This window comes from Schistocerca cancellata, chromosome 1, assembly GCF_023864275.1.
Source record: "Schistocerca cancellata isolate TAMUIC-IGC-003103 chromosome 1, iqSchCanc2.1, whole genome shotgun sequence".
Taxonomy (NCBI): Eukaryota; Metazoa; Arthropoda; class Insecta; order Orthoptera; family Acrididae; genus Schistocerca; species Schistocerca cancellata.
In genome coordinates this window covers 572,726,767-572,870,945 of record NC_064626.1, presented here as the reverse complement: position 1 = coordinate 572,870,945, position 144,179 = coordinate 572,726,767, and the positions used below count along the sequence as shown (strand labels likewise).

The window sequence follows — 144,179 nt, the reverse complement described above, 5'->3', positions numbered from 1 at the left end:
ATTCTAAGTATTATTTATTTCATTTGCTATTTTCCACCATCATTCATCCATGTGTTCTGTGGTGGATATGATTCTTCATTCCAAAAATTTTGCTCAGCTTTCAAAGACTACGTTCTTCATGAAACCAAGGGGTGGATTTTAACTTAACGTATTGGACTAAGAAGTTTTTTTTATTTTAAAGAGAGTTATCGGATTTTACAAAGGTATATCTTTTACATCCGTGTACGTAAATCCCTGGGGCACTTTTTACGATTATGTTTAGGATGCAAGTTTCCAATTACCTTTGACAAACGTTAATGTTGTCCCCAGTAGACACACGACAGACATCCAGACGATAGCCAGACGCTCCCTGTGACATTGCTGTTGTTACGAAGCGTCGTAATTCGCGCCAAGTTATTGAAAGTGGAGGTGCATATAAAGACTCTCCCCCACCCAGAAGAAACTAATTTCGTGACATTAAGCGACTTTGGAGGCCAATGGCGCAATACGAGATCCGTACGTTCCTTACGGCCCACTCTATGTGCCCTAGCTCATTGTTAGAGATACCTTTACATGACGGAGCCAGAGCTTAATTGCTCCGCCCTCTTAACAATGAAATTTGCGGCATCTTCTCACAATTGTGGGAAAAGCCTGATCTACTACACATCCAGGTACGTGTTTCTGCAAAAACAATATCGGGCCGTCCCTCTCGTGGTCGACTAAGACTTGTGGCAAGTGTGTTCCCCATATCCTTCGGTTCATGTGGTTTATTTTTCTGCGTAAATGAAAGGTAGCGTCATCACTGATCACTCAGACAGACATATGAAGAATGGCTGGCTGTCGGTTGGCCGAGGAGTAGACTTCTATCGTCGCTCTACGTTTTGGACGAGCACCGCAGCGCAATGTATCCGTTAGACACGACTCTCAGGACGCATCAGGCGATGTAAGGAGAGCGCAAAGCTGGCCTTAGGCTCTGGCTTTACTGTAGTCCAATATTAGCTTAGTGGGGTACCAAGGCCTTTGATTTTTACGAAGTAATGGCGCATTAGTGGTATTAACGGCAGACTACGCTAGCTAATGTTTCTCAAATGGCTCTGAGCACTATGGGACTTAACATCTGACGTCACCAGTCACCTAGACTTAGAGCTACTTAAACCTAACTAACCTAAGGACATCACAAACATCCATGCCCGAGGCAGGATTCGAACCTGCGACCGTACCAGCAGCGCGGTTCCGGACTGAAGCGCCTAGAACCGCTTGGCCACAGAGGCCGGCGCTAATGTTTCTTAACTCAGTAGATAACCATAAAACAGAGTCCGTCTTGCTGGCTGACATTTCGTATTTGTTGCTCAAAGAGACATCTGCCATCAGCGGAATGATGAGGCAACCGCCAAAGAGATCCGGCTTCGCTGATGTACACTGATGAGCCAAAACATTATGACCACCTGTTTAATAGCTTGTTTGTCCGTGTATGGAACGAAATACACAACTGATTCTGCGTATCAGAGATCCGACAGTTTGTTGGTAGGTTTGTGGAAGTATCTGGCATTAGAAGTCTACTCACAGATCACGTAATTCACGTAAATAACTGACCTCTGATTTGCGTACGCGGTGATGGAGTCCGGTAGCGATCCAGATGGATTATTCAATAGACGAATTTGGTCGGCGAGCCATAAACGTTAATTCAATATAATGCTCCTCAAACCACTGTAGCAATGTTCTGACCACGAGACACGGAGGTTTGTACTGCTGAAAGATGGCATCGCCGTTGGGGAAGACATCAAGCATGAAGGGATGCAGGTGGTTCGCAGCTGTCAGTTTGTCTTCGATTACTATCACAGATCCCATGAAAGCACAGGAGAATGTCTCCCAGAGCATAATACTGCTACCGTAGTACTGCTCCCACCAGCCTGCATCCGTGGCGTTCTGCTCGGTTCGAGCTGCCATTCACCAAAATGACGGCGTTTGTGGAGGCAACCATCGACCCAGTGTACCAAAACTGTGATTCACCCGGAGAGCCGACACGTTTCCATTGAACGAACCCCGATGGTCCCGTGGGCACAGCAGTCGTAATTGTCAATGTCGTTGGGTCAGAATGTGAACACGCATGGGTGGTATGCTGCAATGTACGATGAACTGTGTGCTCCAGAAACACTTGTACATGCAGAAGAATTGTGCTCTTTCAGCAGAGATGCCAGAGATCACCATGTGTCCTACTTTACAGCAGGCAACACTCCGAACCCCGCGTTCTGTGAAGAGTGCGCTTAGCGGCAGTTTCACTGTCCTTCTATCTCTTTCCGTAGATACTCACGACAGTAGTACGTGAACGTTCGACCAGCTTCGCCGTTTTCGAGATACTCGTTCACAGACTCTGCGTAAAAATAATCTGCCCATTGTCAAAGCTGTTCATCTCAATGGATTTATCCGTTTATGACCCGTATCTCTTCTAGGCTGATCCCCCTTCCGCGTGTGCTCCACTTACATACTTTTGTTACCACGTCACGTGCCCGCAACGCCAGGAGGCTGCATCCAACGTGGCGATGGCAGTGGTCATAATGTTTTGGCTTATAATGCTTTCGTGTAATTGAAGCCTCTCGGTCCCGACGTATTGGACGATTAGCCCGAAAAGTCACGCTTCTAAACTGTGGACCATAAATACGGAGTGTTCAAAAATTCGATGCCAAACTGAGAGATAACACGGTGGAGCCAACAAAAAATATATTTCATTAAGCAATCAGGTGTCGGTAACGCGTACTGAGTGAGTACAGAGTATGGAGAAGGTCATTGGATGTGATGTACAATAAAACAATGCTAAATGAAATATATTCCGCCAGAGGCCTCAACTGGGCACTGAAACGAATGCAAAGGCAAATGAAAATTTGTTCCAGACCGAGAGTCGAAACCGGATTTCTCACTTTACGCGAGCGGTCGCCCTAACCGGTTCGGCTATCTGTGAATACTCTCCATCTGGGAATCTGCGTCAGGTGGGTGTGTGGGTTTTGCTTGGTAATACTTTGGATATCACGCGAAAAGTAAAACCTAGTAGACCTTTGCTTGTGAGTGGGGCGCAGTCTTGCAGAGACAAGTAGTCAAGGTGTATCTTGTGATGGAGTAAGATGTGTTTCGTCCGTGTTTTGTGCCGGCAATAATTTTCTTATATCGTTTCTCATTTATGGAGTGATATTCTGGAAATTCATTCAGAAGACTTTAAAAGGTACCGGAAAGCGCATTTGTCGAGACATTCAAGCGTAGTAATTAATTTCATGACGGATTAACAATGTGTGATTTACTGATCTTTCTTCAAAGATGGATAGCGTACATGTCTGTAAGAAAATAAAGAGAATCTGTTCAAGTTTTTCCACTACTAATGTAAAGTGAATTTTTAATACCTCAAATGTTAAAATATTTTGTCTCAGTGATGTATAGTTTTGCTAATACAGTTACTTTATCGTTTTGCCATCAATCGGTATTCGTCTCTTTACTCAAGTCTCACATGTATATTTTGACTAAAGTTCAGTCTTGATCACACCATTTATGTTTCAATGACATAGGCAACCGGTTTCGGTTATTTTTACATAACCATCATCAGACCCATGGCTCCCTTAGGATGGTAGGCGGAGCTCTCCTCAGCTGCTACGAAGTCAACTGATCTTCGTAGCAGCTGAGGAGAGCTCCGCCTACCATCCTAAGGGAGCCATGGGTCTGATGATGGTTATGTAAAAATAACCGAAACCGGTTACCTATGTCATTGAAACAAAAAAGGTGTGATCAAGACTGCACTTTAGTCAAAATATAATAAACTATTGATCACTGTATTCCAAAAATGTTTACCAAAATCTCACTTGTATAATTTCTTTCCCGAGTTTCTCATTAACAGAACTTTAATTGACAATGATCATTGCATAATGAGATTAATAAATACAGAAGTTTTGTGGGTGTGTCTATAGTTTAAAGCATGCATTGCACATCGCATTGCTAGCAGTTTGAATTTTTACTTTTTAACCAGCATAGCAGCAGCAGCTGCAGTAGTTTGAAGATAGCAGCAAAACAGCATTTATTCATTGCGCAAACAGGTAGGTCACTTATCATTTACGTGTGATACAATTAATATTTCAACAGTGACATGCTTTTCAGACAGGGCATTTTTGATTTCTTTTCTCGCAGTCAGATTACTTGTATTATAATTGCTGAGAGGACGGTTTTCTTAAGGTCATTGCAGTACTTGGTTAAATGGTGCATTTATGATTAACACTTGCATTGCTGGTCACTTTTCAAGAATTAGGAGATTACTTACAAACTTAAATACGAGCATAACCGTCTCTCTAATCACGAGTTTAACTTCACATAACCAAACAGACAACATACCAGTACGAAGTATCCAGAAGGCCATGTCGTGTGGTTGAGAATAAAAAAAAATGTTAAATATGTTTCAGTCTTTTATTGTTCTGATCACGGTTACAATAAATGTTCAAAATAAGCCCCATTAAGTTCAGTTGTTGTTGTTCTGGTCTTCAGTCCTGAGACTGGTTTGATGCAGCTCTCCATGCTACTCTATCCTGTGCAAGCTTCTTCATCTCCCAGTACGTACTGCAGCCTACATCCCTCTGAATCTGCTTAGTGTATTCATCTCTTGGTCTCCCTCTACGATTTTTACCCTCCACGCTGCCCTTCAATACTAAATTGGTGATCCCTTGATGCCTCAGAACATGTCCTACCAACCGATCCCTTCTTCTAATCAAGTTGAGCCACAAACTCCTCTTCTCCCCAATCCTATTCATTACCTCCTCATTAGTTACGTGATCTACCCATCTAATCTTCAGCATTCTTCTGCAGCACCACATTTCGAAAGCTTCTATTCTCTTCTTGTCTAAACTATTTATCGTCCACGTTTCACTTCCATACATGGCTACACTCTATGCTAATATTTTCAGAAACGACTTCCTGACACTTAAATCAATACTCGATGTTAACAAATTTCTCTTCTTCAGAAACGCTTTCCTTGCCATTGCCAGTCTATATTTTATATCCGCTCTACTTCAACCATCATCAGTTATTTTGCTCCCCAAATAGCAAAACTCCTTTACTACTTTAAGTGTATCATTTCCTAATCTAACTCCCTCAGCATCACCCGACTTAATTCGACTACATTCCATTATCCTCGTTTTGATTTTGTTGATGTTCATCTTATATCCTCCTTTCAAGACACTGCCCATTCCGTTCAACTGTTCTTCCAAGTCCTTTGCTGTCTCCGACAGAATTACAATGTGATCGGCGAACCTCAAAGTTTTTATTTCTTCTCCATGGATTTTAATACCTACTCCGAATTTTTCTTTTGTTTCCTTTACTGCTTGCTTCAGTATAATGCCGCTATAGACGCAGCTGGGGGTCGCGTGGTAGGTAGAAAAACATGTCGTTTTCTATATGTGGATGGGCGCAGCAAAAAATTATTGCACCCAATTCCTCCTCTGAGACCAAAGGGATAGAACACAATTCGGTTTTCACATAGTCCCTGAAAAAGAAGTCTCGGTATCTCTTAGAACATTTAATACATTTAACCTTTATACGTATATGTGTGGTGTCTGTTCTGGTAAATCCTGCGCAGTTACTGATACTATCTTGAAATTATACAGAAACAGATAAATGTTTTCTGCTCTCTGAACGCAACAGAGAATTTTTCTTCATAGCCGTAAAATGAAATGTTTCCTTTGCAACATGAAATCTGTTCTGCTCTGCAACAGTACCTGAAAAAAAAAGAAACGTCTGTAACTGAAATACATCATACTGCTGAGCAATGCGCTGCTGTGAAATACCTGTTAAATAATTCACGCTGAAGGGCAAGGCGTGTATATATGCTAATGAAACTGATCGCGCAACCGTGCAGTGCCTGTAAGAATAATCATTATCAGTTAGTTTTTAATCCTGAAAACCAAGTCAGAAGTTCAGGACAGAGTGAACCTATTTCTTGTTACTGCTTATATCGTAACCAAGGAAACGTTGGCGGTTAAAGAGTTAATATGCGAATGACAGTACATACTCTCTTAAAGAACATAACCTGTATACAAGAATGGAAAGATAGCTGTTGCATTGTGTTATGTAATAAGTTAAATTTTCTTAAGGCGAGACGCTACATGTAATTTATTTTGTGTAACCAGAGTAATAAGTGCAGCCGCTATAATCACACAGGCACCTTTCAGACTTCAGATAAGTAATCAAAAACACATCACACGCCAGTTACCCATCTTAAGGCTGGTCATCGAGGCTCAGTTCGAATGGGAGCTCAGCACTGAACACAATTCTACTCCAATCAGTGAGGTTCCAGGCCAAAGACGTGTCTGGAGACAACCAGTACAGTGGTGGGATGCCAAGCTGACTCTCGTCCGCCGTACGGTCCGACAACCATGAATGATGGTCTGGGGTGCCATTGCATTTCACAGCAGGACCTCTTCGGTTGTCATTCGCCGCTCCCTTACAGCACAGCGGTACGTCGACGATATTCTACGCCCTGTTTTGTTGCCTTCGTGGCAAGTCGTCCTGGGCTTACACTTCAGCAAGGTAATGCCCGCCCGCACACGACGGGAGTTTCTACTGCTTGTATCCGTACTTCCCAGAACACTCCTCGGCCAGCAAGGTCGCCGTATCTCTCCTCAAATGAGAACGTTTGGAACATTATTGGCAGTGCCACCCAACCACCTCGGGATTTTAACGACCTAACTCGTCAATTGGACAAAATTTGGCACGATATTCCTCAGAAGGATAGCGAAAAACTCACTCAATCAATTTCCAAGCCGAACAAGTGTTGCATAAGGGACGGAGATGGACCAATGCGTATTGAGTTGCTCAATTTGTGAAGCTCTTTCTCTTGAGTAAGTCATCCACTATATCTGAAACTTTGTTCATTCATTTGTCTATACATGTCCGTCACATCGACCGAGTTCCGTGCCACTCGGATAATTCCTTCGTGATGCGTCGTTCTTTTTCTTTGTCTTAAAAGGAACCCCTTGAGTACCAATAATGTTTACGTCATCCGATGCTTGACATATTGTCTACCATGCAACCACAACAATATTGGCTGCTAATGACAACAGGTGACGGGATGGAGGTATCCAATGATGAGAGCAGCATGAGGCTATGGAGCGTAGTTTAACTGCTTAGTCGACGAGTTACTCACAACAGTGCTACAGTGATGGTGGTTGGTGTTCATACGAAGCAGACCATTTTACAGCAGAAGTCACACATCATCTCTACTTCTGCGACATCGTCAGAAAGGAACCAAAGGGATTTCGCAGAGTGAGAAACAAGTGACAGATGAAATAAATGGTAGCGTTTCTGTAAGATGAGCCAGTGGAATGCGTGATGTGGTACACGCTCGACTGTGCGGACCATGTACATAACGAATATAATGATGGTATGTGTTTAACAAATGAAAGTGGTATTAAAACAGGCGTCGAGTCATGCAGTTTATCACCCTTGGCGGACAGGATTTGGATGATACGATGAAAGGAATGGACAGCGTCTTTAGTACAGTGAAAAAGTAAAAAGATTAAAAGATAAACACAGAAAGTAAGAAGATAACGAGAAGTACGAAGGAGAATAAAAGACATATTTAACATTAAAAACACAGTACTGGAAGAATTGCAAGAATTATCCTATATCATATAGAAGATTACAAAATTACAGAGGATAGACGAAGCAAGGAAGATTTTTTTTTGTTTTTTGGTAAAAGCTCTTCGTATGGAGCACAGTACTTTGTACTGCACATAAGAGAAATGTAGATTGCCGTTTCTGGTTTGACTAAAGTGCATAAAGGTGGAATACCACTCAAATCATCAGTGCCATTGAGTCTCCTGTTTACAGGTTGGAAAAATGAACGCCCTCGTGGTATGCCTACGGTTCAGATGGTAGGCACGTTGAATCTTTTACATGGCCGTGTTGTGCTTTGCATATCCGCGTTTTCTGACATATTTTGACGAATACTTCCTGTCAGGCTGTCCATTACGACCCACATCTGCAAACTTACTCGTGGAAACCTGAAATCCGCATTGAAGCTTTGCATGGGGGCTTAATTAAAAAGAAAAGACTAATATTAATGAATAAATGCAATAATTTTACTATCTGTGCAACCGGTTACGAAGTCTCGTAACCGATTGGCCCTGACTATTATTAGCACGCAATCTGACTGCATAAAATAAAAATAAAGAATGACAAAGAATTTCCATTAACACAATTGATTAATTAAGTCCCCTGCAACTATAAAAGCTACGAAACAACAAAGCACAAGTGTAACTGTTCTGTGTGTGGTAGTGTGACTCAACGTACATGTATCTGTCTCGGTTCTTTCTCAATACGACAAAATGTTTTAAACACTATTTACAATGAACTAATTGAAAAACCAGAAATACTATAATTGCAAATAGAAACCAGAATTACAAGTCTAATAAATGAACACGAGCCAGATGCTTTGTTGATTGTACCTGTGAGCGAGAGGGATTGTTATTAAAGAAATCTGTAATACCTTTTTACCTCATTATACAGGGTGTTACAAAAAGGTACGGCGAAACTTTCAGGACACATTCCTCACACACAAAGAAAGAAAATATGTTATGTGGACATGTGTCCGGAATCGCTTACTTTCCATGTTAGAGCTCATTTTATTACTTCTCTTCAAATCACATTAATCATGGAATGGAAACACACAGCAACAGAACGTACCAGCGTGACTTCAAACACTTTGTTCTTTGTTACAGGAAATATTCAAGCTGTCCTCCGTTAGCGAGGATACATGCATCCACCCTCCGTCGCATGGAATACCTGGTGCGCTGATGCAGCCCTGGAGAATGGCGTATTACGAGCACGAAGAGTCTCTACATTTGGTACCGGGGTTGCGTAGACAGGAGCTTTCAAATGCCCCCATAAATGAAAGTCAAGAGGGTTGAGGTCAGGAGAGCGTGGAGGCCATGGAATTGGTCCGCCTCTACCAATCCATCGGTCACCGAATCTGTTGTTGAGAAGCGTACGAACACTTCGACTGAAATGTGCAGGAGCTCCATCGTGCATGAACCACATGTTGTGTCGTACTTGTAAAGGCACATGTTCTAGCAGCACAGGTAGAGTATCCCGTATGAAATCATGATAACGTGTTCCACTGAGCGTAGGTGGAAGAACATGGGGCCCAATCAAGACATCACCAACAATGCCTGCCCAAACGTTCACAGAAAATCTGTGTTGATGAGGTGATTGCACAATTGCGTGCGGATTCTCGTCAGCCCATACATGTTGATTGTGAAAATTTACAATTTGATAACGTTGGAATGAAGCCTCATCCGTAAAGAGAACATTTGAACTGAAATGAGGATTGACACATTGTTGGATGAACCATTTGCAGAAGTGTACCCGTGGAGGCCAATCAGCTGCTGATAGTGCCTGCACACGCTGTACATGATACAGAAACAACTGGTTCTCCCGTACAGTGACGTGTTCAACGTTATCTTTTACAGCAGCAACTTCTCTGACGCTGACATTAGGGTTATCGTCAACTGTACGAAGAATTGCCTCGTCCATTGCAAGTGTCCTCGTCGTTCTAGGTCTTCCCCAGTCGCGAGTCATAGGCTGGAATGTTTCGTGCTCCCTCAGACACCGATCAATTGCTTCGAACGTCTTCCTGTCGGGACACCTTCGTTCTGGAAATCTGTCTCGATACAAACGTACCGCGCCACGGATTTTGCCCCGTGCTAATCCATACATCAAATGGGCATCTGCCAACTCCGCATTTGTAAACATTGCAATGACTGCAAAACCACGTTCGTGATGAACACTAACCTGTTGATGCTACGTACTGATGTGCTTGATGCTAGTACTGTAGAGCAATGAGTCCCATATCAACACAAGCACCGAAGTCAACATTACCTTCCTTCAGTTGGGCCAACTGGAGGTGAATCGAGGAAGTACAGTACATACTGAAGAAACTAAAATGAGCTCTAACATGGAAATTCAGCGTTTCCGGACACATGTCCACATAACATCTTTTCTTTATTTGTGTGTGAGGAATGTTTCCTGAAAGTTTGGCCGTACCTTTTTGTAACACCCTGTATATTGACGAAAATATTCCATTACACCAGCATCATAAATCAAAAGCCCATCTCTGTTCTCAAATATATTCTGACAATTGCATCTTCTTCCATCTATACATGACACCAACCGAACAGTACAACATTTCAGTCAACACTCAGATCGTCTACTCTCTCGCCCAAAAGAACGACGACTGCTCTCGACATCCTCTGAACTACTACTGCGCCAGTGGAGGCGGCGGAATAATAATCTTTGGCGCAATCTCTGGCGCTGTGACTCAGTGTAGCCACCTTTCAGCATTTATACAGCGTGATTTCGCTAAAAAGGACAAACTGCAGGAAACGATCCCTGAGAGGATAAGGAACAAAAGGGGTCATACAAGCATACAGCAGGAAATCCATTGGAAGGAAAGGTGGAGATAAATGATCTTTGACAGGGTAGATTTCGATGGCTGAAAGCAGACATGAAAAGATTCCAGGCAGGTGGGAGTGTTCTGTCCGTACTAGCGTCTTACCTCCACACTCAAGAGGGTAGTGAGCTGGAGTACCACAAGGTAATAGACACATTATCCTTCGTACCAAAGAAGGCACGTCTTCCAGAAAAGGAGGCAAGTTCGCTGGCAGTAAGTGCAGATATGCCTCGTCTCTGAGGCTCTGTGGAAAGAAGACTGGTCTCACGAGTTGGCCGCCAATCATTCCCTTCCATGCATTGAAGTTGAACAGCTGCTGATGGTTCGCTGCCACCATACCATAGCGATTCTCCGTAGCCCACGCGCTGGTGTTGTTAAGGTTGACGATAGTACCCTCCAAAGGTAGCCTCATTCGTGAATTCGCATCATGCCAAATTTATAGTAATAAATGGAAGGTTAACTTTTTTGAGCTCCAGGGACCGTAATGCAGATTCTACACGAAGCTACCATACGACTTTAAAAATGCTGCCATTTCCTGAGTGGTTAGGGTACTTTTATAGCGACTGTCTGTTCGCGCCTTTTTCCGCGACTCACACACGAGAACTTATTGTCATTGACTGCCGAATTACAGCTACATATAGAGGTAAGTTCCGTATATACTGAAGAGATATCTTATTTGCATGTCGCCCTTTGCTTGCGACACTTCTGTGTTATTGTCAAAGTTAAGTATTGTCATTATTTCTTTTCGTAATTAAACTCATTAATACGATTTGTTTGAATGTTGAAAGCCAAGTTTCCTAGATCAGCCGGCCGGAGTGGCCGAGCGGTTCTAGGCGCTACAGTCTGGAACCGCGCGACCGCTACGGTCGCAGGTTCGAATCCTGCCTCAGGCATGGATGTGTGTAATGTCCTTATGTTAGTTAGGTTTAAGTAGTTCTAAGTTCTAGGGGACTGATGACCTCAGCAGTTAAGTCCCATAGTGCTCAGAGCCATTTCAACCATTTTTTTCCTAGACCACACGTGTTTGACGTCAAGGCAGGATTCAACAGCGGCAGTTTACAAAATTCCCCGTAATAAACAAAGTATTCTACTAGAATTCAAATCCAGAATAGCAAAGACACTCTGCAACCAGAGAAAAGACATGGCAAAAATGGACAGTTAGGCTTCCTGCCAGTACAGAGACAGAACTACTGAACAAGAATCAGTGGGGTCCAGCAAAACCGGTTCCAGGGAAGTCTGCCCGAAATGATGCAGTAAGGTGTTGACCTCAGGTTAGAGATGCAAGGCAAGGATGTAACAGACTACATTGTAAAGTAAAGACAGTATTCGTTTGTAGTGAATGTAACGTTCGTCTGCGCCTAAACAAGAGAGTATATTGCTTTCGAAAATTTCACAAATAAAGCCATATTGTATTATGCATAATTATTTAAAATGTGTGCCACCATCCATTTTTATATTTATTCGTGTAAATCCTATCAATGTATTATCAAAATGTTAATTAAAAATGTTTTAGTAAGTGAATTGTTCAATGTTTGATGTACCTATCGTCGCAAACAGCGGCACACCAAGTTATACCTGACAGGTATAACGTATCTAAGAGTTCTCCTTATGTACTCATTAGAGGTTGCAAACTATGATTTATGACTTTTTCATTCAAGTAGAAATTTATTCAGGTATTGCGGTGTTAAGAGGTGCCCTTACATTCAGTTCAGTGGCATTCCAAATGGTTCAAATGGCTCTGAGCACTATGGGACTCAACTGCTGTGGTCATAAGTCCCCTATAACTTAGAACTACTTAAACCTAACTAACCTAAGGACATCACACATATCCATGCCCGAGGTAGGATTCGAACCTGCGACCGTAGCAGCCGCGCGGTTCCGGACTGCGCGCCTAGAACCGCTAGACCACCGCGGCCGGCGTGGTATTCCATTCTGTTAAAAATAAAATTTTTCGTATGTTATCGCAGTTGTGGAAAATGCCAGACCTCCAACATATTGAGGTACGTGATTTCTGTAACCGTCTTTTCCGTAAAAATGAATCGGTCTTCTCCCTCGTGCTTCACTCTGGTATGCAACTGCGGTTCCCCACATTTCTGCGGTTGATGTGGTTAACTTTTCTGCTTAAATTGAACGTAGCCTCATCAGTGAACACTAAACGCGAAAGGAAATTTTTATATACTTATGTGGATATGGTGTGTCTTCTTTCGGACGTTGATGACCTGCATCCGTCTAGAACGAAATTAGAATTATATATTATTACCTTCAGCTGCTGACGAGCGTTGATATATATCAACGGGGACAGGTGAAAATGTTATGTTCTGTGTGTACGCCCAGAACGAATGCACAAAGTTCTACAAGCGGCTGTTATCACTGTCATGAACGGCTTGTAGCAACTGAATCCAGCATAGTCTGAAACGCAAACGTCGTTGCAAAATACCCCAGGCAGGCACATGAGACTATCACAAGAAGTGCAGTCTACGTCTTGAAGGTAAACAAGAGATCTCATGAAACTGCTGGTGGAGCTGTCGAATTCGTTGAGCTGTACTGGGTGCAGTGCCGAACTGGCATCACGCCACACAGTTTTATGTTAAACACAGCACCTCCTGAAGGTATGTTTCATTATCATTTCTTCCCTTACTCTATAGACTGGATTAACAAATTTTAGTTTTAGGAAATGAGCGTGCTCACTGAGATAGCATCTCTCTGCCACATCCCAATACGTGCACCTCAACAGTGCCACATGTCGTCTACCTTGCCAAATTGCTGTTTCTGTAGTGCAGCTTTTGTCTTTTAAATTACTAAAGTTATGACGCTTCTTGTGCACTTGATCTAATTATCATCTTCCAGTTAGCAGAAAAAAGATCGTGTCTAAACAACCCAGACGTGTATAGAAATTTCAAGTTTGCTTAGCTTCGATTGTTTTATTAAAAAATTTACCCTCAACTTTTTAATCCATTAACTATGATCTTTAACACATTAGCTGGGACACGTTACGTTAAATGAGCGTACTCGTCGCTGATTGTTTTACAACAGTAGCAGCACAACGGTGTATTTTCAGTCCTCTGCCTGGTTCAACATCAGTTCCCTTGCTCTGGTCTTACTATCACGTGTTTTTTTCGGCCACGTGTTTTTCACTCCTTGCAAAGATACTGCTCCGATTTCTCAAGAAATTTAAACAGAAAGTAACAAGTCATTAATTAGTATGTCGAAGACCACGATCATTCCATAATGTTCAGTCCGGCGGTTGTAGAGGATTCAGACTGCGTCTTTGTGGTAATCAAATCAAACTCCGATATTTAGAGTTGCTGTAAGGGAACATGCAGTTCCCTACTGAGAACAGTGCCTACTCAGAGGAGCATGACGATTCAAAAATGTTTCGCAGATCTCACCAGTTGCCTTTCCATGACGTTACTACCCAAATCACCACATACTCTATGATCGCCAATCCAGATACCGTGCTCGTTGTACCGCCGAAGCATCTCCTATGGATTCATCTCACTTTAGAAGAGATTTGGCAGTAGCATATTCACTATGAAAGCATTGTTTACACAGTTTCCGTCGTAATGTTTCCGTCGACCCTTTGTTCTCTACACTGAAATTAAGCTAAGGGTACAGTATCTGGTGTAAGGCGTTTCCTGAAGTTCGGACGTGAAAACACTTACTCGCTCGTCAGTCGAATTTTTTCGTGTGATAAAATGCTGTCAGGTTTGAGCCACTAATCACTACAAGTTGAGCTCACAACGAACAGATCATGTCTGTGTGTGTTTATTGCACAGTATTTGGTTTGTCTGTGACGCCATCGTACTAGTGTAGGGGCATGCGCGTAGCTGTTACGAATTATCTTTGTGTACCAAAAGCTATAAACTGATGTAGCGTGGAAACGCGTTTGGATAGAGGATTGACTCGAGAGTCAGTGAGGAGCTTCCGGAGCACAACTAGAACCTAATGTGAGAGAATACAAATATTCGCCAGAGTGTAGGTGAAAACTGATATTAAACTGAAAATTACGAAATAATGAAAGATGTCTCGTTTGACTCACGAACTTGTTCGGAACTATATATAACAAAAATTGAGGTCAGAGGAAAGCTCATGCCAAAAGCCATTCAAAAAACCTAAAAATTAAGTGCTGGGCGAATGTGAGAGCTGCGGCAGCGTCTAAAAGGATATGAAAAAACGGCGCTAAGCGATTACTTATGTGGGCCATCGGGAGTACAGCGTTCAGCAAGAGTTCGAACTTGCGATTTATCTATTTTATAACCATTAACAGTACTCTGTGTAACCATTGTACCAAAGCGACTGATAAAAGAATTACATGTGAACACAAAGCAGTTGCTACGATTTCATCCCGATATTTTCGCAAAAATCTACGGCACGGACCCGAACTGCCTACACATGAATTTTTATTCATTGAATTGCGTTGTGTGGTCACGGATAACTAACTTAATATGAGTAAAAATGTATGCATGCAAACTTCCACGCGTAAATATTCTGGCTAAGTCCAAAGTATCTGCCAACAACACATTCGTTGAAAACTGCGAAGTTTCAACCTTTCAACCTTTTCTCTTGCAGACACACTTATAGTACTGTCAGCCACTCTCACGTCACGATACTTCACAGAAAAGTTATTATTCTCTTCATGCCACAGACAAACACCTAGGCTCCAAACTTTTGTCATAGGTGTCGAAAAAATTACTGTCTATTCGCTAAAAGGTTCCCGCAACTTGTATACGACCAGGTATTGCGAAAGTGGAGCAGTATGTGTCAAAGTTCTCAACGCTTATCTCGTGAGAAGTATCTGAAGCTTCTGTCTCAAACTGCTGCATTCCAGGAAGAGACATATTCCGCAAGAATATTACAGCGGTGTGTCTGGGAATTGGTGAATTCTGTGAAGACATATTTCAAGAGCCGAGAAAATCTGCAGCATGGGGTGTCCGACTTGTTTCAAGAGCTGAGAAAATCTGCAGCATGGGGTGTCCTGTTCAGTCAAAGTGTTCACCATTCTAAGCGAGGATTGGGCCACATGTTTCTTTCGCAACAGCCATCGTCAGAATTTCATCTATCTCTCTCTGTAGCGAAGCAGAATTCAGCATTTTACCACACATGGAAAGTTTGTTAAATTATATCACCTTTTTTACATCAGTTTTTAATGTTATCTCGATTTTATATTTTTGTGTGTGATATTTTAAAACGCCGAAAAAATGTGATAAAATTCAAATGTTTCTTCTCTACAGAACAATTTTCAGATCGACTCGAAACGCCTGATTTATAGGGCAAAACCGGTCGTTCTTATAAGCAAATGGAGTAGCTTGCTTGTAATTTAACATACCACTGCCGAATCAGTACCCTCTACGCATGGAGAATAAACATTCAGAGGGACACAATTAAAATGCTGTGTGCTGTAAATCAGACGGAGATCATCTTACTTGAGTGAATGTTTGGGTTGGGTTGAGTTATTTGGGGGAGGAGACCAAACAGCGAGGTCATTGGTCTCATCGGATTAGGGAAGGACGGGGAAGGAAGTCAGCCGTGCTCTTTCAAAGGAACCATCCCGGCATTTGCCTGGAGCGATTTAGGGAAATCACGGAAAACCTATATCAGGACGGCCGGACGCTCCATTGAACCTTCGTCCTCCCGAATGCGAGTCCAGTGTGCTAGCAGTGAATGTTTGCTGTAACGAAAATGAAATGCAGTATTATTTGGCGTTCTGTGATCTTATAATTTCGTTTACTACCGCACATTCTTACCCTCACTCGCGCAAGCGCAGAAACATACACTCACCCACCCACCCAAACACACACACACATACACACACACGCGCAGGGCGCGCCAGCGCGCACACACACACCTCGAGAGAGTGAGAGAGGGGCAATGCACCACCACGCACCCTTCCTCCCACCCCAACCCAACGCACTACTCCACTCTTTCAAGATCCCTCAGTCTATGAATATGGATGAGAATGGACCATCAAATGAAAGAACATGTCGAAGGATTATATAGTATTAGTGAATACATTAATACAAGATACTTGAAATTACTTCGTAGGACCATCAGTTTCCAGATGAGAATTCGAAAATTTCTTAAACGATTTGATTAACAACGTACCGATCGTAACAGACCATATCACTGAACGCTCGAGACAAATTCAAAGAATACCTTTGTATGTTATCAGAGTGAAAATCAACCAATCGAATTTACAAAAAGTTGTCGCAACACTAGAAAAATTGTAACGAAATACTGGAAGACCTGCAGAGGATTGGCGCCTGATGCAGAGTTCGCCATTGACCCTCAGTACAAACTAAAGAAAGGTACTGAGCGTAAATAGACCGGAAGACTCGTTGTCTTATGAATACGCGATTGTCGAACAACCACTGGATACAATCACATCCATTAAATCACATCCAAAAGCTCGCAGAAAGGAGCGAGTGCAATTTAAAGTGCAACAAACCACATATATGATGTGATCAGTAGTATCCGGACACCCCCAAAAACGTAAGTTCTTCATATTAGGTGCATTGTGGTGCCACCTACTGCCAGGTACTCCATATCAGCGACCTCAGTAGTCATTATACATCGTGAGAGGGCAGAAGGGGGCGCTCCGCGGAACTCACGGACTTCGAACGTGGGCCCGGTGATTGGGTGTCACTTGCATCGTACGTCTGTAAGCGTAACATTCTTAGGTCCACTGTTTCTGATGTAATAGTAAAGTGGAAACGTGAAGGGACACGTACAGCACAAAAACGTACAGGCCGACGTCATCTGTTGACTGACAGAGACCGCCCACAGTTGAAGAGGGTCGTAATGTATAATAGGCTGATATGTATCCAGACCATCACACAGGAATTCCGAACTGCATCAGGATTCACTGCAAGTACTATGACAGTTAGGCGGGACGTGAGAAAACTTGGATTTCGTGGTCGAGCTGCTGCTCATAAGCCACACACCAGGCCGGTAAATGCCAAACGACGCCTCGCCTACTGTAAGCATCGTAAACGTTGGACGATTGAACAGTGGAGAAACGTTGTGTTGAGTGACGAATCACGGTACACAATGTGGCGATCCGATGGCAGGGTGTGGGTATGGCGAATGCCCTTTGAACGTCATTTGCCAGCGTGCATAGCGCCAACAGTAAAATTGGGAGGCAGTGGTGTTGTGGTGTGGTCGTGTTTTTCATGGAGGGGGATTGCACATCGGCCGGCCGAAGTGGCCGTGCGGTTAAAGGCGCTGCAGTCTGGAACCGCAAGACCGCTACGGTCGCAGGTTCGAATCCTGCTTCGGGCATGGATGTTTGTGATGTCCTTAGGTTAGTTAGGTTTAACTAGTTCTAAGTTCTAGGGGACTAATGACCTCAGCAGTTGAGTCCCATAGTGCTCAGAGCCATTTGAACCATTTTGATTGCACATCATGTTGTTTTACGTGTCACCTTATCACTGCACAGGCCTACATTGATGTTTTAAGCACCTTCTTGCTTCCCACTGTTGAGCAATTCGGAGATGGCGATTGCATCTTTCAACACGATCGAGCACCTGCTCATAATGCACGGCCTGTGGCGGAGTGTTTACGCGACAATAACATCCCTGTAATGGACTGATCTGCACAGAGTCCTGAATCAAATGGTTCAAATGGCTCTGAGCACTATGGGACTTAACATCTATGGTCATCAGTCCCCTAGAACTTAGAACTACTTAAACCTAACTAACCTAAGGACATCACACAACACCCAGTCATCACGAGGCAGAGAAAATCCCTGACCCCGCCGGGAATCGAACCCGGGAACCCGGGCGTGGGAACGAGAACGCTACCGCACGACCACGAGCTGCGGACAATCCTGAATCCTATAGAACACCTTTGCGACGTTATGGAACGCCGACTTTGTGCCAGGCCTCACTGACTGACATCGATACCTCTTCTCAGTGCAGCACTCCGTGAAGAATGGGCTGCCGTTCCCCACGAAACCTTCCAGCACCTGATTGAACGTATGCCTGCGAGAGTGGAAGCTGTCATCAAAGCTAAGGGTGGGCCAACACCATATTGAATTCCAGTATTACCGATGGAGGGCGCCACGAACTTGTAAGTCATTTTCAGCCAGTCGTCCGGACACTTTCGATCACATAGGGTACATCCTATCGAATGAAAGCAGATGCCAGACGGAGATTCATTGGAAGAATCCTCGGGAAGTATAGTACACTCACGAAGAAAGTAAGTTAGTACTTGAGTCTTGTTCGTCGGTATGCGACCGTCAGATAGGACTGACGGATGAAACAGAGGAGATCTGAAGAAATTCAGAACGTTTCGTCACCGCTTCGTTTACTAAGCGCACCATCGTCTCGAAGATACATAATTAGATTGACAGTCACTACAACACTTCTGTTCCCACTTACGTGCACCGCAAGCTACGTCACAGTGCAACACGGAGGCTAAACAAAACAGGCGTGGTTTACTGCTGAAATTTAGAGTGCGTATGTTCCTAAAAGAGCCAACCAGTATACATTTCCTGGCCAAAAAATTGAACCCGGGAGACACTGGAACGTCAGTGAAACTTCGTAAATGTACACACCAGCGACGGATACGTATGATAAAACACTGACTGATAGAACGGCCACTAGAGCGCATTAGTGCTGTTATCAGGCTTGGTAGGCTACATAACGGACGAGAATAGCGTCAGACGTCGAGTAATCACTGTGAAGGACATGAAATGTCGCATACTAGTGTGAGGCAGACTTATCATCACCTGAAAGAATCTGAAAGGGGCTTCATATGATACAAATATTATGTTATCGGGAGAACAAACCAAAGACTGCGATTTATTTGAAAACCTAACAGGCCTGCTAAAGAGACTGCTTACACTACGCTTGACTGTCCTCTTCTGGAGTACTGTTCCTTGGTGTGGGATCCACATCAGACAGGACTGACGCAAGACATCGAAAAAGTTTAAAGAAGGGCAGCTCGTTTGTATTATCGCGAAATAAGGGAAAGAATGCCACGGATATGGTACGCGAATTAGGATGGCAATCATTAAAACAAAGCCGTTTTACGCAGTGGCAGGACCCTGCTCATGATATTTCAATCACTACTTTCTCCTGACATTGTGAAAATATTTTGTGGGCGGCCACCTACATAGGGAGAAATGATCATCATAGAAAAATAAGAGAAATCGGAGCTCGCACGGAAAGATTTAAGTGTTCCTTTTTCCGGCGCGCTGTTCGAGAGTGAAACGGTAGTGAAATAGCTTACAGAAGGTTCGATGAAACCTCTCTCAGGCACTTAATTGTGAATTGCAGAGTAATCATGTAAATGGATGTGTAGATTTTCATTTCATTTCATTTATTCAGCGTGTTCCATTACAGTACTTGTAATATTACATGTTTAGATACCAAGATACATAAAGAATAATTCTAATTGTAAGGAGTTACAGTAGTATGGAAGAAAATTATTTACATTAGAAAAATCCTGTGTGATCTATATAAGTTTTTAGGTAAGACACGACAAAAGCATACTAATAATTGTAATTGCAACAGCAACTTATGTTTGATCGATATAAGGTTTTCTGATAGAACATATATTTTTTTAAATTTTTAATAATATACTCGTAAATATTCGTATGCTGGGAAAAGTTATTAAACTACAAAATTTATGAAATTCGTTCATGTGTAACTTTAGCAAAACTGGTTTATCGAGGGGCCACCTACATCCTTTCCTGTAATACTCCTCCTTCCGGCATCTCTCTCTGTATTAAGTTCGCGGCACACCCATAGCAGGTGATCTAATGTTTGATCACCCTCCCCGCACGTACAAGCAGCGCTTGCGGCTAGCCTGAATCGATGGTAGTAAGACATTAATTTTCCGTGCCCGGTTAACATTACTGTAAATTTAGGTGACTGCGGTAAGTGTGTGGAAAGACGATCTTGAACAGTCGAAAAAAATCTTTTATGGTCGCCGCTTTTGTAGTTTTCCCATTTTTCTTTCGCAATGCACCTAAACTTTCTTCTGATGACAGGCAAAGTTTCCGTTGAAGCTTTCTGTTGCGTTTTCTCGAGCTGCTTGCTTGACAAACTTGCCTAGCAGTTCATTACCAGCAGTTGCAACATGTGCTTTCGTCCATTCAAAGTTAATATGTCATTTCCTCTGCCACAATTCCCTGATTTTGTTTCTGATCACTTCTATCAAATAATTATGATTCCTGGATTTTTTTAAAGATTCAGCGTAATTCTACTACCCGTGCGTGTTACAGTTGCCATTTTAACACTTTTTTCTTGTAAGTTGTTTAGTTTCTCTAAGGATCGCAATATTTCTGTTCTGCTTGATTAATGTTGCATCCATTTTTTAATGTGTACTTTATGTAATAGGCAGGTGTCCCATTAATCGTTATTAACACTACAAAACCTCTTCCTTTCTCTGTATATCTCCTATCGGTATAAATCTCTATAGGATATTCCTTGAGTTTTTAATTTTCTTCTAAAGTCATTGTACTTGCTGAATGGGGCCACAATTTGTAATCTGGAGTGTCTATAGAATGGGACGCGAGCTCAGTTTTGGAAATTTTTTATATAATTTTTTATTTCTTCATCTATTGCCTGTAGTTTAATAATTATTGGTGTTGGCCTGTTAGAGTGCACACCGCTTCAGTAGACATCGTTCTGAAAGCTTTAGCAATCTTTATGTTGATGAAGCGCTGGATCCTACGAATTTTCATACTGTTTTCTTTTTTTTCGTATTGCAGTTAATTCTGATGTCCACAAGCGGACAGATTTTCTTTCAGTTCTGTACTTCAGCTGGTTTTGTATCTTGAACGCTTTATTGCATGAGGTATCTAGAAGTTGTTCAGATTCTGTTATTACATTTTCAGTATTTGTTTCCGGTTAAACTTTTGCTGCCAAATTCCGTTCTATTTCTTTTAAGTTGTGCAAATCGGTGTTTGTCCTTCAAACAAGTACCCATCAAAGTCTTTCAGGTCTCAACAACAAATATTTTAGTTTTAATTACGTTTCCAGCATATGCTGTTGTGCACACTCCTATGCTAAAGGTTATAATTAGACCACGGATTTTTAGGTCGTAAAAAAGTGTGTTTAGGCACCTAAAATAGGCTCCTTCAGTAGTTCATTTAGGCTATATAGAACCTAAAATAGGCTCTAATAGAAACGATGCAGAGAAAATAAAAATAAATTAAAATACACAGTGTTAACAGTATGAACATCTTATTAGTCATTAAAACAAGGAGAATGAATATTTACACAGTTACAGAGCACAGCAATGTTAATGTTGAACATAACTCCAAATATTTTTGAGTTCCTGCAAGATAAAGATCTCCGTAAAAAAGATGTGGCAATGGTTTAATTAATACATTCGTAGTTTCACATATTCTGACAATAGTTGGCTTCACAATAAATAACTAAAATCTTTTCTAGGTTTTCTAGTGAAAAACTGTGGCGCTTGTCAGTCAGAATCAATTTATACGCTGAAAAAGAACGTTCTACATCAACAGATGTGACAGGGGCGTACTTCATTTTCGGCACATGTTGGACAGGAATGCTGCAGTCAGGAGTGCTGGATTTTCTACTAACAAGGGAACCTCCCCACCGCACCCCCCTCAGATTCAGTTATAAGTTGGCACAGTGGATAGGCCTTGAAAAACTGAACACAGATCAATCGAGAAAACAGGAAGAAGTTGTGTGGAACTACGAAAAAGTAAGCAAAATATACAAACTGAGTAGTCCATGTACTAGATAGGCAACATCAAGGATTTTCTGAGCTCAGGAGCGCCATGGACTCGTGGTTAGCGTGAGCAGCTGCGGAACGAGAGGTCCTTGGTTCAAGTTTTCCTTAGAGTGAAAAGTTTACTCTCTTTATTTTCGCAAAGTTATGATCTGTCCGATTGTTTATTGACGACTCTGTAATAAGTTTAGTGTCTGTGTTTTGCGACCGCGCAGCAAAAGCGTGCGATTAGTAGACGAAAGGACGTGCCTCTCCAATGGGAACCGAAAACATTTGATCGCAAGGTCATTGGTCAACCGATTCCTCCACAGGAAAACACGTCTGATATATTCTATACGACACTGCATGTGCGTCACATGATAGGAATATGTTGTCGACCCACCTAACTTGTACACTTGGCGAATGGGTAAAAAGATTCTTCTACCTTGCCCGATTTAGGTTTCCTTGTGGATGTGATAATCACTCCCAAAAATGTGATGAAAACATAAGAGTTTGACACATAAACTGCAACAAATGAATGCAACAGTTTCACAGTCACACAGTTTTCCTTGTGCTCTGTCAAAACATATGTTTTTAAGGTTTTCAAATTTTTCCCTGTGTAGACCGTCAAATCCTACATATGTCCAAGCAAATCTGAACATGTCTTCGAATTTTGGAGTGCGAAGTTGATTATGTGTCCCCATACTACGGCGCAGTTACCTCGCATCGGACGGACGGACGGACAGATAATAATTGTCTGAAAATAAAAAATTAAATTTTTCACTCGAGGGAAGACTTGAATCAAGAACCTCTCGTTCTGCAGCCGCTGACGCTAACCACGGGACCACGGCGCTCCTTAGCTCACATTCTCCCTGATGTTGCCTTTCTTCAACATGGACTATTCAGTTTGTATATTTTGCTTATTTTTTTCATAGTTCCACACAACTTCTTCCTATTTTCTCGATTGATCGGTGTTCAGTTTCTCAAGGCCTATCCACTGTGCCAACTTATAACTAAATCTGAGGGGGGTGCGATGGGGAGGTTGCCTTGTAAGTATGTCGGCAGCTGCACACAACTCCTTCAGGCCAGTGTTCTTCTGCAAAACGGTTTGCATTTTTGCCCATACTTTTTCCCCTACTTCACCTGGCGCTTCATTAATTTTCATTTTGACTTCTTCAAGCAAAGAAATATTGTCGTAGATAGGTCTCCCTGAGCTTTCTAATTGTGAAATTATTCATGCCATAAATGTGTAGTGGGCCCTAATGTAAGATAAGTCCCGTTTTAAAGAAGAATCTTTGAGTAACTCAATTGCTGCAGTTACGGATGCAGCATCCTCCGGTATATTTTTAACCACCTTCTGGACAGCTGAGAGATGCGTACTATAGTATTCTGCTGCTATCAGCCACGTGCTCCAGCGGGTGATAACAGGCTCTGGCGGCAATGGAACATCTGGAAGCTGTTCTTTGAATGCCTGTATTCTTGATGGTGCCTTAACAAAAATTTTCTTCACCATAGATATTACTTTATTTACTTTAGGAAATTGTAGCCTTACTTGCTCTGCTATGCGGTTGATCCCATGCACTACACAAGTTACGTGGAGCATCAATGGGTAGAATACTTTTAGTAGTTGAAACGCTGCTATCATATATGCAGCAGCATCAGTGACGGCCAGAAGCACCTTATTCTCATCCACTCCGTTTGGGTATAGCACCTTAAGCCGATTGTTCACAAACTGTGCTATTGTTTGTTGGTAAGATTTTGCAAGCTGTTTTGAGTAAATCAAATGAGCCCTGGATCGAGCATCTGGATCTAGCTTGCCAATAATCAGGTTTGCAATGTAACGACCAAGACTGTCAGTAGTTTCATCCACAGAAATCCATATACAAGATTCTCCAACATCTTCTCGGATTCTGTGCAATGCAGCATTGTAAGCTGAATCCACATAATTCTTACGTAAAGTTGACTCTGCAGGAATAGACTGATGGCAGTATTTCTCAAGAAAACCTCTGAAAATATGGTTTTCCAGTTTCTGAAAGGGGATGTTTGCTGCCACAAGTGCATGACACAAATCACAGCAGAACTTGTTTTTTTCGGAGGATTCACCAGATTTATTGGTTAAAAGAGTTTGCTTCAATTTTGACTTTCGTTCAACATTAGCTTTATGTGCGATTCCATCTGCTTGCTGAGCTAAGTGAAATTTCTTAACACTCGAAATCTAATACAAGAGAAAAGGGAAATGCAGTTTAGAATCGCATATAAAGAGTATTTCGTATTACTAAAGAATAGCGATAAAAAAGAATCCTAAGTGACAGGAAAATAAGAAGTCTAATAAAAACATCAACTAACCTCCTTGTTGCATGCTTGGCAGAAAACAATTTTCCCATCTGTTGTATAATGCGAAAATCTTGCAGCCACTGCCTTATATGAGTTGACTTTGAACTAGCTCTTTTCGGCATGGCGTAGTATTCTCACACAGAAACTAGAATTTATTTTGCACTTAGAACGTCAGTAACACTTAACACGTCGGTCGCTACACAATGTACTGATTTGTTTTTGCTGGGAAAAAGTGAACGGTAGGGGAAGTACCGTACTCGTTGCTGGAAATATGGCACCTGACAGATGGCCGCCCCTTCTGAACAAGCGAATGGAATCTACCGGTGCTTCAGACGAAAACATCTCACTACTGGCAAATTATTTTTCGAACCGGAAAATTCACGTATAATACCTTTCACGAAACAGAGTAGTTTGATAGGACTGCCTGTAGACAGCAGCGATAAAATGCGTGAAGGGCAGTAATTTAGCTATAGAGGGCGTCTACAATTAACATTGTGATTTTTTCATCCGTGCTCAGCTTAAGGCCTATGAAACCATTTCTTTGCGAAAATACACAGCTGGCCAGAATGCTACGAACGAAATATTTTCAAATATAACATTTCGTACTCCCACGTTCGATTCTAATGTGTAACTCAAATCTTTGAACGGTTCCCATTCGCTCACCGAAGTTAAGGACTGTCGCGCTCGGCGCGTACTTGGATGGGTGACCATTCAACCATGCCGAGTGCTGTTGGTAGTAAGGCAAGCAAAGGAATTGTAAATAGTCTCTAACGACCTTCGCCTTCGACGAGACGTAAAGCCCTAAGTTTAATTCCTTTTCTAATCTTTGAAAACACAAGAATTCTATGTCAGATTAACGAAATAGGTACTTTTTAGGATCTTGATGCCGAAATAGGCAAAATTAGGCGTCAACGTCGAAATATGCAATTTTAGGTCCTATTCAGTTTAGTTAGTCATGAAACGCATAAGTACCAGCTTTTATGCAAATTGGAGCTTAAGAAAAAAAAATAGGTTTTAACCTAAAGATCCGTGATCTATTTTTTACATATGAATAATAAAACACCTATAAAGAGTATTTGGTATTATCAAGGATAGCGATATAAAAAAATAAAAAAAAGATCGAAGTGTTAGGCAAAAACGAAGCATGAGCGCATATCAACTAGCCACCTTGCTGCACGCTGGGCAGAAAATATTTTTTTCCATCTGTCGTATAGTGTGGAAAAACTTGGAGCCACTGTCTTATATGATGAAATAGGCACTTTTTAGGATATCAAAGCCGAAATAGGCAAAAATAGGCACTAACGTCGGAATAAGCTTTTTTAGGTCCTATAGAATTAACGCTATTAAGTGTAAATAGTCATGAAACGCAAAAGTACAAATTTTTATGCAAATAGGAACTCAGGAACAAAATAGGATTTTACCTAAAATCCGTGGTCTAGTTATAATCTTATGATCGGAGCATCTCTCTTCTTAACCACACATCCACTGGCTTAGGATTGGCAGTAGATGGGAGGTGGCTATAGTTAAATCAATATTGCTCTTGCCTTTACTGTTTTCAAAAGTTGGTCCGTGATTCCCCTCGATCAGTAGGTACAGATTAGTGAAAGTCAGATATTCTTCCATCTCCTTTCCTCTGGGATTTGTTAATGTATCATGCCACGTGCTAAATCTTTCATTGCTGTCCATAGCAGTTACTAAGCCAACCCCTTAATTGTAGGTTATCATTTTTCTCAGGTCATCTTTGATGGGTTTTGTATATACTATACATGAAAAATCGCGAATTTTCTTTTACTATTTCCACAAATACTGTGTCTTCTTCAGACAAGTGGTTGATTATTACGGAATCAATATCTTTGTTGATTATCAATTTTCTGCCCTTTTCCTTGTGTCACCTGAGCTAAATACCTTGCAGCCTCTAGTGATTCCACCTATGTTTTGTTGATAACCATGTGGTTGTCGTATGAAAGCAATGTCTATCTGATTTGCAGAATAAGCTGCAATTGGTTAGTTGTTGCATCTCTGGAACGCTGTAGATTTTCAAGCCGAGTTTTTTTAGCTTGTGTTTGGTGTTGCCATTAGTGATAGTCAGTGTTGCTGTTTGCCTTGTGTGCTATTTATTTTGGAAGTATCCACGCTAGTGCACTGCTCTTGCTCGAACAAGGAGGTGACGAACACGTATCTCATTTAGTGGCCGTTTCTTTTTTAATCGCAATTAACAACCGCTATAGGTGACGACTTTGGTCGACTGGTTTGGTTTTTGTAAGTTGTTTATCGATTAACTGTAGCAAACCAACAAAAATCTTTAGTGTACTGTTTTGCAATCGGAAGTATTGTTTTATCATTTCTTGTCATTTTCAAAAAGGTTTTGAATTCTTTTGAGGACATGAGGTAATATTTATGGATATCTTCCGCCAGTGGCGCACCTCTCATTGTGGGATATGTTACTGACGAACCACATTCGGATTCCGTATCCATCACGCCGTCGTTGTGTAGCACCAGACGCAGATAGTGTGTCAGTAGCAGCGGCTGCGCCTGACGCTATGTGAGCCTTAGTATTAGATTCCTCAGTGTCGCTAAATTCACGTAAGCTGTTAGTTTTCATATAAAAGACATTAACAGTTTCATTTGACAGATTTTTAATCTGGTGTTGATTGGAAGAAATATTGCTATTACTTACGACTGAACTGCTCACCGTATGCTTATTAAAATCAAATAAGACTGACGTTGCTTAGTGTGTCTGGCTGATATTTCTAGAACGGTAGCGCCGAAGTCAGATGTACGCTGCTCTTTTCCAGACCGTGTGAGAGGAAGAGGAATTTTAGGAACTACTTCTTGTCCCGATGGTGATGTTTCTAGTACTGTAACAGAAGTGTCAGATGTACAGTATGTTGCTCTTCTCCAGACTGTGTGGGAAGCTGAGAAATTTTTGGAGCTGCTTATTGCACCAATCTACATCTACATCTATCTACATCTACGTGATTACTTTGCTATTTACAATAAAGTGCCTGGTAGAGGGTTCAATGAACCACCTTCAAGCTGTCTCTCTACCGTTCCACTCTCGAACGGTGCGCGGGAAAAACGAGTACTTAATTTTTTCTGTGCGACCCCTGATTTCTCTTATTTAATCGTATGATCATTGCTCCTTGTGTAAGTGGGTACCAACAGAATGTTTTCGCAGTCGGAGGAGAAAACTGGTGATTGAAATTTCATAAGATCCCGTCGCAAAGAAAAACGCCTTTGTTTTAATGATTGCCACTCCAATTCACGTATCATGCCTGTGGCACTATCTCCCCTATTTCGAGATAATACAAAACGAGCTGCCCTTCTTAGTACTTTTTCGATGTCATCCTTCAGTCCCATCTGATGCGGATCCCACACCGCACGGCAATACTCCAGAATAGAGCGGACAAGCGTGGTGTATGTAGTCTCTTTAGTAGACCTGTTGCACCTTCTAAATCTTCTGCCAATGAATCGCAGTCTTTGGTAGGCTCTACCCACAACATTATCTACGTGATCGTTCCAACTTGCCGTATTTGTAATTGTAATTACTAAATATTTAGTTGTATTTACAGCCTTCAGATTTGTGTAACTTATCGCGTAATCGAAATTTAGCGGATTTCTTTTAATACTCATGTGAATACCTTCACACTTTTATTTATTCAGGGCCAATTGCCATATTTCGACCCTACAGATATCTAAATCATTTTGCAATTCGTTTTTGTCATCTGATAACTTTACAAGGCGATTAATGACAGCATCATTGGTAAACAATCTAAGACGGCTACTGAAATTGTCTCCTATGTCGTTATTTCAGATAAGGAACAATAGAGGGCCTATAACACTCCCTTGGGGAACGTCGTATATTATTTCTGTTTTACTCGATGACTTTCCGTCTATTAGGCTACTACGAACTGTGGAAATCACGAATTCAGTCGGACAACTGAGGCGATGTTCCACAGACACGCAGTTTGGTTAGAAGACGCTTTTGAGGAACGGTGTCGAAAGCCTTTTGGAAATCTAAAAATATGGAATCAGTTTGACTTCCCCTGTCGAAGGCATTCGTTACTTCATAAGTTTAAAGAGCTAGTTGTGTTTCGAAAGAACGATATTTTTTGAATCCGTGCTGACTACGTGTCAATAAATCGTTTTCTTCGGCGTACTTAATAATGTTCGAATACAGTATACGTTCCAAAACCCTAACGCAAATCGACGTTAGTGATATGGGCCTGTAGTTCAACGGATTACTCCTACTTCCCTTTTTGGGTATTGGTGTGACTTGAGCAATTCTTTAGTTATGGAGCTTTATGTGAGCGAGCGATTGTATAGAATTGCTAAATATAGAGCTATTGTATCAGCATACTCTGAGAGGAACCTGACTGGTATACAATCGGGACCGGAAGCCTTGCTTTTATTAAGTAATTTAAGCTGCTTTGCGACACAGAGGATATCTATTTCTAGATTTCTCATCTTGGCAATTGTTCTTGATTGGATTTCACGAATATTTACTTCGTCTTCTTTGGTGAAGGAGTTTCGGAAAATAGTTTTTAATAACTCTGCTTTAGTGACACGGTCATGGATGACTTCACCGTTGTTATCGCGCAGTGAAGGTATTGATTGCGTATTGCCACTCTCTTTGGGTTTTCTGTCAGATTTCGAGACAGAGTTTCATTGTGGAAATTATTTAAAGCATCTCGCATTGAAGTACGCTCTATATTTCGAACTTCTGCAAAACTTTGCCAGTCTTGGGGATTTTGCGTTCTTTTAATTGTACAAACCTTTGGGTAGCAACTTTGTATCCTGGAGCCGGAAATTCTGTTTCATCATTTGGAATAGTCAGTGACTGCAAGCAAACTTTCTTGATATGCCCAACAACACTGCGATGATGTCATACAACGTGATCCATGGTAATATACACTTTGTAAGAATTTCCTTCGTAGTAGATTTGCATTGTGGATAATACTTCTCTTAAATTATCGAATATGTATTGAGCAATACGACGAAATGTTTTTATATGAGAGTATCCATAAACCCTGGAGCCGGTTGGAATATCTCTGACATGCCCTAGTACACGTCCCCATTTAGACCTTTTTTTGTTTACGAATACCAGCATTACTAATAGCCGCTGTGGCTGAGCGGTTCTAGGCGCTTCAGTCTGGAACCGCGCTGCTGCTACGGTCGCAGGTTCGAATCCTGCCTTGGGCATGGATGTGTGTGATGTCTTTAGGTTAGTTAGGTTTAAGTAGTTCTAAGTCTAGGGGACTGATGACCTCAGATGTTAAGTCCCATAGTGTTTGGAGCCGTTTGAACCATTACTAATAAATGTAAATGTATTAGAAAAGGCAACTCGCTTACTGGTTGCCGCCGTTATCTCTTAAACACACAAATTACCCTTTTGAACTAATAGATCTACACTTTCAACAGTTCTTGCAAAAAATGACATATGTTGCCTCCAGATATGCGAGAGCAACGGGTAATATAGACTGCCTGAAATTAAGTCACTTACCGATGTTACGTAGTCATCTATTACGGTATTGGAAGTACTGTCGATGATGACAGCTTTTTCTGGTGGGATCACATTATCGGCAGAAACAGAAGAGTGCTGTTTTACTGGGGCAGCTGGTGTTTGTTGAGACGATTCAATCGTGGAAGTTTCATTTCCTCGCACGTTCGTAGCGTCGGTGTTAACAATTGACTGCAGCGCCGCGCTGTAACTCTTTAAGTAGCTCGCCATGCTGATGAAGCTGTCCTGTGTAACTTGATTACACAGGAGTCGTATCCTCTGCACTAACACGAATTAGACGACAGTGACTCTTGTGAGTTAGACTATAACATGATCAAGTTCACGTAACAGTTGCTTGAAACTACTATTTGAAAGGCTTTTGTAACAGCGGACAGACACACGTGTTTATGTTCGTTGCTAGTCAAGGATACTGGGTCTCTGTTTGGTCGGCTGGTCGAATGGTGTAAGCTCCAGTGTTGTTGGGCATTTGGATCTGACAGTGACCCTTAATTGCAATGAATGGGAACGTGGGGTAGCTGGTACTATGCACCAAGCACATCATAACTTCTTCGCTTCCGTGCTTGCCGTCTCAGAACGAGTAATGGAATACCAGCAACATTTGGCGTCATTCCAAAGCATTGTTAAGACACTAGCAGCAGCCACACTAGGGAATTACGGTTCCATGCGTAAGATTCCACTAACACCACAACCCAAAGAGTGGAGTGACACCGTGATCGGGACGAATGGACCGTGTCGCATTATGTTCAGCGATAAATCACAGCAGTACAATGCTCCGGATGACCATCATCGACAACTGTTATGGGGACCTGGGGAGAGGTACCATTCACCCAGTGATTTGGAGAGGAACAGCATTGTTACTCCTGGCATCATGATGTGGGGAGCCGTTGAGTTTGATTTCAGGTCGCGGCTGGTGGTGACTAAGGGAACTCTCATGGCACAATGATACATCATGGACTTTCTTGTTCCTTATGTGGTACCTCTCATACCACAGAAGGCCTACCATGGTGCCATTTCTCAATAGGATAATGCTCGTTCGTATAAAGGACATGTCTTCATGAACTGTCTGGGTAGTACTGTGGTCCTCGTGTGACCAGCAAGATCGACAGATATGTCCCTGATACGACATGTGTGGGTCCAGCAGACGTCAACTCCATCCCAGTATCGGTTTCCAGGGTATCAAGGTCCAGTTACATCAGGTGTGGGCCACCTTGGCTCAGAAGATAAACTGCCAATCGAATCAGTACATACATCTGGGGCAGATGTTTGTGGGCTCATACTGCCAAGTTATTTGTAGATCTGTTATCATTGAAATGACACGTACCCTCTCAACACATAGAATTTCATATCATTTCCTCGTTCCCTTCTGGGTACTTAACATTTTTTTTGTCAGGAAGTGTATATGGCTAACTACTTGCCCGGACAGCTGTGTATATTAGCATGACGGTTCCAGGATTTGGGCAGGTGCGCTGGCCCTGGATCGATTTCGCCCAGCAGCTAAGCTGGATGCGGTGTTTAGGTGGTTTGCCACATCTGAGTAGGTGAATAATGGGATCGTCCCCACCGCACAATTCACCAACATTTAAGAAGCGTTCGCACACTTTTACGTGGAAATACTACATGCAGGAAGATGAGGTGCACAAATTCCATTCTGGGAAGGGGGGTTAGCGGGTGGCGACAGAATGTCAGAAAGTAGGCAGCTAGGTTGGAGTGGTAAGGTGCTTGTGCCAAATGAAACAGTCTAGTACACAATACGAATTTATTAAACAAATCCGTTATCTTGACAAATTACAGAGGTCCATGATTAAACATGTCATAGTAGCGCGCAAATGGACAAAACATCTGCTGTCTTCTCAAGCCCAGGTGTTAGACATTCTAAATAAATACGAACCTGGCCCTGTAAGGAACCTATTATTAGGTGCGGATAGTAACAAAAATCATTCTAAACGCTGCTGTCACTTAACTAGAATGCATGACTTAATAAAAGTGAAAGTTTGGGATCTATTCTAGAAGGACAAAACTGCTTTTCCCTTTTTTAATACTACATATAATTTATCAACTGTGCTTTCAGCGGTCAAGTGATACATAACAATCATGTTCAATTACTTTTGACACTCAATAACAAAATATTTAACTCTTGGACATATTGATCTGACGATTATAAAAATCGTTATCTCTACACATGAAAAGTTTTTATCACAGGAAAGAATGATTTAAAATCTTCATCAGCACGTTTACATACACGTTATCGTAACTGGTCAATGTGCTGAGTTGGTGGAGAATAAACTTGCTTTTTGAACCAATGAAAAACTCTCATGTACTCAATGTGAGGGTAGGTTAGTATCCAAGCTTTTGATATTCAGTGGTCAATGCATACGCAAGTTGAGTGAGAAAAATCTCGACTAAACATTTACTGTGGTCTAATGTGCGATGGTACTTTACCAAGTGGCATATGCAACGGCGTTGTCTCCGTGCTGGATCTGAAACGCTAATTCTGACCTTGATTGAATTCACTCAGTCTCAATTTTCCGCGTTTCGTAGAACATTAATCTTCCCCTAGTCGAAATAATGGCTATTGCACACTCGCTAAGGTTTGGAGCAATGTGCAAAATTTCTTTGCCCACTAAAATTCCTGCAGGAATGGTTAAGTACCTCTTTGCTATCTGTCACCACGATACATGAAGTGTATCGTCCACGCATTGCAGAAAGCAAAGCTCTCAACACCTTCGCTATTTTCCATGTACTTATGCGGTCCGCCGTGAGACGAGAGAGACATCTAGCCATTTTAGTTCTCAAAATGGTTTTATACAATGGGAATTTCCCCACCATGTCGCGTCTGCATCGCCCAGTATGGCTTCAGCGAATCGCCATCTCGGTAGAAGTGAATTTTATTTTTCTTGCTGGGTCCCAGCCTAGCCCCGTTAATGACATGCAGCCACTTACCCTCGGTCACGGCCGTATTTACATTAAAAGAAATAATGTATTGTTCTGGCCATATTCCTTTCTGTGCTGAAGCTCGCTGTTCTCTTGTTAAGTGGGATTTTCCTATGTCATTAACCACCTGCTCGTTCGCCTCCAAGGTGCGTTTCACTTTAACTTGTTTATTCATACCCCTGTCCATATATTGGTAGATACTGTTTTGTTAGTTTTTGGTACATAAGATTACTGCAATTGCCTTTTGTTGATGTAATATAATTATTTTTTCTGAGGATCTCATGCTGTATCGCACTGTAATTATGGATCAAGCTCATGTAAGGTCTGTAACATCCAGATGCCTTACAAACAGTTTTGTGTGACACACGACTCGCAGCAAATCAAAGCTTAACAAATCTAGCTGTAGTTACTATTATAAGTTCATCAAGTAAAGATTACCCAAACTTCAGAGATCAACAGTAGCAGCTGCTTTAAAATTTACGTCAAGACAGGCATTCAATTAAATTCAAATAGGATGAAGTAACTTGTCAAGTAAATGAAAGAATAATTAGGTGAAATTAAACCAAGCTTAGAAAATTAAAAAGGATTCAGAAATACACATTGAATAAACAACAATATAAAAATGTCTTAATGAACAATATGGAGGCGCTCTATACAAGTAAGTTTTGCCAGCAACATCTGTTTCAGACATAACAACACACAAGAGCTTATGTTCATTAGGTTTTTCAGGTAACGTAGCCAAGACAGTTATTCAAAGTGTCTGAAATCACCTAAGCTTTACAGTGATTGATACTTGAATCACCTTCAAGTTATAGTTCAGTACCCAAAATCATGACAAGGTACTCAATTCTAACTGCAAGCTAACGACTCTATTTATGATTTAACACAGGCACGAGCTTAACCGGTGAAAGGCTCCACCAAAACATTTCAAATGGCTACGCCAAAAGGCACTAAGTCCCAACAGTAATTAATCTTGCACCCAGAATACAACTAAACAGTTTGCTGATACAGAAAGTAAAATTTGAGTTTTTTCTAAACATGAAGTTTAAAATGTAACAGCACATTCATTTTTTCAGAATTTAAATAATTTCTAGTGTTTCATGCACCTGCAAGTATAGTTTTTATGCCGTGCAAAATTCATCGAAGAATCTCTCTTACTTATGAAGAAACGTGTACCTACAGCAACAAACGCAGCCAATAGTAAATGAAAAAATATTGAACTTTCACATGTAAAACAAAATTGAATTTGTTATGTTTTTGGACTTCCACTGCTATGAGTGTGAATCCTGAATTCTTTCTGGTAATGCTGACAAAGTTTTATTAATTTATTCGTAAAAGTATAGACAATGGAAATTAAAATGTCCTCTGGTGCCTCTCCTGCTCCAAGTCGTCCCGTTTGACGTCCTATCCCCTTTAAGCGTTGACTACTCTCTGCAATTAAAAGGAAATTTATGTATCACAATAATTAGAAAATAAAAATCCAAACGCTCATCGCATAGGATTACAACAGGCGTGACCTGCAAACACATTAAACTTCAGCTTGTGGTAATTTGACAGGTATGGCCAACGGCCTAAATTCACTCAGCCTAACTCTCATCAAAACGAATACAAACCAACACGAGTGCCTCGGCAACAGATATATCAAAATCTGCTTGATGACCAGGCCCTGGTATGGTCACCATAAGGTCCAGTCTGCAACATGATCGGCAAATTAACGCTCAGCCGTCGTCTGTGTAGCTTCTGATGGCCGTCCAACGTGACTACATGGAAGGACAACCTGATACTCCAGAATCTGCTGCCTCCTTAAGGCCTCACTTGGCCGATGTCAGCAGCGCGGCGCCCAGCCCAACACACTACGATGGGCGTCCACACTGCCTCCAGACGTTAAACGTGGAGCCTCTGTCTCTGTCCGCCGCTCGCTTCCCGAGCACGGGGTCCCGGGTTCGATTCCCGGCGGGGTCAGGGATTTTCACCTGCCTTGAGATGACTGGGTGTTTGTGTTGTCCTCATCATTTCATCATCATCCAGGAAAGTGGCGAAATTGGACTGAGCAAAGATTGGATAATTGTACGGGCGCTGATAACCACGCAGTTGAGCGCCCCACAAACCAACCATCATCACGTGGAGCCTCTGTATCCACGTTTTCGACAGCTCACGGCTTTCTCAACTCGCCAAACCTCCAGGCCAAGATCAGGAAATGGCATTCGACCGACCGATCACCAGCGCCTTTCTAGAAAACTTACGTGCATGGCACAGAAAGGGCGTCTGGCCATCTTCCAACATAAACGTGGCAATTCCGATTATAACAAAGCCGACTCCGTTTATGTACGGGATAAAGGCAAAAGAAAAAAAGGAGCGGAAGTGTGTATATGGCTTCCTCCTATGCGCATTTTACGAGAAGACTATGATGATAGAAGTAAAGAAATTCGAGGTCAGACGCAGGCTTGCCAACAATCGTCATGCCCGCACATCATTCATGATTGAAAGAGTAAAAGCGGGAAGTGACAAAGGTACAAGAAAGCACCGTCTGCAACATACCATAAGATGGCTCGCGAATTATACTTATAAATGTAGATATAGAAGGTAATTACCATACCTCAGAAAAAAATCTCAATGAGTGTTCAATCTGTGGAAAGTAGGCATTACCATCCTATGATTCAAGAAATCCACTAAACCCTGTCAGAGGAAGATCGAAAGTCCAGATTAACCAGAATTTAGGAGAAAACTAATTTCGGAAAGGAAGAGGAGTAATTACTGTCGAAAGCGGAACATTTATCAACTTGGCAGACCGCTGTTAACAAAGAGATTAGAAACTGTGCATTAGAAACTGTTGTAACGACAACTGATCTGAACTGCACTGTAGAGAGTGATTCTCAATTTACGCAAAAATCAGAGCACAGAAATGAAAAGTAAAGGGCTTAACGAAAAGATTGAATAAGTAGAAGCCACTGAGAGCGCTGTTTCCTTCTTTCTTAATCCTGTAACCTGTCGACTGAAAGCGCAATAGAAGCCACGAAACATAACACAAAACGGATAGTAGTAAACGGTAAGTTATATTTGAGGCTGGTATTGTAATCTTACTCAATTCTTAAAAGGAATTTGAGCTAAGAATTTAGCATGATGCAGTGGACAGCAATAAGAATGAAAACGATGGTACTGGTAAATAGGAAAGGTGACTGAGAAAAAACATTAAGGCAAGAACTATAAGCTTAAAGCAAGTAAGCGAATTCCTTTACTTAGTGAAGTATCTGCTGGTTACAGAGCTCTGATTGTTATTCTAAGAAGAATCAAAACGACGGGAAAATCAGTCATAATTAAGAATACTTTAGTATTTAGAAGGAAATAATGTGGTCTGCTGCTTAATTTTGAAATATATGCTTCATTTCATAATTTAGGAATTAGCTAATTTCAATCCCTAGATCATTATCAAGCCACATCATATCAAAAATTATTACATACATAGCATGATATCTGCCAGACATCTGCGCTGAGACTTGAAGTCCGTAAGAAATAAGGAACAAATATGTCACCGCATTTACTTGGATTGTTTTAATTTATTTTATGACACGTGGACTCATGGGGAAGAAGAGTAAGATAGGTGTGAGTATGAAGAATAATAAAAGCAGTATGTTTTAAAGAAATACAGAAGCAAAAAAAAAAAAAAAAGTCTAAATCTATAGGCAGTCCCAGAACATCCATATTGCGAAGTTTCTCTGTTGAAATGCGCCGGATCAGTGTAAGCAAGAGAACAGCTGGCGGAAAAAGATGGTTGCTTACTTTTAGTAATAATAGCGATTATCAACATTAGTTACAGTACGCAATTTTCTACAGTGTTGCTCTATGCGTTTAAAAACATATGGTTTAGCGGTAAAGGCAATGTCTATCCAATTTTCAGAAATTCTGACCATAATTTCGAGAGATTTTGATTGTAAAGTTGGTGGTGCAATAACGTGTCGTCGTAACTGCCGTCTGTGCCACGTCTGCTGTGCAGCGAGCTACCTTAATTTAAGTATTAACTGTATTTTTCTTACTTCTTCTTCCGTGTGTTTTTGCTTTTAGGAAGCTTTAATTGTCGAGTGCTAGTAATAGTGTTCCATAGATTTCGTGCTTGTTTTGAATACAGTCAGAGAGAGTCCCTTTAGTCAACCATAGTGCCAGTAGTGCTAGTGTTTGTTTTCAATACAGTCCAGAGACAGGTAGTGCTATTTTCATTGTTTTCTACAAGAAGTGGCTAGCAACCACAGTTTAGTCAACAATCGCCGCCTTTAGTGAACTAGCAGTCTAGTTAAAAGTTGATTAACTCTCTACAGTAAATTGATTTCTTAGGATGGATAGGATGTATGACTGCTGTGTACAGACGCAGGAGGAGCTGGCCACTGTTCGCGAACAGCTGAGCGTGTTGATGGCCGCGGTCAGCCGTCTTCAGGCTGCTGCCTCGGAGTGTAGCGGCAGTGGGGAGTCTGGTCCGTCGCAAGGTACACCCCAGGTGTTACATGCTTCACCCACTCTCCCTGCTGTCGAGACATCTTCGCGGGTACCGGGCGCGGATGGGCCACCCTCTCCCCAAGGGGAGTGGCGGGTTCAGCGGCGTTCGCGGCGCACGAGGCGGAGGGTCAATGTGGAGGCTGGCCGTGTGGCATCGCCCGCTCTGCCTGTGAGTGGACATGTGGCTGCTCCTTCAGCAAGGTCCGAGCAGGCACACGGGGGGAGGGGTTTATTAGTTATTGGGAGCTCCAACGTTAGGCGGGTGATGGAGCCCCTTAGGGAAATAGCGGAAAGGTCGGGGAAGAAGGCCAGTGTTCACTCTGTCTGCTTGCCGGGGGGTCTCATCCGAGATGTGGAGGAGGCCCTGCCGGCGGCGAGAGAGAGCACTGGGTGCACCCAACTGCAAATTGTTGCTCATGTCGGCACCAATGACTCCTGCGGTCTGGGTTCAGAGGTCATCCTCAATTCGTACAGGCGGTTGGCGGAATTGGTGAAGGCGGAAAGCCTCGCTCGCGGGGTGGAATCAGAGCTAACTATTTGTAGTATCGTTCCCAGAACCGATCGCGGTCCTCTGGTTTAGAGCCGAGTGGAAGGCTTAAACCAGAGGTTCAGACGATTCTGCGGAGATCTGGGGTGCAAATTTCTCGACCTCCGCTATCGGGTGGAGAAATGTAGGGTCCCCCTGAATAGGTCAAGCGTGCACTACACGCCGGAATCGGCTACAAGGGTAGCGGAGTACGTGTGGAGTGCACATGTGGGTTTTTTAGGTTAGAGAATTCCCTCCCTAGGCCCGACAAGACGCCTCCTGAGACGCGGCAAGGTAGGAGTAGGTAAAATGCAACAGGGAATAACAATATTAATGTGCTAATAGTAAACTGCAGGAGCGTCTATAGAAAGGTCCCAGAACTGCTCTCATTAGTAAACGGTCACAACGCCCATATAGTACTAGGGACAGAAAGTTGGCTGAAACCAGACGTAAACAGTAATGAAATCCTAAACTCAGATTGGAATGTATGCCGCAGAGACAGGTTGGACTGTGAAGGGGAAGGCGTGTTTATAGTGATAAGAAGTGCAATAGTATCGAAGGAAATTGACGGAGATCCGAAATGTGAAATAATTTGGGTGAAGGTCACGATTAAAGCAGGCTCAGACATGGTAATTGGATGTCTCTATAGGCCCCCTGGCTCAGCAGCTGTTGTGAACTATAGACCTATATCTCTAACGTCGATCAGTTGTAGAATTTTGGAACACGTATTATGTTCGAGTATAATGACTTTTCTGGAGACTATAAATCTACTCTGTAGGAATCAGCATGGGTTTCGAAAAAGACGGTCGTGTGAAACCCAGCTCGCGCTATTCATCCACGAGACTCAGAGGGCCATAGACACGGGTTCACAGGTAGATGCCGTGTTTCTTGACTTTCGCAAGGCGTTCGATACAGTTCCCCACAGTCGTTTAATGAACAAAGTAAGAGCATGTGGACTATCAGACCAATTGTGTGATTGGATTGAGGAGTTCCTAGATAACAGAACGCAGCATGACATTCTCAATGGAGAGAAGTCTTCTGAAGTAAGAGTGATTTCAGGTGTGCCACAGGGGAGTGTCATAGGACCGTTGCTATTCACAATATACATAAATGACCTTGTGGATGACATCGGAAGTTCACTGAGGCTTTTTGCAGATGATGATGTGGTGTGTCGAGAGGTTGTAACAATGGAAAATTGTACTGAAATGCAGGAGGATCTGCAGCGAATTGACGCATAGTGCAGGGAATGGCAATTGAATCTCAATGTAGACAAGTGTAATGTGCTGCGAATACATAGAAAGATAGTTCCCTTATCATTTAGCTACAAAATAGCAGGTCAGCAACTGGAATCAGTTAATTCCATAAATTATCTGGGAGTACGCATTAGGAGCGATTTAAAATGGAATGATCATATAAAGTTGATTGTCGGTAAAGCAGATGCCAGACTGAGATTCATTGGAAGAATCCTAAGGAAATGCAATCCGAAAACAAAGGAAGTAGGTTACAGTACGCTTGTTCGCCAACTGCTTGAATACTGCTCAGCAGTGTGGGATCCGTACCAGATAGGGTTGATAGAGGAGATAGAGAAGATCCAACGGAGATCAGCGCGCTCCGTTACAGGATCATTTTGTAATCGCGAAAGCGTTACGGAGATGATAGATAAACTCCAGTGGAAGACTCTGCAGGAGAGACGCTCAGTAGCTCGGCATGGGCTTTTGTTAAAGTTTCGAGAACATAACCTTCTCCGAAGACTCAAGCAGTATATTTCTCCCTCCTACGTATATTTCGCCAAGAGACCATGAGGATAAAATCAGAGAGTTTAGAGCCCACACAGAAGCATACCGACAATCCTTCTTTCCACGAAGAATACGAGACTGGAATAGAAGGGAGAACCGATAGAGGTACTCAGGGTACCCTCCGCCACACACCGTCAGGTGGCTTGCGGAGTATGGATGCAGATGTAGATGTAGAACTGACACTGTACAAGTAAATCCTGGTCACAAAAAGAACCAGTTTAAATAACTTCACTGTTCATCCGCGCAACTTGTGCGACGTTATTCAGCAGCTACCTTAACGATCATTCTACCTGACAGTAGAGCCCCTAACATTAATGTGTTTGCACAACAAAGTGCTTCAATTTCTTATCCAGTTCTTCTAGTGCAACAAGGAAAATGCTGTACGAAATTCTTTCCTCATACCAAATTATTGCGTCGCATGGTAACGTATCCTCATTTCCCCCTAGCTGTTCAACAACTTTCCTCATGATTACCGTATTTAGTACCTACAACATTTAATACTATTTATTATTATTAGTGGCACATGTAGTTACAAGGTGCGCATCTAAATACGTATAACAATATGTGAAGGGTCGTAGCGCCCTTTCTAGTAACCACCACTTGCTTCCAAAGTGCGAGCGTTACCCGTAAAGTAATGCACCGTATTTTTTTCTCAACCTAAAACAATGTTACGAATGCGAAACGTTACGTATGTATTATTTGAAGTCTCTTGAGTGAGCACACCAAGTTTCCGCACTTCCGACAGATACCGTAGCCACAGGGTATTTTCAAATGGCGTCTGTAGGTGACGTAGGTTACAAGAAACATGACGTCATCGAATTTCTCACTGCAGAGAAAGAAACTGTGGGGAATATTCACAAACGATTGTGCAAAATCAATGGAGCATCTGCTGTCGGCAGAAGTATAGTTAGTCGTTGCGCACGGAGGGTGACGTCATCAGAAGGCGGTTCGGCGAAGCTCCGCGATTTGCAGCGGACGGGGAGACCATCCACGGCTGTCACACCTGACATGCTGCAGCGAGCTGATGTTGTCATTAGCGATGACAGACGCATTACGACCCGCCAACTGGCGCTGCATTTATCAATCAGCAAAGAGATTGCGCATGCAATTATCCGCACTCTTGGATATTTAAAAGTGTGTGCAAGATGGGTCCCGATGTGTCTAACGATGGATCACAAATCGCACAGAAAAAAGGATTTTTCTTTATTTTTTGCAACGTTTTGAAGCTGAGGGGAGGCCTTCTTGTCCCGGATTGTGACAGATGATGAATCCTGGGTTCACCATGTTGAGCCTGACACGAAACGATGGAAGAAAAAATTCAAAGCAACTCCGTAAGCTCATGATCGTCGTGTTCTGGGACTGTGAAGGTGTGATTCTTATTTACATGATGCCAAGAGGCGGTGCCATTAATTCGGAAGCGTATGTCAACACATCAGCAAAACTCAAGACGCACTTCCAGCGACTTCGGCGCCACAGCAACCCAGGAGTGTTTTACTGCAATACGATATCGGCCCCACACAAGTCTGAGAAATGCTGACCACATTGCGAAAGAGGGTTGCACTGTGTTACCTCATCCATTCTACAGCACTGACCTAGCCCCTTCGGACTTGTTTGGGCCATTATAGGATGCCATTCGTGGAAGACATTTTCAGGGCGATGAGATGATTCACGCAGTGAAGCACTGGCCCCGCCACCAGGACGAGGAATAGTACCGACAGGGCATACACGCTCTTGTTTCGCGCTGGAGGAAGGCTACAGAACGGGATGGAGATTACAAGGAAAAATAGGGTGTGTAGATAAAACACCATTCTTTTGTGTGTCAATTCTCATTATGTTTAATAAAGAAGTGTCGAAGAAAAAAAATTCTGTGCATTACTTTCTGGGCAACCCTAGTAAAGGCCACTAAAATAGCCTGTCAAACGTCTTTCGATCAAGAGCTATCTCATTCGGATAGTGGCGAGAAAGAATTTTGCGTCAGTATTTGTTTTGCAAAGGATCGGAGATCTGATGCCATAAAGCTCCAAATCAACAGATGTTTTGACGGATAGACGGGGAGTCGATCAAAAAGTTCTTACTAAAAATACTTTTGTACTAATTAGGACGCTGTATTGTACTGAAGCCAGTGTTAGCTCTTAACCAACGGCTCGTTGGAGGATCCATGTTCAATGGAACGGTTTTGTTTCCATTATCACATATTTTCATCTGTATCGGTTTTTGCTGTTGATTGTGATACACCCTGTATAGGCAAAAGGCTTCGTCAGTGTCATGAAGCAGAGATCGACAGCATCATGAAGCGGGTCTCAAAATTAATGGTGTGACGTCCTCCTATCTGTTATGTCATAGAGAATACATAGTGTAGCAACGAGCCACAATGTGGGTTTGGTTCACCGTATTTAAAAATTCCGGACGACAATGTACTTATTTCGTTATGTCTTGAACCCATGAAAACAAGCCGGCTATACGAATTATGATTTATAACAACTGTAGAGGAATTTGTTGATTTACTTACGCATTTATTTGATCTGGCAGGATAAGGGCAGTAACGCCCTGTTTTACGTTTCCCCAGACACCCTTAATGAGTCAAAATTACAATTTGTGTAATACATGTACAGTACGTAATAACACTAATAATTATACAGTAACATTGTTCATTTGCGTATAGATCCTGTTGAGTGCTTTCAGATTCGTTTTACTGGTCTTCCAAATGTGGCTCTTTCTTCAGCCCCCCATTATTTTTTTTAATTTTTATTAAATTTTTTTTTTTTGGGATATCATTCTATGGTTGCATTGGCGTTTTGAGTGCACGTGACGATGTAAGGAAAGAATTTGAGTAGAACAGTTCAGTGGTCGAAACATGTGCAACAAGCCGCGGACACAGGCCGGTGGAGACAGAAATATGGTATGGGAAACATACATTCGGGCTTCCATGCGGCCTGTGGTAGTAGTCGAAGGCATCCTGACGGATGTGGATTACGTGAACCCGTCGAAACACGTGTAGGACGCTATCGAGCACTAGCACCATGCGTACAGACCACCGGTCGGTTAATTTACAGGAGTGGAGTGACCTGTGCGTGCCACAAACCTCCGCAAGGCTACAAATGTGTTGAAGAATCCATGTCACGCATAACATCACAGACTGCAGATTAACGGGACGTCATCGCTGTGGAGTCGAACATACTCTGTCAAGCTGAAACAATATGACCACTTCAGTAAAAGGTGTAACAACAGGCTGTTACTCAGGCGGTCACAGTATTTCACCTTGTCAGAGAATGTTCGACTCCACTGTGACGAAGACCTGTTAATATGCAGTCTGTGACGTTATGCGTTGCTTCGGCTGGTAAGAGTTGTGGATGGCGGAATTGCAGGAAACTTGTCACAGAAAAAAACGAAGGGTATTTCGGCTTTTAGCTGGCCATCCCACTACTTTTGAGAATATCGATGGCAGGTTTCCTATGTCACTGGAGTTTTTAGTGCTATAAGCTGTTCATAAGCTCCTCAGATGGACAAGGATCTTCCAGAATCCTAATCTAGAGATTTAAATCCAGCGCCGACTTGATTGTTATGCATGAAAACGTCGCAACTTCAGCGTTTATTTAGTCAAGACTGCAGTTTTAAGGAAGAAAAATATCTCGTCAGTTACAAATATATTGGGGTGTACTTCGAAAAGGGCAAGACTGGTCATCAAAATCTACGGATGGCTGATGTAAATGTCTGGTACTTCGTAAGTTACGAAAAAATATATTTCGTGAGAGAAAGATGTTCACGAGTGTCTGTCGATGAATAAAGTCGGTGTCGAATAAATTTAGAAGTGTTCGAATGCCTGATAACATTTAAGGGTATGGGACTTTGGCCACGCTTCAGATTGCTTCAGAATGTTACTGATAAACGTTGCTACGGAGTGAAGTGACAGCATGTGACACTGCAACTTTCCACTTTCAGTGTCATGGATTGCTAGATGCTAGTTTGTACACTGATGAGCCAATCAATAACTAATCAGGTATTTCTAATGCAAAATGTACTGTCCCAGAGGCTTTGGAGACAAGCTATTTGATACTTCACGTTGAGAGATAGAACTATACGAGTAATTATAACATAACCTACACCAAAATGAAGCATTTCAAAATTTTAGTTAGTTATTGCAATTATGAAAGGCCTGAGGATGTTATTGCTGTGAAGGAAGTTACAAAGTCATCCGTGTAGTTGGACAGATGTAGACTGATACGAACTGGACGAACTTCGTGGCACTCAGCTAGGACCGATTAGTGGTATGCTTCTCAGTGGGATATACATACATCGTAAACTGACTGAGCAATAGTTGTAACGGAGCTAATACAGCTGAAGCTGATAACGGAATACACGACGTCTACAGAACCTCATCACAGAAGAGCGCACAGCCTCAACCTCGAGTGTCGAGTATTACTAAATAATGGATGCCCCGAGCCTAGCGTAAGTAGGCTGTTTAGGTTTTTATGTTGGTAACGTCACGTAGCCCTCTGTATGAAAATCACTGGCTGCACTGTGTGCAGTCTGTGGCTGGTTGGCATTGTTGGAATATTCACTATCGTAGTGTTGGGCAGTTGGATGTGAACAGCGCGTAGCATTGCGCAGTTGGAGGTAAGCCGCCAGCAGTGGTGGATGTGGGGAGAGAGATGGCAGAATTTTAAGAGCGGACGATCTGGACGTGTGTCCGCCAGAAAGAGTAAATTTGTAATACCGGATATATATATATATATATATATATATATATGTATATATATATATATATATAATGACTTTTGAACATTATTAAGGTAAATATATTGTTTGTTCTCTATCAAAATCTTTCATTTGCTAAGTATGCCTATCAGTAGTTAGTGCGTTCAGTAGTTAGAATCTTTTATTTAGCTGGCAGTATTGCTCGCTGTATTGCAGTAGTTCGAGTAACGAAGTTGTTTGTGAAAGTTATAGGTTATTGTTAGTCAGGGCCATTCTTTTGTAGGGATTATTGAAAGTCAGATTGCGTTGCGCTAAAAATATTGTGTGTTAGTTTAGTGTTGACCAGAAAAAGTAAAGAGTGAAATGTCTGAGTACATTCAGTTCTGCTCAGCTGTTTGAAAATCAAATAACGTAATGGGTTTATCAGCATAGTAATTCATAATTTTTTCTAAGGGGACGTTTCATATGTCGACCCTTAGCCGAGGATACCTCAACGGAATCTTCTGATTTTTTCTTGTAGTTTGTGTAATTAGTGAAGCTTTCGTTTATTGCTAGCGCGTAATTGTAGAGAAAATCTCCTTTGTGGTTGCAGTCTTTCATTGTTGTACAGTAAAACAGTTGTGGCATGCATGTAGGTTTGCACCAAGTATTTCGCAGCTGCAATTAACTAGATATTATTTTCAGTGCTATGTTAATGTGTTCTCTTATTTTTGCTCTTCAAATAGTGCTTTTCTGTGTTATCGTGTGAAATATTGTTACAATAATGGCGTGTGAAAAACGTAACACTAGGCTCCAAAGTAAACTGAGAAATAATAGTGACGACGAGCGTAGCTTATCAGCACCATTGTGTAGTGAATTAACAGACATTCCAAGTAGTAATTTGGTAATTGTGCATAGGGAAATGGAGCGGGCGGCAAATACTGGTGTAGACAGTGAAACAGGTAGTGAACAGGAAAGCATTATCGATCGATCGGTCGGCAACAGCTCGCCTCAGGAATCCGAAATGACAGAACACAATATTGCAAATACTGTAGACTTAGGTTTTGGGTCCTCACCGTTTTCTCAAATGAGTCAAGACACATTTTCTGCTTTTCAAAACGCGAATATTGGCGGTTCAAATACACTACCGAATAGCACTGAAGAACATGTTTCAGACACCAGTGCATTGTTATTACAATTAATGCAAAAAATGGGACAAAAGCTTCAAAAGTTAGACACAATGGAACTACACCAGAAACAAACACAGCAACAGTTAGACACAATGGAACAAAATCTTCAAAAGTTAGACACAATGAAACAACACCAGAGACAAACACTGCAACAGTTAGACGCAATGGAACAAAATCAAAAACAGTCACAGCAACAGATGGTACAAAATCAGAAACAAATTAAAGAAACACTTCTACAAACACGTGAAGATTTAACTACTGAGTTACATAACATCGAATCGAAATGTCAAAAAGTCTGTAATGACGTAAAAACACAAATTTGTGAGCATTTTCAACCTATTTTTTCGCGGCATGAAAATGCATTACAGAATCACGAAGTCATCCACAAGCGTGGCTTCATCAATTCTCTCATTGTTTTCTACCCAACTGGTCATTAGAGCACAGATTAGAATTTATGTGTGGCTACTTAGAGAATGAACCAGCTGTAAGAATGCGATCGGTCATTCACGACTGTCACAGTGAAGGAGAATTTTATCATACCTTCCTCTCAGCATATTGGTCTCAAGCTACACAAGACCGACTAAAACATAGTATTATAATGATGAAGCATTTCGAACAATCTGAATTTTCCAGTCTTGTGAAATATTTTGAAGACATGTTGCACAAGAATCAGTACCTGTCAAATCCATACAGCCCCTCAGAACTCATCCGCATTTGCTTAATCAAATTGCCTGAACATTTACGACATATTATTTTGGCAGGACGTTGCAAAGACGACATTGAAGCTTTTCAGGGACTCTTACAAGAATTGGAAATTGACACAGACAATCGTGGGTCGCGAAAACAGGAGCATAACAGTTACAGGTCACATCCGTCACAATTCCGCGATGAAAGAAATAATAACTGGACATGACAAGGCTATTCTTACAACGCAAATCGTGACCAAAACAGACACCACCCGTATGACAACCGTTGGGAGAGTAGTAATAATTACAGTGAAAGATCACCTCTCTGCAGTAATGACTATCAGAGAGACAATCAGAGAAACAGTCAATATGGGAACCAAAATAATTATTATCAAGGGAGACAGAATAACTTCAGACGCAACGGTCCACCGTGCAGTTACGATTCTGGGAGAAATTATCCACCACATGACCGACAAAAAGGAAACTATGGAAGCTACCGACATTACGACAGACCTGAATGTCATCAGACCTGGCGGGATTCAAACAGGGCAGGGCCCTCTCGACGAGGTGTATTTGTAGAAGTTAGATCTCCAAATCCCAATAACGACGCGCACCAACAAAGAGACAGTAGGCAATGACTCACACCGCTGGCAGCCACAAAACGTACTTATGAAGCTGACGATGTAGCTGCGGTGGCTAGTAATTACGTAAAAATGGAAGACTTTAGGGACACCTTACTCCAGGAACATGACGTAAAACATAACAACATTGCATATCCTGTAATTCACATTACAGTAAATGACGTAAAATTTACGGCAGTACTTGACTCTGGTAATCCCATTTCAGTAATTAGTGGAACACTCTTTAGCAAATGCAACAAATCGAACGATTGCCCCACACTTCCGTTACGGAAGATTAAATTACAAGGTGCAATCGTTGGAAAAAGTGTAGAGGTACGTCAACAAACCAACTTAGAAATCTTTTGGCAAAGCCACAGTTTCTCTATGAACTTTCTAGTTGTTCCATTACTGTCGACGGAAATTATATTGGGAGTAGACTTTTTGAATGAATACAAAGCAATCTTAAACTTTCACGATGCTGAAATAAGTTTAGAGAAAGAAGGTAAGTCAATAGCTTTGAAATTTGAAGATTGGCTCTCAGACCATGACGAGGAAATTAATCGGCTTTACATTCTGTTAGACAACAGTTCGGAATTTTCGACGGAACTTGACACTAACAATCATTCTGCAAGTACTGACAGGGATGATATCGACGGCGTATTTGATACTAATGGGTTAATTCAGAATAAAGTTCAAACAATTTAGAATTGTAATGACACTGATAGGCAGGACCTTTTTGAGATTTTCCAAGCACATTCCACAGTTTTTACTCACAAAACAGGAACAATCAACGGATTTCAATACCAATTTCGTGTTCGTGAGCATGCTAAATTTTGTGTTAGACCATACGTAATTCTGGCACATTATAGGGACCGTGTTAGAACAGAAATACAATCTATGCTTGACGAGGGCATTCTTGAGCCTGCAGTAAGCTCATACAACAATCCATTACATGTTGTTGAGAAGAAAAATGGATAGATCAGGCTTGTCGTAGATTCGAGACAAATCAATACTATCATCATCCCCGAAACAGAGAGGCCGCAAACGTTGGAAGAACTTCTTAAAAATTTTAATGGTGTAAAAGTGTTGTCTTCCATTGATCTCAGATCCCGCTTTTATCAGATCGAACTTCACCCAGAATGTAGAAAATAAACAGCTTTTCTTTGATTCGGCGTTTGTTATCAATTTCGGAAACTTCCTTTTGGTTTGAACATTTCTTTGGCAGCATACATTCGCGGGCTAAATTCCATATTACCTGAATTCTTAAAACGTCACATCACCTTGTATGTGGACGATATTCTGATAGCAGAAGCCTCATGGAAACAACATAATCGTATCCTCAACACGTATTTTTGCAGAATCTGGAATTACAGTTAACTTGGAAAAGTCTGAATTCGGTAGGACAAAGGTGAAGTTTTTGGGGCACATTATTTCTTCTGAAGGCATTCAGCCGGTTCCTGAAAAGTTAGAAGCAATCAAAGCCATTTCAGTCCCATCCACAAAAAAAACAAGTGCGCTGTTTTCTAGGTCTTGCAAATTTTTACCGTTGTTTTCTGAATATGCGAATTCTAGTTACACCAAAACTTTGTTCTCTCACTTGAAAAAATACTATTTGGAACTGGGACGAACAAGCACAGTTGGAATTCAATTCTTTGAAAGAAGCGCTACTTAACGCGCCAATACTAGCTCATACAGATCTGTCACAAGATTTCTGCCTTCGAACGGATTCTTTTGAAGTCGGTCTTGGTGCACATTTATTTCAAGAAGCCATAGAAAATGACACTACTGTTCAGAAAACCATTGCTTTTGCTAGCCGAGTGCTAACAAAATCTGAAAAAATTATTCCGTTACTGAATTAGAAGCTTTAGCTATCGTTTGGGCATTTAACAAATTCCGTTTCTTTCTTTCTGGTAAGCACGTGAAAGCATACAGTGATCATCATGCATTACAATTTCTTATGTCTTCAAAACTAAATTATGACAAGTTAAAACGTTGGGCATTGTTTCTGCAAGAATTCCACTTCACAATAGTCTACATTCCCGGCAAGGAGAACATTGTTGCGGACGCACTGTTACGCGCACCGGCTAGACTTGAGAAAAGTAACACAGAAGGCAACCTCGAGAAAAATTTCAGTATTCTTTACATTCAGAAAGTCGCCTTTGAAAACTTCATCATCACACCTTTAAAGGACATTGCTCATGAACAAGATAAAGATCCGATTTGGAAAGACATCTAAAGTAAATGGCATGAAAAGACACACACACAGATTCGGCATTATTACCTGGTTAGAAACAACATATTCTTCAACCGCTGCACTGTTGATGACAAGCTATGGGTACTTTGCATTCCAGACGATTTCGTTAATAAGCTCATTTGGTACATTCATTTCAGCTATGCACATTTTGGTCCAAGAAAATGTTATCATATTCTACGGACGACTTGTTATTTTAACAATATGGAAAAGAGAATTCGAAGACTCTTGTCTATCTGTAAACTTCGTCAAAAAGCTAAACCATCTACTATCTAACATCGTGCTCCGTTGTTTCCTATCATTCCTTCTAAATTAAAAGAATTTGCTGCTGTTGATCTCTTGGGACCCCTTGTCAGAACATCGAATGGATTTTCGTACCTTCCAGTCGCTGTTGAACTTACTTCAAAATTTGTTTCTTTCACACCGTTACGCAAAGCCACTGGACGGTCTGTATCCCAAGCCTTTGTTAAAAATTTCTTACGTGAAGTTGGACACGTTAGTAAAGTTATTTCAGATAACGGACCACAATTCAGGTCTGCTGTTTGGTCACGTATGCTTCGGAATCATAAAAATCAAACCTGTTATTATTTCATTGTACCCACCACATTGTAACTCATCTGAACGGATTACGAAAGAAATCAATATGCTTTGCAGACTTTATTGTCACAGAAAGCATCAGCATTGGGACAGACATTTACACTTATTTCAAAACGTGCTGAATGAAATGCTTCATGTCTCCACTGCTTTACCGCCTATTCTTGTACTGAAGAATGAAGAACCACCGAACAGAATCAGAGAGTTTGTACCTTTTCCGAATACACGTAAACTTCGCACAAAGACGTAATTGATTTGGCTATTAAAAATATAAATTCTACAGCAGACAAAAGGAGAAAACTACACGGTAAAGCAAATGCAGAGAAATTATATATTGGTCAGAAAGTTCTCATTAAAGCTAATTCATTGTCACATAAGAAGAAACATTTGAGTCACAAATTCTTTCTGATTTACAATGGACCTTACAGAATCCGGCGTATACCATATGATAATTGCGTTGAAGTTGAAACTATGCGTACTAGGAAGAGTAATGGATTGCACCACATTTCACATGTAAAACCGTTTGTTGAGAGATAATCTGTTTTTTAACTTAGTCTTTGCCATAAAATTTTTCATTTCACGTTACTAGTACGCTTTGTCAGACTTAGAAACTGTTAACATGCAACAATGTTTGAAGTTAACTATCCAGTCAAGAACCAAGAGAACGTATTTAAACAGTAATTACGAATGCATTGTTATAGTGAACAGACGGCACAGTGTTGTTATTTGTACATTCTTGGTTGATAGTTGCACGATTACGTAACGAATATACGGCTTACATACTTAGAATATATACTGTTAATGAGATTTTAATGCAACATTTTGGTTTAATTGAAAAGACATTCTTTACTTGAAGTACTTTCTGTGAGATTAAAGATGACTTAACATTTGGTTTCTTTGACAGCTAACGATTATACCACGATGCTACTAATGTGTGACACAATTTACATTATTGCTTTTGCGGTTTATCTGTTTTATATCTGCACAGTTTTTCTGTATTATTCTGGAAAGGAAAACATGTTTTAGTAGTAACTTTTGTGGTATAGCTACAATGAGACAGCCTTTTTCGTAGCACAACAATACATTACAGTATAGTACTTTCTTGATCACGGTACTGTACGTAATAACTACGATATCTATACGCATAGCATTTCACTTTTTTATGATGAGGTAAGTACACTGACTTCTGCAGAACTTTGCTTACGGAGGACGATAACTACGACACTTCGACAGAATTATCTTACAGCAAGACGCACAGTTTCACAGCTTAGCGCTATAGGACACGTATTTGAGTGATAAATTTGGACTTAAAACATTTATTTTTAAAGGTTTTTGTATTACAAAGATACAAAGGTTTTCCATGATACATTTCATTCCATTGCTGTAATCTGTAACACCTGAGGGTGTAACTACATGAATCCTCAGGGGTGTGTACACGCTTACTTTGTCTACCATGTGTGAGGGAAGCACAAAGAGCCCTAGCTAATATGGTATTTCCAGAATGAGATTTTCACTCTGCAGCGGAGTGTGCGCTGATATGAAACTTCCTGGCAGATTAAAACTGTATGCCTGACCGAGACTCGAACTCGGGACCCTTGCCTTTCGCGGGCAAGTGCTCTACCAGGAGAGCTTCTGTAAAGTTTGGAAGGTAGGCGACGAGATACTGGTAGAAGTAAAGCTGTGAGGACCGGGCGTGAGTCGTGCTTCGGTAGCTCAGATTTTAGAGCGCTTGCCCGCGAAAGGCAAAGGTCCCGAGTTCGAGTCTCGGTCGGGCACACAGTTTTAATCTGCCAGGCAGTTTCAGTATGGTATTTGCTTATACAACTTTACACATCGGTACCATATTTCTCTAACACAGAATTACACAGCTGTCTGATTATTTAAGAGAGAAACAAACATTTTTTTGCTACGTCAGTGACACATGTTTACGCAATTACACAGTTGGATAACTTCACACTTCTGAAATTCTATTTTGTCTGTACTTTTTGAACTGTTCACATTTTTTCAGAACCATTGTGATACTGTGAGAGCTTTGAATGTCGTATTTGGTAAGGGATCATGATTTTTAAAGAACGTTTGAGGTAGATGAAACTATTGAAATGAGCAGAGAATTTTTTTTTGGTTTTGAAATTATTGCAGAAAACTATGACGTTTTTGAGATTTGACTGAGGTGTTATGATGTTATTATTACGATGACGATGTGTATTATGCTGTTGAGGTATGTTTATGATCAATAAGCTGATGCTATATGAGGAATTTGATTATGCTAAATATTTATTATGATGAAATATTGAAGAAGTGTCGACGAATATGTATATGTGTAATAAGGTCAGGAGTAATGAGTAGTGGTTGGGGACTGATTTGTGAAAAAGGATGTTGGAAACCAAGAATCGTACTTTAAGAATTATGAAATGTGTGTACGTGTGTGAATGTATCACAATGCCGGTGAAAATTTTTTGAACATTGTTATATTTGTAGGATATTGTTTCTACACATTTGTAACCCAAATTCTCGACCTGTGAAATTTTTTTATATCAGACTGTCACTGTAGCGCAAACTGCTGTTGTAAATATTTCGGTAAGAAAGGTAAGTGACCTTGACGTAATGCATTGTGGACACCCAGCTGTGCCAGTCGCATGGAGAAAAAGCCATTAGGTGAAAAAAAAAGAGGCCATTAACCTCACTATTGACATTTCTTTGTAGAAAGCATTTCAAATAAGACATGCTCATACTTGAAACATATGATTACAGTTTTCAGCTCATACTTTCTGGTATTTACTGAAATGCCTAATGAAATGGTGAGAAATATTTTATGTCTATACACCTGATTATGACTACTGTCTTCCTAGTTGAGAGATTTTTGACTGTCTTATGAAATGCCATATGATGTTTCATGCTTTGTATAATATATATATATATATATATATATATATATATATATATATATATATATATATATATATATATAATTTTATTTTAACCAATGCTGCAGTGCAGCTAGAAACTAGATATTAAACAAAATAGGCATATATATATATATATTTATATATATATAATTTTATTTTAACCAATGGTGCAGTGCAGCTAGAAACTAGATATTAAACAAAATATGCATATATATATATATATATATATATATATATATATCTTGAAATTAATAGATATTAAACAAAATAGGCGTATATATATATATATATATGTGCCTATTTTGTTTAATATCTAGTTTCTAGCTGCACTGCAGCATTGGTTAAAATAAAATTTAATAGATGCAGTAATGTAAATATTTTCTTTCTACTGATCCATTAAACAATAATTTTATGATCTACTTTCTTAAAAAAAGGAAACACAAATAGACATTTCCCTTCACAGGGATTGCATACATAATTTTTAACGATTTGGTAACTTGTGTGCTAGAGTAAGTTATCGTGATGCATCATTCTAGTGTTAAGATGTTACATAGGTATTAGACATGGCCATCTTTACTGTAATATTTTTCTGCTTGAGCATAATAATTCCTGTAACACCGATGTATGTGTTATTTCGATTCTTTTGTAAAGCCCGCATTACTACAAATGTTTTCTGTAGCGTAGCTGTGCAGTTCTAGGCGCTTTAGTCTGGAACCGCGTGACCGCTATGGTCGCAGGTTCTAATCCTGCTTCGGGCATGGATGTGTGTGATGTCCTTAGGTTAGTTAGGTTCAAGTAGTTCTAAGTTGTAGGGGACTGATGAGCACAGATGTTAAGTCCCATAGTGCTCAGAGCCATTTGGACCATTTGTTATCTGTATTGTTATGTTCTTTAATGATGTATTTTGTACCTTTGTAATTGTATTCTTATATCGTAAATTTATAATTGTATAGACACCAGTTCTTCAAATTAAGTTTCATTTCACTGCACACGTTTCTGTTGGTCATAATAATGCGCAGTATGTGAAAAAAGGGACTATTAGTGGTTGCACGTGTGTTGATAAGTCAGCAAGGGACTGGTTAACAGCATTGCTGGTTCTAAAGACTATTCCAAGAAGTTTGTGAGTGCACAAGTGGTCGTTTATGGACTTGCTATATTGTTCGCAAGACTCTTCGATGGTGATTGTGCACTTGCACAGTCGCAACAGATGGCTGCTGGCCGTCTCTACAAGGACTGCAGCAGGTCGGCACCTTTGATGACCCACCTATACCATACTCTCTACAAAGACTATAGTGGGTCTGCTCTGTGATGACCTACCTACCAAAATTCTTCAAAACTTCGACTGACTCTGCTGTGGGTTTGCTTTGTGATGGCCCATTACCTGTCTGCATGTCAAGAGTCAGCAGTATCTTCCCATTGGAAGGACAATACTACTTCTTCAAGTTGTTGTTGTTGTGGTCTTCAGTCCTGAGACTGGTTTGATGCAGCTCTCCATGCTACTCTATCCTCAAGACCGCATGGAAATCCACTACTTCCATGTGCATTTTCTTTTACTGCTCATACTTTGAGAAAAACACTGCAATTTTACTGTGATGAACGATCAGTACTGTCTTTATGGACTGTGAGAAAATCTTTGCTTTTGACCAACAGTGTTTCAATAAGCGTGTGCAATTGATTTCTTTGTTATTGCAAATATGAAAATTTTTTTCAAATCTGTATTGGCCATTGCCCAAAACAATTTGTAAATTTTTTTGTGGGGAGCATGGGGCTATGTAAGTAGGCTGTTTAGGTCATTGAAAATCAATGACTGTGCTTTGTGCATTCTGTGACTGGTTGGCATTGTTGGAATATTCGCTGTTGTAGTGTTGAGCAATTGCATGTGAACAGCACGTAGCATTGCGCTGTTGGAGGTGAGCCGCCAGCAGTGGTGGAAGTGGGGAGAGAGATGGCAGAATTTTAAGAGCGGACGATCTGGACGTGTGTCCGCCAGAAAGAGTAAATTTGTAATACTTATATATATATATATATATATATATATATATATATATATAACTTTTGAACATTATTAAGGTAAATACGTTGTTTGTTCTCTATCAAAATCTTTCATTTGCTAACTATGCCTATCAGTAGTTAGTGCCTTTAGTAGTTAGAATCTTTTATTTAGCTGGCAGTATTGGCGCTTGTTGTATTGCGATAGTTCGAGTAACGAAGATTTTTGTGAGGTAAGTGATTCATGAAAGGTATAGGTTATTGTTAGTCAGGGACATTCTTTTGTAGGGATTATTGAAAGTCAGATTGCATTGCGCTAAAAATATTGTGTGTTAGTTTAGTGTTGATCAGAATAAATAAAAAGCGAAATGTCTGAGTACGTTCAGTTCTGCTCAGCTGTTTGAAAATCAAATAACTTAAGGGGTTTATCAGCACAGTAATCCATTAATTTTTATAAGGTCACGTTTCACTAGAAGTACTGTAAAACAGATGAAGACAAAACACAATCATTTTCTCGCACGAAATGTTCGCACTTTTATACACCAACAACAGATATAAAGTGATTATCTACATTCAGAGGCCAACCATTACGCCCATTTCTGAGACTTCCTCAGCGTGACTGATTTATGCTGTATTTTGGATGCTTTGCCAAACTGATGAATGCATGTAGAGCACAAGCATTTTGACTATTGTCCGAATTCATACAGGTATTGCTCGCTGTCTCTATTAAATTCAGCAGACTCTTAACTTTACAGCTACTTAATCGAATTTTAGACTTTGTTTCTACAGATTGTGAAAGAGAGAGATAATTTGAAGTTAAAGCTGATTTGGTTAGATTACATTATAAGTACGCGAGTATCGCACTGTCATACCGGTTCCAGGTGGTTATCGAAACGTATCTGGCCAAGTAGCTTTCAAGGCCAAAGTGAATTTTGATTAAAAACGCCAAGCATCGATGGATGTGATAACTTAACTGTCGCTTTTCGTAATCATACCTCACGAGATAGCGAAAGTACCATTGTTATTTTCCTGAAACGGTCGATCTATCATTTATTTCGTGCTGATGAATATTTCGCTTTTTGAAAAAGTCACTGATAACAGCGTGCGCTCTAAGTCCGGTGTAATTTGTAAATATTTCTCCATAGTAAGTAATTTACCCAATTTATTAGCTCTGTTATTATTTGTGAATGACTGAATGATACTTATTTCTTCAACAGACTTAAATGATTACGTTATTCGACACCGTCACTTAACTTAGAACGGGGAATGGAGATAGGCAACAGCTAGCTGTGTGGCGCTGAATACAAAATAAAATGGTTCAAATGGTTCTGAGCATTATGGGACTTAACTGTTGTGGTCATCAATCCCCTAGAACTTAGAACTACTTAAACCTAACTAACCTAAGGAGGATTCTAACCTGCGACTGTAGCGGTCGCGCGGTTCCAGACTGTAGCGCCTAGAACTGCTCGGCCACTCCGGCCGGCGCTGAATACATCTACCCTCAATATATACAGTGAATTTGATGACAATGGTGGTTGGTTGGATGGTTGGTTCATTTGGGGGAGTGAGCTAACAGCGAAGTCATCAGTCCCATCGTATTAGGGAAGGATGGGGAAGGGAGTCCGCCGTGCCCTTTCAAAGGAACAATCCCAGCATCTGCTTGAAGGGATTTAGGGAAATCAGAAAAAATCTAAATCAGGATGGCCGGACGCGAGTTTCAACCGTAGTCCTCTAGAAAGCGAGTCCAATGTGCTAACCAGTGCGCCACCTCACTCCGTAAATGGTTGATGTAACACAAAATGTCAAAATGGATAGCTCTAAATGTAAATTAAAGTACCTGTATTTTATTTCTTCCATAAACGAATTGCTGAGGAAGCGTAGTGCATAGAGCGTTACCCTATGAAACAAGGAGGTCAAGTCAAGCTTGGTTCGGATCCGCACAAAGAACTAACCAACAACGGTATATTATACTACCAGCCTGGGTTCCACAACCAGCGCCGCGCCGGGTTGCCGCGTGGTCCTAGGCGCCTTGACACGGTTCGCGCGGCGCCCCCTGTAGGAGGTTCGAGTCCTCCCTCGGGCGTGGGTGTGTGTTTTGTCCTTAGCGTAAGTTAGTTTAAGTTAGATTAAGTAGTGCGTAAGACTAGGGACTGATGACCTCAGCAGTTTGGTCCCATAGGAACTTCTCACTACTACCACCAACGCCGAGCGGAGTGGCCGCGAAGTTGAAGGTGTCATGTCACGGATGCGCGGCCCTTCCCGCCAGAGATTCGAGTCCTTCCTCGGGTTGGGTGTGTGTGTTTTGTCTTTAGGATAGGTTAGTTTAAGTACTGTGTAAGTCTAGGAATTTACACACATTTGAACATTTGAACCAGCTCTCTAGATAACTGAAGGTTGATTCTTCAATTTCACCACACAAACAGGCAAGCGGTTGAAAGAAGAAAACACAAGAAATAAAATTGCGTTTCCTACACAAACTAGCTGCTTGATTCAGCTTCACATTTCGATATACCTTTTTGTAGAGTACTATCCCCCATCGTATGGTGCAAAATGTCTTGTTTGCTTCCCAGAGTACGAAGACTTAGGTATGTTGCGTGCTTAGCGTACTGCATACGTTGCCAACGTCAAACGGGAGTTGTCAATTGACGTCAAGCACAGCGCTATTTGTATAGATTACATTTTGCGTTAAGGGGAGTTGGAACGGAAAAAAATTTTTGTTCACATTTTCGAATTATTATCTCATTATAAAATTTGCAATTTTCTGAATAAAGTGATGTATACATCACTTATAAACTCACATGGGAAATACTTTATTTTATTTTTTAAGTATAATCTACACCGGTTGAAAATGTTAAAATTTTTACATGCATTACTTGAAGATCTAATAAAATCGATAATTTTCTTATAAAGGTCATGACCAGAAGAGGATGAGCAGCAGGTTGAGGAAGCTGAAACAAAGTTTGAGAGGCAAGAAACTTTGTGATGGTAAAACCATAAGAGGCAGGTTGACAGACAAAATGATTGATGAACTACAGCAGTATTATGGGATGGCCATTAGAAATAATACTGAGGATCTGTTGAAAATGAAGCAGGCAGTATGGGCTACCTTCTTCCACAGACTGTCAACTGATGAAAAACCAGTACACCACCTTTGCTCTCCTGGACCTGATTCATTGTGCAATTACCGCAATGTCCAGTACTCAAACAGTTCATACAGACATGATATCATAAAACCTATTTACAGTGACCTGGCAAATCCTGAATTATTGATGAGGTGTTGCATGGTCAGACTCAAAATCTCCATGAGTCGTTCAATAAACTTATATGGATTCGCTTGCCAAAAAATGTTGGAATGAGGACACTAAGGAGGGGGGGGGGGTTACTGATGCTGTTATTGATTTTAATTATGGCAATTTTGTTAGAGTGAAAGTGCTACAGCATATGGGAATTAATCCTGGAGCAAACTGCATCGGAGAACTTGAACGGATGGACAAGTTTCGCATTGAAAAAGCAGAGTATGCAGCACAGTTGGCCACTAAGGAGTCCAGAAAGAAGAAAAAACTTGGAAAAATATCAAGAGGATGACATACAATATGGTGCAGGTGCTTCTGAGTGACTAAAAATAAAAAAAAATAAGCATCTGTTAAGTGAGTTACACAGTCTTTTGAAACTTCAGAAGCCGTTCCCGAAAATTTTTGTTTTCTGTTGCATTTTCCCTAAATCTCAGAAACTACTTCGAGTAGAGTATTCACATTTTCAGGGAGTAATAATATAAATATCCTGAGTCTACTGAACTAAAAGAAGAACGTAATGTTACGTATAATTCAAATTATTTAGGATAACGTACAAAAAATCACACAAAATCTTAACCGTGTAATTAAAATATTGTATTTATAAAAGCAGTGGCTGAAATGCAGTTATTGTAGTTCAGTAGACTCAGAACATACAATTTAATGTCCTGTAAAAGTTTCATGTCAATGGCTACAGTGGCTTCTGAAATACAGGGAAGCCAAGCTACTAAATTTAACATTGTTGGTATAGGGTGTTCCAGCTCTCCATAAATCCGAAAATTAATATTACACTTACGGTGCCTGACAAAAAAAGTGAAGCACCCAGAAATCATGCTCGAATGTCAGTGTAACTTCGTACTCGTTCACACCGTCGGTGGACACGTAAATGATTACAGCAGCAATTCTCTGTGACAAGAAGAACGGGCACTAGAATGCTTTAGTGTTTTCAGGTAGGCTATATATGAGGGGTGTGAACAGCGTCAGATGTTGAGTGATCACTGTGAAGGTCGCGGAGATGCTGCGCACTCATGTGAGAGGTATTACACTGAGATGATAAAAGGCATGGGGTATCTCCTAATGTTATGTAGTGCAGCAACTCAGCATGGACTCAACAAGTCATTGGAAGCCCCCACCAGAAACAGTGTGCCATGCTGTCTGATGACCCTGTAGTTTGGTCTCATTATACACCAAACCAACCTACCATGCTGGCTCTATAGCCGTCCATAGCTGCGTAAGTGTTGTCGGTGCAGGAACTGACCTCTTGATTATGTTCGGTAAATATTCGATAGGATACATTTTGAGCGATTTCTGGGACCAAATCATTCGCTCCAATTGTCCAGTGTTCTTCAAATAACGAGCAACTGTGGCTGGGTGAGGTGTTTGGTAACATGAAGTCCATGAACGGTTGCAAATGGTTTCCAAGTAGTAGAAAATAACCATTCACAGTCAATGATCAGTTCAGTTAGATCTTAGGTTCCAACTCCATTCGATGTAAACGCACCCCACACCTTTATGGAGCCACCATCAGCTTGCACAGTGCCTTGTTGACAACCTGGATCCATGGCTTCATGGGGTCTGTGCCACATTCTAACCTTACGATCAGCTCTTATCAACTGAAATCGGGATTCATCTGACCCGGCCACGGTTTTCCAGGTGGTCTAGGATCCAACCAGGAGAGCCGCTACAGGCGATGTCGTGCTGTTGGCACCCCAGTCTGTTCACCCCATTTTTCGGCTGCAATCACGTGGAAACTTTTTCACATGAATCACCTGAGTACAAATGACGGCTCCGCCAACGCACTGCCATTATATGCCTTGTGTACAGGATACTACCGCCATCTGTATATGTGCATAACGCTATCCCATAACTTTTGTCACATCAGTGTATCTGGACCTGACAGGAAGCAAACAATGGAAAATCCAGGATGGAATGTAACAGTATTACAATATTATGAAAAGGAAAGTTGCTACTCACCGTACAGTGCAGATGCTCAGTCGCAGATAGGCACAACAAAAGGACTCGCACAATTGTAGCTTTCGGCCGTTAAGGCCTTCGTCAACAATAGACACACATACGCACGCACATGCACACACACACACACACACACACACACACACACACACACACACCCGACTGCAGTCTCAGGCAACAGAAACCACACTCGTTTGGTTTCAGTTGCCTGAGACTGCAGTCCTGTGTGTGAGTTGCGTTTGCGTCCGTGTGTGTGTGTGTGTGTGTGTGTGTGTGTGTACGTGCGTACGTGTGTCTATTGTTGACGAAGGCCTTAGCGACCGAAAGCTACAATTGTGCGAGTCCTTTTGTTGTGCCTATCTGCGACTGAGCATCTCCGCTATATCGTGGGTAGCAACTTTCCTTCTCATAATATTGGACCTGACAGAATTTGGAAGAGGTCTTATTGCGTGTCTCTGTTTGGCCGCCCAGTCGAATCGCGCGATATCCGTGTATGTGGGGCATTCTGATAGCAGTGACCTGGTAGTGGAAAGCATGGGAATGTGAGAGCAGGCAGACACACTCGCCGTCAAGCTTCTGGTCGACCACATCTGACCACAACAATCGAGGTTCACGTATGGTGGTCCAAGCACATTGCAAACCCACGACACTTGTGTCTGACATCTGGGAATAAGTAACAGACTCGCTGCAACATTCTGTATCATCCCACACCACTGGCTGGAGATAAGCAACAGCTGGATTAGCGAATTACTGCCCCACGCTCCGGCTGCCGTTAACACTGCAACATAAACGACAGCGTTTGAATAGGTGTCATAACCGGGAAGCGTGGAAAACTGATGAAAGGCGTCACACAGCGTTCAGCTATGAATCGGGGTTCTGCTCTATCCTGGATAACAGTCTCTAGCTACTATGGCGACGACCTGGGATGAGGTGCCATTCTTCCAATGTTTTGAAGAGATACAGCGGTGCTACTCCTGGGGTCAAGGCATCTGGAGCCATCGGGTACGATTTCAGGCAACTGCAAGTAGTGACTGAGGGAACTCTGACAGTGCAGCGGTACGTCACAGACTTCTTAGATCCTCAGGTGTTAACTCTCATGCGACAGTGTCATTGTGTCATTTTCCAACAGGACGATGCTCGTTCATATAAGGCTTGTGTTTCTATGAGCTACTTGTGTGATGCTGAAGTACTCCTGCAGTGAGCCAGATCCTCAGGTCTGTCTCCGGCAGAACATGTTTGGAACCATCTCGGATGTGAACTCCGTCCCATTGCAAGTATCCAGCATACCCAAGGACCAGTTACAACAGTTGTGGGTCAGAATGGTTCAGGAGAGGATAAAACGGCTTTATGACACCCTTCCCAACCGAATTAGTAGGTTAATCCAGACCAGAGGAGGTGCAACGTTATGGTAGTAAGAGGGCTCATACTGCCAAGTTATTTACAGATTTTACTCGATTTTGTAATTAGTGAAATAACAGCAAGTGTTTTCTCAACCCGTGTAGTTTTATTTATTTTTTGCTCCAGCCGTTAAGAATTCTTCATTTTTTTGTCAGGTGTTGTGTTTGCCCTTATTTTACACATTTGCCGGTAGCAATATTGGTGAAAAATTTTTACTGGTTAAGAGGCAGATCGATATACGTCAAAGAAGGAAAAGTTACTTTTCATAGAGCGAACCAAAATTTTTAATTAACAGTTCTCACTCAGTAAGAAACTTCTTATGTTACGAAAAGTATAGAGTCGGTGAATTATTATAGAGTTAATATCGTAGAGCTAATGTATGTGACTTTATAGATAGATAAAGCCTGTGACGCACAGCCTCTTACCGGGACACTGTAGTGATTTAGTTAGAATACAGCCTGTCTACGCCTCGGCACTAAGAAGGGAAAGATGACCGCCCACGGCCCTGGCTGCTGTTTACTCTCGGGAAAGAGCCCCGGCACTCATTTGGAGGCAGGCTGGGTGGACCTGAGGCCGTACTGGAGGGACTGAAACAAGGGAGACTCTCTGCCCTTACCCGGTACTGGAACCGGAGTCTAGTGCTCTACCCGCTAGACAACTTCGGCCACTACCTGACCGTATGACAGTAAATATAATTACATGACAAACATTAGAACATTTGGTAAAGTCAGTAGTGTGTGAGTTTGCTGCCAGGAATTTCGTTGAATGTACACATAATTCGACCAATTATAGAGTCATTCTAGCTAAAAACAATTGCGCTTATTTTAAAGTAGTTACAGTAGGAAACTGTAGTACCATAACCTATGACGTAGAGAATGAGTATGTGCGATTAATATTTTCGTTTCCCTAAGAATGAACGAATACTTTTTAACGAGCTCTGTTAGTTATGTTACGATATCCAGAATCTGCAGACTGCTTACGGGCAAACTTTAGGCAATCCTGTATTCATATGACTTAAGAAGCAATGTATGTTGGTGACAAAAAATCTGTTCTGCGTATTTGAATGCTCACTCCGCACATATTTCTACTTTTTGGTTTGCATAAACAGTTATAATCAGTTCTCACTAAATCGTTGCTCCATTTCCGTCTAAATTGTTGCAGTGATCATTCCCTGCATATGTAACTTCATGAAGAATGCAGTTAGAGACATCTATTCTGTTGGAGAGAGAACAGTCACCGTAATGAACGGAATAGTTCACCAAGTCACGTGACTGAGATGTTATTAAACACTGGCCGTCATCCCCTCAGCAGGAGTCCCCAGCACATGTTGGGCAAGTATACGCCTATGAAGGGACACGTATTTGTCGAAATCCACATAATGATTTCAGGCAGATGGTAGCCATCGTTCAGGCACGTAGTAGCCACCATTTAGGCAGACGGTAGCCACCGTTCAAATATGGGGTAACAGTCGATCAGGCAGCCACCATTGAGGCAGACAGTAGCCACTGTTCAGGTAGGTGGTAACCAGCATCGAGGTAGGAGGCAGCCATCAATCAGGCAAATCTAGGCAGTGTTCAGACAGAGGGTAGCCACCTTTCAGACACTTCGTAGCCACCATTTAGGTAGATGGTAGGCACTGTTCAGGCAGATGGTAGACGCCGTTCAGGTGGACGGTAGCCATCATTCGGGCAGAGAGTAGCCACCGTTCGTGCAGTTGATAGCCACCGTTCAGGCAAATAGTAGTGATATTCCCATCTGGAAGCGGGCGCATAGACGAACAGTACGTGAACCAAATATACGATACTCTGCGTTCGATTTTCCATCTTCAACACTCCAGAGGCGAACCATACCTTGAACAAAACTGCGCCAATCCATCACTCTGTAACTGTACCAAATTGGCTTGAGGAATATTCCAACGAGAACGTTGGACACGGAATAGCACCACATTGTGATATAATTCTATGTGAAGCATCACAATGCGTCCATGTGTGGAAGCTCTGAAAAGAACGAAGTTGGCAGTTTTTATTCATTATCGTATGGTCTCAACATCCGTCGCACACTACTGAGGTGACACTGGGCATACAAAGTGTCCACCTCTGGTTCGCATACGTGGTAAATGTTGAAGGCCTATTTCATAGAAAAAAAATATCTTTACTAACTAATCACCTAACATTTTCCATGACATAAATACATCTACAAATAAATGTTTCATCTTCACTCTATACAACTGTTTTAGAAATGGAAATTAGTTTATCTTAGCTTTTAAGACTCTTTGCATTAATGTAAACAAGCCATTGTGGAAGTGTTAAATTGTGATTATTTGTTACTATGCTCTGTGCTCCGGACAACGAAATTACCAATAAAAATGTAAGTAAATGTGCTAACAAAATGGTTAGCCATGCTTATCATATAATGTACACATCATGACATATTTATCTTCGTGAACAGGCGTCGTTTCTTACCGTAACCTCACTGACGAACATAGAAAACGAAACTAACCTCACTCCATATTAATGTAAACTGTAACTATAAATGCACCTGTTGATGGCAGCGTGCTGCCGAAACGCATCGTGCTAATAAAACATTAATAACAAGTGACTGCTGCAGTGTATGTTATTTCATAAAAACGGAAGTTATAGTGAAATCGTATCTTGCATGCGCATTGGGCTAATATTTCACTCGCAGAGTTTTTAGTTACGTAGGTGTACTGTCTTTGTGATCAAGGTTATATCAATTGTTCAACCGAGAGGTTTTGTTCCATGTTGAAAGATCAATCTCGGCATTCATTGTTCATCCATGAATGCAGCCCGTGGCATACGTTGCTATTCCGCTCATTCTTTATTACTGTTATATGGAGTTCCTTTTTGTACTAATTAAAATAATTAGTGGAACTCATCTCCACATGGTATGTTAGAGGACACTCGTAACCTTGTTTAATGAATAATAATAATAATAATAATAATAATAATAACCCCCGTGGAGGCCTGGGAAAAGAATAGGCCTCCGGTATGTTCTGCCAGTCGTAAAAGGCGACAAAAAGAACAAACCACTAATAGGGCTAACCCCCCTTTTAGTGTGATTACTTGGTTCAGGACAGAACTAAAGAAACCTCGGATAAGCGCCGTCATGGTCGGGGACGACGCTTGAACCCTATGCCCGCCCACAATGGTAACGACACTGCTAGCCAACTGGAAAATGATTTAAATCCAAATAGAGGTGTTTTGCAGGATATGCTTCCTGCAACCACCCTAGAAGGAAAACAAAGACAGAGGATGAGATGGTCAGATGAAGTTAATCGACACCTCATGTTCTGTTATTACCAAGCAACAAACCTAGGAACCAACACAACTGGATACAGATCACAAGTATACACAACATTTATTACCAGATACCCGGAATTAAAATTTTTAACAGAACAACGACTAGCTGATCAGATCCGTGTAATAATAAAAAATAACAGGATACCCCAGTCAGAATTAGAAAACATCAAACAACAAGTACAACAAATACTGGAACAAAATAATGTGCAATCAGAAGAAGAAGAAAATACAGTAATGGACTCAAACATCCCAGAGCAAACAAACAAAGACCAACACGCATCAATTAAACAATCAGAGGAAAACGAAATCTTAAGACAGCCACCAGAACAAGCACAAATAGAACACGAAGAGACACACGTGTTAGATATAGAAGAGAAATTTCAGCTGACATATATAGAATACAAAGACACAAATACAGACATTAGACCATTCTTACATAGACCGCCAAATAACCCACAAGTCGAAACAACAATAAAAACTATCAACACAATCATACACAACAAAATAAATGAAAACACAACTATGGAAGAGTTACAACTACTGGTTTATATAGGAGCACTCACTACACTAAATATACACACTAGGCAGAGATCAGAACAAACCAACACACAGAAGAAACCCACAAAACCAGCATGGCAACACAGGCTACAGATCAGAATAGAAAAACTGAGAAAAGACATCGGACAGCTAACACAATTTATAAGAAATGAAATATCAGACAAAAAACGAAAAAGGTTAGGTAAAATCTCACAACAAGAAGCAATAGAGCAATTAGATGAAAAAAAGCAGAAATTACAACCATTGGCCAAACGACTTAGAAGATACAAAAAAAGTGAAAATAGAAGGAAACAAAACCAAACATTCAACACAAACCAAAAGAGATTTTACCAAACAATGGATAACACACACATTAAAATAGACAATCAACCAAACATAACAGACGTGGAACACTTCTGGAACAACATATGGTCAAACCCGGTACAACATAACAGGCATGCACGGTGGATACAAGCAGAAACAGACACATACAAGATGATACCACAAATGCCTGAAGTGATAATTTTGCAACATGAAGTCACCTGAGCAATTAATTCTACACACAATTGGAAAGCCCCTGGAAACGATAAAATAGCAAATTTCTGGCTAAAGAAGTTCACCTCAACACATTCACATCTAACTAAATTATTTAACAGTTACATTGCAGACCCATACACATTCCCTGATACACTTGCACATGGAATAACCTATCTGAAACCTAAAGATCAAGCAGACACAGCAAACCCAGCTAAATATCGCCCCATAACATGCCTACCAACAATATACAAAATATTAACTTCAGTCATCACACAGAAATTAATGACACATACAACACAGAACAAAATTATAAATGAAGAACAAAAAAGCTGCTGCAAAGGAGCACGAGGATGTAAAGAGCAACTGATAATAGATACAGAGGTGACATATCAAGCTAAAACTAAACAAAGGTCCCTACACTACGCATACATTGATTACCAAAAAGCCTTTGATAGTGTACCCCACTCATGGTTACTACAGATATTGGAAATATACAAAGTAGATCCTAAATTGATACAGTTTCTAAACATAGTAATGAAAAACTGGAAAACCACACTTAATATCCAAACAAATTCAGATAACATCACATCGCAGCCAATACAGATTAAGCGTGGAATATACCAAGGAGACTCATTAAGTCCTTTCTGGTTCTGTCTTGCTCTGAACCCACTATCCAACATGCTAAATAATACAAATTATGGATACAATATTACTGGAACATACCCACACAAAATCACACATTTGCTATACATGGATGACCTAAACCTACTGGCAGCAACAAATCAACAACTCAACCAATTACTAAAGATAACAGAAGTATTCAGCAATGATATAAATATGGCTTTTGGAACAGACAAATGTAAGAAAAATAGCATAGTCAAGGGAAAACACACTAAACAAGAAGATTACATATTGGATAACCACAGCGACTGCATAGAAGCGATGGAAAAAACAGATGCCTATAAATATCTAGGGTACAGACAAAAAATAGGAATAGATGATACAAATATTAAAGAAAAACTAAAAGAAAAATATAGACAAAGACTAACAAAAATACTGAAAACAGAATTGACAGCAAGAAACAAGACAAAAGCTATAAATACTTATGCTATACCAGTATTGACCTACTCATTTGGAGTAGTGAAATGGAGTGACACAGACCTAGAAGCACTCAATACACTTACACGATCACAATGCCACAAATATAGAATACATCACATACATTCAGCAACAGAAAGATTCACATTAAGCAGAAAGGAAGGTGGAAGGGGATTTATAGATATAAAAAACCTACATTATGGACAGGTAGACAATTTAAGAAAATTCTTTCTAGAACGAGCAGAAACTAGCAAAATACACAAAGCAATCACTCATATAAATACATCAGCTACACCATTGCAATTTCATAACCACTTTTACAACCCTTTAGATCACATAACATCAACAGATACAAAGAAAGTAAATTGGAAAAAGAAAACACTACATGGCAAGCACCCGTATCATCTAACACAGCCACACATAGATCAAGACGCATCCAACACATGGCTAAGAAAAGGCAATATATACAGTGAGATGGAAGGATTCATGATTGCAATACAGGATCAAACAATAAACACCAGATATTACAGCAAGCATATTATCAAAGATCCCAATACCACAACAGATAAATGCAGACTTTGCAAACAACAAATAGAAACAGTAGATCACATCACAAGTGGATGTACAATACTAGCAAATACAGAGTACCCCAGAAGACATGACAATGTAGCAAAAATAATACATCAACAACTTGCCATACAACATAAACTAATAAAACAACACGTTCCCACATACAAGTACACACCACAAAATGTACTGGAGAATGATGAATACAAATTATACTGGAACAGAACCATTATAACAGATAAAATAACACCACATAACAAACCTGACATCATACTCACCAATAAAAAGAAGAAATTAACACAATTAATTGAAATATCCATACCCAACACAACAAATATACAGAAGAAAACAGGAGAAAAAATTGAAAAATACATCCAACTGGCTGAGGAAGTGAAGGACATGTGGCATCAGGATAAAGTTACCATTATACCAATTATACTATCAACTACAGGAGTCATACCACACATTATCCACCAGTACATCAATGCAATACAGCTACATACAAACTTATATATACAATTACAGAAATCCGTAATTATTGATACATGTTCAATGATCCGAAAGTTCCTAAATGCAATATAACATATACTGTACAGTTAAAAGGAAGTGACGCTTGATCAAGGTTCGCGTCACTGTCCATTTTTGACCAGACATAACGTCTGAGAATAGAAAGAAATAATAATAATAATAATAGGTAATTCCAACTTTCTCTTCAGTTATTTTGATCCTACAGTCATTTCTGAAAATTAACATATTTTACGGGGATTTTTCAACTGCTCATGTAGCCTATTGCTAAATAAATCGGTAGTTGACGCGAGCCAAATTCAGCCACATGTTCTGCCTGCAGCAAAATCGTTTTTCAGACAAACTGACATCAGCAGAATTATTTCAGATTCTTTGCAAGCATTTTACAGAAAGTATAAGATAGGTTCGTGTTGCTGCGAACTTTGAGAATTACTACTGATCCTGAACATGTTTGGCTTGATTATTGTACTGCATGTTCATAGTGAATAGGTGTTTGACATACAGTGTGAGGTTTTACATCATCAGTACACCTATATTCTCTATAAGTAAGGTTGCAAATATACTTGCAGATCGTATTAGGAGGTTAGTGTGTGTTGACTGTAATGTTGCATTCACATGGATACATGTTCAAACTTCCCTTAATTTGTTCGTTGCGCTGTGAGTGTCTGCCCTACCTCCGCAAACATCAGTCAGATAGCAGTCAGATCGCGGTACTTCGTAGGTCAATGTTTCATATGAAAGTAGGAACATTTTCAGAGAATTTTCACTGGAGTCGTAGCAGTTATGTGCCAAGCATGGTTAAAAAGAACAAGAAGTAGAATGGTTTCATTTTTTTGCTGTCCATTTTGGTGTTTAATTTTAATATCCAGCATCCAGCAGTGTTAAAGCAGGGAGGCAACTGATACGAGATGTTTGTTACCGCTGATCAGATGAGCTGGGTAAGTGTAATATCGGTTCACAACATTACGCCTACGTATTTAATCTACATATCAGGACAAGCATCGTAACATTAATATTGTATTTGAAAGTTACAAGAAGCTTTCTTCTATATATCCGCATTAACACATTGTACCGTATTTAAAGCAAGCAGCGACTAAACGTACCAAATAGAAATTCTATCAAAATCATCCTGAATACTCCTAAAGTCTCTCACCGACGCCTTTTCTCTGTACACGACAGTGTAACCTGCAAACGGTCTCAGGTTGTTATCAACCCGATACGTGGATAATAGTAGCGTTCCTACCACACTCACCTGTGCCATATCTGACACTACCTTTTCCTCTGATAAATACTTGCCGTCCAAGACGAAGTCCTTAGTTGTATTAAACAAATAATCTTCGATGCAATTGCTTACTTGAGAACCTACCCATCGAGGTCGATCCGCTGTAACAGCGTCCTCCGTCTCCAGTGACCTCTTTGTCTACCAGGCATGAAGAACTAATCTTCCTTCCATCGTACCTCTGATCTTTTGTATAATCTTTGAGCACACTCTTAGCTAAAATATAATGAGCTTCCTTGAGAGCGAAAACCTTCCATCCATAAATCAGGAAGGAGTTAGAAAACTAACAAAGATGATGATGATGATGATGTTTGGTTTGTGGGGCGCTCAACTGCGTGGTTATCAGCGCCCGTACAATTTCTCAACCTTTGCTCAGTCCAATTTCGCCACTTTCCTGGATGATGATGAAATGATGAAGACAACACAAACACCCAGTCATCTCGAGGCAGGTGAAAATCCCTGACCCGCCGGGAATCGAACCCGGGACCCCGTGCTCGGGAAGCGATAACGCTACCACGAGACCACGAGCGGCGGACTAACAAAGATGAGCCGAAAATTATGACCACCTGATTAATAGCGTGTTAATCAACCTTTGAAACACAATACAGCAGCGCTTCTGCTTGGCGTGGATTCGACAAATCCTTGGTAGGTTTCAGGGGGTATCTGGTACCAGATGTGTCCGCCATGGTCACGCACTTCCCGTAAATTACAGGACGGTGGTTTTTAGGCGAGGCGTTGGTGCCCTATAGCATCCCAGGCGTGTTCCATCGTCGTGTTTGGTCGCCAGGACACCGTGAGATCGCTATGACTCAGCTCAAAACAATGTAGTACGGTTCTGGACTTGTGCCACGGACATTTATCCTGCTGGAAGACGCCATCAGTTTCTGGGAGGACGTCAGGCATGAAGGATGCAAGCGATCTGCAGTAATGCTCACGTATTCTGCAGCTGCTGTGGATTCTTCACTTTATACAGCTTCTCCCCTTGGAACCCAGGTGATTCTTCCGCGTAGAATAACACTGCTCCCACTGTCCAGTGTCCGCGGTTCTTTCGCCAGGATGACACCGTAGCGACCTAGTGCAACAAGAAACGTGATTCACCCATCCAGGCAACAAGTTAACCTTGATCCACGTTTCAGTCCCAATGAAAAGTCCTCATTGCAGTCGTAATTGCTGATGCCACTGGGTCAGCGTCGAAACAAGTAAGGTTTGTTTGCTGTGGAGCCCCTCGTTCAACAACGTACCCTGAACCATGAACTCTGAACCACTTTTGCCTACACCAGCCCTGAATAGATCTGCCACCAGATCGCTGCTTATCCTGTTATTTGTACACAGTGGGCAAGCCAGCGACCTCCACGTTCTGTGATTTTTAGGAGTCTAACATCTTGCAGCTTACTCGTAGTTTCAAAGTCATTTTACTACCTTTTTTAGGTGCTCACGATGTTAAATACGAATTGTCAACCAGCTACATCGTTTCCGAGATGGTCGTTCCTAAACGGTTGCACAAAATACACACATCAAAAAAGGTTTTGCATCACCTCGGTTCCGAGGTTATGCAGAAAATTGGAATAGAGATCAACATAAACATCATTTCCACAATTTTTATTGCTCATAAAAACCACACATTGCATGTTCTACCACCATACAGCGAGACCTTCAGAGGGGTTGGTCCAGATTGCTGTACACACCGGTACCTCTAATACCCAGTAGCTGCATTGCACGTCTGCTTGCATTGATGTATGCCTATATTTGTCGTGGCATACTATCCACAAGTCCATTAAGGCACTGTTGGTCCAGATTGTCCCACTCCTCGGAGTAGATCCCTAAGGGTGGTTGGTGGGTCACGTTGTCCATAAACAGCCCTTTTCAATCTATCCCAGGTATGTTCGATAGGGTTCATGTCTGGAGAACATGCTGGCCACTCTAGTCGAGCGATGTCGTTATCCTGAAGGAAGTCATTCACAAGATGTGTACGCGGGGGACGCGAATTGTCGTCCATGAAGACGAATGCCTCGCCAATGTACTGCCGTTAGGATTGCACTATCGGTCGGAGGATGGCATTCACGTATCGTACAGCCATTACGGCGCCTTCCATGACCACCAGTGGCGTACGTCGGCCCCACATAATGTCACCCCAAAACAGCAGGGAACCTCCACCTTGCTGCACTCGCTGGACAGTGTATCTAAGGCGTTCAGCGGGACTGGGTTACTCCCAACACGTCTCAGACGATTGTCTGGTTGAAGACATATGCGACACTCATCGGTGAAGAGAACGTGATGCCACTCCTGAGCGATTCTTTCGGCATGTTGCTAGGCCTATCTGTACCGCGCTGCATTGTGTCGTGGTTGCAAAGACGGACCTCGTCATGGACGTCGGCAGTGAAGTTGCGCATCGTGCAGCCTATTGCGCACAGTTTGAGTCGTAACACGACGTCCTACGGCTGCAAGAAAAGTATTATTCAACTTGGTGGCGTTGCTGTCAGGGTTCCTCCGAGCCATAATCCGTAGGTATCGGTAATCCACTGCACTAGTAGCCCTTGGGGGGCCTGAGGGAGTGATGTCATCGACAGTTCCTGTCTCTCTGTATCTCCTCCATGCCCGAACAATATCGCTTTGGTCCACTCCGAGACGTCTGGACACTTCCCTTGTTGAGAAGTAACAATGCGGACGCTATCGAACCGCGGTATTGACTGTCTAGGCATGGTTGAACTACAGACAACATGACCTGTGTAACTCATTCCTGGGGGAATGACTGGAACAGATCCTCTGTCGGACCCCCTCTGTCATTCCGGCATTCTCGCCCGCCGCGCCAACATGTCTGGACGCCAGCAGGAAAGATGAGGAGAACAAGTTGCCGCAATCGTTAGCCTCCTGGGCCAAGCGCTTGGACTGGACAGCAAGCAGAAGAGGAAGAAACCTGTACAGTGCTTCCGCTGTCAGAAGTTGGGGCACTTCGCCGCGGATTGCACAAGAGTACTCGCGTGTTTGAAGTGTGCAAAGTCGCACCTCACTCGCGACTGTACGAAGCCCAGGGAAGCCGCTGCTACATGTTGTGATTGCGGCGGTTCCCACGCCGCCAACCACCGTGGCTGCAGTTATCTCAAGAGCCGTGGCAGCGGGAGTGAGCGGAACACACACCGACGGCGAACCACTGCGCAAAAGAGGTGACAAGGAATCAAGAAGCGGCTAATTCTCTGCCCGCGCATCACGCCACTGGCTCTTCTGCCGGTGCTGGCGCGAGTGGAGGGCTGTGCTGCTGCAATCCCAACAGCATTCACAAGATCGACGATGCTGTCGCCAACGCAGTTGCTGCTCTCAAATCTGCCATGGCAGGTGAGAGGACTGCACTTCGGGCCGAGGTGGACGAGATACGCCTCCAGCTCGCGCAGCTTCGCGAGTTGCTGGCCTGTAAGTCTCGCAAGGGGCGAGAAGTTACGACTGACACCATCGCCACGCAGACGGACGCTCTCCCGGCTCCTGCGGTAACGCAGGGCGCAGTGGGGGTGCCCATGGAGGTGGCAAATGAGATGTCTGCCCCATCCTCGAAGGAGGAGGGCCAGCGGAAACAAGATTCCGAACCAGCTTCACCAGCAATACGAGATGACGTGACCAAGGGCATCGAAACGCCCGCCCGCCCTTCCGAGGACAAGGCGGGACCACCGCTGCTGGGAGATGAAGTCACAACTGCTGCGCCCATCCAAGAACAGGACACAGAAGAGGCAGTCCACACGCCGCCAGCAGAGACAGAGATCACTGCGCCAGAACTGCTGAAGATGGTCGCAAAATCATTGCGTGACAAGACGTTTGCGCATCTTAATACCCCGAACCCTTTTACCGCTTCCAATGTTCCTAAACCATCCCTACCTCATAAGCCTTTTGATTTCGGCTGGGCAATTGCAAATCTGACCGCCGTCATTCCTAAGAGGGACTTGGACCTTATAAACCGCTTCCCTATTTTTACCGATCATGACTGGCAGCGTATAATCGCTGCAATTCCGAGAGTTAAGCAGAAGAAGAACAAACATTCCTCTTCCTCTCGCCGCTAGTTTCCTAGCACCAATCGTATTTTATCCTGTCGAGCTCAGACAAGTTTTAGTAAACCCTTTTTAATCCAAGCAAATGTTTCCTTTATACTTGTGGAGTAAATGTCAACTGACAACAGACTCCAAAATTGTAGACAACCTCAGGGGAGGTTGTCCATACTAGAGAGCTGCTGCTGCTGCCCCTCTGTCTAATAGGCCTGCTCATGTATGGTTATTTACATCTTTGGGCGGGTTTAGTGACATCCATGAACAGTCGAAGGGACTATGTCTGTGATACAATATCCAAAGTCAACGTCTATCTTCAGGAGGTGTGGGAACCGGGGTGATGAAAAACTTCTTTTTTATGTGTGTAGATGCAGAAGAGCTTATGTCGACTATAATATAGGGTAATTGATTCTTGTTGTCACATTTATGCTATATCAGGCAACCTAAAATAACACACAGAAAGTTTGAAAAGTTCTTTCTTTCTGCAGCAAATGAGTGTGTAGAGCTGTGAACTGAATTGCGTGAAACTGTTCTGAAGAACATCATTTTCGGATGGACGAATCTCTCTCTGGAAATTGCAGTATGAAGATCCTGGAGTGTTGCAGGTGCATCTTTGAACACTCTCTCCTTCAGAAAAACCCATAAGAAATTATGACGCGGGTTTAGATCTGGACTATGAGGGAGCCTTTCCACACCATGTCCAGTGAATGCTAAACTATTCACGTCAATGATCCGATCTGTGAACGCCGTCTGAAGGAAACCGAGGACGTCTGCAGTACTGTATGGAAATGCTCCATCCTGCATGAACCAGCACTTAAGCAGCTTTCGTCGAGGTCGCGCAGTCGGTACAAATTCATGTCCCAGGGCCAAACTATGTTTGCCTGCTGTGACAGGTGCCTCAATAAAAATGGGTCCAGTAACACACTGGGCACTAATTTCGCAACAAATTGTGACTTTCCTGGATGAAGTGAAGCAGCTGCCCGAACGTGTAAAGTCACAACACCCTAGTGGCGCCAGTCCTGTCTGTTGGCGAACCGCCGGCCGGAGTGGCCGTGCGGTTCTAGGCGCTACAGTCTGGAGCCGAGCTGCCGCTACGGTCGCAGGTTCGAATCCTGCCTCGGGCATGGATGTGTGTGATGTCCTTAGGTTAGTTAGGTTTAATTAGTTCTAAGTTCTAGGCGACTGATGACCTCAGAAGTTAAGTCGCATAGTGCTCAGAGCCGTTTGAACCATTGTTGGCGAACCCATGGAGATGAAAGTGTGCGTCATCACTAAACCAGATCCGATTCTTACCGATTGTTCCATTTTATAAGGCCACAATAATCTCATATGCAAAAGAATATTGCTGCTCCATAGCCCTGACCTTCAGAGTTTAGTACAGTTTAATCTTTTAAAGGAAAGTGAGTAAATTTCTCTTGCATTATTCCGTTGTGACATCCTTAGTTGCTGTGTAGCTTATCTTGCTGATGTAGTGGGCTCATCTTTGAATAGGGGTTTCACTCGTTTCACTTTTTTCAGGGTTAAAATTGATGCAGGTAGTTCCGAGTGAACCTTCCTGGGATCAGGTAGTGATCTGGTCTTCCCAAATATTTCAGCAACCTGTACGAAATTAAAAAAAAACCGCAGGGAAAATATTTTGTACAAAATTCATATTAGAAGATGCTTCAGTTTTGTCAACTCAGCTGGAGTTCCATTCTGTACTGTAACCTCACTGAGAAATTGTCTTTCAGGATGGTGCTGTTGTTGGACCAAATGTACTGCTGAATGTAAATCCAAAATTAGTGTAAAATGTCTTTACAATAAACAAACTCTGTTTCATTGTTAGTACTTCCATTCATTATCCCTTCCTGTCATCAAGCGTAGTTTCCGTCCTAACTTCTTCTCCTCCGACCGGCACCTGTACGTTACCTCAACCTCTGTCCGGCAACTAAATAACCGATAATATTCCATTTTTTTGTCCGTTGACTTTTTAAGAAGAAGTAGCATTCAGCGTTCTTTTGAGACTCAAGACATGTGAAAATCTAATAAACAATGTTCGCTGTATTGCAGCTTTTGTACACAAGTTCGCAACCTTATGTTACCATAAAAAACACAAAATCCTGTATCTTCCGCTACTTTTCAGATCTGCTCCAAGCCTCTGCCCTTTCTCCACTACTGTATTATGTACTATGCTAACAATACGACTAAAACCCCACCTCCTGTACAGTGTGACGACACCGCCTTCCTAGCCCTTTACCCACTCGTCAGTAATCCGAACGATCCTTCTGCTCAAGTCCAACCAGGTTATCTTATGGTGTAACCATTGGTTCCTCAGACAGCCAGGCATCAGGCAATAATTCAGGACTTTGTGGAAGTGGTATAAGTACCAGGATACCTCACATTCAGATTTTATATTGAAATCATTCGATGTAGTGCTACTAATACTGTAAGAAACAATACAAGTGCCAGGCCATTGTTATTTAGATCGAAGGCTTGTGCAACCATGGCACCTGGAGTGCCTCCATTACACTTTCCTTAGAGGCATATGTAAGTGCCATCTATACAGATTTATAGTATTGAGGCATTCTATACATTCTGTTCTCTGTGTTTTACCCATGGAAATGTACATTTACGTGCTTCAGCTCGTTATTTATTTGCTTATTTCATTAATATGGACCTAAATACAGAATGTAATACTGTTAGAAAGAAAGCGGCTGCTATGAAAGACTTAAAAGTTCGTGGAAAGACTTAGGCTACATTAACTGGGATAAATAAACCAACAAAAATTCCTATTGGTATGTATCGACTTTACAGTCTCAAAATATGTTTTGTGAACCGTATTTCTTCATGTTGTTACTATAAATTAAACTTGCAAATGTTGTAATAGTGAAAAATGTATATGAATATTTTATTTTATGTAGTGTATTATATTATTTTACTGAAGGTAACATGCAAATGCATGTATAAATGCAAGGAGCTATCAAACGAACTGAAAGAAGTGTTGTTTCTAGACTTTTTTGATCTGGGTACTCGTGCACATCTGTCCATCAGTACATCCATAGTCAAGCTGACCAAACTCTCTTCAATGAAAATGAGAAATTCAAACAAAATTCTGGTGAAGAAAACCTTCAGTGCAGTTTAGGAGTGGAACGCTTATTCAACTCTTCAAGTGCCGAGGAAAATAACGATCTTCTGTCTATACTTTCTCACACGAAGACAAAATACCGCGTGTTTCACAGAAACATTTGTCTGTGAGGCATCTGAGTTAACAGATAACTGGAATTAAATTTCAAAATCCTTAACTTTTCCTGTATCTGTCATTTTGAAAGTTTTTCTTTTCACTTCTAGTTACAATTGTATTTTTAAACCAAAAAACCGTTATTAATGGCAAACAAAATATAACATTTGAGATGTTTTTCCATTTCCTGAAAAAAAAAATACCATTTGGCATTTATACCATTTTCCACTAACACTCTGCAATTATAAAACTAATCGCAGATTCTAGGCCCATGAGTTCTACCTCACCGTTTACAACTGTCCTATAGAATTAACAAGGACACTAAAACTTTCTGAACTAATCCCATAAACTAACATGGAACTTCACCTGCTAACCATACAGACTGAAACTACGAGTACTAACAGCCAAAATTAGGGGTTGCAAGCTTCCACCATACTCTACACTTAAATAACGTTACTTCAACGTAGTGTGTTCTGTGTTATGCGAATTTCGCCTGGACTCCCGCTGCACCAGTGTTCTACCACTCTTGCCTAATCTTCGAATGCTATACAGGCCACCTCTCTCCCATCGCACCTCGTAACGTTCTCTACGCATCCTGTCCCGAAGAAATTGTAAGCAGCTACTTCTATATGTCCTCAAACTATGTTCACAGATTTGTCTACCCACCTTTCCAGCTTTCTCTTCTCAATGTCAAGGCTCATTTTCTCCAAAATTCCCTCCTTCCCTTTCAACAGTTTGGTTCAGGGTTCCCTTCCCCACCTTTTCTGTCCCTCAGCGTCATCAAGAAAGTCTACTGTGAACGAGTTCCTCCAACTTACATGGGAAACGACGAACCCCCACAACCCGCATGAAAATTTGCTTAGAATATAAATCCTCACACCAAAAACTGTGATACAAACCATTTGCATGCAAAACGCAGATGTTTTCCGCTAGTGCCGCCAGAATTGTCATGTGATCCCTGGTCAGGCCATACAGATCGTACCGTCTTGGACGAAAGTTTTGCGAAGAAGGCTGTTACGCTCAAGATAATGCCACAAAAAATTGCAAAATATTGCCATACTCTTGAGGTGTACTTCTTTAGGAAACATAAGCTCTACGTGAGAAGGATCATTGATTTTGTAAGACAATGTGAAAAAGCGCAAGCAGAGTTCCAGGATCGTCATTTCATCACAAAACTTCACTCTGTGCTATAGAATCAACTCTCTGTACCAAAGTACAAGCCTTATGTTGCAAATGCTTGGCGAAAGACGGGTCATGACACTGACATACCAGTGCTATCGTTTTAAAACTTAGCTACTGTGGTACTTGATTCTTTTCTCAAAATTTTATTTTACAAAATTAACATCACACGAACATACACGATAATATCATGTACCTTAAAAACAAAATCAATTCAGGAATTATTGCAAACATTGAAACAAATTATAGCAGTCACCTCTCGGATCAGAAGATCAGTGGGCGTCGACCTTGGATAGACGGGGTGGTGAGGTTACAAGTGTCGGAGGCTGAGCTGTGAGGGCTGGTGAGTGTTGTAGTCTTACGCCCGAAGGTGAAAGTAAAAGGTGGTATCTGTAATAACATTGTGTTAACGTGACTGCTACAATGAATATTGCCTTCTCCGGCGCTCAGGAAACGGACCGAGCTGCTCGCTCAGGTGTCGGCGAGGAATGGTAGACGCCGCACTCCGGCAGCTCTCGTAGCTTGTGGCAGGTCAGGCATACTACCCTAGCGGGGACCAGCAAGGCTGCCCGCAGACACACCTCTGTGGATGCGATGGGCCTCAGCGATCTCGAAAGTGGACGTTGTGCTTAGACTTGTAACCACAGCATCTTTCGGATGGCGGCTATCCTGAAGGCGGAAGCCCAGGGCTCCCTCAGCACGCAGTGTACAACCGGGAAGGCGGTACACATACAGCCTGGGAGGCGGCACTCAGACGCCCACCGAGCAACTGGGAGATGGCAGCTTGCAATCAGTTGGTTGGCCCTTCACCAGAGGAAGGCACAGTAGGTCTGCATCTTCTGTCAGTCACGGCTGTGATCCGTGGGTAGTGGCAGCGTGGAGCGATGGAGCGATGATCAAAAACCGGCAGGTTGCCGTTTTGTAGTTGAAGTCTTCAAACAGGCAGCGAGCAGCACATCACGCTTCGCCAGCAGAGTTAACCTGTAACTAGCGATACTATCATTCCATCGGTATTGGTGATGAGGACACATTGACCAGACACTGAATTCGAAATGTCCGAAACAGGGGTGTTTAAAGCCAGGTTAGGTGGCCATTTGCCCTCGTTTGACCAGAGGTGTCAGCGGTCCTATTCGCACCGCTATGTCTCATTTTGTATGGACGGTTTTCTCCGCCACTGCATCTATCGTCAGTACTAGAACGCCCTGGAGCGGCGGAACTCGAATGTTGCAAGTTATTAATCTGTGTTATAGACTTTGCATAACGACGTTCTGGGTGCCATCATACTGGACCATTTTCGCCAGTTGCTGTAGCTCTGCTCGCTGTGTAGCAATGAGCTATGAGCGTTGCCCTGCTTTTGAAATACTGGCACTCTTTGTGTGCTCGAGATTATGATTGTGACACTTGATTTGAGCTGGGGTTGGTTCTTTTACCTTGTGTGTCAAGCAATAGCTTCGAAAATTTATTAGTGCATCCAAGAACATGGTTACTGTGCAGCAATATCCACACCTCAGTCTTAAGTATCGAAAGTTGTGGGACTATACTTCCTACAAAATTGTTAAGGCTTTCGTGGCCACTTGTTGACAAACTACCTAAGGCTTCTGTCTCGGGTTCTTCAGCCGACGTTCATCTAATGATTTTACTAACGTTTCGCCAGCACGAGTGGCTGTCATTGTCAAAGCTTCATCCTCCATTGCCGGTGGTGAACTGGAGCCGATCTCGCAGCCGCAGACTGGCGCGCCAATGTCCGAGGGCTTCTCCGCGGTCATTTCCGGTGTAGTTTGACTACTATTTCTGTTTGCTTTTTATCGTGGTCTATGTATACCACTAACAACTGCGAATGTATATCCATTGGTGATAAAGCGTCAAAATATAAAATGGGGATGCATAATTGTTCTTCGCCTTTGTGGAAATCTGTTGAAAGTTTTTCTAATTAACTTTCTTTCAGTTTAGCTTCTTCTAGTTGTTCTCCGTTAGTCACTTGTTTGTTACGTAATCGCAAGTTTTAAGAAGTTTGTGAAGTACATTATCGTGATATTCTGGGCAAGTCCCTTGTTGGTGCAGTGACGTAAAGAGTTCCGTATCTGTTACGAATATTAGCGTCAAGTTTTGCATTTCAAAATACAGCAATATGTTATCAAACACCTTCAACATACAAGCGGCCTTTTACTATTAAAATAATATGTATATATAATTGAAAATGGATCTGTATTTCATAAATGGTTTCGGCTGGAGTGCAGCAAGACTAGCACAATTCAATACGTCAAATAATAAATCAAATTAATAAGTCAAAAATTACTGAGAACCATAAAAATAATTGTGAATGTTCATTGTTGGTTACTATCGTAGCAGACCTAGGCATATAGCATTTATGAAACTAGATGTCGAACCTAAACATATAACTGCAATGGACAAAATTAGTTACTAAAACTAAAAAAACGTAAAATGCATCCAATGATCACTCATTAATCATTAAAATTCTTCGTAGTGATTATTGTGAAACCAAATATAGAGACCACAGTCTTTAAAGGAACCAAAATTGTTTAGCGCATGCTCTGGCATGTGATCTTCTTCACGTGGGTGGTCCACAAGAAACCGGATAAAGGGCTTGTTATGTAATGTTTTATTACAAGAAGCAGTTGCTGTTATGTAGACAGCTGGTGGAAGCGTGTAGGAGGGTGGAGTTTTCACAGAGGTATGGGAGTGGCCTCGACTCCTTCGGCCTCGATGCCGCACTCGTTGACTCCGCGCAGGATCTTGAAGTAGCCGGCGTCGCCCCACTCCTCGCCCCAGCTGTTCTTCACGATCCAGTACTTCTCGCCGGAGGCGGCGTCCACGCCGTAGCCCACCAGCAGCACCGCGTGGCTGGACGGCTGGAGGCAACATGGAGCGCACTCAACAAGGACCGCAACATTGTGGCATCATCATTCATTACAAGCGTCACGAAAATAAGAGACTATCAATACAATGACGAGCCAAGGCGTTATGACTCTATGCGTAGGCGTTGGTCCACGATTGGATTGCAATACAGCAGCGCTTCTGCGTGGCATGGAATCGACAAAGTAGATTTCAGATCAGGCGAATTGTTGAACAAGACATCAATGTGAGTTTACTATCATGTTCCTCAAACCACTGCAGCACGATTCTGGCCCTATGATGTGGACATTTATTCTGCTGGAAGATATCATGGTCACTGGGGAAGATATGAAGCCTAAAGTGATGGAGGTGTTTCGCAATAATATTCACATAGTCCACAGCTGCCATAATGCCTTCGACTATTACCACAGGTCTCAAGCGAATTTTCCTCACAGCATAATACTGGCCCCACCGACCTGCGTCCGTATCGTTGTGCATGTTTGGAACAGCTGTTCGCCTCGATGAAGGCGTAACCGAACACGACCATCAACCTGGTGTAACGAAAGACATGATTCATCCGACAAAGCGACACGATTCCATAGAACCACGGTCCGAGCATGATGATCCCGTGCCCACTGCTGTCGTAATTGTCTGTGTTGTTGGGTCGGCATAGAGACGCATGGAACTCATCTGCTGTGGAGCTCCACGTTCAACAAAGAGCGCTGAACGGTGTGTTACGAAACACTTGTGCATGCACCAGCATTGCACTCAGTTGCTACATCTACCACAAATCGCTACCTATTCTCCTTTATAGTGTGGTCAATCTTCTGACCTCGACTCTCTCTTATAGGTCACTGACGTCCACAAATGCAAAATAGAATTTTTTACTGTTGTTGGCACCCTTTTTACCAGTAATTTCGTGTATTACAAAATGGAACACAGCGTTGATTGATTGTCACAAGAAAAAAGAAACATGGTTTGGTCTGCACACCACGACTATGTTCAACATTGACAGGAAACACCTTACTCGCCTAAAAAATTTCAGAGAAAAGGGACAAGAAATAACTAAATTAGGGCGCTGAAGAGGAATCAGTTCACGAATCGTTTGGACTGACTATGACGGCATGTAGCATAATCACAAACAAAAGCCTACACTACTCTTTAAAATGCTGAAAATATGCGACTTTTGAAACAAAAATGTCTGAAAGTTTCACAAAAGGATACGTATTTAAATTATGAATGGCGCAACTCATAAGACACTAAACGCAATGAACTATAGAAGCACATTGTTTTCTCTCATCATGGACCAAAGCCATCACACGAAACAGCACTCTACACGTAAAATTTAAATAAAAGCATCCAAAAATATAGTCGTGAAATACTCTATACAATTACACTTACGACTGAAAGATATTGTGTCCTGCTATATTTTGAAATGAATCAAACCGTTAACTAACTCCACAATATACGAGTGAACTGTGAAGAGCCATCACCTGCCATCATGCATCCCAGAAGAAATGTGTCCGACCATTCACAATTTTTGGCCGCTCGTGCCAACAATAGTTCGGAAGCACTCAATGGGAAACGGTTGGGTGAGGAAACGTTATATGGCGGTACTCCCAAGTTTGTGATGTATTTCATTTCGTATCTCGTGATTAAAATAGTGACGCCGATCATAGACGGCGGAGAATGTGTTCTTTGTATTGCCGAGGCGGAACCACAGTTTTGCCATTGTTAGTCGATTATAGCAAATGTGAAAGGACACGAGCGGTATTGCAGCAGTAATTTTAGCTTTGTTTATGAGTAAATTTATGTTTTATTTTATTTATTAAGTATATACTGATGTAAAGGGAGTCGCTCAGATGTATCCCATTCTCAAAATCTTACAGAAACTTACGTGAAGTGTATTTTTGTCCTTTTTTTAGTTACTCTTTGTATTGGCTTAGCATTTTCTTGAAAAAATAAACTGTCTCAACCATGTTTATAAAGTGATCGTACAGGCATAAATTAAAAAAATCATAATTTATATTTAATTTATTATATATAGTTTCCAATGCTTTTATATGTTAGTACACACACAGAAACAAAATGTTTTGGTGCAAATATTTTCATACAGCCTATCATCAATGACTGATTTATTTTACATTTTAGTTCAAGCTGGAAACGATGAACAGTAGTCACAAAAATACGGTATCACAGGAAGAGAATGGACTCTATCGTCTCTACAGCTCTAGAGCAATGCTAGACGTAGCAAATATGGTTCAGGAAAATCATATCAGCATTCGCAAGCCTGAAAAAGAAAATGGGTCCCCTAGAGTTCGTTAGAAAGGTTCCTGACAGAAAATCAAGACGTAGGTCGCCCATTGACCTTAGAGTCAGAATTAGAATAGAAATTACTGAAGTACGTAATTACGACGCAAGAGATGGGATTTGGACTTACTGTAAAAAATGAGAGTGGTTGCATATGAACTGACAGGGCCAACTCATCATGAGAATTTTTTTTGATAGTGAAAAGAAAACTGCAAGCAAAACATGGTTTCTCAGTTATAAATGTCGATATGGTCGGACTTTGAGAGTCCCGGAAAATTTGTCTCCATACTGGGCTTCCATATCTGATTCTATTGCAATAGACGAGTAGTTTGACAAACTATCAGATGTCAAGGAACTACGCTTGTCTCCTCTAAGCAAGGTGGAAGATCATGTGCCGAATGTTAATGAAACCGGATTGATGTTTGTAGTCAAGACTATAAGATTGTAATTTAAATTGGAAAGAAGTTCGTATACAAACTGCAGCACGAGGAGAAAATATGAGGTTGGTAAGCCGTATTTGTGCTAATGGAAGCTGACTACCCCCATTTATAATTTTCAAACGTTCTCGGTGGAATGATGATTACATGAAAGACTGTCTATCGAACACCCAGGTTTGTCTATCTGAAAAGGGGTTGATTACTATAGAACTGTTTTTAGAATGGTCTCAAGTTGTTCATGAATCTAACAAAACAAGACCTGCGCTATTGGCGATGGATTCGCACTGAGCAGACATTTCTCCACAAGTGCTTGAGATTGTTTGTCAAAATAATATGTATTTACTTACATTCCCTTCTCACACTGCACCCGTGCTCCAACCCCTGGACGTCGACGTTTACAAGGCACCTAAGAGTGCTTGGAGAAATGAACTGCACAATTATATGGCAAAAGACACAACAGACAGGCAAATAAAAGAAACATCCTCACCATCTTCAACATGCCTTTTGCAGAAGCTTTGTCTGAGTAAAACATAAAAAATGCCTTCAGGTCTTGTGGGATGAGACCCTTGGATCGAAATGTCATTCCCCGAAAAAAGCTGGCTCCATTCGAGCTCATTGAGCGCCCTGATCCACGGGAAGGCCTAGCAGTTCCTGTTGCAAGCAGGTCATGAAATGGGAGTTCGCAGGCAGATGCTATTGAAATGCCAAAAAATCCGGCATCCTCGTTATCTCCCATTCATTATATCCTAAGAACACCAGCACGAAATGTACGAAGGAAGCTCACATGAGCAAGAACTGTTGAACCAAGAGTCTGGCATTGAACACTCCACGAACTAGCAAAGGAAAAGAAAGCACTGTTTTGGATTCAGCTGGATCTTCTGGAACGATGTAAACAAAAGGCAGAAATGTGGCACACGGAAATAAATCGGTGCAATTTTCGTTCTGTCTCATTTCCTACCTTGAGCTCTGCCAAAGCGAACCTGTTGATGATGTTTGGTTTGTGGGGCGCTCAACTGCGTGGTTATCAGCGCCCGTACAATTATCCAATCTTTGCTCAGTCCAATTTCGCCACTTTCCTGGATGATGATGAAATGATGAGAACAACACAAACACCCAGTCATCTCGAGGCAGGTGAAAATCCCTGACCCCGCCGGGAATCGAACCCGGGACCCCGTGCTCGGGAAGCGAGAACGCTACCGCGAGACCACGAGCGGCGGACCCAAAGCGAACCTGTTGTAGGACATATTTACATGTGAGGTCTCTGTAGTTTTAACAATGAGTGATGTGGTATTGTTTAGACAGGAATAAGTACTCTTTCAGAATGTGCTGTTATATTAATGGTACTCATATTTTGTCTTCAGTTGACGTTAATTTTGACCCTGAACAATTTACTTGATGTTTGAACAGAAGTTATTTTTATAAAGTTTTTTTTAATTATAAATAGGTAATTTTTAATAACTTTCTTGATTCAATATGTTCCTTTGGATTATGTAATAAAAATGTTCAAACATATATAAATAATTACACCATATTTATAACGAAATTAAGAATCGGTATCACAAAATTAACTACCCTTACTACCATGTTACGTACAATTGTAATGTTTACATTTGAACATCTTCAGTTCCATCAAAACGAAACCGAATGCTATGAAACTGGTATTATTATATCGTACACATACAAACCTAAGTCACATTATCATTTTCCACAGGAATGTATGGCTAAACAGCTAATTATTTACAAAATTACTGGCTCTGTCACCAAATTAGGTAACTTTATCCTACATCTCTGGCATGCTGTGACAAGGAAACAGTCCAGTCCGACATGTCGAAACCTCCCCTGAAATTGTTTATATAGAAAATACACTTAAAGAAAACTGATGCCAGAACTTTAGCTGCTAAGACACATTACAGATATTTCTTCTTTTTTTTTTATATTGAATTAATTTTCTTTGTGATTTCTTCTTATATGCTTGCTAACAGCTTCTGTCTTTGTGCAGGTTTCAGAGAGTCACAGTAATATGGAATCCAATAAAAGTTTCCAACAATGCAAAGATGTAATTTGAGAACGTGGTACACAATCTACATCAGCTATTTCTTAGACATTCATTCGAATGATGTCGAATTTCATTAGAAATGGTGGAAACGTTGGAAGAAACAGGAAAGAAGTCGACTATTCCGTGAATTGTGTTTCGGTGATTGTTGAGCTAACTGAAGTCCAGAACAAAAACAGACTGACTTCGAAATACAAAGAAAATATATTTAGTAATAGCTTTCCATTACAAAGAAAAGGCTATAAATTTTTGGATAAAATGAAGGAGAGAGAAAATGCTTATGCTGGAACAGTGTGCAAAGTCGGTTTCGTTTTGTAAAGACTGAATATGAATTGTATAAATGGAAGAACGGTTTACACGAAGCGTGAAATATGTGCCAAAATGAAACTCGCAAAAGAGTTAAAGAAAAAGATTTAGAACTGCTTGTGAGAGTCAGTGCACAGTTACTAATGGCGATATAGACACTGGGCGCTCTGAAATGCAAGTGGAATGAATATTACTGATTTCCAGGCTTCTTCGATCTGGCGAAACAGATTGAGGGAGTCGCAAAATTACGAAGTTTACCTCAACTACTTGTAAAAGAGACGTCATTGACAAGTAATACTATGGAGCAAAAAAGTGTACAAACCACTATTATAAGTGATGTGAAGATGAAGCTTCTTGTTATTCCCTAAAATGCTGTGCGTAAAGCTAATCAGTCAGGTTTCGTGCAAAAGCTGCACGCAAACCGCAATTCTTCATTTCGCGTGGAGAAAAAGAAAAAAAAAAAAAAACCAGAGATGCTTGTGGTGTCTATGAACACTTCGACACAGTCGTATGTAACAATACCAGTGATATCAGTGTGTTACTGTTTCCACAGCTTTATATCTGTCTTCAGGAATCTCAAGGCAAATTGGAGCTAAAAATTTAAAAAAATGAGTCTAGTTGCAAAATTTGGAAAAACGTCTTCTTATCGTCTGCAGAAAATAATCAATTGCTTTTGTTGGATACTTGTCCTGGGCATAGAGACACTTCTGCCTTTAGGACAACAACGAAAAGATTGTTAAAATAATTGAGATTACACCTTGAACTAATAGTGTGATTCAGCCTTTCGATAACAAAAACACGTTTTTCAGAAAATTGTTGTGCAATATAATTTCCGATAGCCCTTTGTCATTTCAGGTTTTCCGGAGGAATTGCATCGTTAACTTCAGTCATTTCTGCATTGTCAGTTTGCTTCACCACCTTTTACAAAGTTGGTAAAGTATGCCTGGTACTCAGCACAATATGCAGAACAATGACCATGACCATTTCTGATAACTTCCAGTTCTGTATAAATGAAACTATCATCTACCGTGAAGTGCCTGATGCATTAATTTTTCTTTCATGGTATGTACATGGTGTAAGGAAAATGCTTGTTTTCGTCATCCAATAGACACTTAGAATTTTTGTGATGAATACAGGAATAGACAAAGAACTGTTTCATTGTTATGAAAATGTATATTATTCAAAAATTATCACAAGAAGTGTGTTACAAGAATTGTTGTAAAATATTTTAAGTCAACATATTAAAGTCCTGATTGATGGAAGTCGTCTGTAATGTAAAATCATACACTGCCTTGATTTTATTTGCCCTGCTAATCACTTGTGTAACAAGTACATAAGCAACAATTTAACTGTTGATTTGAACTCCAGTTATTTAAAAAAATCAGTAATTCGAGAAATTATTGGACTGTATAATTTGTAAAATTTGTAAGTGTGTAAAAAGTCCAAAGTGTCAGCAGGGAAGGATGTAGGTCACATAGGTAAAATTATACAATAAATAAAGGTTTTTCCGCTCATCATTTCTCCAGAGGCTCATCACCACAGTACCAGAGTGTGACTCACCTGTCACCAACACACTCGGGGGATTATAAATGACACCTCTTCTGAAATATTCAGTATCGTCCTCACAGTTGGATGCAATATTACACTCGTCTCTACAATGAGTTACGAATTCTTACAAACATCTGGTAAATCTTTGAAGACTAAAATTCGCTATGTTTTCATTACTTCATTGAAACCCTACGTTTTCACAAATCAGATCCTACTTCGTAAAACGTGACTTTATGGGTACTGCGTATGTTAACACATACTGCTTCATGTAGAGGGTGACAATTATTGAATTACACGAAAAAACGTAAATTAGTTACAAACTACGGCATGCACACAATTTATTCAACATGTAAACGTCACTAAAGATATTCGGATTTAGGTTATGACATGTTCGAAATGCCTGCCATTATTGGAGACGTTGTAGCGCATACGAATAGGGAAATTCTGCGTGACCCGCTTTAAATGTCGGAGCATCGATGCTGTCGATGACCTCCTGAATGGCTGTTTCAGCTGAGCAGTGGTTTCGGGGTTATTGCTGTACACCTAGTCTTTAATGTAGCCCCTCAAAAAGAAGTAGCATGTGTTCAGATCCGGAGAATATGGCGGCCAATTGAGGTCCATTGCAGTGGCCTCTGGGTACCCCAGAGCCAGAATGCTGACCCCAAAGTGCTCCTCCAGGAGCCCAAACACTCCCATACTTCGATGAGGTTGAGTTCTGTCTTGCATGAACCACATCTTGTCGAAATTAGGGTCACTTTGGATAGTGGGAATGAAATCATCTTCCAAAACCTTCACCAGTCACCTGACCATCAAGGACTATCGCACCGATTATTCCGTGACTGCACACCACGCAGTCACCCACTGAGGGTAAAGAGATTTCTCGATCGCGAAATGCGGATTCTCAGTGCCCCAAATGCGGCAATTTTGCTTACTGACGAACCCATCGAAATGAAAGTGGGCTTCGTCGCTAAACCAATATACTACTTCCCATCATTCCCCGCGGCCAAACGTGTAGTTTTAAAGTCCTAACGCAAACCGTTCAGACGTTACTACGATTTTATTTCATATAGTTCAATAATTGTCACCCTGTAAAACGCTATTTGCTAAATAATACCCCTTTCATGAGTCTTGCTGATCTGCTAATCTTAATTGTCTGCTACACGTGATTGTTTTTTCAGCGGTTGCTACCGTCCTTAGATTCGTTAACCTTTACACATCGACTGCCGTGTGGTAGAACAGACACATATTAGTGTTCTGAAATAATTTTTCTTCTGTTTTAGCCGTTGGAGCTGGGCTACATGGATTGTTAGTATACTGACAGCCGCTACTCACCACCTTTGGGTCGAAGTCGACCCGTGTCTCGATGTGTCTGTAGATGCCGCTGGTGTACGACCGGAAGTCGTCGTACACCATGAAGGCGACGGCCACCGGTCCTCGCTGCACCAGTGCCTCTTGCAGCGTCACTTCGTTCGTAGCGCCGTAGTAGCCTGCACGGGAATTCAACACCACGCTCTCAGTCCCTTGTTGCACGTTGGTTGCAAATACAAGATTTGCCCAGAAGCTTATGAAATATTGACAATATGGAAAACCCGTTAAAAAGCATTCTTCCTTTGACATGTTTACAGCATAGAGAGTCAAGATGTCCTCAAATTTGAGTCTGAATGAGGTGTGGGATAGAAAGCATGGGGTGGTGGTGGTGGTGGTGGTGGTGGTGGTTGAAAGCATGTTTCGTCTAGTTTTACATCTTGTAATCCAAAGGATATAAAACTTCATGACCTAAATTTAAAAATGTTTTAAAACTTTATTTCCATGGAGGTTGTGAAGAGCGGCTGGTGAACACTTTTTAGTAATAAAACTGTCTATCGGTGAAAACGAGGTGAATGACGAGTTTCATTTGCTGTCTTTCAACCAGGCGGTTTGACGAATCCAGTTGTATAGCCTGATGTTGCAGTTACGTACTTCAATTATCTGGACCGTCACTACTTCAAAAATAACTGAAGATAATAGTGATTGGTGGGTATTGGCCTCTGTATTATCCTGAGCCTACTTCTTGTAATTTATTATGACCATTGATACAATAATATTCAACACAGCACTGAAGCTGTTGTTTCTCCTGCATCGTAGAAATTCGTTAACAAGTGTAGGTTTGTAGCCACTGATATTGTAAAAGAAGTGACTGAAATATTACAGGGAGTAACATGAAACATATGAATTCTTACTGCATGTTAGACACTCGACATTGACAATGAAGATTAAAACCAACAAAGTTCTGATGCAGTATGCAGACAACGGAAAATAACATTCTAAAATATCACGTTTTCAGCCATGGACTTTTGGTAAAACAGTATGTACTCTCTTTAAGTACCTAAATTTTACAGACGACGTACAACTAACTACTTATTGTAAAGACGAAGTGGAAATACGACGGAATAATTCCTCACTTATAAAAGATCCTGTAACTAATTGAAGTCAATATTTTAAGACTATTCGTGTTGTGAACAGTTACGTCAGCTCCAATTGCTCAGATTTAGAAATAATGATACAGTAGATTATCATTTACCCCAATGAACTGGAAAACTGAAAGGTTTAAGGTTTGACATGCAGCCAGTCCAAGGACCTATTTGCGGTGCGATTAAGAGGTACGTTCTTATTTCTTGCCAGTCTCATTAGAATGTCTACTACTTGGAGAGATGCAGCGACGCAAGTCCTCCAACAAAATCATACTTAGTATTGAAAAGTGTTAGGTTCAAGGCTGATTTGATTACAGGATGATATATCTTAGACTACTGAACTCTTAACTGTCGAAACGGGATTCTTTCCCGAAAGAAGAACACGTGTTGACAGAAGTAAAAATGTAAAGGTGGAACGTGGGTCGTCCTCCATAGCTCAGGCGGTTTGTCGGCACGATAGTTCGGCGTTTTCGGCCAGGGGACTCGCCACCATCTGTACTAAAACATACTGGAGTTCTCATCGACTGAATGTATCCACAGAGAACCACCGACGAAGAAACAGATGAAAAAGTCCGTAAAGTATTTGCCCACGAAAGGTACCAGGTTCCAGTCCCGGTGCCTCACACAATTTTTATGTCACGAAGTTTTCAATCGGCGGACACTCCTTTGTAAAAACCAAATTCTTCCTGCTGCAAAATAATGATTGCCAGAGTGGTGTTGAGAACGCTATAGTTCAGAGCGCTAGTAACTACTAGAGGCGTTCAATAACTAATTCATCACATTTTTTGCTCGGCCAGTTTCGGTTGAAAAAATGCGGAATTTGTTTTGTGGACATCGTGGAATATTCCCGCTTCAGCCCCTGTAGTTTTATGAAGTTCCGATAGGCGGCGGCGATATACGTAGGTTCAAAGTCGCGGAGAACAAGAGCATCGCAGGTATTCAGAGGCGCTTGCAGAATGACCACGAACACATGTCAGTGAAGAAAAGCACGATGAGTCGTCACATGAAGAGCCAGTCATCATCGCAATAACGTCGTGCAAAGCTGTCTGATCCCCGGCTTGCTGCTGGCTGCACATAGATGTGACTCCTGCAATGCTGGAACGAGCGGACGTTCCCGTTCGAGGTGGCCGACGGATCTCAGTTAAACACCTCGTTCCGCAACTGGACGTCTCTGCTAGTAGTGCTGACACACTCCAGTTGGGATAATCAAAGGTGTGTACCTGCTGTGCTCCTCGCTGCCTAACAGAAGACCCATAAAGGGCAACGAAGGACCATCTGTGGGGAAGTGCTTTCGCTTTACGAGACTGCTCACAGATAGTTTACTGATGCATCAAGGCTTTGGCGCCGACGTCGACTAGTAGAACGGTACTTGCTTCCAGAAAAAAAAAAATTTGCATGACTTATTGAGCGCCTCTTCCCACGTACCATCCGCTAACAGGACAGGAAGGGAGCTAACTGATTTCTGTCGCAGTTCTGTATGCATCCTTCTCCAAACGTCGCACAATGGCTTGCGCTACACAGATTGAAATATGGATGTATATGAATGATTGGTAAGTTGTCGTGTTAAAAACATGCACAAATGGGCTTATGATCAGAAAAATTAATCCGAAATATCGTTATCTGTTTCAAGTATTGCAAGCAAACGAGAAAGAGAAGGAAGTAGCGCTGCTCGAAGATCCACTTACCTCCAACGTAGCTGTACTCAGCGGTGTAATGACGATCGCAAGAGGTGTCGGTCGAACAATCACTGTCGACACCCTGGTATGGGTTGCACACCTCTTCCACCAGTCCATAGTCCTGCCAAGTATAGAGAAGTGTCGTGCAACAGTGAGCTTAGGAAAGATAACTTCATGTTATGCTTGCGTGTGACTATATTCACTTATCAGTTACGTAAGGTGGAATATTTTTTACTACCAGAAATTACAAGAAAAAATATACTCCTCCAGTAAAAAATAATAAAATGGAATGCATTGTAAAACTATTTCGAATATATTTTAAAAAAGTGTGCCAGGAAAACTGTTTCAGTGTGACTAAGAAATTTCTTTGAAGGTAAATAACTCATCAATCTTATTAGCCCCTAAATTGTACACAACTCTAATAACTTTTTTTCTGTCAGTAGCAGGTAATTTAGGTTTGATCGCCTTCTTAGCATGTACCTTAGAGCATCTAAGTAAAGTATTTCAAAAGAAGTTTTACTAAATTAAACTACATTCTACATTTCGTAAGAAAGATTTCAGTTTTACTAGCTCTCTGAAAATAAATGAGCACCTTGTTGCGATGAAATTAGTAATAATGTAATCAAGTACTGCACAAGTGGACTTCAGATTTACTAGTTACGTATAAATCTCTTCATAGCGGCATTTTCCTAGACAGAGATTTATACGCGGTTGTCAAGCCGCTTCACAAAAAAGAAGATAAAAGTAGTAAGGAATTGGCAATACGTCTCATTCTATCAGTATTTTCAAAAATATTCGAGAAGATCTTGTACAATAAAATTTACAAATTGAATAAAAGAGTGGAAAAGAATTCTCAGTACCGTAAGCTGACGTTATCTTAGCCCACTGGCCGGGAAAAGTGTTAAGTTCTTTTCCTGTGAAAGGTATGTTATTAGTGTGCAGTAAACAAGGCAGTATGCATTTAGAATGTGCAAAGAACGATCTATAAGGATGTGAGTTCCACGAAGTAATATTGTGTTAGCAGCACTGGACTCGAAGTTGATAGTAAATAATTTAACAGCTGTTACATCCCAGTAACTTCATCCTCCAGGGTTCACATCAAGTCCAGTAACACAAAATGATAATAGATAAATTTACAGTTAGACAATATACTGAGTTTTATAATACAAAGAAAAGTATCCTGGAATTATGACAGGTTAGTAATGAGGGCGCTAAAATGAACTGTATGCAAAAGACGAGGTGCAGAAAAAAGTTCAGAAACAAACTATTTTATCCTTGGCAGGATTTCAGAAGAATTATCAGGCCACTGCAACAAAATAGGTGACTATTTTCAAGTACCAGAGCTTCAACTATTTGCGTTATAAGTCCTATATCTATACCGCATAGCATCCTTAACTTCTGCAAATAGTTACCACAGTGTAGCACGTAAGCTGAAAATGAGTTTGACAATTGCTGAAATATTGTGCATTTGCATATTTACTGAAATATTTTCTGAATATAGTTGAATATTTTCTCTTCTTGTCATCAAAATTTAGTGTTTTATTTGTTCCTCGTGGTCCTGTATGTCTACTCAAGAGATATGTATTGATTTTACTTTATCCCAATATTACATTGCCACTTTTACATGAAGAAGTGACTGAGTCGATCGAAGTTCCGGTACCATTGGTCCATTTTTTAATAGTACCAGAGCAGCACGAGTGATGTATCTCGTTTAAAAATCTTTCCTAACTGATGGCACATGTTTGCGACAATGCTATGAAAATCTACTTTGTTTTCTTGCCACATGTGAAACGAAAGGCAAGTAGTGGGCCAAAGTAAATCGGGTTGAAGGTAACAAACAGTATAAATTTCTTAAAGCACTGTCAGTTGTGGTGGCTATATTTACCTTGGTAGATAACATGCTAGATCCAATAAATCAGTATCATTATTGCCCTTGAGAATATTTTTTGACTTGGATAATCATAATATGTTAACATAAAAGTTAAAATATAAAGGTATAGTGGTAAGATTCATTGTTTTCTTATGCCGTGACAGAAAGCAGTGTGTACCAATGCCACATCGATCACACACCCATAGGTACTCGGAATTTGAAGCAATTAGACCTGATGTACCACTGAATTCTACTGTGGTTTCTCTTTCATTTCCGCTATACTAAGAGATCTTCGACTTGTATTGTCAGAATTTTGCCCTTTTTGTAGGTGGTAAATGTACAGAAATAAGAAGTAGCATTAGTCATATATCCGACAAGACAGCAAACTGAATATTTGAAAATTTCAACAAATGCCAATGGATTATCAATGAATTTTGACAAGAATGAGTGCAGAAAATTCTTGTAGTACTGAACAATTTAAGTATAGCATATTGAATGAAATGCAAGAAGTGGACAAGTTAAACTTTTGTAACTACTGGTCACAGTCTTAAGAAGGTCATACTCTACCCCCTACATAATATGCATTCATAAGTGTGTACTGTGATACAGAATATGCACTGGAAAACTATCGTGCAACATGTAGGAGTGTGACTTGCGCTATTGCTGGAATTGGGACCATTCAGACGAAAGGATGGTAGATGGACAGAGGAAGGAGGTTCATCGACAGTCGCTCTTCCCAAGGAAACTGGGGAAGAGGAGAAATGGTTCTGGTACGTGATGTACCATCCATCAGACAGCATAATGTTCCGTGCAGAATTTCGACAGATACAGATGTACTTTGCTGTATCCGAAGAGCTAAGAATACACAGAAGACGATCTAATGGAAAGTGAGTGGAATTGTAAATCACGTAGCGGAGACATTGATGGATGTAAGTGAAAAAATTAATAAATGGAGATTTATGGATGAGGGCGTTATCTAGCAAATGGCGACTGCTGCCATTGATGATGAGGACCGACGGAAGATTTGAGGATTTAAGTTTCGGAAAACATTTCACACTCTATTTGCGTTATCAGTTCGTCTTAACTTCTTGTACCCTCAGATATGCGGTTGTCTTCAGTTCGGAGACTGGTTTAATCCAACTCTTCACGCTAGTCTGTACTGAGCAAGCTTCTTCACCTCTGCATAACAACTACAAAAAACTCAATTTGAATGTATTTACTGTACTGAAGGCTTGGTCTTCTTCTATAGTTTTTTACCCCCTCCACCCCAACCCCCCACGCACATACTTCCTTCAACTACCAAACTAATAACTCCTTGATGCCTCAGGATACCATATCTTAAATTATCAAGGTACGTTCTAATATTCCTACTACTCATGGAACAGTGAGAGCTACACATATGATTTTTACACTAAATATTCTGAAGTAGAGCAGTTACCTTTCCATATCTACCGCCAATGAGGTAGGGGAATCCCCCAGAACAGCCCTGGTCGAGGGGGCTGCAACCGAGGACATCCTGCACTGAAAATACGGGCTGCTGGGTGTTGTTCGTCTGGATGCGAATGCGAGACTCCAGGACAGCGAGCGCGGAGAAGGCGAAGCAGCTTCCACACTGCTCTTGGTTCCTAAGAAAATGTCACGAACAGTAACAGTACGATTACCTTCCCTGTTAAATTATTTACTGCTATCTTCCTAATGCAGTCCTTAACAAGGATTCAGCTATGTAATTTGAGTGTGTGGTCAGTGGTGTGATAAAATGTAGTTAATATTTTAGTCTGCACATTCTAAGGCTTTAACAGATACTGCCGGAAAAGGAAATTGGTGCACGTCGAAAGTCGACGTAAAATTAACCCTATAACGGCATATGACACCTGGTGGATAGTGGATGCGCTGATAATGGTTTCAAGGTCGTCGCTGAACTGATACCGTGGTCGACCCTTTAGTAGGGAATGATCAGTCAGGAAGTTCACTGTGGTGCAAACGTGTGAAGCAAGTGAACAACCATGCCACGGAGACGCACTAGTGCTTGTGGCCTTCCGAGTGGCTGGATGGTCCTTTCCGAGAATTGCTACGCATCTTGGATGTGCTGCGTCAGTTGTGCAACGATACCGGTATACGTGGTGACGTGAACATTCTCACACCCGTAGCTGAGGTTCTGGACGGCCACGCAGCATAGAAACCCGCCGGGATCGTCTTATGGCAGGGACGGCAGTGGCTGATAGTGCAGCTGCCGCAGCATAGATAAGAGGGCTTGTGAGCCCAGACGCGTCAACAAGAACTGTTGCGAATCGCTTGTTAGCAGTGAGACTACGGACACGCACACATCTAGCCCATCTTTCACTCATGCCACAGCTTCGTCGTGCATGGCTCGATTGGTGCCGTCAGAAGATCACTTGAAAGATGGAACGGCGCGCCGTGGTCTTCAGCAATGAAAGCAGATTCTAACTGCACTCAGGTACGACGTAGACCTGGTGAGCGCTGTCTCGTAGAGTGCATTTGTCCAAGATACACTGGCCCCACCCCAGGCCTTATGGTCTGGAGTGCGATAACCCTTAACTCCCACTCAGCTTTGGTGTTTCAGGAGGGGACTCTAACCATCGCAGAATGTTGTTAGATTCATTCTTTTGCCGTTCTTGCACCAGAAAGTTTCCTATAGGATAAGTCTCGCCCACAGAGTGCCCATGAAACTCAAGGTGCTCTTCAAGACGTGCAGCAACTTCTCTGGATTTGCCGGAATTCGATCACGCGTGGGATATGACTTGTCAACCAATAACTCTCACAGAACTACGTGAACAGGTCGATCTGACGTGGTATAAGGCATCCTAGGACAGTGTTCATTATCTGTACGATCGACTGCATGACAGAGTCAGCGCCTGTGGAGTGTACACCTCGCATCGACACGGATGTTTCAGCATGGATCGACACCTGGTACCTCAGAGCCGCTTGTGCTAGTGATTTCTAAATGCAAACATTTCAACACTCAGTAACAGCAGATACGCTTTCGCGTGTGTGGGACGAGTTTGGTTATCGCGTCGATATTTGCCGTGCAGCCAACGGTGGTCACATTGAACGTTTATAACATTTATTGCATCTGTAATTATTAAAAGTTAATTACAAATAATCGAAACTTATTAAATTGATATCAAAGATTATGAAAAAAATACTTTGAAACTTCCTCTATTCATTGGTATACAGATTATTCATTTTGAATTTGTACTTGAATAAATACTAAGTTTTGAAAATGGGTCCATCATTTAGAAATACCCTGCCTGTATATAAAACAAAAATTTAAAATAAATTAAAAAAAAGGCAACCGCTCGCGATAAGCAGGAAATCAGCGTTCGAGTCCCGTATCGGTACAAATTTTCATTGTTGTCATTCCATTATACAGCTGATGGTTATCAACATGCAGAATTGCGATTACTTTGCATCGTAATTCAGAATGACACATGCACTGCAGTATCAAATTTATTCACATTATCTGAAATTTATACAGAAGTGTCGCTATGCGTTGAATACTTATACCCTTTTGTAATCGCTATAATTAATTTGGATTGCTCTGTATTTGTTGATTATCAACGTGCGTGGCGGCCTCAGACAGTAAGTTACTCGAGTCGGCTCCCGCTTAGAGCGGCACAAGAGTGGCACATTCCCAGAAGAGAGTAGTTGTTCCACGTTTCCTACCGCAAGAGTTCTGCTGCGATATGGGTAACAGATGCATCACAATGTGATTCTGAAATGGTGTGGCAACTGGAAACGTAGTCCACAGTTGAAGTACTCGGGACAGTTCGATTCAAGTGGACAAAAAACGCTTGAATTATACACAGATCCAACTGAAATTCTGGAGGTATACGCAATTTCGCGTACAGCCGTAGATAAAAGTTGCCAACAATTTGACCAAGAGCGCACAGGCGTGGGTAATGCTGACTCGCCTTACAGTTCAAATCTTGCACCACGCTATTTCCACTTTTTCGGCAAGCTGAAAGAACGTCTATAAGGACATTCAAACAGCTGCGCGCAAATGGTTCCGTGAGCAGGGAACTGATTTGTGTGGTCGAGGAACTGAACGACTGGGAGAAGTTCTGACCATTGTTTCAGATACTTGGAGGATCGTGTTATGTATCTGTCACTTTGAACTGTAAAATTCAATAAAAGTTACTTAGCCTGCTATAATGATATGTAACTCCCTTCTTAAAGTTCCCTCGCTGTGTCTTTGTACGTTTATAATAAATATTTTTTTATTACTGTTGTCGTTAGGGCTACTGAAAATGGTTAAAGAAGTCGAGTATGGTGTAGCAAACGAAGTATTTGTACGAATGCTGACTGTAACAAACTCTGTAGTGAAACGCTGTAACCATCTGTTGAGGAGATGTGCTCCCCTAAAAAGTAGAAAGACGTAACTGGATGGACAGAACCTGAAAGGAGGAGAGGAAAGTGGTGTGTACCCTGACTCACCTGACGGGCGATACGTAGTTGACGCCGTCGACGTTCCTCCAGTCCCACTGCTTGGGCAGGTACGAGGCGCGCTGCTTCTGCGATGATGTCACCGGTGCGGCCGTGGCTCTCTGCGGTACCCAAGTCCTGAAAGTGAGAAACAAATAACAGAGGAATGGTGCTGAATTGCATGCCAACGGGCGACGAACTCGTGGCAATGGCAAAAAGGACCACGTTTTAGATTCAGTTAATTTGTTGTGTATTTACCTTTCCCTATTCTCTTACCGTTTCTATTTTCTGTTCTGCGCCGAAATGGGGAGGGGGGGGGGGGGACGGCAGTGTGCGATTCGTGCAAAAACTGTAATAATATACCACGGCATAAACAATTTTGCGATGGATGTATATAATTTGAAGGAAGAACTAAGTTCTGTTTGCTTAAGGGTCAGAGGTGGACCATTGCGTTGTTGATTTCCTCAATTTGGGAAGACCTTTCTGTTGAATAAATCATCCAACTTTTTTGAAATTGCAATCATTTGTTTGTCTGTACATGTACATCGCATCCCATTCACTTAATTTCTTAGTGTTGCGTCGTTTTTTTCCATCTTAGAGTGTATTTGTGGGTAATCCTACAAAGTGATATGAAATGGCACGACTACATAAAATCTATAGCAGAGGAAAGAAATAGTACGTAGACATAGATTTATTGTTTGTAGGAAAGTGCAGGGCATCTACGAAGGAAATGCCAAGCAAGACGTTAGCAGCACCTACTGTAAACACTTTAAAAACCTCTTCTAAACAAGTATGCACGATAACAGATACGGAGCGAATTGAGACGAGCAGCTAAAATCGTTGCAGCTCTGTGAAGCCCGTACAAAAACGCATCATAGATGCTTGGGAAACTTAAACAGCGATCTTTCGATAAAAGGCGATGTTGTTCAAGGAAAACCGTGAGGGGTAAATTTACAGATCCTGTCTCGACGAAGACGGTGTGATAACTTAGCTGTCTCCAATTTTTCCCTTGTGTTGGTATCAGGAGAGTAAGACGAGAAGGACTACGGCGCGTGCGGAGGCATAGAAAGACAGTTTTTCGTCGTTCACTTTTTTTTCTGTCCTCAGATTTCCGACTGTTTTGATACGGCCCGCCATGAATACCTCACCTGTGCCAACCTCTTCATCTCAGAGTAGCACTTGCACCCAGCGTCTTCAGTTATTTGCCGGATATTCTCAAATCCCTGTCTTCCCCTACGGCTTTTACTCTCCACAACTCTCTCTAGTACAAAGCAAGTTATTTCTTGTCACTTAAGACATACCCTATCATTGTGTTCCTTCTTCTTCTCAGTTTTTCACACGTTTCTCTTCTCGCCAACTCTGCGTAGTAGCTCCTAATTTCTAATTTATCAGTCCATCTAATTTTCAACATTCGTCTGTAGCTCCAAATCTCAAATGCCTCGATTCTCTTCTGTTCTGGTTATCCCACAGTCTACGGTACACTTCCATGCAATTCTCTGCTCCAAACTTACGTTCTCAGAATTTTCTTCCTCACATTAAGGCCGATGTTTGATTCTAATAGACTTCTTTTGACCTGGAATACCTTCTTTACCTGTGCTAATCAGGTTGTTACGTCCTCTGTGCTTCGTCTGTTATGGGTTATTTTGCCGTCTGTGTAGCAGAGTACCTTTACATCGTCTACTTCGTCGTCCCCAATTTTGTTACTGAGTTCATTGACAGTCTCATTTCTCATTTACTGCTAATCTCAATCTCGTTACTTCGTATTCCTTCGGTTTTACTTTCAATATATATTTTATACTCATCAGACTTTTTTCCGTTTAACACGACCTTTAATTTTTCGTGACTTTCACTGATGGTAGCAGTGTCATCAGCGAATATTATAACTGATATGTTTCACGCTGAATCTTAAAGCAACTCTTGAGGCTTATGATTGTCTCCGTCACTGGTTCTTCATTGTGTATATTAAACAGTATGGCGAAAGATTTAATCCATATTTTATACTATTTCTGATCCGTGCACTTCAGGATCGTGTACTTATTGTATATTACCACTATTTTCCTGAAAATTTCTAACCTATTGCACATTTTACAAGGTCGTAAGCTTTTTCTAGGTAGACCGGTGAAACGGACCGGTTTCGATGTTCCTTTGTTGTTGCTTGTGTTATCATGTGAAACGTCAAAATTGTATCTCTGGTGGTTTTCCTTTCCTAAAACCAAACGGAGCGTCATAGAACAGGTGCATATTTTTCTTTTCCATTTTTCTGTATATCAAACTTGCCAGCAACTTGAATGCTTTAGAATTAAGATGATTGTGCTATAGTTCTCATACTTATTTGCGCTTGCTATTTTCGGGACTGTGCGGATGAAACTTTTCCGAAACTATGGTGGTATGTCTCCAAAGACCTTGTATAAAAATCACTTGCGGCTCCAGTATTTGATATTATGCTCAGCTGCTCAAATAATATGCTGGATAAAAGTTAGTACAGCCTACTAAAGGTTTCCAATTCATTCAAGATTTATTGTTGCAACAGTGCATATGGAGCACATGAAATGACTATATTTACACATCAATGGCACAAGCGTTTTTGAGGTACCAGGTATCGACCCATACTGGAACATCCATATTAGTACGCGGTGTAGCCTCCACGGCCAGCAATGCAGGCCCTGACTCTGGCATCCACTCGATCGTACAGATGACGAACACTGACTTGCTATACATAATTCCAGGCCTGACCGACCTGTTCACGTAGTACTATAAGAGTTGGTTGATGAGTCGCAAGAGTCACTTCTCGTTCCATTTTATCCCACACGTGCTCGATTGGAGAGAAGTCTGGAGATCATGCTGGCCAGGGAAGTTGCTGCACGACTTTCAGAGCACGTTGAGTTTCACGGACAGTGTGTGGACGAGTATTATCCTGTTGGAACAACACATCTGCTTCGTGTTGCAAGAATGACAAAAGAACAGGTCTAACAACATTCTGCACGTACCGAGTGCCGGTTAGCGCCCGCTCCAGAAACACCAAAGGTGAACAAGAGTTGTAGCTTACCACATCCCAGGCCATACCCCGGGGGTGAACTGTTCAAAAATGGTTCAAATGGCTCTGAGCACTATGGGACTTAACTTCTGAGGTCATAAGTCCCCTAGAGCTTAGAACTACTTAAACCTAACTAACCTAAGGACATCACACACATGCATGCCCGAGGCAGGATTCGAACCTGCGACCGTAGCGGTCGCGCGGTCCCAGACTGTAGCGCCTAGAACCGCTCGGCCACATTGGCCGGCAGGTGACCTGTTGCAACAACAGAAAAATTAACGGGTCTAACAATATCCTGCAAGTACTGAGCGCCGATTTGCGTCCCCTCCAGAAACACCAATACTGAACGAGATTTGTAGCTCATCACACCCCTGACCGTAAGGCCTGGAGTGGGCCCAGTGTGTCTTGCATAAACGCACTCTACGAGATAGTGCTCACCAGGTCTACGTCGTACACGCAAACGACCATCACCTGCATGCAGGCAGAATCTGCTGTCATCGCTGAAGACCATGGCGCACCATTCCATCTTCTGAGCGATCCTTTGACGCTCAGTCCGGAACCGCGCGACTGCTACGGTCGCAGGTTCGAATCCTGCCTCGGGCATGGATGTGTGTGATGTCCCTAGGTTAGTTAGGTTTAAGTAGTTCTAAGTTCTAGGGGACTGATGATCACAGATGTTAAGTCCCATAGTGCTCAGAGCCAATGAAAGCCAATGATCCTTTGACGGCACCTATCGATCTGTGCACGTCGATGGTGTAGCGTGAAGTAACTTTGAATATTTTTCAGTCCTCTATGTTTCTATCCCGTACAGATAGTGGAGATACAATTAGCGAAACAACATCTTGGTCAGAGACGCCTAGTCAGTTTTTCCACGTTCCATCCGTGAACGGAACGGGAACAAACTTTAATATTATGTGGTAGAATAAAAAGTACTCTCTTTCATGCATTTCGTAGTGGCTCTTAGAACTTTGACCCAGACCGACACGACTAGTCTTCTAACCCTGTACCGTCCTTTCAAAAAGGTGCAAGACTCATTTTATTCCTGGCTTAAAAGCGACGTCAGCGCAGTAACTACGCTTTAGCTTGAATTGGCAATATCGTAAAGTATATCAATGCACGACGTCTTGAAACATCCCCTTATAAAATTTTTATAAATGACAGTGCTGGAAAACCTCTACGTTATTTGATTTTCAAACAGCTGAGCAAAACCGAAAGTACTCAGACATTTCCCTCTTTACTTATTCTGATCAACATTAAACTGACACACAGTATTTTTAGCGCAACGCAATCTGACTTTCAATAATCCCTACAAAAGAATGGACCTGACTAACAATAATCTATACCTTTCATGAATCACTTACCTCACAAAAATCTTCGTAACTCAAACTACTGCAATACAGCGTGCGCCAATACTGTCAGCTGAATAAAAGATTCTAACTACTGAAGGCACTAATTACTGATAGGCATATTAGCAAATGAAAGATTTTGATAGAGAACAAACAATGTATTTACCTTAATAATGTTCAAAAGTCATCATATATATGTATCAGTTCATGACATCCAAATTTACTCTGGGTCCAGAGATCCTCCGTTCTCAAAATTCTGCCATCTCTCCCCCCACATCCGCCACTGCTGGCGGCTCACTTCCAACTGCGCAACGCTACGCGCTGTTCACATCCAACTGCCCAACACTACAATAGCGAATTCCAACAATGCAAACCAGCCACAGACTTCCCACAGCACAGCCAGTGATTTTCATATAGAGCGCTACATGGCGTTACCAACATAAAAACTTAAACAGCCTACTTACAGTCTGTTCTTTCAGACATGTTCGAAAGAACAGACAAGTGGCGGAATTCGCAGCTCCGGTACATTTTATATAAATTGAGGATGGAGGATTGGGAGGGGGTGGGAGAGGAGAAAGGAAATGGAAGGAATTAATTATGTCAGCGCACCGGAACTCTATCCAGAATCAGCGGCGACGAGTGAACGTGTGTGCCAGCCTGAGGTTCTAACCGGGGAAATCCTGCTTATTAGGCACTTATGTTAACCACTGTGCCACCCGGAGAGAGTGTTTGTTGCGTTCGCGCGGACAGTGTTGGACGCCTCTGGGCCCACCTACATTCTCACCTAATCGCAGTCCTCGTGAATGTCCTCCATGCTCGCTACTTTGAGATTCCCGCAGGAGGTCGAACGTGATTGTACAATGTACATTCACACTGAAGGTGCTGTATTCACAGTCCATTGAGTAGCTGGACATGTACGAAGGAACAGACACCTCAATGGGCAATGAATCCGTCACCCTCAGTGCGGATGCGCAATGACGTTCGACCCCCTGCGGTAGTCTCAAAGTAGCGATCATGGAGGACACAGACGGGGGCTGCAGATATCTGGCGATGGGTGGGAAAGCGGGGCGACCTACAGGCGAACTGAGACAACGGCGATAAATACTGTGTCCCAGTGGCGCAGAGGTTAACGCAATCGCCTACTAAACAGCAGATCGCAGGCTCGACTCCTAGCCCAGCACACCTTTTCACTCGTCGCCGCTGATTCCACACCAAGTCCCGATGCAGCTGACATCAATAATTCCTCCCCTTTTCTTTCCTTTCTCCTCCTTCCATCTTCAATTTTCATAATATTGTAAACATCAGATGTGCGATGTCTCAAACAATTACAGAAGAGGGCGGGGGACACTCGTTACGAGAAATGTGCGGTAATTGAATCCATGGGTGATGAGGCTTGATGTTGTCAATACGAACCTTTCCATATAATGAGAAATTGCAGATTGGGTCTCTGATGGTTCGCCAAGATCGAAGAAGATGCGTAAAAAAAAAACGGCGATTAGTATTGTCTTCACTTCCGATGTGTCATTGCGTCTCCTCCGGTCTTGGCGAAACATCGGAGACCCACTCTGCACTTTCTCGTTTTGTGGTAGGTTCATATTGATAATACCAAGTCTCATCAACCGTGAATTCCATTGCGGAATGTTACTTGAAAGTGTTTTTCGTAGACGTAATTTTGATGGTTGACTACGGTTCTGCCATTCACCAGAATTGTTTGATAATTGGCACAATTGTGGTTTACAGTTATCAGTGCAAGTTGCTAGCGTGGTTACTGCGCTGACGTCGCTTGTACGGAGGGAATAATATCACTCTCGGAACAGTTTAGGCGGACAATAGGCCTGCATGTAGCCAGTCTTTCGTCCAATATTACTGAAGAGGTTTAAAACACTATACTGAATACGCTTTTCCTCATTTATCATCGTAAATGTAACGATTTCTCTTAAGGACAATCTGGGTCTCTCACAGTAAGGTGTTCATGAGATTCTGCGTCGTCTTGTAAGAACAGATGTGACGAATACTCACGCTTACTATGATCGAGGATACCTGAAAGAGGCATACCATTTTTCCCATTTGGCCCACAACTGGTGCAAACTTCCCGAAAACCTTAGTTGGAACCAGAGGATTTTATGGACACAGTATTATCCTATACGGAAATCAAAGGTCTAATGAGTGTATGTGCATGTGTAGCTATTAGTGCATGACACAGAGTGAAGTTGCTGGACACTGACCTGAAGCTAGTAAATTCCTTTATACGAGGCTTGTATCGATCGAATAAGAGGAATTATCGGTAATGAAGTGGGTGTTACATCTCAGCAAGCGTCAACAATCTCCTTAGTGGTGCCAAAGATAATTTCTCTGCTACCAGTTATCTGTCACCAAATAATGCACTGATTTCTTCTACAAATTGTCAAACTCTTTTGGTTCCAAGTAGTTTCTTAGACTTATGTAAGACGTCTTCGGTTCGTGTTAAAACCACACTGCCGGTTTATTTTTCCTCTCTGATTCCAGAGTAAAAATAAAACTGCACAAATCCGCGATATTTATTTCTCTTTACATTTTCTTCTTTCGATTTGTCTTTCTTAATACCTCTCTACTTCATCAGTATACAGATTTAATGGTAAAACTGAGCTACGATACCATCATAATAGTTTTTTATTCGATATATTACATATATCTTAGAAATGTTTTAGTATTGCAACAGTTGTGTTTATTACACCAAAGACGATATTGAGATGTGAGACGGGAAATCGCTAACGTCCAAACACTTTGTCAGGAACCCAACCACAGATTCTCGAGAGTAAAGAGAACAAGTCCTAAGTTATATTTTAGTTGGTAGAATTAAGTTAGGCAATAAACTGATTTATAAAGTGTTGCCTAATTTTGTGTAATAGTAGTTGTTGCATGAAGTAAGAAATGTTGAATATGTAGAACTGAAATTAAGTAAAATTAAGAAAGAATGGAAACTGTTATGATTCAATAAAAGAACGAATAATTCTTTGTGTACACACCTCCTCCCTCCAGACATTTGTATGAGTTCCTCAAAGGTTTTGTCCTCAAATTGTTCATACACTTTGGCTTTCCACATTGTCTGTGCACTGTTTATCTCGTTGACGAGCAGTTCCTGGCGATCTCTTGTGAATTTCATTTGCATCTGAAACAAATATCGGAAGGTTGAGTTAATGAACCATACACACAAAGAAATGTGTGAAGTCAGATAGTTCCCTGTTTTCTGTATAAATGAATATTTCGCATCATAGGTTATGAGAGAGTCTCACGGGATCACTCAATAATAATAATAATAATAGGACAGGTAGAGTCTGTCTTTACGTAGACGTTGTCGTACACACTATAGATATATGGTCATTATTGTTTTTTAGTTTATTCTTTTATTTGTCGAGTACCGCATGTACGTTTTATAGTACCTTAGGTAAAAACCTAACTTGTAGTGTTAACAGAGGGTTTGCCTAACACAACTCTATATATGACATTAGTATTGTCTTAGTTTTGGTTCTATTATTATGAACACATATCTCTTTTGCAACTGAATGGAAAATTATTAGGAGAGAATTATTTCTTGGAATTCGAAGAAACATCTAACGGTTATTTGTATTAATACACTGTAGCGATACGCTGTAGTGAAGTCTCAAGATGGGTGGCATTTATGTGGTGATGAATTTGATTAGCCACACGCAAAGAAGCATATTGTCGTTAATTATAGATATGTTTGAATCATGACAAGGTTGATTACAGTTATCCTTCACGAAACTAATTCTGATGGAATTAATATCCTTCCGTTACAAAGTACAATTAAAAAAAAAGTTGGGGCGGGTGAACAAAACTACACTCTTTACACAAAGTTCCTTCAATAAGTAGCAGCTAATAATTTTTTTCCTGAGAACATATTTATTCTTAAGAGCTACAATTTGACAATATCAGTCAACATTTGTTTTACATCTACTATGTTTCTACACTATTGTTCGGAGAAAGTGAAACACCAAGATCGTGAGATATGATCACAATGAAATTTATTCCATAGGTTAGGGACATGATACCACACAAATGATTAGCATTACAGACCTGTACATGGATTGTGACAGTTGAAGTTAAGTGCAGAGTAGCGCCACCACGTGCTGCAATCAGAGCCGCTAGAAGTCGTGGCGTGGAATCAAAGAGCGCCGGAATATGCTGCTGGCGAATACTCTTCCATGCGGTTTGTAGGCGCGTCCACAAAGCGGTAGCTGTGGCTACAGGAAGACCGACCATATCCCAAGCATGTTCGATGGGCTGCATGTCAGGTGGACGGGCAGCCAGGGAAGCAGTGGTGTCCGTCGTTATTCGAAGGAGACATGTACGTTCCTCGCCACATGTGGCTGGGCATTTGGGCATTGTCCTACGGAAATATGACATGTGGGACGGCCTGGATTGGGAGGCAGGGGGGCTAGAGGACAAGACTCTCACAGGCACCCGTCGGTAATACCGGATATTAAAGGAAGTATTCCATATTTTAAGAGTGTGTATTCTGGATCAAAACAAGACAGAATGTACAACAAATGATTGGTTCTAAACTGCTCATACCTTCAGAGCTATGAGCACTTGTTCCATCTTTGCTACCGTGAAACACATCTCTTCTGCTGGAAGCTCTTTGCTGTTATGATCGACGTACAGGATGTAGTAAACAACTGAGAACACATTATTCTGTTTAAGCTTTTAGAGTCCGTGACTGTTTATTCAATGTAAGTACATAATAATAGATTGTAACACATTCCAAGGGCAGATATGGACTCTGACCACAACTTATTGGTTATGAACTGTACGTTAAAACTTAAGAAACTGCCGAAAGGTAGGAATTTAAGGAGACGGGACCTGGATAAACGGAAACAACCAGAGATTGTAGATAGTTTCAGAGAGGTCATTAGGGAACGGTTGACAACAACGGGGGAAAGGAATTCAGTAGAAGAAGAATGGGTAGCTTTGAGAGATGGAATAGTAAAGGTAGCAGAGGATGAGGTAAGTAAAAAGACGAGGGCTAGTAGAAATCCTTGGGTAACAGAAGAAATATTGAATTTAATTGATGAAAGGACAAAATATAAAAATGCAGTAAATGAAGCAAGCAAAAAGGAATACAAACATCTCAAAAATGAGATCGACAGGAAGTGCAAAATGGCTAAGCAGGGATGGCTAGAGGACAGATGTAAGGATGTAGAGGCTTATCTCACGAGGGGTAAGATAGATATTGCCTAGAGGAAAATTAAAGAGACCTTTGGAGAAAAGAGAACCACTTGTATGAATATCAAGAGCTCAGATGGAAACCCAGTTCTAAGCAAAGAAGGGAACGCAGAAAGGTGGAAGGAGTATATAGAGGGTCTATACAAGGGCGATGTACTTGAGGACAATATTATGGAAATGGAAGAAGGTGAAGATGAAATGGGAGATACGATACTGTGTGAAGAGTTTGACAGAGCACTGAAAGACCTGAGTCGAAACAAGTCCCCGGGAGTAGACAACATTCCATTAGAACTACTGACGGCCTTGGGAGAGCCAGTCCTGACAAACCTCTACCATCCGGTGAGCAAGATGTATGAGACAGGCGAAATACCCTCAGACTTCAAGAAGAATATAATAATTCCAATCCCAAAGAAAGCAGGTGTTGACAGATGTGAAAATTACCGAACTATCAATTTAATAAGTCACAGCTGCAAATTACTAACGCGAATTCTTTTCAGACGAATGGAAAAACTGTTAGAAGCCGACCTCGGGGAAGATCAGTTTGGATTCCGTAGAAAGGTAGGAACACGCGAGACAAAACTGACCCAACGACTTACGTTAGGAGCTGGGTTAAGGAAAGGCAAACCCACGTTTCTAGCATTTGTAGACTTAGAGAAAGCTTTTGACAATGTTGACTGTAATACTCTGTTTCAAATTCTGAAGGTGCCGGGGGTAAAATACAGTGAGCAAAAGGCTACTTACAATTTGTACAGAAACCAGAAGGCAGTTATAAAGAGTCGAGGGGCAAGAAAGGGAAGCAATGGTTGAGGGAGTGAGACAGGGTTGTAGCCTTTCCCCGATGTTATTCAGTCTGTACACTGAACAAGCAGTACAGGAAACCATAGAAAAATTTGGAGTAGGTGGTAATATTCTGGGAGAAAAAGTAAAAACCTTGAGGTTTGCTGATGACATTGTAATTTTGTCAGAGTCAGCAAAGGACTTGGCTGAACAGCTGAATGGAATGGAAGTGTCTTGAAAGGAGGATATAAGATGAACATCAACAAAAGCAAAACGAGGATAATGGGATGAAATCTTATTAAATTAGGTGATGCAGAGGGAATTAAATTAGGAAATGAGACAAAGTAGTACATGAGTTTTGCTATTTGGGCAGCAAAATAACTGAGGATGGTCGAAGAATAGAGGACATAAAATATGGACTGGCTATGGCAATAAAAGCGTTTATGAAGAAGAGAAATTTGTTAATATCGAGCGTAGATTTAAGCGTCAGGAAGTCCTTTCTGAAAGTATTTGTGTGGAGTGTAGCTATGTATGGATGAGAAACGTGGACGATAAAAAGTATAGACGAGAAGAAAAAATAAATAGCTCTGAGCACTATGGGACTTAACTTCTGAGGTCATCAGTCCCCTAGAACTTAGAACTACTTAAACCTAACTAACCTAAGGACATCAAACAGACCCATGCCCGAGACAGGATTCGAACCTGCGACCGTAGCGGTCGCGCGATTCCAGACTGTAGCGCCTAGAAACGCTCGGCCACCCCAGACAAGAAGAGAATAGAAGCAGTGGTATAGAATCTGAAAAATGCTCATAGCTCTTAAGGTATGAACTCTACAGTCCATGTTTAATGGACATTTGTCCTGCTTTGGTCCAAACAACCAAATCTCAAAACTTTGAATACTTTTTTTAACACCCAGTAGACACAAGAAAAGTCTTGCCTTTTTTCCAGTAATCTATGAAGCGCCCAACATCAGGCCTAGAAGCCAAATGTCCCACAATAGGAAAACCTCTCTCTCAGCGTCCTGTAAAATTATTATGAATGAGTACATAGATCTGACTGGTCAGCTCGCATTTTTGGTTTCGTCAGTGAAACCATTTTGTAGGAACTTTCATTGTAGGCTCTCTTTTCTCCCGCTAAAAGACACACTTACCAAGAATGTTCTCCCTAAAAGCACAGAGTGATATATAGACACGTCCTCAACATTTGGAGACATGTGTTAATTGTAGAGCTGTTTCTTCGTATTCGATTTTAAGTCTCGCTCTTTCGACTGATTTGAGGCCGTCTCTCTGTCTGACGTTAATACCCACAACTCCTGAAGATAGTCGTTGACTGTGGATATTGTATCACAGACAGTCCCTATGACTGTTCAGTGATTTCACTAAACCCGCCCAAAGATGTATTCAACCATGCATGAGCAGCGCCTATTAGACGAGGGGGTCTGACAGCCGATCAGTTCCAGTCATTCCACCAGAAAGCAGGTACACGGCTCGTATTGTCTGTAGTTCAACCATGCCTAGACGGTCAATACCGCGGTTCGATGGCGTCCCCATTGTTACTTTGTCCCAGAAGGGCTGTCATCAAGTGAAGTGTACTGGCGTCTGGGAGTGAACCAAAGGGATATTGTTTGGTCATAGAGGAGATACAGAGAAACAGGAAATGTCGATGACATGCAACGCTCAGGCCGCCCAAGGGCTACTACTGCAGAGGATGACCGCTACCTACTGATTATGTCTCGGAGGAACTCTGACAGCAACTCCACTGTGTTGAATAAAGCTTTTCGTGAAGCCATAGGATGTCGTGTTACGACTCAAACCGTGCGCAATAGACACCATACAGCGCGGTGCAGATCGGCTCAACAACATACCCAATGGACCGCTCAGGATTGGCATCACGTACTCTTTACCAATGAGTATCGCATATGCCTTCAACCAGAGAATCGTCGGAGACGTGTTTGGAAGCAAACCCGTCAGGCTGAACGCTTTAGACACACTGTCCAGCGAGTGCAGCAAGGTGGAGGTTCCCTGCTGTTTTGGGGTGGCATTATGTGGCGCCAACGTTTGCCTCTGGTGGTCATGGAAGGCGCCGTAACGGCTGTACGATACGTGAATGTTATCCTTCGACCGATAGTGCAACCATTTCAGCAGCATATTGGCGAGGCATTCGTCTTGGTCGACGACAATTCGCTCCCTCATCGTGCTCGACTAGAGTGGCCAGCATGTCCTCAGACATGAACCCTATCGAACATGCCTGTGATCGATTGCAAAGGGCTGTTTATGGACCATATGACCCACCAACCGCTCTGAGGGGTCTACACCGAAACGCCGTTGAGGAGTGGGACAATCTGGACCAACAGTGCCTTGATGAACTTGTGGGTAGTATGCCACGACGAATACAGGCATGCATCAATGCAAGAGGACGTGCTACTGGGTATTAGAGGTACCAGTGTGAACAGCAATCTGAACCACCACCTCTGAAAGTCTCGCTGTATGGTGGTACAACATGCAAAGTGTGGTTTTCATGAGCATTAAAAAGGTCGGAAATGATGTTTGTGTTGATCTCTATTCCAATTTTCTGTACAGGGTCCGGAACTCCCTGAACCGAGGTGATGCAAAACGTTTATTGATGTGTGTATATCAAGTGCAATCTAACTTCTGCACCATTTCAGTGCAGTAATGTGTTCATTGTAAATAAGTATTGTAGTGGTTCTTTTATATGTTTATTACATTACAAATTTTAAAAAAATATTTTTTTAAATTCAATGCATTAATGCGATCTTAGTAAATGAGTGTTGTAAATTAATCCTTTCATGTAGACTTCATTTAAAGAAAATGACGATCAATCCACTTGGAAACTGTGAAAGGTACGTTAGTTTATTTGTTTTAATTGTAAATATTTGTCATGTATTATAGCTTTTTGGACATGTTCTACATCCTGGAACACTGAAAGATCTAAGTCGAAACAGTGCCCTGGGAGTAGACAACATTCCATTAGAGCTACTGACAGCCTTGGGAGAGCCAGCTCTGACAAAACTCTACCATCTGATGATCAAGATGTATGGGACATGCGAAATACCCTCAGACTTCAAGAAGAATATAAAAATTCCAATCCCAAAGAAAGCAGGTGTTGACAGATGTGAAAAATACCCAACTATCAGTTTAATAAGTAACGGCTGCAAAATACTAACACGAATTCTCTACAGACGCTGGAAAAAGTAGTAGAAGTCGGTCTTGGGGAAGTTCAGTTTGGATTCGGCAGAAATATTGGAACACCTGAGGCAATGCTGACTCTACGACTTATCTTAGGAGATAGATTAAGGAAAGGCAAACCTACGTTTCTAGCATTTGTAGACTTAGAGAAAGCTTTTGACAGCCGATGAATTCCAGTCATTGCACCAGGAAGAAGGTACGCGGCTCGTATTGTCTGTAGTTCAACCATGCCTAGAAGGTCAATACCGCAGTTCGATGGCGTCAGCATTGTTACTTTATGCCAGGAAGGGCTCTCAACAAGGGAAGTGTACAGGCGTCTCGGAGTGAACCAAAGGGATGCTGTTCGGTCATGGAGGAGATACAGAGAGACAGGAAATGTCGATGACATGCATCGCTCAGGCCGCCCAAGGGCTATTACTGCAGTGGATAACCGCTACCTACTGATTATGTCTCGGAGGAACTCTGACGGCAACTCCACTGTGTTGAATAATGTTTTTCGTGAAGCCACAGGATGTCGTGTTACGACTCAAACCGTGCGCAATAGACACCATACAGCGCGGTACAGATGGGTCCAACAACATGCCGAATGGACCGCTCAGGATTGGCATCACTTTCTCTTCACCGATGAGTGTCGCATATGTCTTCAACCAGACAATCGTCGGAGACGTGTTTGGAGGGAACCCGGTCAGGCTGAACGACTTAGACACACTGTCCAGAAAGTGCAGCAAGATGAAGGTTCATTGCCGTTTTTGGGTGGGATTATGTGGGGTGACGTACGCCGCTGGCGGTCATGGAAGGCACCGTAACGGCTGTATGATACGTGAGTGTTATCCTCCGACTGATAGTGGAACCATATCGGCAGCATATGTTCGAGGCATCCTTTTTCATGGACGACAATTCGCGCCCCCATCGTGCACATCTTGTGAGTGACGTCTTCAGGATAAAGACATCGCTCGGCTAGAGTGGCCTCAAGTCCTCCAGACGTGAACCCTTTCGAACATGCCTGGTATAGATTGAAAAGTGCTGTTTATCGACGGCGTGAGCCACCAGCCACTCTGAGGTATCTACGTCGAATCGCCGTTGATGAGTGGGACAATGTGGACCAAAAGTGCCTTGATGAACTTGTGGACAGTATGCCACGACGAATAAAGGCATGCATCAATGCAGGAGGACGTGCTATTGGGTATCAGAGGTACGGGTGTGCACAGCAGTCTGGACCACGCTCTCTGAAGGTCTCACTGTATGGTTGTACAACACGCAATGTGTGGTGTTCATGAGCAATTAAAATAGCGGAAATGATGTTTATGTTGATCTCTATTCCAGATATCTGTACAGGTTCCGGAACTCTCGGAACCACCCCGACCACCCCTACCACACCAAACATTCTAATGTACTTCTGGCAAACAACGCTTTTCGCCTCCTACCAGGAGGCGTTCCGGTGAAGAACTGTCCTAATATTCTGGCTAAGCGGGGTTCAAATCTTCTACCAGTCATCCAGATTTAAGTTTTCTGTCGTTACTATAAATATTTTACGATGAAAAGGAAGCGACCAGCACCCTTCACCACCTACATCGTCTCCGAACTTGTACCGCATCTCCAACGATCTCATCATTGATGAGACCTTGAACTCTGATATATCTTTCTACGTTGCTTCTCTGAGTTCAAATAGACCACCTACTCCTAGATAACAAGGCGACAATGCAAGTAAATTTTCTCTCCTTCTCGTGTTTTCTGTAGAATTTTTTTCTTCCTCCTGCATCCTAGTACTCCCTCGTTTCATACTTTTTCTTTCCATTTAATTTTTAATATCCCTTTGTACCTTCACACTTCAGATTCATTCACTTTCTTCGTCTCAAGTTTCCGCGAGATGCACATTTTACTTCCATCAATACTGTTCTCCGCATGTACAACCAGAAGTATTCCATTTAAATATTTCGAAATGACAGAGCTATTTAGCCGGAAAAAATAATACAGCAGGAAAGGCGACGCTGACTTTGATACGATGACAGTATGTGTCATCTGGTGGATAAAAGATGTACTGATGATGGTGTCAACGTCATCCGCTAACAGATAGTGTAATGGCATAGCTACCAGAGCGTCGTTTGTATCTACCTTTATAGGGAATGTTCATAGCCAGAAGGCTCAGCATGGTGTAAACGTCTGAAGCAAGCTGGGAACCATGCCACAGAGAAGCACTCGTGCTTTTCACTTCCAACTGAACGAGTTTGTGAAGTCAAATTGTGGCTTTCCCAGTGTCAGGACGCTCCTTTCGGAGAATTGTCACACAACTTGGGCGTGTGCGCCAGCAGTGCAGCGATGCTGGTATCAGCTGTCATACGAACATTCTCACACCCATAGGAGAAGTTGTGGGCGTTCACGCACCACAGACGCCCGCCAGGATCGCCGGATTTTAAGGGCAGCAGTGGCAGATCTTACAGCTACCACTGCACATATAAGAGGGCTTGAGAGCCCAGATGTGTCAACATGAACTGTTGCGAACCGGTTATTAGCCTTGGGACAACGGGCATGCACATCTCTAGCCCACCTCCCACTCATGCAACAGCATCGACGTGCGTGGCTCGACTAGTGCCATCGGCGGATCACTTGGAAGAAGGAATGGCGGGCCGTGGTTTTCAGCGTTGAAAGCAGATCCTTCCTGAACGCAATTGATGGTCGGTTGCGCGTACGATCCAGACCTAGTGACCGCTGTCTCGTAGAGTGCAATCCTCCAAGACACTCATCGCACCCCAGGGTCATGCTCTGGGGCGTGATAAGCTACAGCTCTCGTTCACTTTCGGTATTTCTGGAGGGGACGCTAACCAGCACTTTATGTGCAGAATGTTGTTAGACCCGTTGTCCTGTCATTCTTGCAACACGAAGATGATGTGTGGTTCCAACAGGACAATGCTCGTTCACACACTGGACGTGAAGCTCAAGGTGCGCCGCATGACGTGCAGCAACTTCCCTGACCAGCACGATCTCCAGACTTGTCTAGAATCGCTAGAATCGAGTACTTGTGTGGCATGATGGGACGAGAAGTGACTCGTGCGACTCATCAACCAACTCTTACAGAACTATGTGAACAGGTCAATCAGGCATGGTATTATTTATACCAACACAGTATTCGCCATCTGTATAATCAAGTGGATGCCAGAGTAAGGGCCTGCATTGCTGGCCGTGGAGGCTACACCACGTACTAATATGGGTGTTCCTGCATGGATCGATATCTGGTACGTCAGAACCGCTTGTGCTATTGATCTGTAAATGTAATCATGTCATGGACTCCATGTGCACTGTTGCAACAAAAAATCTTGAGTGAATTGGAAACTTCTAGTAGGGTACACGAATTCTTTTTTTCAGGCAATATATTTAGCTTGCTAAAGATTTCATCACCTTTGTCAATTTTCATTTTACGTATGGCTTCCTTTGGCCATCCTCGGCAGCCTTGATTCGCAAGTGCATCTTGAACAGTTTTCAAGGGTATCTAGCCTGTGTTATTCTTTCTACCAACGAGAGCAATGGTAAGACACGGGGGAGGACCCCGATTTCCCCAAACCACTTGACGCAACTACCGGGATGGTTCCGCTAAGAGGGCACAGTCGCTCTCCATCCTTCCCCAATTCAAAAATATGGAACATTAATTACTAATCTTCCTTCCTTTCTTTCTGGTACTGTTGAGCTTTTCTTTTACCTAACTTAAATTCTGTGTAATAAGGGCTTGCATTGAATTTAGCAGGTCACCTGTGGCTTCCTTCCACTTGGCTAAGAGGACGATGAAGTCAGCAAATCTCAGCACTGGTATTTCCATAGGCATGTTCACGTGTGCCCTGAAATTTTGTTTTACTTGTAAAGCTAAACTCGTGCAAGTTCCAATTAAACATGTTTTTGCTTTTCTAACACTATTATTCCTATGTGCTCCTGGTCGCTACATTTAGGTTGCCTTCTAGTTTTTGAACTTTCTTTCGAAGTCTCTTCGTTTAACAGTAAGTGTAGAATGAGTAAGTAAAGAAGGAAACGTACCAAGTCGCGGTAGCTGGTGGCTGAGAATGGATCCACGTGGACCTTCCTGGCGACAGGTGTGTCCTTGACGGCGTAATAGCAGGCCCAGTGACGGACGGTGACGTCATGCGACCAGCCAGGGAAGGTGCGGTCGCACCAGCTGGTCACCGTGCCGTTGTCCTGCAAAACAGACCGTGCTCTGCGTCAGTGTGAGGGACTTGTTTCCACTGCTGTGTTTGCAAAAGCCACCTACGTACATTTTGTATGTACCGGTAGCAAAGTAATGAAATTGTACACTGAAGCGCCGAAGGAACTGGTATAGGCAAGCGTATTCAAATACAGTGATATGTAAACAGGCAGAATACGGTGCTGCGGTCAGCAACACCTATATAAGACGACAAGTGTATGGCGTGGTTGTAATATCCGTTACTGCTGCAACAACGGCAGATCGTCAAGATTTAAGTAAGTCTGAACGTGGTGTTTTAGTCGACGCACGAGAGATGGGACATAGAATCTCCAAGGTAGCGATGAAGTGGGGATTTTCCCGTACGAACATTTCACGAGTGTACCGTGGATATCAGGAAGCCGGTGAAATATAAAATTTCCGACGTCGCTGCGGCCGGAAGAAGATCCTGCAAGTATGGGACCAACGACGACTGAAGAGAATCGTTCAACGTGACGGAAGTACAACCCTTCCGCAAATTGCTGCAGATTTCAATGCTGGGCTACCAACAAGTTTCAACGTGCGAACCATTCAACGAAACATCATCGATATGGGCTTTCGGTACCGAAGACCCACTCGTGTACCCTTGATGACTGCACGACACAAAGCTTTACGCCTTGGTTGGGCCCGTCAACATCGACATTGGACTGTTGACGACTGGAAACATGTTGACTGGTCGGACGCAACTCGTTTCAAATTGTATCACGCGGATGGTCGTGTACAGGTATGGCGACAACCTCACGAATCCATGGAGCCTGCATGTCAGCAGGGGACTGTTCAAGCTGGTGGAGGCTGTATAATGGTGTGGGGTGTGTGCAATTGGAATGGTATGGGACCCCTGATACGTCTAGATACGGCTCTGACAGGTGACAGGTACGAGCATCCTGTCTGTTCAACTGCATTCATTCATGTGCACTGTGCATTCCGACGGACTTTGGCTATTCCAGCAGGACGAAGCGACACGCCATAAGTCCAGAATTGCTACGGAATAGCTCCAGGAACACTCTTCTGAGTTTAAACACTCCCACTGGCCGCCAAAATCCCCAGATATGAACGTTGCTAAGCATGTCTGGGATGCCTTGCAACGTGCTGTTCAGAAGACATCTCCACCCCCTCACACTCTTACAGATTTATGGACAGCCCTTCAGGATTCATGGTGTCAATTCCCTCCAGCACTACTTCAAACATTAGTCGAAACCTTGCCACGTCATGATGCTGCATGAAGAGGAGGCCCTACGCGGTGTTCGGCAGGTGTACCAGTTCCTTTGGCTCTTCACTGTATTCCATTATATGTTCACTTTTAACGGCAACCCTTTGCTTTTTGTTGCTTACCGACGTGTAGTAAGAGAAGGCGAAGTACGTCCTGCCGTTGACCGTCACGTCGAACCCCTGGTTATAGATGAGCGTCCACGTGCCCGCGTTGCCGTACTGGTCGGTGGCGACGTCCGGGTACGAGAGTGTGATCTTCACTTCCCTCACAGGATCTGCACAAGCACGACAAAAGTCTTACGTCACAAAGATTTTCAACTTGAAGAGCAGTTAAGAAACAAGTAAATAAGAATTATATCTCATTGAGGAAACTTCTACGCGGTGTTTGACGAAAGCTCTGTTTACGGCAACCAACAGGCAGCCCATGTCCTCTGATAGCGCTCCGGCGCTCTCTTCGGACAGTGTCACACGCGCCGTAGATTAGATTGGTGGTCCTAAGATGCTTAGACGACCGTGTCTACCGACAGAAATACACCGCCTGACAAAAGAAGAGAAGAAACCGGGAAACATTGTCGGATGCCAATGTAATTTTTGTACACGTAGACATTATCAATGGCTATATAAATGATTACACACTTGCAGTCCTCTGCCACACAACTGCATCAGTGTTGTTCGTGTTTAGCTTTTTTTACCAGGTATTTGGTCAGGCACTGTAGTTTTGGGTCCGGTTTCCCTTTAGGACAGTGATTGTTCCTTATTCGAAGGACCTTATGTGTATGGAAGGCGTTAGTAGTAGACTAAGTATGTGGCAGCGCACTCTGCATTGTTGCCAAATTTATTCAAAATTGCAGCGATGACGTCATTCAAGATGGTGGCATGTAGACTTGGCAACATCGCTTGGCGTCATCCAAGATGGTGGATTTCGGCGGGAAAATAGGCCAATTGGGCTACCTCCACTAACTGAACCTCCAGAAAAAATGGTGGGAATTTTGAATTTTGGCGGGAAAATAGACCAATTGTGCTAAGTCCACAAACCTAAGCCTCCAGAAGAAAAAATTGCGGGAAGTTTGAATTCCAACACGATAATGCATGCAAAAACCGTACTTGCCTTTATTATTATTGATTACCATTTATTAACATTCGTTATCATTTACATTATTTATTATCATTCATTATTATTTATTATCATTCATTATTATTTATTATCATTTATTATTATTTCTTATTATTGACCTGCCTCCACTAGAAAATTCCCTCCAAATTCAAATTCCAACACGATAATGGCTGCAAAACCTTACTTTTGTTTATTATTATTCATTATTATTCATTATCAATTATTATCATTCATTATCATTAATTGTCATTAATTATCATTCATTATCATTTATTATTATTCATTATCCCACTAGAAAATTGCGCCAAATTCCAGCACGATAATGTCTCGAAAACTGTACTTCTATTTATTATTATCATTTATTATTTATTCAAGATATCCGATTTTCTCGGTGAGAAAGCCATTTTCCTTACATCCATAACAAAAATCTATCACAAGTTCAAATCCCATCACCATAATTGATCACACGTACGAACTTTCTCCGTCACTTATCTTTTTTCACTGGTAGCCTATCATAATCGTGTCAAATAATAAATTGCACTTATACTAACGTAAGGCAAGTCCTTTGAATTTGCAGGGGGGAAGGGACTGAAGATTTTATTTCAAGCAGTACGTTCATCACTTGTGCTCAAACTAATCCCATAGCGCCTTACAAAGTGAGTCTCCAAGCGCCGCCGGGGCATGTCAAAGCCACATAGCTGTCCATCTAAACAGCCGTCCACTCAGCCCCCAGGACCAGAATGCTGAAGTGGGCTCTCCCTATACCTGCTCCCAGCTATTGTCTAACGACATACAGCGCACAAATGGATTCCTGAACAGCGCAGATCTCCATCTCCCCCTTGCATCTCCAACAAGACATGTAAACAGTGTCTTCCCCCAGCCAGTGAACCCGACGTCATTCACCCTTCGCTGAAACACTCGCGTATATAAAACCATATTCACTCCTGCCAAAACTCACTTAATAATAAAAAAGCATTGTCCCTTTCTAAGCATAGATGGGTATGCATTTATCTTCAACCATCTGATCTCTGCAATTTACGTAGGAGAAAGACATATCTATTACCTTCTGCAACCTGTCTATAAACAGAACGATCTCAGTTACTGCAACAGGACCTTGTTTTGACCATTCGCCGGAAATGTGCGCAATGTTGTATGCCTCAAACTAGGTACAAGTACAACAGATCCTCAACAACCTATCATCTTTATCCTCTACCATCAAACAGTGAAAAAGTCACGAAGGCACCAATGCGATCCACCTCCAGTGCGGACAAATGGAATTCACATAATTCATACAATGACAAGGCAGAGGTAGACATATAAGCAGATTTACCAAAGTCTTTATTTGCAAGTTCAGCCATATGGTAGGTACGGTAGGCGATAATGTCTCTATCCACAAAACTTTCAAGTCCAGGAACATTAGATACTCCTGTACCTCCACGTACAATACTTTATTTATGAAAATACAAAGTACAGTCTCCAACAAACTTTACATATTCACATACTCCTTTACCTTTAATCCAAATAAATACAGACTCATTTAAAGATATTTTTCTTTTGTTACGAGTATACACTGACAAGGCAGAGGTAGACATATAAGCAGATTTACCAAAGTCTTTATTTGCAAGTTCAGCCATATGGTAGGTACGGTAGGCGATAATGTCTCTATCCACAAAACTTTCAAGTCCAGGAACATTAGGTACTCCTGTACCTCCACGTACAATAGCTACAGTCAGCCAACCATTACCATGTGAAAAAGAATCATTAATGTCAATACTAAAATTAAGTCTACATCCACAGAAAACACAGGGTCCATCGACAAGAGCAGTGGCAGCAACAGTCTTCACAGCATTCTTCTTCTTGTCTGCAGCAGATGTTGAGAATTCAATGTTCTCAATTGTTTTATAAATTGTTTGTCTGGAACGGCGACGATCGCCTACCGTACCTACCATATGGCTGAACTTGCAAATAAAGACTTTGGTAAATCTGCTTATATGTCTACCTCACCCCGAATAACTCAGAGTGCGACCATCCAAGAATTCCTAACAGCTCACCAAGTCCGACATCTCAAACTACAGATGCCTATATGAACAAGATCATATTAAATATACACATGCTGCAGAGACTGCTTTAAAGTTTGATCACTCATACTCTAAGCGAATGAAAAGCTGTCTCTGGCCCTTGTTCAAACAGTGGCGCGTGTGGCCTGGGCCTGTCTTGGAGCGTAATCTAAGGCACATAGGCGATATCAATTTCTCCGGTGTTAGGCGTGAATGAGACTGTGTTGAGGTCATGTTTGCGGGGGAGGCCGAGCCTCTACTAAGTCTCTACTTTTGATCGGTTTGGCAGCTGTGGGTGTTTGGGCGCGTCTGTTGCACTATTTTGCGAGCATGTCCGTGCACTGTGCTGTGCTTTATTTCGAGAGTTAAAGAGTACAGAGCTCGTCTGCTGATATTGTGTAATGCATTATTTAAGAGCTGTTAGCTATTGTGTGGTGAAATTAGGAGCTGTTTACGTGTTTGTGGGCTGTGTCAGATGGTTCAAATGGCTCTGAGCACTATGGGACTCAACTTCTGAGGTCATTAGTCCCCTAGAACTTAGAACTAGTTAAACCTAACTAACCTAAGGACATCACAAACATCCATGCCCGAGGTAGGATTCGAACCTGCGACCGTAGCGGTCTTGCGGTTCCAGACTGCAGCGCCTTTAACCGCACGGCCACTTCGGCCGGCCTGTGTCAGATGACCACAGTCGGATCAGTGCGGGTGTTTTGTGGCAAATATACTCCTCTACTAAATAAAAGGGCTTGAAATAAATAGAGTGCAGTCCGTCCTTACTTCCCCGAGCAGCACAGCGCAGTCTGAGCTGTTTTTGCGCAATAATGGCAATCTGGTCAGACTGTGAGTGAGTCGACAAATAACTGGACAAATTTATCCTAGAGGGGTTACAGGTCTGTATTGGAATGAATATATTGATGGGTGTGGTTGTGTTGCTAAGTGTAGTGCACTACTGGAGTTCAGAAACTGCCTTATGTCAGCCTTACATATCGAAACCTATGAGAAGTAAAAGTTTCAAAAAGATAAGCTACAAATAAAAAAAAGTACACTCGTTGCTCCTTCCATCAGCCTATGCACTGAAATTATTTCCTAAAAATAGCAGGTGTTTCGCTATTTGGACGTAAATATTTAGCATTATTTAGGAGCGGTTCGCATGTCTGTAGGCTGTGCTATGAGTAAATTTTGACTGTTTACAATTTTGCAAGCGTGTGTCAAGAGCATTATAAATGAGTTATGTAGGAGTGTTTTCCTGGTCTGTGTGGTGTGGAACATGTCGGCGTGATACATGTACTCCATTCCTAAATAAAGTAAATTGGTTCCTCCATCCATGGGCCTAGTGCAGGGTGAGTCCTTTTACCAGAAACGTGTACGAAGAGGCTGAGTGCTGGTGGCTTAATGTAGCGGTGATGAGCTTGGTTTGCAACAATTTTCTTAGATTGGTGGCGGAAGCGCCAGTGAGCTTTGTTTAATGGCAGATTTCAAACTTGGCGCTGGTTCCTAAGAGGACGTGGCGGTTGGGTTGCTGAGGTTAGTACAAGTGCCCTTTATTTCCACAATTCTTTTAGGTTGGTAGAGAAAGCAGAAGTGACCTTTCTTTCCTGCCAGAATTCAAACTCGGCGCTGGTTCCTAGGAAGAGGTGGCTGTCTGGTCCACGAAAAGTAGTTGAAATTAGGTAGTTGAACACCTTTGCATACGTATATGAAATTGAAAATTGAATTATTTAATATGATTACAAACGAAATGGAATTAAGTACTTAGGTATTTACAGAAGACTATGTCCGTCGCGTTTATGGAGGGTGTGTGACGTAAACAGGGCGGCGGCACAGCGATTGTACAGTTATTATGCGCGCGCGCGAGAGAGAGTCAATTAGCGAGCACTGTAGTGCAGAGCAAACGCACTGTTATACAGTCATGGCGGATTCCAGTGTAGAGCAAACTTTGCCGCCAAAAGTGTAGCCTGCGTTCTCGCTCGCACAAGGACACGTGGTGGACGGTGAGCGGTCGGCATCGACAGGTTTGAACGTGACCAGGAAAACAACTTTGGCGCCAAAAGTGTGACAGGGAGCGGCCGACCGTTGTGTGATGGAGCTCTGAGGCAAGCAATTTTGGCGGGAAATGTGCGGAGGCGACGAATACACGTGGTGAGCGGACAAGGGACCGCGGTGACGTCAAACTCGGCAAGTGCCAGAGTGTCCAGCGAAAACATGTTTACGACGTGGGAGCGATCGCTGGGCTCGCCCCCCCAGCATACCGGCAGTCCAGCGCGGGCGGCCGCCTCACGTGACAGGCGTCTGCAGTGTCTCCACGCGCTGGCCAGGGGGTGGCGAGGATTTGAACTAATTCAGTGTGAGCGCGGACGTCGTGGCGACTGCACTGCGATATCAAAGATGTGTGTGCTGACTGTGTTGGAGAACAAGCGATGAACGTACTGCTTTAAATAAAGTCTTCAGTCCCTTCCCCCCCTGCAAAATCAAAGGACTTGCCTTACGTTAGTATAAGTGCAGTTTATTATTTGACACGATTATGATAGGCTACCAGTGAAAAAAGATAAGTTACGGAGAAAGATCGTACATGTGATCAATTATGGTGATGGGATTTGAACTTGTGATAGATTTTTGTTATGGATGTAAGGAAAACGGCATTCTCACAGAGAAAATCGGACATCTTGAATAAATAATAAATGATAATAATAAATAGAAGTACAGTTTTCGAGACATTATCGTGCTCGAATTTGCGCAATTTTCAAGTGGATGTAGGCCGATAATGAATAGTAATAAATGATAATGAATGATAATAAATGATGGTGAATGATAATGAATGTTAATAAATGATAATGAATAATAATGAATAATAATAAACAAAAGTAAGGTTTTGCAGCTATTATCATGTTGGAATTTGAATTTGGAGGGAATTTTCTAGTGGAGGCAGGTCAATAATAATAAATAATAATAAATGATAATAAATAATAATAAATTATAATGAATGTTAATAAATGATAATCACTAATAATAAAGGCAAGTACGGTTTTTGCATGCATTATCGTGTTGGAATTCAAACTTCCTGCAATTTTTTTTCTGGAGGCTTAGGTTAGTGGAGATAACAGAATTGGTCTATTTTCCCACCAAAATTCAAAATTCTCGCCATTTTTTCTTGAGGTTTGGTTAGTGGATGTAGCCCAATTGGTCTATTTTCCCACCAAAATCCACCATCTTGGATGACGTTATGCGATGTTGCCAAGTCTACATGCCACCATCTTGGATGACGTCATCGCCGCCATATTGAATAAATTTGGCAACAATGCAGAGTGCACTGACACATACTTAGTCCCACTACTGGCGTTAACTTGCTGTATGGTTTGTTAAACTGCAGTCTCCCAGTAATTTTCTGGTTTATTCGTTTCTTGGGTCACAGTGGCTACGGCTTGGGTGTACCACTACAAACAGGAGTATGTGGAGTAAAGGGCTCTCTTGTTCCAACGAAGAAGTATCCAAAGTGTGCATGGGAACATTCTCTACTAACTGGCTCGAGCCAATTCTCTGGTGGAACAGAATGCAGTGCTTGCTTTTATTCCAACCAGTGGATGAGTATACCTTTCAGCAGTTCTTCGAGACTCAGATCCTTCGTATTTGGCGTCTGATTTGGACTGTGACGTGCTGACTACCAGCAACCGAGGCAACAGGACGTGGACACAGAACTGCACAGTTCAGTAGCTGGCAATGTACTCACTTTATCGGGTAGAATACCAAGTCGCTACAAGTTGGTGACCAAGTACAGGACACTCACAGCTTCGACAGACACATCAAATCGCTTTGAGGACAATAATTACGCCAATCAACAGCGTTTGTGGAACCGGTGGACAACGACAAAGCGCTAGAAGTGGTATTCAGTAATGTTACCATCAGTTCCACAAATTAAGAGCTCTTCATACAACAGGCGACATGATGATCGAAACAGCAATTCTCGTTCCTTTTCTGTGTGCATGCGCGTGACAATGTTACGCTACTTGCAACAAATCCATATCTCGATCTCTAAATTCAGTTCTTCCACCAATATATGTGTATGCAGTCAGCAGTGGTCCTTATCTATCACAGGCCATATCATCTGATAAAATTCAACGAAATGTGATGACTCTCAGTGAGCAGGCTATATGAACCCTTCGTTGGTTAATCGCATGTGTTCTGTGCATTGCCATCAACTGAGGCTAATTAAGTCAACAAGAAAGAAGAACATGAATATGTTAATGCAAATATCTGCATGCTTTTACTGTCTCTTCTGTATTTTAGAGTATCCCTTAGCTTCATGATTGTAGTTATACACATATAAACTATTTCCGGGTCCTTACTTATTGACACAATTTGTATTATTAACTTTTATAATAGTACTACCCCCAAGCGCCAAATTCACATAAACAAAAAACTCCTTCAGGTTACTTTCATCTCACAACAGATAAAATTTCCAGCGAACTAAATCTGCCGGCCGGAGTGGCCGAGCGGTTCTAGGCGCTACAGTCTGGAACCGCGTGACTGCTACGGTCGCAGGTTCGAATCCTGCCTCGGGCATGGATGTGTGTGATGTCCTTAGGTTAGTTAGGTTTAAGTAGTTCTAGGTTCTAGGGGACTGATGACCACAGATGTTAAGTTGCTAATCCCTCGCGGCAATTTCATGTAGTACTTTTGTTAGTCCATGACTGCAGCGCCTTGGACCGCTCGGCTAATCCTTGCCGGCCGATGTGGCCGTGTGGTTCTAGGCGCTTCAGTCTGGAACCGCGCGACCGCTACGGTCGCAGGTTGGAATCCGGCCTCGGGCATGGATGTATGTGATGTCCTTAGGTTAGTTAGGTTTAAGTAGTTCTAAGTTCTATGGGACTGATGACCTCAGCAGTTAAGTCCCATAGTGCTCAGAGCCATTTTTTTAACTAAATTTGTACACTGCCTCATACACCAATAACTTTCCTCAGTACTCGTTTAGAAGGCAATATCCACGCTGTCACATAAATTAGGTTTCATTTCACATATGTCCTCACAAACAATAAAGTCCCCCAGTATTCTTGTACCTACTCACAATACAAGTTATAGGTACACTTCCTGATTTACACAGACTTAAACAGCTAACTTTTACTTCTCACCTTCAGTCAGTTGACTTCAGTTATTATTTTCATCCCAGCTGCTCTTATAGACACATAACGACATTTAAATAACAATAAAGAATTAAAGAAACCTTTTAATAATAATACTACAAAAATGTGACGAGTATAGATATACTTTATGAATTACGTCACGATTACACTGTCAAGTCTTCATTCTGTCTATAAATGTGCCACCATCTTTTTATTTTTTGATTGTCTTTTAAATGTCGCCCTTTTTCTGCCATCTCTATCAAATGATTCAAGAATCCCGTCCTTCAGTATTATGCCGCACCCATATTTATTCAGAAAGTCCATCCTCATCATAACATTCAGTATGCTATAAGGGGTCTCACACGTAGCGATAAATTGGGTTGCATTTTTTACAAATTGGTTTCGTGACTCAACACATCGTAAACAACAGCAATTATTCTTTCGGTAATAAATTTCTTTTTATACTTCACATCGCCCAATGTGCCTATTCGCGATGCCATTTTTGTATCACCATAGCTGTTACCTATGGAATATCGTCTATAGCCCACCATGCCTTAGTGCTAAGGTACGTTTCTGTGAACGCTTCGCCTCTAGTTATGTGTAAAACCAGTTCTGAATGAGTTTCTGGCTCACAATCGAATACTTTTGTATGTGTGTGTGTGTGTGTGTGTGTGTGTGTGTGTGTGTGTAGGTCAGCCACCAACCACGTCAGGAGTGTGTCAGTGAGTACGTCCATCAGTTGAGCATAGAATCTTGCGCATGCAATACGGTGCATGTGCAGAAACAGGAAATGATGGCATCCTCTGTCAACACCACAATTCTTCTCGGGCTCAATCGTGATATAGTAATGTAATTTTTGCCTTTCTCCCTTTTCGATCTTAATTTTATTGTCTGCTTTGTTCACATGGTACATTCCTAAGGTTACATATGGATTCGAAATTTTTTGTACTAGTGTTCAACCATAAGAGAAAGGAAGTATCTGAAGCAAAAAGTTGTCTGGGTTTTAAGATGCGTGGACAAAGAAATAAGAAATAATAAGAACATAAAAACACGAAAAAACAAGAATATTTTAACGAAAATTGTTCAGCAGTGAAAATTCATATTTATTAAACCTGTAAGTATAGTTATCGATCGTATCAGATACAAGGAAAACGAGACACAAAGGAAAAATTATGTCGGCGCAGTTTGCTGCTTCTGTTCCCTGATGTGCGTACCGCGGTGTTACAGAATGGCGTTTTAAAATTTTGGGGTATTGTAGGGGATGAAATTCGGAACTTTAATCAAGTGAAATATGGTTCCAGAGACCTTCTGAAGTCTCCAACATATGTGGTACGTATACGCAGACTGAAGTGACGAATGAAGGAAAATTTGTGCCAAGGCCAGGATTCGAACGTGGGTCTCGTGCTTACTATGCACATGCGCTAACCACTACACCATCCTAATCTGCACAACTGAACAGACTACCCTAGCACTCCTCCCTCCTCAATCCAAAGTCTCATTCATGTATTCATTCGTCGTCTCAGTCTGATTATATACATCATAGGAATTCGGAAAGTGGAATCTATAGCTGGAAGGGCAGGAAGCGTTTCAACCTCCTTTTAAATGATTAGCTACCGTCCACCCATTGACGGTATGTCATTGCTGCCGATGGAACACTGTCAACACATCTGTATTAGTATACCTGGTGTAATTCGCCAAAATTTGTCTTGCGTTAAATCGGCATTACTAGTAGGTGTTGCCTCACCATATTATGAAAACTAACTGTTACGAAAAAAAACGAGAGTGTAAAGAGTTGTTTGGAAAGTGTTCTTATATGTGTTTTTTGTAAAATTTTGTAGAGACTGTCTGTTGAAAATATCTGAGCAGCAGAATCCGATCAAAGTTAGCGACTTTACTGCGCACGAACGACTGCAGAGTTGCGACTTGCGGCAAAGATAACATCTACGACGCAGCTGGCCACCGCAAAGACTCCAACGACAGCCGCAAAGAAAAACGAACTATAGTTAAAAAGGAGAATTAGCGTACTTTATTTGTTCATCGCAAATGATTCTTTGTTTGTCCCACGAGAAATTCAATTAGTTGCTGTTGGTTGGTAATCGGACTAAAATCTGTCCGAACCAGGGTTCAACTCGGGAGTGTGAGTCAAATGCTACAGTCGTTTACGAGAATTCCGTCAGACTGTTATCAGATTTTTTGAAAGCTGTGGGGCGAAAAGCGTCAAGTGATCGGTTGGTGTGGGAACGTAGAATTTCGAGCAATGGCTACGGTGTTTTGTAGTATATGATTGATTTCTCGTGGTTGGTGATTTTGTGCCAAAAGTTACTGAAGGAAGTGTAGCTTGGAAGCCACTCCTCTGTAGGCGATCCGTATCTGAGTTAGATTTTAGATTTTCCATTTTCTTGTGGGAGACAAATGGCGTTATCATGTCAAGCCTTTATTTGAATTTCAAAAATGGTTCAAATGGCTCTGAGCACTATGGGACTCAACTGCTGCGGTCATCAGTCCCCTAGAACTTAGAACTAATTAAACCTAACTAACCTAAGGACATCACACACATCCATGCCCGAGGCAGGATTCGAACCTGCGACCGTAGCAGCAGCGCGGCTCCGGACTGGAGCGCCTAGAACAGAACGACCACCGCGGCCGGCTTTATTTGAATTTGAGGGTCGAGAAAGCACCTACCAAGATAATAGTGCCTCTGCGATGGTATATTTTTGAATTTGAAGGGTAAAGCAAGCACTTACGAAATGGTCACTTTGCGATATTCTGTTAGAAATTATTTTGGGGCTTCAGCGTGAGCGTCGATGTATATTTGTTTACGTTTGTAAATCTCTATATAGGTACAAGGACTGGATTATCTGTGTAATTAGGAGAATGGGCGACGTGTGGTTGTACATGATATAGCGAGAACCAGTCTAAGTTAGTAGGAGATTTGCGAGAGTGGTCTCGAATTTAATAGCTTTTCTAATAAACCCTACACGACAAAGCGAGAACCATTGTTATTGAGGACACACTATTTGTCTCTCCTATCGTGCGAGTGCTGTGTTTTAAATAATTTCGATAGTAATGGCTCAGCAGATAGTCGATGCCTGAAGTGAGATTAATTTTTCTTCATTTTAAAGTTCAAAAAGTTTCAAAATGGCAGTGAGACCCAGTCTTTTTGTTTAATTTCTTTTTACTGTTCCGTTTAGAGAGGTTTGCATGCTTAACCAGCACTCACAAAATCCATGCTGGCTTGTATATGTACATGAAAGAAAACAGACAATAAACACAGGACAGTTTCTGCTTTAAAAATAAAAACAGTGTCCCGAGTCTCATTTGCCCCACATTTAATGTTAAAGTATATTTTAAAAGTAAAGTGTAGTTGTACAGGAAAAGAATAGTTTACAAATATTGTGAAGTGGTAAAGGGATGTCAATGATTAGATAAAGAAAAGTCTGCAGCATTACAAAAAGCAACTATATTAATTCCCAAAGAAATAGGAATATTAGTTCAGATTTGTTAATTTCCAAATAAAGAAATTATTTCATACTTCATAAATTAAAGGGGGGAGACATTATCTCGAAAACGTTACTTAAAGGGAAAGATGGCTAATTCTTGGAAGAAATATAATTTAATTGCTGTGGAGAGGGTGAGAATTTTAAAACGACTTAATATGTTGGAATTCAAGTTATGCAACTATATTGTTGTAGCGTGGTTGCGACCATCCAGGTAAAAAAAAAAAAATGGGTTGGCATTACGTTACAAACTTGAAGCTGATGTCCGCCATCTTAACTAGCTCAAAACATTAGGTTCGCAACATTCATACCTCCGTAGTTCACCGCTGTGACGTCACTCTGACTGTGTGATATTACCCCCAATACGCATTCAGGAACAGAAAAACGTTCTAAATTCCCTTCCTGACGCTACGTTATTCATGTAAGCTATATAATTTTTGGTATTTAAAACAGTTGTTGCGCGCACACGACAGAAATAGTGAACAAGAAGCACTCGTAAACAGTAGTCTGTTAATGTTTTGGGCTACGTAAAATGGCAGCAGAACCCGTCCACTCCGGCTTCAATACAACGTACAGCCTAAGTCTGTAGTACTAACTGCCTTCTTTTTATGCCTTCACGGTTGCGACATATAGAAATTATCTCTGATTAATATCGTCAAGTAAACAAAAGACTAAATATGCGTCCGAAAGTGCGACACAAGTAAATATTATTTAATCCAGGCAAGCACACTGCAATTAGCAGGTTCTACCCAATTTAGTTGCGGTTTCGCATTGGAACGATATTTATACGGTATTATCGAGCATGACAGTTAGCATTTTTAAAAAATAAAAGAGTTGAACATTTCTATTACGCCGTTGCTTAGCGAAGTGCAGTGTCGTGTAACAGAGTTACACACTGGAAGATTTAATTTCAGGCTGTGAGTGGTGAGGTCGAGTATCTGATTTTCTATCCAACGTAAACTATAGTGCATAGTATTTTCCATTGAATCTGAGATGGTCTTTGGTGGTAGTTAATTGTACGAACCTTGTAAATATTTTCATAGTGACGCGTTATTAATATCATTACCATCATCTTCCGGTAGGTACCACTAGCCCGTCGAACCACAAACAGTATCTGGGGCAATTCTGTAGCGCACATCTTCTTAGTGGTACGTTTTTTGGTCCAATGGAGAGAATGTTAGCATCCAAGTAAAAGTGTCTACGTTGTGATCTGGACAGACGTTATTTCCATACAGAAGTTCACACCCGCTGCTTATCTTAGGCATAGTTTTATTTGTGAAATTGAGTGACGTACTTCCACAAAAGAGCTAACATAGCAGATTCTTGTGTTACGCTTCTTGAGGACAACTGAGCGAAACTAAGGGGACTTCTGCTGTGCGACGTTGCTATCCGCTTACGTGTCACTGTGCCCTGTAGTGTCCAATCGTTTTGTTATTTCTGCGAGGGTGGTTTGAACTATAGGTTGTGCAGTATACTGGGTCTGTGTGCAGGAAGTTGTTTGCTTGGTGCTTGTCGCCCCTGCCGTCCACTGGTGCATGACGTAAACAAAAAACTAGTCAAAGTTATTGAGTGTACAGCTACCACGCTGAAGGTAGTTCCGGCTTCACGGAGAGTAATTGCAGATTTGGAAAACTTCCTGATATTCATTTGCGCTCGTTGTAGATCGTCGGCTGTATGCAAGAAGGAAACGAAACAGACGACTTCGTAGTGGTCCATTAGTCACCAATGTTGGTTGTCGACTGTGGGATGGAGGAAATGTGTTAGCTGATATACACCAGCCAGGTGCAAGGATGAGGGCAGGAATATCTGAATTGGAAGAAGACATTATGGAACACGTAGCTTTCAATCCTAAAACAAGCACTAGTGCAACTGCCCACGCACTGCAAGGATATCACGCGAGTGTCTGGCGGGATTTGTACTGTGTGGAGTTACATCCATTCCATGATCAACAACTTAAAACTATGGGACATCCTGATTTTGAACCACGGCAACGGTTCTCACAGTGGTTCCTTTGTCAATCTGCAGGTGTCCCCTATTTTCCAGACACTGAGCTGGTTACTGATCCGTCAACTCCTACAAGGGAGGGTGGAGGGTATTTTTAACTCCTACAATAGCCAGCTACAAGTTGTTGAAAATCTACGCACTGCCCGTACTAGAAGTTACAGGTGAGATTCTGAGTAAACATTTGGGCTCGAATTCATGGAGGTCACCTTATTGGACCACTCATCTGCTTTATAGCAATAACAAAATGAGAGCAGGCTCAGCAAGTTATCACAGCCAACTGCAATTCCACATGGCCGAATTCCTTGGTCCCAAGCCCTTCGTTTGGTGCGTATGAGAAGCCGAATACCAATGCACAGGCGACCAACATTCGGCCGAATCCAGTCTCTGTCGTTCGTCGGTCTTCATTGGCTTAGTGTGTATAAGCCTTAACAGACAACTTCAGATAGAGAGTAATTATTAGAAGGGAATGGCCAGCGCTCTCCCCTCAAGTCATCCCTCTCGAATTTTTCCCCTCGGATTATGTTAAGTCCGGCGCTTAAGTCTGGAACCGCGAGACCGCTACGGCCGCAGGTTGGAATCCTGCCTCAGGCATGGATGTGTGTGATGTTCTTAGGTTAGCTAGGTTTAAGTAGTTCTAAGTTCTAGGGGACTGATGACCTCAGAAGTTAAGTCGCATAGTGCTCAGAGCCATTTGAACCATTTTTATGTTAAGTCCCTTGCGTATTCAAAATCAACAGGAATAATACCTGAGCTTACTGATCGCACCTTTACAGCGTTTGATACCATCAAGGGAAGCGTGCAGTCTTACAGAGTATCACACAAAACATGGTTCGTCTCTGTACATTATATAAGAAGCTCATGGTTGTCACACTGAATATTTGAAGTGGTGAACTCACAGGCTCCGTTCATTCTATTTGATTGTACCGTATTGTTTTGCCATTAAAAGTTTTCCAAAGTACGGTATACTACCTACCGAATGCATAGGAAGTGCGTAGTGCTGTAGTGTGTTTCATGTATCTTGCTATACGTTCCTTATTACAATATGTTCCACATTTCATCCTTTAGATTCTCCCTGATTTTTAAAATATCGTTCTGTATCATCAAGTATATTTTCTCGAATAAATGAAAGCTGATGTTCCGAAATATTTGGACGACACTTTTCCCATTCTTTCAATTCTCGGCAGTGTGGAGAACTTACCATACGGCCTTTGTAAAGAATATCCACCACAAATTTTGATTTTATCAGTAATAAATATTATCTGGGTATTTGGCCGCATTGTTAATGTGCAAAATTGTCCGATGTCTCAGCCACTATTGCAAATGGCCTACCTCAGCATGTTTTAGCTAACTACTCAGAAAGAGAAGTTTGCTTCTTATACAGGGTGTTACAACAAGGTACGGCCATGAACTTTCAGGAAACATTCCTCACACACAAAGAAAGAAAATATGTTATGTGGACATGAGCCCGGAAACGCTTACTTTCCATGTTAGAGCTCATTTTATTACGTCTCTTCAAATCACATTAATCATGGAATGGAAACACACAGCAACAGAACGTACCAGCGTGACTTCAAACACTTTGTTACAGGAAATGTTCAAAATGTCATCCGTTACCGAGGATACATGCATCCGCCCTCCGTCGCATGGAATCCCTGATGCGCTGATGCAGCCCTGGAGAATGGCGTATCGTATCACAGTCGTCCACAATACGAGCACGAAGAGTCTCTACATTTGGTACCGGGGTTGCGTAGACAAGAGCTTTCAAATGCCCTCATAAATGAAAGTCAAGAGGGTTGAGGTCAGGAGAGCGTGGAAGCCATGGAATTGGTCCGCCTCTACCAATCCATCGGTCAACGAATCTGTTGTTGAGAAGCGTACGAACACTTCGACTGAAATGTGCAGGAGCTCCATCGTGCATGAACCACATGTTGTGTCGTACTTGTAAAGGTCATGTTCTAGCAGCACAGGTAGAGTATCCCGTATGAAATCACGATAACGTGCTCCATTGAGCGTAGGTGGAAGAACATGGGGCCCAACAATGCCTGCCCAAACGTTCACAGAAAATCTGTGTTGATGACGTGATTGCACAATTGCGTGCGGATTCTCCTCAGCCCACACATGTTGAATGTGAAAATTTACAATTTGATCACGTTGGAATGAAGCCTCATCCGTAAAGAGAACATTTGCACTGAAATGAGGATTGACGCATTGTTGGATGAACCATTCGCAGAAGTGTAACCGTGGAGGCCAATCAGCTATTGATAGTGCCTGCACACGCTGTACATGGTACGGAAACAACTGGTTCTCCCGTAGCGCTCTCCATACACTGACGTCGTCAACGTTACCTTATAAAGCAGCAACTTGTCTGACGGTGATATTAGGGTTATCGTCAACTGCACGAAGAATTGCCTCGTCCATTGCACCTGTCCTCGTTGTTCTAGGTCTTCCCCAGTCGCGAGTCATAGGCTGGAATGTTCCGTGCTCCCTAAGACGCCGATCAATTGCTTCGAACGTCTTCCTGTCGGGACAGCTTCGTTCTGAAAATCTGTCTCGATACAAATGAACCGCGCCACGGCTATTGCCCCGTGCTAATCCATACATCAAATGGGCATCTGCCAACTCCACATTTGTAGACATTGCACTGACTGCAAAAGCACGTTCTAACCTGTTGATGCTACGTACTGATGTGCTTGATGCTAGTACTGTAGAGCAATGAGTCGCATGTCAACACAAGCACCGAAGTCAACATTACCTTACTTCAGTTGGGCGAACTGGCAGTGAATCGACGAAGTACAGTACATACTGACGAAACTAAAATGAGCTCTAACATGGAAATTAAGCGTTTCCGGACACATGTCCACATAACATGTTTTCTTTATTTGTGTGTGAGGAATGTTCCCTGAAAGTTTGGCCGTACCTTTTTGTAACACCCTGTATACTGGGGGAAGGGGTTGTTATTGTGATGTTCTCGGGTGTTGAGGGTGAGGTAAAGGGTATTAGATGTCCTTTATTGCTGTTTGCATTATTTCTTTTGATTGGTGGAAACAGATGTTCTTGATTGGTGTTTGCTTAACTGCTTGTCACTGGTGGATATAGGCAACTGAGAAAAGGGCGACAGTAGTGACGTAGCGCTGCTTACTTGCTGCCTAGTGTCTGCTGAGTCGTTCCAACACTCTGAGTGCTTATCACGAGCTGCCGTTCCGTAGCGCTGTTACTGCTGGCAGCCGGCGCTCTCTACCATTCAAATGGTGAACATGCGCTATGTGGCACTGTCCTTTTTTTAAAGAAAGAAAGCTGAGATGTAGTAGTAGAATTAAGGAAACACCAGTGATAACATAAGTTTAGGCTTCTGCAGCTACTGTCGCAGTCAACAAAATTCTCGTCACAGTCAACAAAAGTCTTCTGATTATGTGACCACATTGCCAATGTGTAAAGTCCTCCGACGTTACATATCGCTTCTTTAGTCTTTCTCCTGAAGGCAAGACGCTGTTTCGCCAGTACTCAGTCTTCTCGAAATTAGATCAGTTTACCGCACTCATCCTGGTGTTCTACCACCGCTGACTTAGAGTGTTGTCTTAGTCAGATGTATCTTTTACTTTTAGAAAGCGGTGTGCTTACACTAGCCCACATTCGCACTCGCTTTCGTAAACTCCAGCAGCATGTAGCTTGTCTTTCGTTGGGCGGCCGGCCGCAGTGGCCGAGCGGCTCTAGACGCTACAGTCTGGAACTGCGCGACCGCTACGGTCGCAGGTTCGAATCCTGCTTCGGGCATGGATGTCTGTGATGTGTTTAGATTAGTTAGGTTTAAGTAATTCTAAGTTCTAGGGGACTGATGACCTCAGAAGTTAAGTCCCATAGTGCTCAGAGCTATTTGAACCTTTTTCTTCGTTGCGCTAAAAGTGTCTTCTATTCTGTTACTGCTTCGAAAAATCAGCTTGATAACTGTTCGGAGGAGAATTTTGCCCAAACTTTCAGTGATCCCTTAAATATACAGTAGAAGGGTAATGTTTCGCTTCCTTCTGTTTTTCCCTATTGCCTTCATTCTTTGTCGCCATAGTCTTATCTACCATCTTCATGTCATAGCCATTGTCTCCAAAAATGGACGTCTAAGACCCCTTCCCCTTATCCTTAATATCCAGTAAAATTACGATAACAGCCTCTTCCACTACTCTACAGGAACCAAAACTGTTCAGCGGTTAACAAAAACACAGTGAGGAAGGCCATTTGCAGTACTGACAGAAACGTTGGAGAATTTTACACATTGACAATGTGGTCACATAATCAGAAATATTTTGTTGATTGTGACAATGGCCGTTGAAGCATAAATTTATGTAATCACTACCGTTTCCTTAATTTCGTTTCTACGTTTCAGCTATCTTTTTCTAAAAAAAAAAAAAAAATGTACAGTGCCACGTAGCGCATGTTCACCCTTTGAATACCCAAGAGCACAGCCGACAGCTCTTGCAATGTGTAAACAAAGAGATCACTCGTTACAGGCGACACGCAGTATATGAATTACACACCAGGGGCGCTGCAGTAGACTCATTTACCACGTGTTGTAGATTGAGGCAGCAAAGTCTCTAGTGTAAAAGACGATTTAAGATGTGTAGCTCCACGTGGCAACTACAAGTATCTTCATGATGTCAATGATATATCCGACTGACAAAATTTGCAATTGGACTCAGTAACTTCCCGACTCTTGCGCCTCTCGCGTTCACCTCAGTCTTTTTCCATTGTTTGGTACGGTTTTTACTGTGTACTGCTTTATATTACGAAATGGAAAATAAAGAGATCAATCCTTCACGATTTATTTGTATTTTGTGTGCATAGCACGTTCCAGCTACTACTCCCAACCAAGCGTACCTAGGTGCATATGAAGTGTAAATGTTGAGAAACTAGTAAGAACTGTCATAAACACACACATACATAGAGGTAGGACATACCGACTGTGTCACAGGTCGCTGTATTGTCGAGATTTCTCTCGCCCTCATAAAACGTCCAGCTTCCTTGGATATCGCTGTAGAGGCAGTTAGCAGGTGTGTCTGCTACAGTGCCTGCGACCAGCAAACCTGCCAGCACAGCGGTGCACAGGTACCTGAACATGGCGATCCTGAAAAATTGATTGCATTTATGTTTACACTGCTCGTCTAATAATTTTCACACTTAAAAGATATAGATCCATTTATCATTGACATTAAAAAAATTTCGCCTCTGACACACTTGTCTTTAATGAACGGTTAATCTTGCATCTTCAGGCAACTGACAAGCCTCCGGTTACATACCTCGACCTACCTTATGCTAGGTGCCCACTGTCAAATACTTGAAAATGGAAGATTAATCTACAGAAACCGGTAGCTTTTAATAAAGGAAAGTATACCAGCGGCGAATTACTGAAATTTGAAATTAATACCAGTCTTGGATGGTAGAAAGACGATATTGCTGTCCTGAAGTGAATGTCTACTTATTCGTCAAGTGGTCACCAGATAAGCACAGTTAATTAAAACAAAGGTCTCCGCAATTCTTGATTCTCGAATATTAAATTTCCAAACTCCTTTTAAAGGTAAGAGCAAATACATATGAGAGCACGTGATACTACTACGTCTACGGGAAATGTGTCGCAAAGAATTCAAGAAACTACAAGTTTGCAGGAAGCACTTGTGACCAGACGATCTGACACAGAAAAAGTGAGAGGTATCATAGCTACAGAAAGGTTTGTTCATCGTAGTAAATATATTAGTTTTAGGCATTGATCTATGGCTGTGAAATAAATCTTTAATAGCGTATCGGCATCACAGGATTTGTTTATGAGACATTTGGACCAACGAAAGCCTTAGGCATGCAGGATACAACGTGGAAAAATCTGTAAAAGAAAAGAGCATATTGTTGGTCATATCGCTAAGATATCCGACGTAGATTCATTTACTAACGGCGCTTACAACTCGGTGCAGGAAACATAGTGCCACGATAAAGAATACAAGAGGGACAATTAAAACTTTCAGTTGTAATGAGACGATCAGGCTAACAAAATAAAGAAAAAAAGGCACACAACAATGGTAACAGGCTTCGGGGTGATAATATCAGTGAAAAAAGAGAACAACAAAGAAGAAAGTTACTAGAAAATTAATTTAGGGAGGAAGGAGGGTCAGGAAACAGGAAATTCTAAAAACGAATGAAGTATCATTTTCATTAAATTTATTTCTAAGAACCACAAGAAAAGTCTCAGCTTTTTTAGTGGTGTGAGAGGATCACGCTTATAGATTTCTGACGACAAATAGAAATGAGTGATCCTCATACAACTCAGTGCGATAGGCGCTTCTCTGTGAATAGAAGTGATACTGACGTTTTAAAGTAGTTCGTTACAAGACTATCACTTTTTTATCTTTGTTGAGAGATAAGAAGTAATTAATTATGAATCATTACTACTTAGTATTTAAATAAATTGTTGGTATGTCTTCCCGTACGAAGTTTTTTTATAAGGTACTAATGAAATGCAGCTCACGAATCTTTTTATTAGACATTTCGTTATATACTTTTTATGATGATGCAGAAATTGTGTGGAATTTTCGACTGGACTGAAAGGCTTAAAATTATTACTGAAATGTTTCCATATCACGCTAACAACTTACAGATAGCGCAAAGTGCTTTCAAGTGAATGGTTAGTAAGCATAGATTTCAGGCTAGTTTTAGATCGAGCGCTAGTCCTAATTGAAATACCGTCAGATGCCTTATGTAAACATTGATTTTGTTGTAGACATTGGTTTCGATGAGAAATAATTATAAGTTCGAACTCCGTGATTCTTTCATTACAAATTTTCTTATGTAATTATGCTGCTTATTTGAAGCAACCATAATTATTTCTAAGAAGTAGCAGCACGAAATTTTTTAAAGGAACTGAACATTTCTACTGCTGCAAGTCTCTTTCATGATCACTTTTCTGCAGGTGACACAAATTTCGGCAGATATTTGGGAATGAAGCTAGTCCTGAAACGGAAGAAAACACGTAGGAACACATCGTTTAGTATTTTATCTCTGACCTCACTTTTGCAAACGAGTATATTTATTTTACTTACTTATTTTCTATCTCAAACGATGGCAAGAATGTTCTCATAACGTTTAGTGTCATCTACAACTAATTCAAAATTTAGAGAAAGAGAATTTGGAAGTTGGATCTACGTACTGAAGTTGAAAGGGAAAATCAGAAATCGTGCCCTTTTTTTTTTGTTATGACCCTTTATCAGTCAGCAGATAACACCATTCTCCGTCGATAGATGCGGTGACAATTTATTTCTTAACGTGTTCAGTACTTTTAAAACTAATTTCCTGCCTACAGTGACAAAATGACAACAACACGTTTGATGCTGAGAACTAGGCGCAGATACATTCTAAAACACAAAGTTTTTACCGTTTACGATGGAAGTCGTCGTGGTGCTACGTGGTATACTTATAATATCCTGCTATTACGTCACTGACAGTGCATGAAGTGGTTCAAAATGGCTCTGAGCACTATGGGACTCAACTGCTGTGGTCATAAGTCCCCTAGAACTTAGAACTACTTAAACCTAACTAACCTAAGGACAGCACACAACACCCAGCCATCACGAGGCAGAGAAAATCCCTGACCCCGCCAGTGCATGAAGTCAAGTAAACGAGACAGGTTTCCGCTATAGTTACCAGAATAGTTCTGCTCCCCACACGTAGACGCACAAATAAGGAAACAGCTTCGACCACTCAGAGTCTGTTCTGAACTTTATACTAAACTCATTACGAACTGATTAAACAGCTGACGACGTTCGAGGCTGATATGGGAATAACTGAATGATAAAAAATATGTCCATATCGTTCACCGTTCAAGGACACCCACACTTGAGAAGTGATTACTCGATCTCTTTCCTCTACCTGTGTATCAAAGAAATTTCTCTTCATTGCGTAGCAAAATGCACAGTATTCAAATAAAATTTTCTGAATTGTCGACAATCTGAGTGAAAACAACGGTAAACAGGAACATTGCGTTACTTACATAACTGATGATAATTTCATGTAGTTCAAAAAATGTTCAAATGTGTGTGACATCTTATGGGACTTAACTGCTAAGCTCATCAGTCCCTAAGCTTACACACTACTTAACCTAAATTATCCTAAGGACAAACACACGCACCCATGCCCGAATGAGGACTCGAACCTCCGCCGGGACCAGCCGCACAGTGCATGACTGCAGCGCCCTGCACCGCTCGGCTAATCCCTGCTGGCTTGTGTGGCCGTGCGGTTCTAGGCGCTTCAGTCTGGAACCGCGTGACCGCTACGGTCGCAGGTTCGAATCCTGCCTCGGGCATGGATGTGTGTGATGTCCTTAGGTTAGTTAGGTTTAAGTAGTTCTAGGTTCTAGGGGACTAATGACCACAGATATTAAGTCACATAGTGCTCAGAGCCATTTGAACCATCTGGCTAATCCCTCGCGGCAATTTCATGTAGTACTTTTGTTAGTCGATGTTCATCAAACGCAAATAATTGGTTTCTTTGACTGGTATAAGCTTATGAATTTACATACTTTCACAGAAATGTTATAATTGTTCAACAGTTCTTGTAAGGACCGTCTGTGTTTTGTAAGTGAAACCCATTTTCTATGATATACAACAAGAAAAATGTGTAATATCACTGTGTGCCTAAAGCCTTGGAGATTTATTCTTTCAATTAAGAGGTTATGGTTTCCTTGCTCTACACCTCCTCAACACACGGAAATGACCAGAAGTACATATAAAGAAATGAATTTTATCACTGTAAGAAAGTGACACTTTCACTTGAAAAGTATGAAAAATTAGACCTACTGTACTTACACCGAAGCACCCAGCTGCACTTACTTCGGTGTTGAAACAGTTACAGATGCGGTGAAAAGAAATACTTGAGGTACCTGCGATATTTACGAACTGATGTGTGATAACGAATTCATTGGATATGCTAGGATTTAAAAAAATTTCCCTTGCGGCACGTCTATGTTTCGTAAGTGAAACGGAGCTTCTGTGAGCTGCGACAAGGAAAACGTATAATCTCTGCTATCGCCAGAACGAATGACAATCTAATGTCTTTCTCTGGATAACCAGAGCTATCAATCTGTAAAGTTTTGTAGGAGTAATGTAATCACCAGAAATGAAATAAAAAATCCGTTCTGAAGTTGTTTAACTTGTCTTCTTCAGATATTTAATATCAGCTGCCACACGTTAGAATCTTCTAAGTAGATCATTATACTAATTTCCCACGTAGCTCTACTTGAAAGGTCCTAAAGTCCTACTGGAATTATTCAGCAAGACCTGTGAGTTATGTGTTAGGGGTTAACAGGGCAGACTAGACACATATTTGGCAATAAGCAGTTCAAATTTCATGTCGTCCATTCATATTTACGCTTTCCGCTTAAGACTAATGCCGGAATGGTTCCTTCGGAAGGATATGGCAATTTATTTCTCGGTTGTACCCGAATCCGAGGCCGTGCGCTGTCTCTAATGATTTGGTCATCGACGGGACGTTAAACACTAATTGTGTCGTACACGTGATTATGACGAGTAATCCTGTAGTTGTTCTCTCTCATTACGACAGACGGATTTCTATAAAAGCGTCTCATGTCCTCACTGCGAGAGAGCTGTAAACTGACCTTGAAACCTGAGACATTTGATATGAGGACACGGTACGCTACCACCTCTCATTCTGATAATCAGATATTGGTGGTGAATATTTCGTACACCACCAGGTTCCTGATTGAGCCGTGAGTGTCGCTTCGATCTCTCGATAGTCAGTTGAGGGGTTATGTGTGCACCTTTACCCGAGCGGTGCGACTGCGACGCTTCGGTAGTTGGGAAGTTGGTCACCAGGCAGTAAGGCGTCGCGCCGTGGAGGAAGTGGCCGCAGAATGCTGTGCTGTTAGCTGGGAAGCCGCGAGCCTGTTGGGGCAGGCGGGTGTTTCGGACGGCTAAGCTCAGTTGTATGCAAGCAACGCAAAGGTGCCTGCCGAGCTCTCTCGGGAAGTAAGCTTATGAGGGACAAGTGGATTTGCGGCCATCCACTGCCAAACGCGGGCGGCCAGTTACTGTTGCAGAAAAAAAAAAACCTGGTTAGTGATATGAGACTCTGGTCTACGCTGTGAACTGTTGGTGCCTTGTTGTGGATGTGCTGCCTGAACCTCGCCTCAGTGAATTAAAACTTTGACTCTGTATAAGAGTCTTGCGGTTATTAAACTGTGTGCAGTTATGTGTTGGGCAGCAAAGTGTTCTACCAGAATGGGTCAAAGGCTGTGCCCACTCTAAATTGTACTATTCTCGAGTCAATCCATAGTTTAAGTTACTATTATGTTACTGTGCTAAAGTGGTACAGATCGTAATGACCGTCTTATTGTGGATTACATTTAAAAGTCTTGAAATTTAGAAATCTTTTCTTGTTAATTGTATAAGCAGCTTTCAGTAAGCATATTGATTAATCTTTCTGGCCACTTGTGTTATCGTGGCTTCATGGTTGTGAGTAAACTATGACCTCCTTATGAACATGGTGTTAAGTTGGACTTCTAGGGGTCTACTGTTTATCCTTACCTAACGGCCATTAGGGGCAGATCTTATAATTTTGATACTAAGTGACGAAATATTTTGGCCACGTATTTAAGAATCACTGTGTGTCGTGTTATAAATTTTTTTTGCGTTAATACTCAAGTCAATCTTCTTGTGGCTACTGAAAAATCTTAAAAGGCCTTCTGCAGGATAAGGCCTTGTCAGTTGAGCTTGGTCATCTTAACACCACACCTCTGTCCGGGCCTCCTTCCGACGATGTAATGCTTTGTGTTAATCGCCTCTAATTGTGTGATCTAACTTTAATTTTTCTACAGATTTCGGTCGTGCTCTGTCTGGTCTGGCCGGTTGTTAATTTGCCTTGCCACGCGCACCCGGCCGTTATTTATAGGGAAGTTGCGGCGGCGTCCTACCTGACTGCAACGTCACTGTGGTTTCATACGCAGAATTGACCAACTAATCAATTTCTTAAACATTCTATTGCCGTTGCATGTTATTTAATGGTGTCAACTTTCATCATGAATATCTTTACTAAGCCACTACATTCAGTTGTTTTTTAAGAATTAAACTTTTCATTTGTTAATAAAGTTAGCAACTAATTTAAACCAAAGTTATTATGATTCTGAATTTTCTTTTGTTTTCTCATTTGTTAAATTAACGCAACAGCTGAAAATAATTTTGAATTTCAAGTACTAGCTTCTACCAATTATGAGAAATAATTCAAACCATTGAAGTAAGATTTTCTTGCAATAATTCACCACTTTCACCTCACCGAGTCACTAAGCTGCAGTGGTTTAATGTCTTATCACATTTTTCTGCATGTTTTATGCCAAAATGTGTTGGTGTGTTGCATTAGTTTGAACTGTGAATGATGCTGTTGTTGTTATCCCCTTGGGTCCGCCATTCCACACCACAGCCGAGTGTGCTGAATACTAACACAGTGCCGGCCTGTGTGGCCTAGCGGTTCTAGGCGTTTCAGTCTGGAGCCGCGCGACCGCTACGGCGCAGGTTCGAATCCTGCCTCGAGCATGGCTGTGTGTGATGTCCTTAGTTTAGTTAGGTTTAAGTAGTTCTAAGTTCTAGGGGACTGATGACCTCAGAAGTTAAGTCCCATAGTGCTCAGAGCCATTTGAACCATTTGAACTAACACAATTTGCTAACGGAATTCAGTGCGTTCTCACTAACCAGCTATCTGTGTATGCCCTTAAGTTTCGGCATTGCAAACGGATGATGGTGTCATTTTGCCACGACATTTCGACTGACAATTATTCAGCCATCTTCAGGTGACTGCACTCGAGAATGCAGCCTTACGTCACTATCTTTGCACCAAATATCAACGTGAAGGCACTTGCGTACAGGTTACTGCTGTATGAACACCCTCGGACGAGTTTAGTATCTTCTTCGAATGGTGGTGTATCTGAGGTGCGCAGGTGCTTGCGTAATGGCGATAGTCCATTCGTGACCTTTGTCTGACTGCTGGCTGCGGAGTTCAAATACAGGTGTAAACATAACACTAACTGTCGATAGACGAGTTATTAGGCGTAAAATGTTTACTGCCTGAAGATATTAAAGAAATAACCGGGTTCCAAGCCTTATCCAGCTGAAAGCCGCCATCGTAATTGATAAGATTTCCTGCCACATGTGTCCCCATAGATTTCTTAATTACTGAAATCAGAGATATCTTATCGGGGCCAAGATTTCCATGACAGAATAATCTATTCACTGCGCATTGGAGATAAAAATCTCGGCTATGGGCCATTTAATCGGCTGCGAAAGGATATCGTCATCAACGGACTTTTCGTGTACTGTGCTTGTGGTGCGACCAATGCAGGCTTTGTCACACTGGCTTGGTATACTGTAGACTCCAGTGTTCCACAATCCAGATCATCTTTTACCTTCGCCGACCGGAGTGGCCGCGCGGTTAAAGGCGCTACAGTCTGGAACCGCGCGACCGCTACGGTCGCAGGTTCGAATCCTGCCTCGGGCATGGATGTGTGTGATGTCCTTAGGTTAGTTAGGGTTAAGTAGTTCTAAGTTCTAGGGGACTTATGACCACAGCAGTTGAGTCCCATAGTGCTCAGAGTCATTTGAACCATTTAAAAAATCTTTTACCTTCCCGACAAGAGTGCAGGTCTTATAAGTAGGTGGAACATGTTTCTCCAGGACTCTACCTAATTTCGACATGTGGGAGAAAGACCTTGGACTTGAACAGCTCCTTCCCCTCTCGATCTTCTGAGTGGCCATGTTTCTTCGTCTTTAACGCTTTTTTCATCTGTGGAGAATATCCATCATTTTAAAAGACAGATTGTAGATATTCCAGTTCCTTTGCAAGGCTGTTCCAATCACACATGTGCCCCGTGCATCAATGTTCGAGAGATACTCATAGTTTGTGAAGGGCGACGGCTGCCAGACGCCTGCTAACATAGGTGGTAAACGGAATCTCTAAATGACCCATTCACTTTCCGACTAAGATATCTAGAAACAGAAGACAGTCCCCATTTCCTACTTCCATTGTAAACTGGATATTATCAGTGGTTGGAGTAACACCTTACAATGATTGGTAGCGACCTGAGCTGCCGGGGCTGGTCTCAATCTTACGTAACTACCTAAATGCGGACACATTTACTGAGTTGGCCATGAAACTTAGATGGGTAGGAGGCGTCAGGACGAAATTTTACTCTGGAGTGTACGCTGATTTGAGACGTGCTGGTAGATTGAAACAGTGTTTCGGAAGAGGACTCCAACATAAGACCTTTGTCTTTCGCACTTAAGTGCTCTACCGTCTGTGCTACCTAAGCATGACTCTCGATCCGTCCTCACAGCTTATTCCCGCCAATAAGCTATCTTTCTGCTACCTTCTAAACTCCACAGAACTGTTGCAGGACTAGTACTCACGGAAAGAAGGATATTGCATATATGTACGTTCTCCACATTTCTCGATAATACAGAACGAGCTGCCCTTCTTTGAACTTTTTCGATATTCTCCGTCAACCATATCTGATAAGGATCCCATACCGTGCAGCAGTATTCCAGAAGAGGACGGACAAGCGTAATGTACACAGTCTCTTTACTAGATCTGTTGCATCTTGCAAGGGGTCTTCCAATAAAATTAAGTCTCTTGTTCGCCTTTCCCACAGCATTTTCTACGTCATAGCTCCAAATTAAGGTCTTCATAATTGTAATCCCTAGATATTTAGTTTAATCGACAACGTTTAGATATGCGTGATTGAACTCGTAATTTAAATTTAACGTAATTATTTTAGTACTCATATGAAGAACCTCGCACTTTTTACTGATAAAGG

General features: G+C 41.8%; 1 protein-coding gene across 3 annotated transcripts; it reads right to left on the bottom strand.

The window, feature by feature from the left end:
• Nucleotides 1-79,888: 79,888 nt before the first annotated feature.
• LOC126161835 (dipeptidyl peptidase 1-like) lies at nucleotides 79,889-139,320 on the bottom strand. Of its 3 annotated transcripts, none has more exons than XM_049917944.1 (10): nucleotides 139,192-139,320; nucleotides 135,280-135,446; nucleotides 116,674-116,825; nucleotides 115,140-115,298; nucleotides 104,919-105,061; nucleotides 97,546-97,671; nucleotides 94,529-94,715; nucleotides 91,230-91,341; nucleotides 88,427-88,581; nucleotides 79,889-80,457 (listed from the first exon to the last, which is right to left on the bottom strand). In XM_049917944.1, exons 2-10 carry the CDS (start codon nucleotides 135,437-135,439, stop codon nucleotides 80,272-80,274), a joined length of 1,380 nt encoding a protein of 459 aa, XP_049773901.1. In that variant the 5' UTR covers nucleotides 135,440-135,446; nucleotides 139,192-139,320; the 3' UTR covers nucleotides 79,889-80,271. The 3 variants fall into 3 exon arrangements, with proteins under 3 accessions (XP_049773901.1, XP_049773908.1, XP_049773916.1); XM_049917951.1 differs by lacking the exon at nucleotides 139,192-139,320 and adding an exon at nucleotides 138,008-138,088; XM_049917959.1 differs by lacking the exon at nucleotides 139,192-139,320 and adding an exon at nucleotides 137,739-137,818.
• Between the last annotated feature and the right edge of the window lie 4,859 nt (nucleotides 139,321-144,179).

Excerpts from the sequence above, each read along its gene's own strand:
- LOC126161835 (XM_049917944.1), bottom strand. The coding sequence starts at position 135,439 with ATGTTCAGGTACCTGTGCACCGCTGTGCTGGCAGGTTTGCTGGTCGCA. Across the intron at positions 105,062-115,139 it reads CCACCAGCTACCGCGACTTG|ATGCAAATGAAATTCACAAG; the intron begins GTACGTTTCCTT and ends TATTTGTTTCAG. Across the intron at positions 80,458-88,426 it reads TCGACTTCGACCCAAAGGTG|CCGTCCAGCCACGCGGTGCT; the intron begins GTGAGTAGCGGC and ends TGTTGCCTCCAG.